At 48.7% G+C, this 105,282-nt stretch overlaps 4 protein-coding genes across 12 annotated transcripts; 3 read left to right on the top strand and 1 right to left on the bottom strand.

Annotated features, from left to right (window-relative positions):
- Nucleotides 1-26,030: 26,030 nt before the first annotated feature.
- Nucleotides 26,031-29,194, top strand: LOC119961542 (zinc finger protein 271-like). Its single transcript, XM_038788866.1, has one exon. The coding sequence runs from the start codon at nt 26,031-26,033 to the stop codon at nt 27,243-27,245; it is 1,215 nt and encodes a 404-aa protein (XP_038644794.1). The 3' UTR covers nt 27,246-29,194.
- Nucleotides 29,195-34,366: 5,172 nt separating this feature from the next.
- LOC119961541 (E3 ubiquitin-protein ligase CCNB1IP1-like) lies at nt 34,367-44,982 on the top strand. The gene is made up of 3 exons (XM_038788865.1): nt 34,367-34,663; nt 37,998-38,328; nt 44,768-44,982. The coding sequence occupies exons 1-3, from the start codon at nt 34,367-34,369 to the stop codon at nt 44,980-44,982; spliced, it is 843 nt and encodes a 280-aa protein (XP_038644793.1).
- A 2,813-nt stretch (nt 44,983-47,795) lies between these two features.
- Nucleotides 47,796-78,988, bottom strand: LOC119961553 (zinc finger protein 239-like). 9 transcript variants are annotated; one of them, XR_005459675.1, is made up of 4 exons: nt 63,948-64,167; nt 62,434-62,547; nt 61,700-61,782; nt 47,826-48,466 (listed from the first exon to the last, which is right to left on the bottom strand). XR_005459675.1 is itself a non-coding variant. In XM_038788881.1 (4 exons), exon 4 carries the CDS (start codon nt 57,183-57,185, stop codon nt 56,367-56,369), a length of 819 nt encoding a protein of 272 aa, XP_038644809.1. In that variant the 5' UTR covers nt 57,186-57,338; nt 61,700-61,782; nt 62,434-62,547; nt 78,893-78,972; the 3' UTR covers nt 55,934-56,366. The 9 variants fall into 9 exon arrangements, 6 of the variants coding, with proteins under 6 accessions (XP_038644809.1, XP_038644807.1, XP_038644808.1 ...); XM_038788881.1 differs by lacking the exons at nt 47,826-48,466; nt 63,948-64,167 and adding exons at nt 55,934-57,338; nt 78,893-78,972; XM_038788879.1 differs by lacking the exon at nt 47,826-48,466 and adding an exon at nt 55,934-57,338.
- LOC119961539 (gastrula zinc finger protein XlCGF8.2DB-like) lies at nt 78,739-86,144 on the top strand. The gene is made up of 3 exons (XM_038788864.1): nt 78,739-78,814; nt 82,918-84,017; nt 86,103-86,144. Exons 2-3 carry the CDS (start codon nt 83,271-83,273, stop codon nt 86,142-86,144), a joined length of 789 nt encoding a protein of 262 aa, XP_038644792.1. The 5' UTR covers nt 78,739-78,814; nt 82,918-83,270.
- Nucleotides 86,145-105,282: the final 19,138 nt, after the last annotated feature.

The raw sequence follows: 105,282 nt of genomic DNA, 5'->3' as shown, positions 1-105,282 counted from the left end.
GGGGGGGGGGGGGGGGGCAGGGGGTCGGGGGCAGGGGGGGTCGGGTCGGGGGGGGGAGGATTGGTGGGGTCGGGACGGGGGTTGGGTTGGGTTGGGTTGGGTTGGGTTGGGGGGGGTCGAGAGGGGGGGGTTGGGTTGGGTCGGGGGGGGTGGGTGGGTCGGGGGGGGGTTGAGTCGGGGGGGTGGGTCGGGGTCGGGGGGGGGTGGGTTGGGTCGGGGGGGTCGGGGCAGGGTCGGGGGCGGGTCGGGGCTGGGGGGGCAGGGCGGGGGGGGTCGGGTCGGAGGGGGTCGGGGCGGGGGGGGTCGGGTCGGAGGGGGTCGGGGCGGGGGGGTGGGCGGGGTCGGTGGGGGTCGGGCGGAGGGGGTTGGGTCGGGGGGGTCGGGTCGGGGGGGTCGGGTTGGGGGGGGTTGGGTCAGGGGGGATTGGGTTGGTCGGGGGGTCGGGTTGGGGGGGGTTGGGTGGGGGGGTGGGTTGGGTCGGGGGGGTCATGTCGGGGGGGGGTGGGTCGGGGGGGGGTCGGGTCGGGGGGGGTTGGGTTGGGTCGGGGGGTCGGGTGGGGGTTGGGTTGGGTCGGGGGGGTCGGGTCGGGGTCGGGGGGGGGGGGGGGTGGGGGGGGGTCGGGTCGGGTTGTGGGCGATGGGGGGGTGGGGTCGGGGCGGGGGAGGGGGGGTCGGGTCAGGGTGGCGGGTTGGGGGGGCGGGGGGGTGGGGGGGTCGGGGGGGTCGGGTCGGGGGGGTCGGGGGTCGGGGTCGGGGGGGGGTCGGGGTCGGGTCGTGGGGGATCGGGTCGGGGGCGGGGGGGTCGGGTCGGGGGCGGTGGGGTCGGGTCGGGGGGGTCGGGTCGTGTCAGGCCCTGGGAACGGGCTGAGCGGGGGGGTGCGGGCACGTGGCGGATTAAGGAAGGGTGATGACTAGTCGGCGGGGAAGGGGGATAGGTGGTCCCCTGATCCGGCTGATCACCTGGAATGTGAGGGGACTGAATGGGCCGGTTAAACGGGCCCGCGTGTTCGCGCACCTGAAGGGGCTGAAGGCGGATGTGGCCATGCTTCAGGAGACGCACCTGAAGGTGGCGGATCAGGTTCGATTGAGGAAGGGGTGGGTGGGCCAAGTGTTTCATTCGGGGCTGGATGCAAAAAATCGGTGCATGGCGATCCTGGTGGGCAAGAGGGTGTCGTTCGAGGCGTCAAATGTGGTAGCAGACAGTGGCGGGAGGTATGTGATGGTGAGTGGCAAGCTGCAGGGGGAGCGGGTGGTGCTGGTCAATGTATACGCCCCGAATTGGGACGATGCGGGTTTCATGCGGCGCATGTTGGGCCGGATTCCAGATATGGAGGTGGGGGGCCTGATAATGGGGAGGGGGGGATTTCAATACGGTGCTGCATCCGCCACTGGATCGATCCAGTTACAGGACGGGTAGGAGGCCTGCGGCGGCTAAAGTGTTGAGGGGGTTTATAGACCAGATGGGAGGGGTGGACCCATGGAGCTTTGCGAGGCCGAGGGCCAGGGAATTTTCATATTTCTCCCCTGTGCATAAGGCTTACACCCGGATTGATTTTTTCGTTCTGAGTAGGGCGCTGATTGCGAGGGTCGAAGATGCTGAATATTCGGCGATAGCCATTTCTGACCACGCCCCGCACTGGGTGGACCTCGAGCTGGGGGAGGAGAGGGACCAGCGCCCGCTTTGGCGCTTGGAGGTGGGGCTGCTGGCGGACGAGGAGGTGGGCGGGCGGGTTCGAGGATGTATCGAGAGGTATCTGGAGGCCAGCGACAATGGGGAGGTCCGAGTGGGGACGGTCTGGGAGGCGCTGAAGGCTGTGGTTCAGAGGGAGTTGATCTCCATTCGAGCGTACCGGGAGAGAAGGGAGCGGAGAGAGAGAGAGAGAATTGGTGGGGGAGATGCTGAGGGTGGACAGGAGATATACGGAGGCCCCGGAGGAGGGATTGTTGTGGGAGCGGCGCAGCCTTCAGGCTGAGTTTGACTTGTTGACCACCAGAAAAGCGGAAGCTCAGTGGAGGAAGGCACAGGGTGCTGTGTATGAATATGGGGAGAAGGCGAGCAGGATGCAGGCACACCAGCTCCGTACGCGGGATGCGGCTAGGGAGATTGGTGGAGTTAAGGATCGGGGAGGAAATGTGGTGCGAAGGGGGGTGACATCAATGGGGTCTTCAGGGACTTCTACGAGAAACTGTATCGATCCAAACCCCCGGTGGAGGAGGGTGGGTGGGGCGCTTTTTGGATCGGCTGAGATTCCCGAGAGTGGAGGAGCGACAGGTGGAGGGGCTGGGGGCACCAGTTGAGCTGGAGGAGCTGGTTAAAGGGATAGGGAACATGCAGTCGGGGAAGGCGCTGGGGCTGGATGGGTTCCCAGTTGAATTTTATAAGATGTATGCAGACCTGTTGGGCCCCCTGTTGGTTAGGACCTTTAACGAGGGGGGGGGGGGGGGGGGGGGGCTTTGCCCCCGACGATGTCTCGGGCGCTGATCTCCCTGATTCTTAAGCGGGACAAGGATCCCCAGCAGTGTGGGTCATACAGGCCGATCTCACTCTTGATTGTGGACGCCAAGCTGTTGGCAAAGATCTTAGCCACGAGGATAGAGGACTGTGTGCCCCAGGTTATCCACGAGGATCAAACGGGGTTTGTGAGGCGGAGGCAGCTGAACACTAACATACGGAGGCTCTTGAACGTTATAATGATGCCGGCGGTAGAAGGGGAGGCGGAGATAGTGCGGGCACTGGACGCGGAGAAGGCCTTTGATAGGGTTGAGTGGGGGTTCTTGTGGGAGGTGCTGGAAAGGTTTGGGTTTGGGGAGGGGTTTGTCAGTTGGGTGAAGCTGTTATATGAGGCCCTGATGGCGAGCGTGGCCACGAATAGGAGGAGGTCAGAGTATTTTCGGTTACACCGAGGGACGAGGCAGGGGTGTCCCTTGTACCCCCTACTTTTTGAGCTGGCAATTGAACCCCTGGCTATGGCGCTGAAGGAGTCGAGGAACTGGAGGGGGCTGGTGCGGGGTGGGGAGGAGCACCGAGTGTCACTCTATGCGAATGACCTAGTGTTGTATGTGGCGGACCCGGTGGGGGGAATGCCGGAGGTGATGAGGATTCTCCAGGAATTTGGTGACTTTTCGGAGTACAAGCTCAACTTTGGGAAGAGCGAGCTGTTTGTGGTACACCCGGGGGACCAGGAGGGGGGGATTGGTAGGCTCCCATTGAAAAGGGTGGAGAGGAGCTTTAGATACTTGGGGGTGCAGGTAGCCAGGAGCTGGTGGGTCCTGCATAAGCTTAACCTTACAAGGCTGGTGGAGCAAATGGAGGAGGAGTTTATGAGGTGGGACATGTTGCCGCTGTCTCTGGCGGGTAGGGTGTAGTCAGTCAAAATGACGGTGCTTCCGAGATTTCTGTCCCTGTTTCAGTGCCTCCCCATCCTTATCCCGAGGGCCTTTTTCAGATGGGTTAACAGGAGCATTACGGGGTTTGTGTGGCACATGGGACCCCGAGGGTGGGGAGGGTGTTCTTGGAGCGGGGCAGGAATAGGGGGGGCTGCGCTGGCACTGCCCAACCTCTGTGGGTACTATTGGGCTGCCAATGCAGCGATGGTGCGTAAGTGGGTGATGGAGGGGGAGGGGGAAGCATGGAGGAGGATGGAGATGGCGTCCTGTGTGGGCACGAGCCTGGAGGCGCTGGTAACGGCGCCGCTGCCGCTCCCTCCAACGAGGTATACCACGAGCCCGGTGGTGGTGGCTACCCTCAAAATTTGGGGGCAATGGAGGCGGCACAGGGGGGAGATGGGGGCCTCGATGGGATCCCCGATACGGGGAAACCACCGGTTTGTTCCGGGGAGAATTGATGGCGGGTTCCTGAGTTGACACATGGCACGTATCAGGAGGTTGGGGGACCTGTTTATAGACGGGAAATTTGCGAGCCTGGGTGAGCTGGTGAGGAAGTTTGGGCTCCCCCCGGCGAACGCCTTTCGGTACATGCAGGTGAGGGCATTTGGCAGGTGGCGGGGTTCCCTCTGCTGCCGCCGCATGGGGTCCAGGACAGGGTGCTCTCGTGGGGGGGGGGGGGTGGGTTGGGGAGGGGAGGATCTCGGCGGCGTACCAAGTGATGCAGGAGATGGACGAGGCCTCAGTTGAGGAGTTGAAGGGTAAATGGGAGGAGGAGCTGGGTGAGGAGATTGAGGAGGGGACGTGGGCAGGCGCCCTGGGGAGGGTGAACTCCTCCTCTTCTTGTGCGAGGCTTGGCCTTATACACTTTACGGTGCTACACAGGGTTCACATGATCGGGACAAGAATGAGCCGGTTCTTTGGGAGTGAGGACAGGTGTATTAGGTGCTCTGGGTGCCCAGCAAACCATGCCCACATGTTCTGGGCATGCCCAGCATTGGCGGAATTTTGGTAGGGTGTGGCAGGACGTTGTTGAGGGTGGTAGGATCCAGGGTCAATCCGGGCTGGGGACTCGCAGTATTAGGGGTTGGGGAGGAGCCGGGAGTGCAGGAGGCGAAAGAGGCCGGTGTTCTGGCCTTTGCGTCCCTGGTAGCCCGGCGGAGGATTCTTCTTCAGTGGAAGGACGCGAGGAGTGGAGGCCTGGGTCAATGACATGGCAGGGTTTCTCAAGCTAGAGAAGGTGAAATTTGCCCTAAGGGGATCAGTGCAGGGGTTTTTTCAGGAGGTGGCAGCCATTCCTGGACTTCCTGGCAGAACGATAGAAACAGGCCAGCAGCAGCAGCAGCAGCAACCAGGGGGGGGGGGGGGGGGGATGTTTTGTTGTTTTGTGCTAAAGGGACGGGCATAGTTGTTCTGTGCCAATGTCGGGCATTAATTCATTTCCTCTTCTGTGTATGTGCGGGGGGGGGGGGGGGTTCTGTCCTGTCTATTGAAGGGACGGGCAGATGTTTTGGGGGAATGATGGGTGTCAGTTCAACTCTTGCGCTGTGTATGCGCGGGGGGGGGGGGGGGGGGGGGGAGACTGTTCTTTCTGTTCTTTGTAAAAAAAAACTGTCTTTGTTGTTGATATTATGCAAAAAATTGAATAAAAATATTTTTAGAAAAATTGACGAGAGACCGTTCAGGTGCTCTCACTGCGGGACTGGGTTCAGACAATCATCTGCCCTCACTGTACATCGGTGAATTCACACTGGGGAGAGGCCATTCACCTGCTCCAAGTGTGGGAAGGGATTCACTCAGTTATCCGACCTGCAGAAGCACCAGCGGCGAATTCACACTGGGGAGAGGCCATTCACCTCCGCCCAATGTGGGAAGGAATTCATTCAGTCATCCGGCCTGCAGAAGCACCAGCGGCGAATTCACACTGGGGAGAGGCCATTCGTCTGCGCCCAATGTGGGAAGGAATTCACCCAGTCATTTAGCCTCACTGTTCATCAACGAGTTCACACTGGGGAGAGACCGTTTACCTGCTCCAAATGTGGGAAGGGATTCACCACTTCATCCAACCTGCTGAGACACCAACGAGGCCACAAGTAACCACAGTGATTGGGTTTTGCTGTTCCTCACATTCAGGACTGAACCATGTTCATTTGAGTCTCTTTCTGCTGATGGCAAAACTCCAGCCCATTTACAGGGGCTAATATTCTGGCTAAAAGTCAAATAAATTAGATTTGTGTTAAATACGCAGTGTGTTGAAACTTTTTTTTACAATAAATAATTTAAATGAGGTATTTTCCGACATTGTAAACAGTAGAATTACGGAATGAGAAAACAAAAGGACTGTACAGTAACAAATTATATAGTGCAATTGCCGTAGCGCACCCCACCAGGATCTGCCTAAATGACCCTCTATACCACGTTCCCGTGCCCCCCCTGCTGACGATTAATTCTCCCCAAAGAAGTCAATAAGCAGCTGCCACCTCCGGGTGAACCCTAACAATGATCCTCTCAAGACGAACTTGACTTTCTCCAAGCCAAGGAAACTCGCCATGTGTGACAGCCAGGCTTCCGACTTCGAGGGCTTTGAGTCTGTCCAAGATAGAAGTATCTGTCTCTGGGCTACCAGGGAAGCAAAGGCCAAAATGTCGGCCTCTTTCCCCCCTGGACTTCTGGGGCCACTGAAACCCCAAAAATCGCCACCTCTGAACCCATTGGCACCCTCGTGTTCAATACTCTGGACATGACGCCTGAACCCCTACCATTATCTCCTAAGTTTTGGGCACGCCCGAAATGTGTGGACATGGCCTGCCGGTCCTCTGAGACACTTTACACCTGACCTCTATGCTGAAGGATCTGCTCATCCGGGACACTGCCATGTGGGCCCGGAGGACAACCTTAAATTGAATCAGGCCAAGCCTGGCACATGTTGCAGTCCCATTAACCCTGCTCACAGTGCCATCCCCCTCCCAACTCCTCCTCCCATTTATGTCTCAGCTCCTCGGTCTGTGTCTTCTCCGCCCCCATGAGCTCCTTGTAAATATCCGAGTCACTTCCCTCCCCCACCCATCCTCCAGACACTACCCGATCTTGGATTCCCTTTAGAGGTAAGAGTGGAAAAGATGGCACCTGCCTGCGCAAAATGTCCCGCATCTGAATATACCGGAATTCATTCCCCCTCGTCAACCCAAACTTGGCCTCCAGCGCCCTCAAGCCAGGGAAGCTCCCTTCCAAAACAAACCTCCCACCCGCTCAATCCCAGCCCTCCACCATACCCAGAACTCACCGTCCAACCTCCCCGGGGAAAACCAAGGTTGTCACATATCGGGGACCAGACCGATGCTCCCGTTGCTCCACGTGCCTCCTCCACTGTCCCCAGATCCAAAGGGCCGCCACCACTGGTGGGGAAGCGCCCTGGCGGGAACGGCCAGAGACACCGTCACCAACGCCCCCAGACTGGTACCCCTACATGGGGCTGCTTCCACCCGCTCCATGGGGCTGCTTCCACCCGCTCCATGGGGCTGCTTCCACCCGCTCCATGGGGCTGCTTCCACCCGCTCCATGGGGCTGCTTCCACCCCGCTCCATGGGGCTGCTTCCACCCGCTCCATGGGGCTGCTTCCACCCGCTCCCAAGTCGACCCACCACCCACTTCCTTATCATGGCAATGTTAGCCGCCCAATAATAGTTGCTGAAATTCGGCAGTGCAGTTCGGTTCCGCTTGAGCATCATCACCTTCACTCGCGGGGACTTGCCCGCCCATACAAAGCCCAAAATGATCTTGCTTACCCTCTTAAAAAGGAACGTGGAATGAAAATGGGGAGACACTGGAACACGAATAAGAATCTCGGGAGGACCATCATTTTAACTGTCTGTACTCTCCCAGCTAACGACAGCAGGATGCGCATCCCACCTCCCAGAACTCCCCTCGCATTTGATCTACCAGCCGGGACAGGTTCAGCTGGTGCAGTCGACCCCAATCCCGCGCCACTTGTATTCCCAGGTACCTAAAACTGTCCCCAACTAACCGGAATGGCAGCTCCCTCAGCGGTCCCCTTGGCCCCTCTCCTGAACTACAAACATTTCACTTTTTGTCATATTCAATTTGTACCCCGAAAACGGCGAATTCCGTCCTCCCCACCATCAGGTCTGAAAGCCCCCCCGCCCCCCCCCCGAACCAGCCCCTTCCATCCCTCTGAAGCCCTCAGAGCAATTGCCAGCAGCTCTATAGCACAAACAGCAGTCGGGAGATTCTCGTCCCGTCCCGCGGTGCCGTTTAATATAGTCGGAAGTCGTCCTGTTTGTCCTCACACCCGCCTCCGGGGCCTGATATAGCAGCCTGACCCAGTCGATTAAAACTCACCCCAAATTCAAACCATCCCAGCACCCAGTCCCGCTCTTCCCAGTCAAACGCCTTCTCCACGTCCATTGCCACCACTACCTCCACCTCCTTTCCCTCTGGGGACATCATGGTCACATTGAGCAATCTTCTTATAGTCACCACCAGTTGCCAACCTTTAACGAACTCTGTTTGATCCTCCCTAATATCACTCAGCACACAATCCTCAATCCTAGTGGCCAAAAGCTTTGCCAGCAATTTAGTGTCCACGTTAAGAAGGGAGATCGGCCTATAAGACCCACACGACTCCGGGTTCTTGTCCCGTTATCAAATCAAGGAGATGGTGGCCTGCGACATTGTCTGAGACTTCCCCGTGTCATTGACCTAGAACATAAGAACATAAGAACATAAGAACTAGGAGCAGGAGTAGGACATCTGGCCCCTCGAGCTGCTCCGCCATTCAATTAGATCATGGCTGATCTTTGTGGACCTCAGCTCCACTTTCCGGCCCCGAACACCATCACCCTTAATCCCTTATTCTTCAAAAAACTATCTATCTTTACCTTAAAAACATGTAATGAAGGAGGCCTCAACTGCTTCACTGGGCAAGGAATTCCATAGATTCAAAACCCTTGGGTGAAGAAGTTCCTCCTAAACTCTGTCCTAAAATCTACTTCCCCTTATTTTGAGGCTATGCCCCCTAGTTCTGCTGTCACCGCCAGTGGAAAACAACCTGCCGCATCTATCTATATATTCCCTGCATAATTTTAAATGTTTCTCTAAGATCCCCCCCTCATCCTTCGAAATTCCAACGAGTACAGTCCCAGTCTACTCAACTCTATCTCATAATCCAACCCCTTCAGCTCTGGGATTAACCTAGTGAATCTCCTCTGCACACCCTCCAGTGCCAGTACGTCCTTCTCAAGTAAGGAGACCAAAACTGAACACAATACTCCAGGTGTGGCCGCACTAACACCTTATTACAATTGCAACATAACCTCCCTAGTCTAAACTCCATCACTCTAGCAATGAAGGACAAATTCCATTTGCCTTCTTAATCACCTGTGCACTTGTAAACCAACCTTCTGTGACTCATGCACTAGCACAACCCATGTCTCTCTGAACAGCGGCATGCTTTAATATTTTATCGTTTAAATAATAATCCCGTTTGCTGTTATTCCTACCAAAATGGATAACCTCACATTTGTCAACATTGTATTCCGACCTGCAGGTAGTTTTGTGTACACTTCCTCACCCTCTCGCACACCCCTTCGTCCGCCATCAGTCCCACATCCAGCCTCCACTGCGACGCTGGAAACCTCTCTCCATTCACCTGTAGCTCGACCCAATGAGGGGCATGGTCGGAAATGGCGATTTGCTGAATATGCCCATCCACCACCCCTGTCAATAGATCCTATCTCAGTATTAACAAAATCGATCCGGGAGAAGACCCGATGGTCGTGCGAGAAAGGAGACCTCCTTCCCTGTTGGCCTTTCCAAACTCCCACGGGTCGACCCCCCCCACCCCCCCCCCCCCCCCCCCCCCCCCACCCATCTGCTCCATGAACTCCCTCAGCCTCTTTTCCCATTGCTGACACTCTGCCCGTTTTTGAGCACGACCGGTCCAGGCCCTGGATCCATAACTGTATTGAAGTTCCCTCCCATAACCAGCTTGTGGGAATCCAGGTCGGGTATCTTCCCCAGCACCCTCTTTATGAAATCCGCATCATCCCAGTTTGGCGCATATATGTTGACCAGGACCACCTTCCTCCCTTCCAGCTGACCGCTAACCATAACATAGCGACCTCCCCCGTCCAAAACAATACTCCCCACCTCAAACTGCACCCGCTTGTTCACCAGAATCGCGACCCCCCTGGCCTTAGTATCTAGCCCCGAGTGGAATACCTGACCAACCCAGCTCTTCCTCAACCTAATCTGGTCCTCTACCTTCAGGTGCGTCTCCTGCAACATTATCACGTCCGTCTTTAGAGCCCTAAAAGGCGCGAACACCTTTGCCCTCCTCATCGGCCCATTTAGCCCCCTAACGTCCCACGTGACCAGCCTATTTGGGGGGCACTGCCCCCCCCCTGCCGGTCAGCCATCCCCTTTCCTGGGCCTGCCCCAGCCCCTGCCCCCAGCCCCTGCCCCAGGCCCTGCCCCCAGTCCCTGTCCCGTGCCTCTGTAGCCCCGCCTCCTGGCAGCGCCCAGCCCCGACCTCTTCTCGCTTCTCAAAAAATGTCCCTCCCTTGTCAGCCGAACCCCCCCCCCCCCCCCCGAGGGGTCGGACCTGGCGGCCTACGTGGTTGTTGTGCTGAACTCGCTGATGGGAGCTGGATCCTTCCAGGGGCCCCTGGAGTTGGAGGAGGCCCACAGAATTTGGCTAGGAGGCCCAAGCCGAACGAGCCGCCGCGGGCGGTGTTGGTGGGTTTTACCGGTTCGTGGATCGTGAGTGTGTGCTCCGGTGGGCCAAGATGGAGCGGAGCAGCAAGTGGGAGAACACGGAGGTGTGGATCTTCCAGGACTGGAGTGCGGAGGTGGCTACACGGAGGGCCGGGTTTAACCGGGCGAAGGCGGTGCTCCACAGACGGAGCGTGAGCTTTGGCATGTTGCAGCCGCCGCATCTGTGGGTAACCTACAAGGATCGACACCACTATTTTGAGTCCCGGAGGAGGCGTGGGCCTTTGCGCAGGCATGAGAAAACTGACTCAAACGAGGGTCTAAGATGGGGAATTTTGTTATGATAATGTACTGTGTTTGCTCTGTTTAATGCAAGATGGGGTTGGCTTTAGGGTGGGTGGGGTGATGTTGTTATGTCTTTTTGTATGGGTCTGGTGGATGGGTTCGGGCAGGGAGGTAAACGGGGTGTGCGGGAGCTGGTGGGGGGGACAGGCAATGGAGTGGACCTAGAGGAGGCGGGCGTTGGTCAGGGCGAAAGCGCGCGGCTCTTTCTCGGGTTTTTCCGCGCTGTGGGATGGTGGGGGCGAGTCGGGGCTCTGAGAAGAGCAGGCCGTTGCTGGTTTTATTTTCCCACGCAAGAGCCGGGGGAGGGGGGGGGGAGGAGGGCTGCTGATGGGCACGAAGGAGGAGGGGTAGTCCCACGTGGGGAGGAGTCGGAGGTAGGGCGGAAGTCGCCGGGGTCAGCAGAAGTTAGCTGGCTCATGAGAGTGCTCTGAAGGGAGGGGCGCGGCTAGGAGGGGTCCTTGCCTGGGGGGGTACTGAGTTGCTGCTGAAACGGTCAGGAAGGAGCTGGAGGATGCAGGGGGTGCTGGAGGGGGGGGGGGGGGGGATGTTGCCGCCGTGGGAACTGGCAGAGCGGGGGATGCTGGCCGGGGGTGCCAAGGGATGGGGTATGCTAATCGGCCGGGAAGGAGGGCAGGGAGCCTATGATCGGCTGATAACCTGGAATGTGAGGGGGCCTGAATGGGCCGGTCAAATGGGCCGGGTGTTTGCGAACTTGAAGGGGCTGAAGGCGGATGTGGCCATGCTCCAAGAGACACACCTGAAAGTGGTGGACCAGGTTCGGCTGAGGAAGGAATGGGTGGGCCAAGTATTTCACTCAGGGCTGGATGAGAAGAATCCTGGTGGGGAAAGAGGGTGTCGTTCGAGGCGTTAAATGTGGTGGCTGACAGTGGCGGGAGGTATGTGATGGTGAGTGGCAAGCTGCAGGGGAAGGGGTGGTGTTGGTGAATGTTTACGCCCCAAATTGGGACAATGCGGGGTTTATGCGGCGTATGTTGGGCCGCATTCCGGACCTGGAGGTGGGGGGCCTGATCATGGGGGGGGACTTCAACACGGTGCTGGATCCCCATTGGATCGATCCAAGTCCCAGACGGGTAGGAGGCCAGTGTTGAGGGGATTATGGATCAGGTGGTGGGGGGGGGGGGGGGGGGGGGGGGGGGGTCGGGGGGGTGGATCCCTGGAGGTTTGCGAGACAAGGGCCAGGGAATACTCGTTTTTCTCCCACGTGCATAAGGCCTATTCGAGGATTGTTTTTTTTCATCCTGAGCAGGGGGCTGGTTTCGAGGGTGGAGGATGTTGAATACTCTGCCATTGCCATTTCGGATCATGCCCCGCACTGGATGGACCTCGGGCTGGGGGAGGAGAGGGACAACGTCCGCTCTGGTGCTTGGAGGTGGGGGCTGGCAAATGAGGAGGTGGCCGAGAGGGTTTGGGGATGTATTGAGAGGTACCTTGAGGCCAACGATAATGGGGAGGTCCGAGTGGGGACAGTCTGGGTGGCATTGAAGGTGGTGACTAGAGGGGAGTTGATTTCCATCCGAACCCATAGGGAGAGAGGGGAGTAGAGGGAGAGGGAGAGACTGATAGGGGAGATGGTGAGGGTGGATAGGAGATATACGGAGGCTCCGGAGGAGGGATTGCTGGGGGTGAGGTGTAGCCTTCAGGCCAGGTTCGACCCATTAACTACCAGAAAGGCGGAAAGCTCAGTGGAGGAACGCACAGGGGGCGGTGTATGAACATGGGGGAGAAGGCGAGCAGGATGCTGGCACACCAGCTCCGAAAGCCAGGGAGATTGGGGGAGTGACGGATAGAGGTGGGAAGATGGTGCGGAGGGGGGGTAGATGTTAATGGGGTCTTCAGGGACTTTCTATGGGGAACTGTACCGGTCTGAACCCCCGTTGGAGGGGTGTGGAATGGGGCGCTTCTTGGACAAGCTGTGATTTCCGAGGGTGGAGGAGGGGCAGGTGGAGGGACTGGGGGCGGCGATTGAGCTGGAGGAGTTGGTTAAAGGGATAGGGAGCATGCAGTCGGGGAAGGCGCCGGGGCTGGATGGGTTTCCAGCCGAATTTTATAACAGGTATGCAGACCTGTTGGGCCCCCTGTTGGTCCGGACCTTTGACGAGGCAAGGGGTGGGCGGGGAGGGGGGGGGGGGGCTTTGCCCCCAAATATGTCACGGGCACTGATTTCCTTGATCCTGAAGCGGGACAAGGACCCTCTGCAGTGTGGGTCATATAGGCGATCTCGCTGCTAAATGTAGATGCCAAGGTGTTGGCCAATTCTAGTGGAACATGCTTTCCTCTCTTGTTCCCCAAAAGCTGTAAATTTCACCCCATGCATCTGTACAAAAACACACACACTCTCCCTCCTATCTCGCTCCATTATCTAATATACACCCTCCCTATTCTCCTGATCGACAGGTCAACACTCAGCGTTTCTAGTTCTCAACAGAGAGATCATAAGATCCTAAGAAATAAGAGTAGGCCATTCGGCCCATCAAGCCTGCTCTTCCAGCTAATATTATGGCTGATCTGATTGTGACCTTAACTTCATTTTCTTCCTGTCACCCATAACCCTCAACTCCCTTGAAGATCAAAAATCTAACTGAGCCTTGAATGAATATATATATATATATATATATATATATATATATATATATTATATATATATTTAATGTATTTTATTCAATACTACAAAGGCATGAATCAAAAAACATTGTCAACACCCCAAAGTTCAGTTTGTGCAAGTTTTTCCCCTATTCATCCCCTTCCCCCACCAACCCCACTGCAACAAATAATTCCTCAAACATTGTCCATGAACAGTCCCCACCGTGTCTCAAAGCCCTCCGCTGATCCCGTCAACTCCAACTTGATTGTTTCCAGTCGGAGGAAATCGTAAAGGACCCCAGCCAGGCCGCCACCCCTGATGGTGTTGCCGATCGCCAATCCAAAAGAATTCCTTCGCCAGTCAATCAGAGAGGCGACCCACAACATTGGCCGTCCTCCCCTCCATCAGCTCTGGCATTGCCGATACCCCAAAAATAGTCACCATTGGGTTCGGCCTGACCTCTACCCCCACAATCTTCGGTTGCGTCCCGAATGCCCCCTCACTAACTTCTCACAGCCCCAGAACATATGTGCGTGATTTGCCGGTCCTCACCCACACTCTCACATTTGTCTGCCACCCCTTGGAAGAACACACTCATCCTCGCCCAAGTCACATGCATCCTGTGGACCATCTTCAACTGAATCAAACTCATCCTCACACATGAGGTTGAATTTACTCTGCGCATTGCCTCACTCCACATCCTATCTTTCCCCCCCACTCCTCTTCCCATTTATTCCTCACCATCTGCACTCCCCCCGTGCTTCACCAGCCACCCATAGATATTCTCAATCCTGCCCTCTCCTTCTACATCCGGGAGCCGCAGCCACTCCAACAGGGAATACTCCGGCAGCCTGGGAAACCCTCTCTATTCCTACCGCTCAAAGTCCCTCATTTGCATATACCTGAACTCGCTTCCCTTCGGCGGCTCCACCCTCTCCAACTGCTCTGCCAGACCTGCAAACCTCTGCTCCAGATATAGATCGCTGGCCCTCACCAGCCCCACCTCCCTCCACTTCCTATGCAGCCCATCGGCCTCCCCCGGCTTAAACCCATAGTTCCCACACAGCGGTGTCAGCACCAACATCCCCTCCATCCAAAAGTGCCTCCTCAACTGGTTTCACACCCTAATCGGGACTGCTCCACCGGGCTATCCGCGTTTCTCCCTGGCGCCTGCAGAAGCGACGCAGTCACCATGGCCTTCAGGCTGGACCCTCTACAGGACTCCTCCTCCATCCTAACCCACTCCTTCCCACCACCACCTCACCTTCTCCTCATTCACCGCCCAGTCGCAATACAGCAGGCTTGGTAGTGCCAACCCCCCTTTCTGTCTCTGTAACAGGGCCCTCTTCACCCTCGGTACCTTCCCCGCCCATATAAACTCCGAGATTGCTGCGTCAATTCCGTAAAAAGGCCTTCGGGATGAAGGTCGGGAGGGTCTGGAATACAAACAGGAACTTTGCCAGAATTTACATTTTAACAGCCTAGACCCTTCCTGCCAATGTCAGGTGTGGTGTATCCCATCTCCTAAAGTCCCCAGACCTCCTCCACCAACGTTCTCAGGTTCCACTTCTACATCATTGACCACTTCCCCCGTCACCTGAACTCCCAAATACCCAAACCTGTCCCTGGCTACCCTAAATAGCAACGCCCCAGATTGGCCCCGACCCGCCGCATTCACCGGAAACACCTCACTCTTCCCGACATTCAACTTATATCCCGAGAAGGCCCTGACCTCTTTAATATATCCATAATTCTCCCCATCCTCTCCAATGAGTCCGACACAGCGACACCCAGTGTTCCCTGCCCCCCCCCCAATCCCCCTGCCCCCCCCCCCCAATCCCCCTGCCCCCCCCCCAATCCCCCTGCCCCCCCCCCCAATCCCCTGCCCCCCCCCCCCCAACCCCCTGCCCCCCCCCCCCAATCCCCCTGCCCCCCCCCCCAATCCCCCTGCCCCCCCCCCCAACCCCCCTGCCCCCCCCCCCCCAATCCCCCTGCCCCCCCCCCCCAATCCCCCTGCCCCCCCCCCCCCCCAATCCCCCTGCCCCCCCCCCCCCCCAATCCCCCTGCCCCCCCCCCCCCCCAATCCCCCTGCCCCCCCCCCCCCAATCCCCCTGCCCCCCCCCCCCCCCAATCCCCCTGCCCCCCCCCCCCCCCCAATCCCCCTGCCCCCCCCCCCCCCCAATCCCCCTGCCCCCCCCCCCCCCAATCCCCCTGCCCCCCCCCCCAATCCCCCTGCCCCCCCCCCCCCCCAATCCCCCTGCCCCCCCCCCCCAATCCCCCTGCCCCCCCCCCCCAATCCCCCTGCCCCCCCCCCCCCCCCAATCCCCCTGCCCCCCCCCCCCCCCCAACCCCCCTGCCCCCCCCCCCCCCCCAATCCCCCTGCCCCCCCCCCAATCCCCCTGCCCCCCCCCCCAATCCCCCTGCCCCCAATCCCCCTGCCCCCCCCCCCCCAATCCCCCTGCCCCCCCCCCCCCAATCCCCCTGCCCCCCCCCCCCCAATCCCCCGCCCCCCCCCCCCATCCCCCTGCCCCCCCCCCCCCCCAATCCCCCTGCCCCCCCCCCCCCAATCCCCCTGCCCCCCCCCCCCAATCCCCCTGCCCCCCCCCCCCAATCCCCCTGCCCCCCCCCCCCAATCCCACTGCCACCCCCCCCCCCAATCCCCCTGCCCCCCCCCCCCCAATCCCCCTGCCCCCCCCCCCAATCCCCCTACCCACAATCCCCCTGCCCCCCCCCCCCCCAATCCCCCTGCCCCCCCCCCCAACCCCCCTGCCCCCCCCCCCCAATCCCCCTGCCCCCCCCCCCCAATCCCCCTGCCCCCCCCCCCCAATCCCCCTGCCCCCCCCCCCCCAATCCCCCTGCCCCCCCCCCCCAATCCCCCTGCCCCCCCCCCCCCTATCCCCCTGCCCCCCCCCCCCCAATCCCCCTGCCACCCCCCCCCTATCCCCCTGCCACCCCCCCCCTATCCCCCTGCCCCCCCCCCCCCCATCCCCCTGCCCCCCCCCCCCCAATCCCCCTGCCCCCCCCCCCCCTATCCCCCTGCCCCCCCCCCCCTATCCCACTGCCCCCCCCCCCCCTATCCCACTGCCACTGGACTGACCCCTTAAGGGCCATCGCGAAGGGCTCTATCAGCAGCACAAACAATATGGTGACAGCGGATACCCCTGCCTTGTTCCCCTGTACAAACCAAAACTCTGTGAACTCATCTCGTTTGTCTGTACACTCGCCACCGGGGCCACATGACAACAGCCGCACCAATGCCACAAACTTGGGGCCAAACCTTCCCAGAATATGTCAGACAGGTGGCGTCACTCCACCCGGTCCAAAGCCGCCTCCGCACAGAGACCCCGCCCCCACACACACGTCACAAAGGTGATGGCCGCGCATGCGCTCTGCTCCCCGCTGAACAAAGATGGCGGCCGTGGAATTGGGCCTGATCCCAGATAAAAGCCGCGCAGCTGCAAACACGGGACCTGCAGGCTCTTATTCAGACTCTGTGGCCTTCACCGGGTGTTTATAAAGTCTCTGCTCCCTCCCCACCCTGACTCCCGGCTCCATTCCTCTCTCCGCTCCACCTACTCACCCGTAAAAAACAGCTCCCGCATTCGAAAGGCTCCGGGAAAAGTGACACTGCGCATGCTCCAGATACAGTACTGCGCCTGCGCACCAGCTCCTATGGTGTGAGTAGGGCACATTCACAGCCGCCCGGAATGTTGGGTAATAACCACACCATTGAAAGCTCAATCAGTTCATAAAAAATAACTTTGTTACCATTGGAGATAAGTTAATTTTAAAAATCTCAAATTGTGAATTGGTGATCTGCTATGCTCTATATCTCAAAATTCTCCTGTGCGACCATGCAGAGGTTTTTAAAGCTTTTATATTATCCTCTCTCATCCCTCCTCTGATGTTTCTGACTCTGGCTGGGTTCAATCACAGTCACTGGTTCCTCTGTCTTCCCTCTCCATCGTTAATTCTGAATATTCACTGTTTTACATAATATTGGGGCTTTTTCTGGGGAAGGTGGGACCTCTATAGACAGGATGGTCTACAGGATGAACCTGAGGGGCACCAATATCCTGGGGGGGGAGATTTGTTAGTGCTCTTTGGGGGGGTTTAAACTAATTCAGCAGGGGCATGGGAACCTGGATTGTAGTTTTGGGGTACGGGAGATTGAGAGTATAGAGGTCAGGAGCACAAATTTGACTTCGCAGGAGGGTGCCAGTGTTCAGGTAGGTGGTTTGAAGTGTGTCTACTTCAATGCCAGGAGTATACGAAATATCCCGGGATCTGGGATTCATGTCGCATTACATTCGGCCCCCACCAACAAGCCTGGACTTGCAGAGGCCTACCGACTGAACTGGCTTGGGACAATTCACACCTCTTTAACCTGGAGTTACCTCTCTCTCTGCATCTTTGATGATTTGATTGCCTGCAGGTGCTCGCATTCCGGGCATCTCTGACTGTGTCTATATAAACATTTCTGGAACAAGCCTTTCCATTCACCTGAAGAAGGAGCCGTGCTCCGAAAGCTCGTGTTTGAAACAAACCTGTTGGACTTTAACCTGGTGTTGTAAGACTTCTTACTGTGCTCACCCCAGTCCAACGCCGGCATCTCCACATCATGTATACGAAATAAGATAGGGGAACTGGCAGCATGGGTTGGTACCTGGGACTTCGATGTTGTGGCCATTTCAGAGACATGGATAGAGCAGGGACAGGAATGGTTGTTGCAGGTTCCGGGGTTTAGGTGTTTTAGTAAGCTCAGAGAAGGGGGCAAAAGAGGGGGAGGTGTGGCGCTACTAGTCAAGGACAGTATTACGGTGGCGGAAAGGATGCTAGATGGAGACTCTTCTTCCGAGGTAGTATGGGCTGAGGTTAGAAACAGGAAAGGAGACGTCACCCTGTTGGGAGTTTTCTATAGGCCACCTAATAGTTCTAGGGATGTAGAGGAAAGGATGGCGAAGATGATTCTGGAAAAGAGCGAAAGTAACAGGGTAGTTGTTATGGGAGACTTTAACTTTCCAAATATTGACTGGAAAAGATATAGTTTGAGTACATTAGATGGGTCGTTCTTTGTACAATGTGTGCAGGAGGGTTTCCTGACACAATATGTTGACAGGCCAACAAGAGGCGAGGCCACATTGGATTTGGTTTTGGGTAATGAACCAGGCCAGGTATTAGATCTGGAGGTAGGTGAGCACTTTGGAAACAGTGACCACAATTCGGTGACCTTTACGTTAGTGATGGAAAGGGATAAGTATACCCCACAGGGCAAGAGTTATAGCTGGGGGAAGGGCAATTATGATGCCATTAGACATGACTTAGGATGTGTAGGTTGGAGAAGTAGGCTGCAAGGGTTGGGCACACTGGATATGTGGAGCTTGTTCAAGGAACAGCTATTGCGTGTTCTTGATAAGTACGTACCAGTCAGGCAGGGAGGAAGGGGTCGAGCGAGGGAACCGTGGTTTACCAAAGAAGTGGAATCTCTTGTTAAGAGGAAGAAGGAGGCCTATGTGAAGATGAGGCATGAAGTTTCAGTTGGGGCGCTTGATAGTTACAAGGAAGCGAGGAAGAATCTAAAGAGAGAGCTAAGACGAGCAAGGAGGGGACATGAGAAGTCTTTGGCAGGTAGGATCAAGGAAAACCCAAAAGCTTTCTATAGGTATGTCAGGAATAAAAGAATGACTAGGGTAAGAGTAGGGCCAGTCAAGGACAGTGGTGGGAAGTTGTGTGTGGAGGCTGAGGGGATAAGCGAGATACTAAATGAATACTTTTCGTCAGTATTCACTCAGGAAAAAGATAATGTGGTGGAGGAGAATGCTGAGACCCAGGCTATTAGAATAGATGGCATTGAGGTGCGTAGGGAAGAAGTGTTGGCAATTCTGGACAAGGTGAAAATAGATAAGTCCCCGGGGCCTGATGGGATTTATCCTAGGATTCTCTGGGAAGCCAGGGAAGAGATTGCTGAGCCTTTAGGCTTTGATTTTTATGTCATCATTGGCTACAGGAATAGTGCCAGAGGACTGGAGGGTAGCAAATGTGGTCCCTTTGTTCAAGAAGGGGAGTAGAGATAACCCCGGTAACTATAGGCCGGTGAGCCTCACGTCTGTTGTGGGTAAAGTCTTGGAGAGGATTATAAAAGATACGATTTATAATCATCTAGATAGGAATAATATGATTAGGGATAGTCAGCATGGTTTTGTGAAGGGTAGGTCATGCCTCACAAACCTTATCGAGTTCTTTGAGAAGGTGACTGAACAGGTAGACGAGGGTAGAGCAGTTGATGTGGTGTATATGGATTTCAGTAAAGCGTTTGATAAGGTTCCCCACAGTCGGCTATTGCAGAAAATACGGAGGCTGGGGATTGAGGGTGATTTAGAGATGTGGATCAGAAATTGGCTAGTTGAAAGAAGACAGAGGGTGGTAGTTGATGGCAAATGTTCAGAATGGAGTTCAGTTACGAGTGGCGTACCACAAGGATCTGTTCTGGGGCCGTTGCTGTTTGTCATTTTTATAAATGACCTAGAGGAGGGCACAGAAGGTTGGGTGAGTAAATTTGCAGACGACACTAAAGTCGGTGGAGTTGTAGACAGTGTGGAAGGATGTTGCAGGTTACAGCGGGACATAGATAAGCTGCAGAGCTGGGCTGAGAGGTGGCAAATGGAGTTTAATGTAGAGAAGTGTGAGGTGATTCACTTTGGAAAGAAAAACAGGAATGCGGAATATTTGGCTAATGGTAAAATTCTTGGCAGTGTGGATGAGCAGAGGGATCTCGGTGTCCATGTACATAGATCCCTGAAAGTTGCCACCCAGGTTGATAGGGTTGTGAAGAAGGCCTATGGTGTGTTGGCCTTTATTGGTAGAGGGATTGAGTTCCGGAGCCATGAGGTCATGTTGCAGCTGTACAAAACTCTGGTACGGCCGCATTTGGAGTATTGCGTACAGTTCTGGTCGCCTCATTATAGGAAGGACGTGGAAGCTTTAGAACGGGTGCAGAGGAGATTTACCAGGATGTTGCCTGGTATGGAGAGAAAATCTTATGAGGAAAGGCTGATGGACTTAAGGTTGTTCTCGTTAGAGAGAAGAAGGTTAAGAGGTGACTTAATAGAGGCATACAAAATGATCAGAGGGTTAGATAGGGTGGACAGTGAGAGCCTTCTCCCGTGGATGGAGGTGGCTAGCACAGAGGGGACATAAGGTTAAATTGAGGGGTAATAGATATAGGACAGACGTCAGAGGTAGGTTTTTTACGCAAAGAGTGGTGAGGCCGTGGAATGCCCTACCTGCAACAGTAGTGAACTCGCCAACATTGAGGGCATTTAAAAGTTTATTGGATAAGCATATGGATGATAATGGCATAGTGTAGGTTAGATGGCCTTTAGTTTTTGACTTCCCATGTCGGTGCAACATCGTGGGCCGAAGGGCCTGTACTGCGCTGTATCGTTCTATGTTCTATGTTCTATGTTCTATATTACTGCACAAATAAAAGTCGTTTGGCCTTATCTGTACTGGCTCTTTGGAAGATCTATCCAATTAATCCCACAGCCTTGCTGGCAGAGTCAGAACAATGTAGATCTGCTCATGTAATCCAGTGCTTAATTGAAAAGGCTTTGCAGTTGGATAGTTCAGTCACATTCACCCCTGTGGAAAAATTGATTGCCTAATTTGTTGAGCAGATATCAGGTCCTCACTGTTAGTTATGCACACAGAGCATCTAATTGAGTTAATTCAACAATTTACAGTCCGCACAAACCACAGTGACATTATTCATAAGGGTCTAGTCAAGGCAGTATCTTCATGTGATAGAGTAGATGAATTATGGGGTTACAAAATAAAGGCATTTAAGGGCAGCACAGTAGCATGGTGGTTAGCATAAATGCTTCACAGCTCCAGGGTCCCAGGTTCGATTCCCGGCTGGGTCACTGTCTGTGTGGAGTCTGCACATCCTCCCCGTGTGTGCGTGGGTTTCCTCTGGGTGCTCCGGTTTCCTCCCACAGGCCAAAGATGTGCGGGTTAGGTGGATTGGCCAGGCTAAATTGCCCTTAGTGTCCTAAAAAAATAAGGTTAATGGGGGTTGTTGGGTTACTGGTATAGGTATACGTGGGCTTGAGTAGGGTGATCATTGCTCGGCACAACATCGAGGGCCGAAGGGCCTGTTCTGTGCTGTACTGTTCTAATTCTAATTCTATCCTGCAATTTCACAATTCCCACTTGGCTGGAATGTTGTCGTCTGAAAGGGCCCCACATACCGGTCAGAGGAAACAGGCCAAGTCCAATAGACTTATTAAAGCCACATCACTGTTCGACTGTACTGGAGTTTGTGAATGAATCTCGGTTTTATGAACAAGGTCCGTATCAGTCTGGTTGCTGTGTCTTTGATTCCCAATAACAGCTGTAGTATCCTCATTAAATACCCACCACAATATTTAGCCCATAAATCGCAGGACGTCATCATAATCAAAGCCCTTGAAATTGTTCCTGATAAAATTACCAACGATTCTGAAAGCTTCATTCACTGTTAGACCCTTATTGAAAACATATATCTCTGGCAAAAAAAGAAAACACACAGCTTATCCATGGCAGAAAGGAAACCACTCACCCTCCACTCCAAACTCTGAATAATTTGGGATGTTGCTGATAAGAGAGAATTGCTATTTGTAAGGCAAAGGTACATTAGCAGCAGGGATCACAAAGAACAAAGAAAAGAACAGCACAGGAACAGGCCCTTCGGCTCGCCAAGCCCATGCCGACCATGCTGCCCGTCTAATCTAAAATCTTCTACGCTTTCTGGGTCCGTATCCCTCTATTCCCATCCTGTTCATGTATTTGTCCAGATGCCCCTTGAATGTCACTATCATCCCTGCTTCCGCCATCTCCTCCGGCAGCGTGTTCCAGGCATCCACTACTCTCTGTGTAAAAAACTTGCCTCGTGCATCTCCTCTAAACCTTGCCCCTCGCACCTAAAACCTATTAGTGAAGTTAGTGAAGAGGGTGATTGTAACAAACAGGATGACTGCCTCACCCGGAAAGCTGCTCTAGAGGAGATTCATGGGATCCACCCAAAATATAAAACACAATTGTTGGCACTGGTCTGACAGACTCCAGTTAAACCTGAATTTTTAAACTTGTCAGGACCCAGACCCTGGAGTGAGTATGGGAAAGCAGTGGTACACCATCGCAAAGGCTTTCCCTCAGCAAGTAAGGTCTCACCTATCCTACATGATGGGGGTTTCTATTACAAAATGGTTCTAATTTGACTTGCATCACACCTTAATGTCTTGCAAAATAATTAATTTTGTTTCGGGATGAGATTTGGGGAGTGTTTCTCTTTCCTGTCCCCATATGTCCATAATTACTACTGGTGGCTGAGGAAACGCCAGGATGTTCATCAGCACCTGAACCTGTGTCCCAACTAATCCGGCTGCGTGATAGGAAGACTAATTGGGATGTTCAACATGATGATCTGGATGAATTGGGAGGAACAAATCTTTTATTGCCGATTCACAAATGAGGGAAGGAAGTAAAGTATCTGTGTTACCATGGAGATAAGTGTGTCAGGTAAAAAATGAAAAACGTCCGATAACTAGATTGAAAATAAATACTATGCTTTATTTTGTTAACAGGGACAAGAAGTGGATGGTCACCGTGCTCGTGTACTGTGTCCAGGCTGAAATTATTTTCTTGTCATATGATCACCACCCTCCCTGCCCCACCCACTCCTCTAATTGTCCTTTCTGAGCTCCATCCAGGTGATATTAAACATTAAGGGGGAAAGACAAAGAGCTGTATCAGGAGAAAGTGCTACTCCAGAGGTTTCTCTGGGGTAGTTCCCTCCATGCCTGAATCATGAATACACTGTTATTACCTGACTCTGTGTCTCCTGTTGTTAGTTAGAAGAAGGCATGGGCTCAGATCTGTACAGAATATTCCAACTGAGGTCTAATTAGTGTCTTGTACAAGTTTACCATAACCAGCTTGTTCCTGTAGTTTATGCCGTTATTAAGCTCGCTCATATTATATGCTTTAACTGCTCTCTTTACCTATAAAGAACTCCAGCAAATTAATTAAACATGATTTCCCCTTTAGATATCCATGCTGGTTCTACCAAATAAGTCCTCATTTTTCCATGTGGTTATTAATTCTATCTTTTCACAGTAACTTCACAGGAGCTTTTCACAGTAACTTCATTGCAGTGTTAATGTAAGCCTACTTGTGACAATAAAGATTACTTTATCTGGAATAATTGATTCTTGAAGCATGCTGAACAACTGGTGTTAGACTAGTTGGTCTGTAATTGCTGGGGCTATCCTTACAACCCTTTTTGAATAAAGGTTTGTAATTTTCCAGTCTGGCACTGCCAGGAAAGACTGAGAGATAATTTCTAGCGCCCCTGAAATTTACATTTTCATTTCAACCCTTCCTCCTTATCAATTTTGAACCTATCTGGGGACTGCACTTCCTAGTCTGTCTGCATGGCCTGGGTACATTTATCTCATTGGTAAAGGCAAACAGTTAGTTTTGTTTCAGTTTGAGCAGTGTAACAGTTCCTGGGTGAGATTCTCCATCGGCTTACACCGGAATCGCAAAACGTGATTGAGTGGAGAATTGATTCTGACAAAATCACGGCGGGCACCGATTTCATGCCAAATCACAATTATCCATCACCTCTACAGTGGTGTCAATACTTTTCAGAATGCACGCACAGTTAGACACCGTTTGCATATCATTAGGGTGGCACAGCGGTTAGCACTGTTGCTTTGCAGCTCCAGGGTCCCAGGTTCAATTCCCAGCTAGGGTCACTGCCTGTGCAAAGCCTGCACGTTCTCCCCATGTCTGCATGGGTTTCCTCCGGGTGCTCCGGTTTTCTTCCACAGTCCAAAGATGTGCAGGTTAGGTGGAATTTTTTTTCTTTTTTTAATATAAATTTAGAGTACACAATTCATTTTTTGCCAATTAAGGGGCAATTTAGCATGTTCAATCCACCTACCTTGCACATCTTTAGGTTGTGGGGGCGAAACCCACGCGAACACGGGGAGAATGTGCAAACTCCACACGGACAATGACCCAGAGCCGGGATCGAACCTGGGACGGGGGGGGGGGGGGGGGGGGGGGTGCTTCTACCAGGGTCAGGGGAGTAGCTGGGGATAGCCAGGATTTGAGCTGTAGGGTGGACCGGCACGGAGCATCATTACAGCAACCTGCAAGGTAACCATGCAGCTGTGTATACCGGTGACTTCCCATTGTGAATTTAGGGCCACAGGTCACATGGTTGTCTCCCCGAGTACCACGCTATGGGCTCTCTAGCCTCAGCCGACTCCTCAGCAAGATGGTGCGCTCCATTGTAACCAGTGCCATCTTGTTGGCTGGGATGAGTGTGTGTGAGGAGTGTAATGTGTATATTCGGCTACAGCTTGTCAGCCTCCCGAGAGTCAATCACAGACCCGGCGAGTCCCACACCGTTTCTCAATGGCATCGCTTGGATGTTCCACGTGGCGCCGGTGCGAAGCCCTCCAAAGTCACTGAATCGGTCCACGTAAGGCGCCAGTTTTGCTGTCGTGGAAGTCCACAAATCCTGCCCCTGCATCACTTAGTCTCAGGAATGGAGAGTCCCGCCCACTGTGATTCATTGTTTTAAAGCTCCTACTACACCTTTAAACAGGTAACGGTAAATGAGAGCAAAGAAAAACAAAGACACTGTGGACAGTCCCCCTCTGCCCTGTTCTTTTGTGAAGTCAGCTCTTGAATTGTGTGAACATAGTTTCAGATTTCCACATTTCAGTAACAAATGTTGAAATGTTTGCTCTACACCCACAGGGTTTCACCTGTTTAAAGCCACAAACAGAAAGGTCCAGTTTTCTCCTGGAGTTTGAGACAAATCAGCTTCCAAAATGATGCCGTGTTTCAGCCAATGGGGGAGATCCGGGCTCAGTCCCGCCCCTCATTCATTCTGATTGGTTGGAGAATGAGTAGCTCGCGCTCGGTCCTCCAGTCCCTCCCCCTCTTCCAATTGGTCCGGAACTGCCGTCAATCAGCCGGGCCTTGGATCCGGAGCATGCGCAGAGCTGGACACCAATGCGCAGGCGTTGTGTCAAAGAGTTTGGAGCATGCGCAGTGTGATTGATGGTTAGGCCCTTGTTTGTCCCGGAGAAGCGGAGTCAGCGTCAGGCGGTGGGTGGGAGGATTTGGAAACACTTTGTGGATCTGCAAACCCTTCACCATCATTGTCAGCTCCCTGGTTTGCAGCTGCGGAGCTTCTCCCTCCCTCCCGGGAACAGGCCCAGGTTAACGGGCACCATCCTGCTTCACACACTGGAGGGTGGTTCACATCACAGGATGGGGGAGGGGGGATAATAAATAAGAGCTTACACTTTGCACTCAAATCAATGAGGACTCTGATCTCTGGCAAGGAAGGAAACCCTGGCAGGTGGCGAGGAGGATTCACAAACACCCGCTGGAGGCCACAACCCCCCCCCTGGGCTGACGGTGATGGATTTTGTGAAATTATTTTTACAGGATATTAGCAAAATTTTCAGATGTGAAACTCAAACCAAACTTCACATCAAGATGTTTCAGTGATGTGATTCATCAGAACCTGAATACCATCAGCCTTTGTATACAGGAGAAATGTGCGTGGGTTTGAAACATCAGTGTTACTGAGAAAGCATCGAAATACACAAATACCCGAGAGAGAGAGTTTCCAATGTACTGAATATGGAAAGAGCTTTCACCAGCCTGAAAGAAAAACCACAGCATTCACAGTGAGTAAACAAAGATAAACATTATCCAAGCTGGAGATGCACAAAGGCACTCACATCATGAAATGAAATGAAAATCGCTTATTGTCACAAGTAGGCTTCAAATAAAGTTACTGTGAAAAGCCCCTAGTCGCCACATTCCGGCACCTGTTCGGGGAGGCCGGTACAGGAATTGAACCGTGCTGCTGGCCCTGTGCTAAACAGCCCCTGTCATGGAGAAACCTTTGAAATGTGGGGACTGTGGGAAGGGATTCAGTTACCCATCTGCACTGGATATTCATCGACGTATTCACACTGGAGAGAGGCCGTTCACCTGTCCTGTGTGTGGGAAAGGATTTGCTTACTCATCCAGCCTGTATACACATCAGCGTGTTCATACTGACGAGAGGCCATTCACTTGCCTCGAATGTGGGAAGGGATGTAATGCTTTATCAAGCCTCCTGATTCACCAGCAAGTTCACTCTGATCAGAGACCATTTCAATGTTCTGATTGTGACAAAAACTTTAAAAGCACAAAGGACTTGCTGAGACACCAGCGCACTCACATGGAGGTGAGGCCTTTCACCTGCTCAGTGTGTGGGAAGGGATTCACTCAGTCATCCCACCTTCTAACACACCAACTGGTTCACTCCGATCAGAGACCTTTTCAATGTTCGCACTGTGAGAAGTGTTTTAAAAGTAAAAATGATTTACAAGCCCATCAGCGTACTCACACTGGGGAGAAGCCGTTCACCTGCTCTCTCTGTCAGAGGAGATTCGGACGTTTATCTCAGCTACAGACACACCAGCGAGTTCACTCTGATCAGAGACCATTTCAATGCTCTGACTGTGGGAAGAGCTTTAAAAGCAAACAGGATCTGGTGACACACCAGCGAGTTCACACTGGAGAGAGGCCATTCACCTGCTCTGTGTGTGGGAAGGGATTCACCCATTCCTCCCACCGTCTGAGACACCAGCGAGTTCACACTGGAGAAAGGACATTCATTTGCTCTGTGTGTGGTAAGGGATTCATTGATTCACCCCACCTTCTGATACACGAGCGAATTCACACTGGGGAGAGACCCTTCACTTGCTCCATGTGTGCGAAAGGATTCACACAGCCATCCCAGCTCGCTGTGCATCAACTTGTTCACACTGAGCAGAGACCGTTTAAATGTTCTGACTGTAAGAAGAGCTTTAAGAGCACAAAGGACCTTCTGAGACACCAACAAGTTCACACTGGGGAAAGGTCATTCACCTGCCTGATATGTGGGAAGAGATTTGCTCAGTCTTCCCACTTTCTGAGCCACCAGCAGGTTCACACGGGAGAGATCATTCACCTGCTCCATATGTGGGAAGAGATTTGCTCGGTCATCCAATCTGCTGAGACACCAGCGAGTTCACAAGTCACTGCAGGGGTTAGATTCTGCTTTTGCTGCTGCTGTTAATACCATGCAGGACTGAACCATGTTCATTCTGTTATTAAGGAGGTTGGAGTGGGCACTTAGATAATCTCAGTGCAATTAGGCAGAATCAATATAATTTATGAAAGGGAAATCATGTTTGACTAATTCATTGAAGTTCTTTGAGGAAGTAACAAGCAATGTGGATAAAGGGAGACCCGTGGATGTGATGTATTTAGATTTCCAGCAGGCACTTGACAAGGTGCCACTTAATGTTCACTCCACAAAATAAAAGCCCATTGTGTAGCTGGTAACAGCATGGACAGAGGATTGGTTAGCAAACAGGAAACATTGTGGAGGTAAAAACGAGTCATTTTTGATGTAACCTGTGGACTACCACAGGGATCAGGACTGGGCCTCAACTATTTTCAGGACTTGGTTGACAAGATCAAAAGTACTGTTGCAAAATTTACTGTTGCTACAAAGGTATGGAGTAAGATAAGTTGTGAGTGACCATAAGGAGTCTGTAAAGGGTGCAGATAGGCGAAATAAGTGAGCTACAATTTGGCAGATTGAACATAATGTGGAGAAATGTGAATTTGTTCACTTTGGCAGGAAGAATAAAAAAGCAACGTATTGGATTGAATTTATTTACTGTCACGCGTAACGAGGTACAGTGAAAAATATTGCTCTGCGCACAGCTCAGGCAGATCATTCCGTACATGAAAAGAAAATACATAGAGCAAACATAAAATACACAATGTAAATATATAGACACAGCCATCGGGTGAAGCATACGGAGTGTAGTATTACTCAGTAGAGAAGATGTGTGAAGAGAATGTAAAAGAGAAAGGTTAGTGATAGTGTTAGTGTTAGAATTAAGTTTTCAGAGATTAGTATGATTATCGGAGATGTAAGAAGTGGATCTGTGTGAGAGAGCTCACAGAGAGTCACCATCTTGCATTGCTTATTTAAATACACAGAGATTGCAGCTCCGAGGTACAGAGGGATCTGGGTGTACTGATACATGAATCAGGATCAGTTACTGTGCAGATACAGTACATGATCGGGAAGGTGAAGGGAATTTTGCTGTTTATTGCAAGGGGAAAGTACTGCAGTTGTACAGGGTATTGGTGAGACCACATCCAAAGTACTGTGTACGGTTTTGGTCTCCTTATTTCAAAAAGGACATAATTTAATTTGAAACTGGTCAGAGAAGATTTACTTGACCGGGTGAGGGGTTATCATAGGAGGAAAATTTGGCGAAGCTGTGACTGTATCCTCTTGAGTTTGGAAGAATGAGAGGGGATCTGATTGAAACATATGGGGCTGGATTCTCCCATTCTGGGGTTATATCCCCACGCCGGCGTGGGAACGGTGGCATTTTACACCAGACAGAATGGTGTAAAACGGCTACTGATTCCCTGTTTTGCTGGGTGCTAGCAGGTCGGCTGCGTAGAGCACCCGGCTCTAGTTGCCAATATGTCCTGGAGTCTGTGGCCGCACATGCGCTTGGCGGCCCCTGAGCGGCCGCGCTGTGCTACTTGGCAGCAGCCGCTTGCGGACCCGGCCTGCAAAATAATGCCTCCCCTTTGGCTGGCTCGCACGTCCCGGACCACCCCGACAGTGCCCCCAGCCACAAATAAAGAATTCCCTGCCCATGGATCAGCCCTTCCCCGACTGTGGCGGCGCTGGACTGAGTCCACAGCTGCCATGCCGAGTTCCCGACAGGATGGGACCACACGCGACCCACACCGTCGGGAACTTGGCTGGTCGGGGGCGGAGCATCCGGAGGCAGATCTCAGGCAAAGTTCTGAGGCCATCGATACGTGGCACGGCGTACCATTGTGATTTAAACAGTGATTGATAAAGGTTCAGCATAACTTACCTGCTTTTAAAAAAAATAAATTTAGTGTACCAAACTCATTTTTTCCAATTAAGTGGCAATTTAGCATGGTCAATCCCCCTACCCTGCACATCTTTGGGTTGTGGGGGTGTAACCCACGCAGACACGGGGAGAACATGCAAATTCCAAACGGACAGTGACCCAGAGCCGGCATCGAACCTGGGACCTCAGCGTCGTGAGGCAGAAATGCTAACCACTGTGCCACCGTGCTGCCCGCCTTAGCTGCTTTTAACTCAACGACTCTACATGTTATCCGTGTCTGCGTGGGTTTCCTCCGCGTGTTCCGGTTTCCTCCCAAAAGTCCCAAAAGATGTGCTTGTTAGGTGAATTAGACATTCTGAATTCTTCCTCAGTGTGCCCGAACAGGCGCCAGTATGTGGTGACGAGGGGATTTTCACAGTAACTTCATTGCTGTGTTAATGTAAGCCGACTTGTGACACTAATAAAGATTATTATTAATATCCACCTTGTTAATGTGCAATCAATTTTTAACTCTCTTTATTTCTTTAATATTAATCAGTGTAGGCGGGCTGTGGTGTAGCCCTGTGTTTGGAGTTTGTCTCATGGCGGTAACATTGAACATCGAGGTGATAGAAGAACCCAGACCGTGGATATCTGAAGAACTATACCAAACTGCATTATGGGCTCAAAATGCAAAGTATGATGGTCAATTTAGTCAAGTCACAGCCTTTCCAGAATTAGCAATGGCTACAAATGAGTTGAATTGTGCAGGAGAACTCGCCTCAACCTGTGAGAAAGATGTGTTTGTTTGACGTGATAAAGGTGGTTGGAGCAGTCAATGCTTATGTAGTACATTGTATATCTTGTGTTGCCCTATTATGTATTTTCTTGAATTTTATTTAATTCCCTTTTCTTCCCATGTACTGAATGATCTGTTGAGCTGCTTTCAGAAAAATACTTTTCACTGTATCTCGGTACACGTGACAATAAACAAATCCATCCATCCATCCATCCATCTGTGGATTGATAACAGTGTCAGAGGTCACAAAGTAGAGTTAGGCTCACTCGATTCGTTCAGACATCACCTTGTAAGAGGCCCAGGACATAAGAACAATGGAGAAGACAATGATGTCATTGAAAACCAATTAAATGGGCTTAAAACAGGTCTTACCTAATAGTTTTTATTCCTTTACCGAGGTCAAAGCCCACATCCCGTTAATGAATGAAACAAAGGTGTGTGTCTCTATCTAAGTCAGCATTTATTGCCCATCCCTAATTGCCCTTGAGAAGGTGGTGGTGAGCTGACTTCTTGAACTGCTGCAGTCCCTATGGTATCACCCACAGTGCGGTTAGGGAGGAAGTACCAGGATTCTGACCCAGGGACAGTGAAGGAACGGCAATATATTTCCACAGCAAGATGGTGAGTGTTACAATCCCAGTGATGTAATAACTGAATGGGAAGATCCCAGAATGGGAACCCTGGCTCAAAAGACTCTAACTTTGTTTAGAAAATGTGAAGCAACAGAGTCACAGGAGTGCCAATTAGCTTTCAACAACAAAAACAAACATTTATTAAACATGAAAAGTCTGGCTATGATACAAAATTCCTTCACTCCTACTTATCTTCACAAACGTGCACAAATTTCAAGAACAACACAGGTTACTACATATCTTTTGCTTTAATGTTCTCAGTGGACACACAGTCCCTTTAAACCCATAGGTTGACCATGATCAGACAACCCCCCCGCCCCCCACTCATTTCTCGAGTTGGAGGGGAATTTGGCCACACAGTCATAGGTGTGTAAGGAGTATAGTGGGTGCTCTAAGTTGCCTATCCTCACTGATTGTGGCCTGTGGGTTAGAAAGTTCAGGATCCAGTCGCAGAGAGAGGAGCCAAGGCCACGGAGTTTGGAGATGGGTTTTGTCGGAATGATGGTGCTGAAGGCTGAGCTTCAGTCGATAAATAGGGAGTGGGAAATAGGTGTCTCTGGCTGTTCCAGGGTAGAGTGCAGGATGAAATGTGAAGTGATGGATTCTGGTCAGAAGAAAGGGTTCAGTTCTGAAGGGAGGGCCTTGTAGTGAGGGGAGTAGCATCCCTGCCTCTACAGGCACAAGTTCCGTGTTTGAATCCCGCCCCAGGACTTGGTGACCAAGCAAGGCGTGTTCGCAAGGCGACCAAAAGAGGGTGAGTGTCAACCTGGGCAACGTTTCCGAACACGCCAATAACAGATGGTAAGAGCAGGAGAGGTTCCCGGTGTCGTGTTATGTACTTTGGGAAAACACGGGCTGCAACTGGATGCAGCTTTCACCAAAAGATACTCCAGACCTTGAAGTTAGTTCAATCTGATTTATTGAACCTGTCGCACAGTTAGCATAGTTCTCTATGAGTTTGACTCTCTGCTAACCTGAGTGTGGTTACTCTGTCTGACTGAACCAGACTACCTCTTAGCGACGTGCTGGAGGTGTGATACTGTACATACACCCTGACTCACTCTGTCCATGTTCATCGGTGGAAAGAGGCGGAGTGTGAGTGTCTCGTGCCTTTTATCGTCAGATCCCACCCCTAAGTGTCCTGCCTGCTCATTGGGCATGTCCTGGTCTCTGTGTTCATTAGCTGCCTGTCTGTATATCATTATCTGCATATCATGACACCTCCCCTTTTTTTATGTTTTGTTGGCACATGTGACCATACTTACATGTGGTGGCATATAGATAGAACAGTACAGCACAGAACAGGCCCTTCGGCCCTCAATGTTGTGCCGAGCCATGATCACCCTACTCAAACCCACGTATCCACCCTATACCCGTAACCCAACAACCCCCCCCTTAACCTTACTTTTATTAGGACACTACGGGCAATTTAGCATGGCCAATCCACCTAACCCGCACATCTTTGGACTGTGGGAGGAATCCGGAGCACCCGGAGGAAACCCACGCACACAGGGGGAGGACGTGCAGACTCCACACAGACAGTGACACATATATTAACATATTTACAAGCGGTGACATATGTGAACGTATTTACATGTGAAGACAGTTGTCTAATGTGAGAAAACAGAACATAGCAAACAAAGCAAATGTTCATAAGCCCAGTCTCTGGGGCTGGCGTCTGATCCTGGTTGACCGCCAGAGAAAGGTGATGGTGGGGACGACGGCGCCTTGACTGGTGGGATGGAAGCCTGTCCGATGGCCTCGTGAGTCGAGGTATCAGGAGGTGGCAAAACAACGGACGGAAACGGAGAAGAAAGCGGTTGCGGGCAGGCAACTTTGCGCAGTGTCCGTCTGTTTCGACGCACAACAGAACCTGCTCATTGGTCATGTCCTGTTCTCTTGTGTTCATTAGCTGCCTGTCTGTGCCTGTCTGTAAATCATTATCTGCATGTCTGCATATCATGACACCTGGTTGATCACAGTGGTGCCCCAAACAAAATAAAGGACCCCGGCGACAGACTCGCGACCGGCTCCGGGGATTAATAGCCACGGAAACGTGCTTCGGTGCCCAACCGGTTGCCTAGTTGCCGTCGAGAAGGTGGCGGTGGACCGCCATCTTGAAACGCTGCTGTCCCACGTGGTGTAGGTCCGCCCACTGTGCTGGTAGGGAGGGGGGCAGTGGATATAGGAACAGACATCGTTGAGGGCACTTGAGAGTTTGGGGGGACAAAACATTGGGAATGTTGGGGGGGGGGATAGACAGAGTGGATAGTCAGAGGCTTTTCCCCAAGAGTAGAGGGGTCAATTACAAGGGGGCAGAGGTTTAAGATGTGAGGGGCAAGGTTTAGAGGAGATGTACGAGGCATGTTTTTTACACAGAGGGTAGTGGGTGCCTGGAACTCGCTGCCGGAGGAGGTGGTGGAAGCAGGGATGATAGTGACGTTTAAGGGGCATCTTGACAAATAAATGAATAGGATGGGAATAGAGGGATACAGACCCAGGAAGTGTAGAAGATTGTAGTTTAGATGCGCAGCATGGTCGGGCCGAAGGGCCTGTTCCTGTGCTGTACTTTTCTTTGTTCTTTGTAATAATCGCTTATTGTCACGAGTAAGCTTCAATGAAGTTACTGTGAAAAGCCCCGAGTCGCCACATTCCGGTGCCTGTTCGGGGAGGCCGGTACGGGAATTGAACCCACGCCGCTGGCATTGTTCTGCATTACAAGCCAGCTGTTTAGCCCACTGTGCTAAACCAGTCCCTATGGCTGCTTGAGAGCGCTGTTGATGACCTCTTTCATCACTTTGCTGATAATGAAGGTTAGGCTAATGGAGGGGGGGGGGGGGGGAGAGATAATTGTCCTGTTTCTTGAGTACAGGACAGGCCTGGGGAATTTCCCACATACAATGGGTTAACACTGCTACCTCAGCCACAAGGCTCGATTCCTGGCTTGGGTTATAGGGGGCGGGGCTGGGGTACAGGGGCCTGGGGGTAGAAGGGGCGGGACCGGGGAGTGGGGCCAGGGTGGCTGGGCTATAGGAGGCGGGGCTGAGGGTACAAGGGGCGGGGCTGGGGAGTGGGGCCATGGTGGCTGGGGAGTGGGGCCAGGGTGGCTGGGCTACAGGAGGCGGGGCTGAGGGTACAAGGGGCGGGGCTGGGGATACAGGGGGCGGGGCTGGGGTATTAGGGGCGGGGCAGGAGGCGGGGCCGGGGCCAGCCCCAGTCGGCGGGCGTGGGCTCAATGGGCGGGGCTGGGGCGGGCTCAGTGGGCGGCGCCAGCCCCAGGGGGCGGGGCCTGCACACGCCATGGCGCTGTGAGAGGACTCCCTTCTCTTCAGCCTGCCCCGCTGCCGGGGGGCGGGACTGGGGGCGGGGCCGGGCTCAGGGGCGGGGCCAGCCCCAGGAGGCGGGGCGGGGGCGGGTCTGGTTCCCGCCATGGCGCTGTGTGAGGACTCCCTCCTCAGTAACCTGCCCGGCTGCCTGGGGGCGGGGCCGGGCTCAGTGGGCGGGGCCTGGTTCCCGCCATGGCGCTGTGTGAGGACTCGCTCCTCCGTAACCTGCCCGGCTGCCGGGGGGCGGGGCTGGGCTCAGTGCGGAGGGCCGGTTGCGGAGCCGGGCTCAGTGCGGGGGGGCCGGTTGCGGAGCCAGACCCAGGAGACGGGGGCGGGGCCTGGTTCCCGCCATGGTGCTGTGTGAGGACTCCCTCTGTGACCTGCCCGGCTGCCGGGGGGCGGGGCTGGGCTCAGTGCGCAGGGCAGGGGGCGGGGCCTGGTTCCCGCCATGGCGCTGTGTGAGGACTCTCTCCTCTGTGACCTGCCCGGGGGGCGGGGCTGGGCTCAGTGCGCAGGGCAGGGGGCGGGGCCTGGTTCCCTCCATGGCGCTGTGTGAGGACTCCCTCCTCTGTAACCTGCCCGGCTGCCGCTGCCGCCTGTCCGGCTTCGCCTGGGTCACCGCCTGTTCGCACGTGTTCTGTGACCAGCACGGCAGCGGGCAGTTCAGCCGCTCCCCGGCTCTGTGCCCGGCCTGTGGCACCGCCCTGTCCGGCAAACGGGACATTGTCCGAACCGACCTCAACCCGCCCGAGGACTACAAAGGCATGGTGCTGTCCGGCCTCCGGCCACACACCGTGCTGGAGATCGCCGGCCGGGCACTGGCCTTCTGGGGCTACCAGGTCAGCACCCAGCACCCCGGGGTACCCCACCCAGTACCCTGGGGTGCCCAGCACCCATCCAGCACCCCGGGGTGCTGTCCGGCCTCTGGCCACACACCGTGCTGGAGATCGCCGGCCGGGCACTGGCCTTCTGGGGCTACCAGGTCAGCACCCCGGAGTGGCCACACCCAGCACCCGGGGTGCCGCCCCACCCACCCAGCACCCTGGGGTGCTGTCCTTCCTCCGGCCACACACCATGCTGGAGATCGCTGGCCGGGCACTGGCCTTCTGGGGCTACCAGGTCAGCACCCCGGGGTGCCCCACCCACCCAGCACCCCGGGGTGCCCCCCATCCAGCACCCCGGGGTGCTGTCCGGCCTCCGGCCACACACCGTGCTGGAGATCGCCAACCGGGCACTGGCCTTCTGGGGCTAACAGGTCAGCACCCCGGGGTGCCCCACCCCATCAGCACCCCGGGGTGCCCCTCCCACCCAGCACCCCAGGGTGCACCACACCCAACACCCCAGGGACCCCTCCCCCATCTGCCCGTCGCAGGGTGCTGACGTCTCCCCGTCCTTGGGAGTCAATACCTCCCGCCCCACCCAACAACTCCCCTCGTGCCCCCCTCCCAGGCTACTGAACCCCTTCCTCCCCAAGCCCCTCCGCTCCCGCCCCCGATCACCCAATAACGGGGAGAGCGCGATTCGATTCTGTTTGTGTTACCGCAGGGGGGAACTGGATGACAAAGGGGATGGATCAACGGTAGACAGCGGCACACGGTTTTGCCCCTGTGCCACCTAAAGCACTGGGCTCGGTCATGGGCACCCCCTCCCTGAGTTGTGGTATTGTTGGTGGGGGAGGTGGGGTGAGGAACGGATATAGGGCAGATTCACGACAGGCCGAGGTTCATACTCTCTCCGGTGTAGGAGAATAAACGACAACCCAGAGGAGGAATCTAGTCCACGTCTACTTTGTCAAAACCTTTTATCATCTTACACATGTCAATTAGATCTCCTCTGCTTCTTCTGAACTTGAGACAGTCTCAGCCTAAACTGCTCATAAGATAAACCCCTCATCTCTGCAATCAATCTAGTGAACCTCCTCTGTACTGCCTCTCACACAACTACATCCCTCCTCAAATAAGGGGATCAAAACTGTACTCCAGATGCGGTCTCCCCAATGCCCTGTACAGTTGTAGCAACAACCCCCGACTTTTATACTCTATCCCTCAAGCTATTGTTATGGGCCAGGGTTTAGAGAACCCCAAAGTGTATCATGGAGTTCACCTGACCCACAACTTTTACTAGATTGTGGTATGAGGAGCACACAGCCCACTCCACAGGTGAGGTACAGCAGAAATGGAAAAGTATTTTTTAAAGCAAAACAATGTTTATTCTATGAACTCACCTTTTTAAAACATACAGTGAACATCTTAGCAACCATTAATTCAAATACAACCCCCAAAGAATACAACACTAAATAATCCATTAAGCTTTCCATTTAACATCCATAAGACTTAAAACACCTTTTACCAGAAGCACACCAGGTTAAAGTCACTACTGTTATTAGTTTTAAATCACCAGGATTGATTTACAGCCTTTAGATTACAGAGAGAGATTCATACACCTTCTGTCTGCGACTGCAGCTATCTAGCTCTGAAAGGGAAACTACAACACACCCTGCAGCAAACAACCTAAAATGAAAGTAAAAAGCTGACAGACAGCCCAGCTCCACCCACTCTCTGACATCACTGCAGTAGTAAAAACCCATTTCTTAAAGGTACTCTCACTACAGATATTTATAAACACACCCATTTATAAACACCCATTTTTAAAAAAAAATTTAGATTACCCAATTATTTTTTCTATTAAGGGGCAATTTAGCGTGGCCAATCCACCTACTCTGCACATTTTTGGGTTGTGGGGGCGAAACCCACGCAGACACGGGGAGAACGTGCAAACTCCACACGGACAGTGACCCAGAGCCAGGATCGAACCTGGGACCTCAGTGCCGTGAAGCGGTTGTGCTAACCACTAGGCCACCGTGCTGCCCTTAAAACACCCATTTTTTAAAGGTAGTCACTACAGATATTTATATATACACCCATTTATAAACACCCATTTCTTAAAGGTACTCTCACTACAGATATTTGTATACACACCCATTAATCAACACCCATTTCTTAAAGGTACTCTCACATGACATTACAAAGGCTAGAATCCCACTTGCCTTCCATATTCCCTGCTGTACCGACGTGCTAATTTCCTGCGATTGATGCACGAGTACACCCAGATCCCTCTCCAACGAAACACTTTGAAGTGTCTCTGCATTGATAATAAATTGCCTTTCCATCTTTCTGTCCAAAATGGATAACCTCATACTCATCCACGTGAAACTCCGTCTACCACATTGGCCCAATCACCTAACCTATCTACAACCATTTGTATTATTTCCTCATTGCAAAGGTGTCAACTATCTACCTTATCGATCGATGCTCCTCGTTATTTTATAGACCTCTATAAGATCGCCCCGAAGCCTCCTACGCTCCAGGAAAAAAGTCCCAGCCCATCCACCCTCTCCTTATCACTCAGACCATCAAGTCCTGGTCGCATCCTCGTAAATCTCTTCCACACTCTTTCTCGTCTAACAATATCCTTCCTGTCATAGGGTGACCAGACCTGAACGCAACACTGTGGCTTCACCGCGCCAGGGTTCCGGGTTCGATTCCCCGCTGGGACGCTGTCTGTGCGGAGTCTGCACGTTCTCCCCCGTGTCTGCGTGGGTTTCCTCCAGGTGCTACGGTTTCCTCACACAGTCCAAAGACGTGCAGGTTAGGTGGATTGGACTTGCTAAATTGTCCCTCAGTATCCAAAAAAGGTTAGGGGGAAGGGGGTTATTAGGTTACGGGGATAGGGTGGATGTGAGGGTATAAGTGGGTCAGTGCCGACTCCTTCTGCACTGTATGTTCTATGTTCAGGGATCGCTCACCCCACCCTCCCACATATAGACCACACACAGAACAGACAGTGCAGAAGGAGGCCATTAGGCCCATGGACGACTTTAACAAGAAGTTATTTAGTTGTCCCGATTCTTGGGGAATGGTTTGAGGGGACTGGTATGGGGAAGGTGGATAAACACGAGAGAGTGAGGAAGAGAAGAATGTGGTGTTGGGGTGAGATGGAGAAGGGGGTAGCAGGAGTTGGGCTGAATGGCCTGTTTGGTGGTGGCAGTCCGGTCTAATTCGATGATTTCAGTCCAGACGGGTCAGTTAGTGCTGCTTCCACTCTCCCCCCACCGATTCCATGGAATCCAGTCTCCGTTTGGCTGGGGCGAATTTTAACCTGCGGTTCTTTCAGATCCACCAGGAGCGGATGTACCAGGAGTCCGCCTACAGCAAAGCGGAGGGCCGGCTGAAGCAGATGGACAAACTCTACACTCAGCAGCTGCAAGGCAAGGACATGGAGGTGAGCAACAGTCGCAGTGAGGTGTCCTCGCTCAAGAAGATGCTGGAGGAGTACAAGGAGAAGTACAGCGAGGTGTCGAAGAAGCTGATGGACAGGAACCGGCAGTACCAGAAGCTGCAAGGCCTCTACGACAGCCTGCGCCTGCGCAGCATGGCCATGGTGGGCGGGGGCGATGCCCCGGCGGCAGTGGGCCCCGCCGGAGCCCTGTACGGCATGCCTTTAGGTACGAGCGCCGCAGTCACGTCCCACGGAAAACCCTCCTTGGCAACCCGCGTTCAGTTGCCCGCGCCATTTAGTCAACGTGACCTCGAGTGCTTTCGAGTTCCAGCCCGAAATCCCACCGGCCGTCACGTCCATGTCCTGGAGAAGACTTTTTTCTATCATCTCTGCTTTCGCCCACTGGAGATGTCAGTGTTCCTCCCCATTACCTGAGAACCGTAGAACCGCAACAGTGCTGTGGGAGGCCGTTCGGCCCATTGAGTCTGCAACGACCCTCGAAAAAAGCATTTTACCCAAGTCCACACCCCAACCCTATCCCCGTAACCCCACCTAACCTGCACATCATTGGACACTAAGAGACAATTTAGCACGGCCAATCCACCAAACCTGTATACCTCTGAACACTAAGAGGCAATTTAGCACGGCTAATCCACCTAACCTGCACATCTTTGGACACTAAGAGACAATTTAGCATGGCCAATCCACCTAACCTGCACATCTTTGGACACTAAGGGACAATTTAGCACGCCATTCCACCTAACCTGCACATTTTTGGACAGAAAGGGACAATTTAGCAAGGCCAATCCACCTAACCTGCACATCTTTGGACACTAAGGGACAATTTAGCACGTCATTCCACCTAACCTGCACATCTTTGGACACAAAGGGACAATTTAGCATGGCCAAGCCACCTAACCTGCACATCTTTGGACACTAAGGGACAATTTAGCACGGCCAATCCCCCTAATCTGGACATCTTTGGACACAAAGGGACAATTTAGCATGGCCAATCCACCTAACCTGTACATCTTTGGACACTAAGGGACAATTTAAAATGGAGAATCTACTCAACCTACACATCTTTGAACACTAAGGGACAATTTAGCACGGCCAATCCAATCCACCTATCCTGCACATCTTTGGAGACTAAGGGACAATTTCACATGGCCAATCCACTTAACCTACACATCTTTGAACACTAAGGGACAATTTAACACGGCCAATCCACCTAACCTGTACGTCTTTGAACACTGAGGGACAATTTAACACGGCCAATCCACCCAACCTACTCATCTTTGAACACTAAGGGACAACTTTGCACGGCCAATCCACCTATCCTGCATATCTTTGGAGACTAAGGGACAATTTCACATGGCCAATCCACTTAACCTACACATCTTTGAATACTAAGGGGCAATTTCACACGGTCAATCCCCCTAACCTGCATATCTTTGGTCACTAAGGGACAATTTAGCCTTCCAATCCACCTAACCTGCACATCTTTGGACACGAAGGGACAATTTAGCCCGGCCAATCCACTTAACCTGCACATCTTTGGACACAAAGGGGCAATATAGCACGGCCATTCCACCTAACCTGCACATCTTTGGACACGAAGGGACAATTTAGCCCGGCCAATCCACTTAACCTGCACATCGTTAGACACTAAGGGACAATTTAGCATGGCCTGTCCACCTAAACTGCACATTGTTGGACACTAAGGGACAATTTAGCAGCGCCAATCCACCCAAACTGCACATCTTTGAACACTAAGAAGTGACAATTTAGCACGGCCAATCCCCCTAACCTGTACATCTTTGGACACTAATGGACAATTTAACACGGCCAATCCACCCAACCCTGTACATCTTTAGCCACTAAGGGACAATTTAGAACGGCCAATCCACTTATCCTGCGCATCTTTGGACACTAAGGGACAATTTCGCATGGCCAATCCACCTAACCTACACACCTTTGGAGACTAAGGGACAATTTAGCACGGCCAATCCACCTAACCTACACACCTTTGGAGACTAAGGGACAATTTAGCACGGCCAATCCACCTAACCTACACACCTTTGGAGACTAAGGGGCAATTTAGCACGGCCAATCCACCTAACCTGCACACCTTTGGACACAAAGGGACAATTTAGCATGGCCAAGCCACCTAATCTGCACATCTTTGGACACTAAGGGACAATTTAGCACGGCCAATCCCCCTAATCTGGACATCTTTGGACACAAAGGGACAATTTAGCATGGCCAATCCACCTAACCTGTACATCTTTGGACACCAAGGGACAATTTAAAATGGCGAATCTACTCAACCTACACATCTTTGAACACTAAGGGACAATTTAGCACGGCCAATCCAATCCACCTATCCTGCACATTTTTGGAGACTAAGGGACAATTTCACATGGCCAATCCACTTAACCTACACATCTTTGAACACTAAGGGACAATTTAGCACGGCCAATCCACCTAACCTGTACATCTTTGAACACTGAAGGACAATTTAACACGGCCAATCCACCCAACCTACTCATCTTTGAACACTAAGGGACAACTTTGCACGGCCAATCCACCTATCCTGCATATCTTTGGAGACTATGGGACAATTTCACATGGCCAATCCACTTAACCTACACATCTTTGAATACTAAGGGGCAATTTCGCACGGTCAATCCCCCTAACCTGCATATCTTTGGTCACTAAGGGACAATTTAGCCTTCCAATCCACCTAACCTGCACATCTTTGGACACGAAGGGACAATTTATCCCGGCCAATCCACTTAACCTGCACATCTTTGGACACAAAGGGGCAATATAGCACGGCCATTCCACCTAACCTGCACATCTTTGGACACGAAGGGACAATTTAGCCCGGCCAATCCACTTAACCTGCACATCGTTAGACACTAAGGGACAATTTAGCATGGCCTGTCCACCTAAACTGCACATTGTTGGACACTAAGGGACAATTTAGCAGCGCCAATCCACCCAAACTGCACATCTTTGAACACTAAGAAGTGACAATTTAGCACGGCCAATCCCCCTAACCTGTACATCTTTGGACACTAATGGACAATTTAACACGGCCAAGCCACCCAACCCTGTACATCTTTAGCCACTAAGGGACAATTTAGAACGGCCAATCCACTTATCCTGCGCATCTTTGGACACTAAGGGACAATTTCACATGGCCAATCCACCTAACCTACACACCTTTGGAGACTAAGGGACAATTTAGCACGGCCAATCCACCTAACCTACACACCTTTGGAGACTAAGGGACAATTTAGCACGGCCAATCCACCTAACCTACACACCTTTGGAGACTAAGGGGCAATTTAGCACGGCCAATCCACCTAACCTGCACATCTTTGGACACTAAGGGACAATTTAACACGGCCAATCCACCTAACCTGCTCATCTTTGAACACTAAGGGACAACTTTGCACGGCCAATCCACCTATCCTGCATATCTTTGGAGACTAAGGGACAATTTCACATGGCCAATCCACTTAACCTACACATCTTTGAATACTAAGGGGCAATTTCGCACGGTCAATCCCCCTAACCTGCATATCTTTGGTCACTAAGGGACAATTTAGCCTTCCAATCCACCTAACCTGCACATCTTTGGACACGAAGGGACAATTTAGCCTGGCCAATCCACTTAACCTGCACATCTTTGGACACAAAGGGGCAATATAGCACGGCCATTCCACCTAACCTGCACATCTTTGGACACGAAGGGACAATTTAGCCCGGCCAATCCACTTAACCTGCACATCGTTAGACACTAAGGGACAATTTAGCATGGCCTGTCCACCTAAACTGCACATTGTTGGACACTAAGGGACAATTTAGCAGCGCCAATCCACCCAAACTGCACATCTTTGAACACTAAGAAGTGACAATTTAGCACGGCCAATCCCCCTAACCTGTACATCTTTGGACACTAATGGACAATTTAACACGGCCAATCCACACAACCCTGTACATCTTTAGCCACTAAGGGACAATTTAGAACGGCCAATCCACTTATCCTGCGCATCTTTGGACACTAAGGGACAATTTTGCATGGCCAATCCACCTAACCTACACACCTTTGGAGACTAAGGGACAATTTAGCACGGCCAATCCACCTAACCTACACACCTTTGGAGACTAAGGGACAATTTAGCACGGCCAATCCACCTAACCTACACACCTTTGGAGACTAAGGGGCAATTTAGCACGGCCAATCCACCTAACCTGCACATCTTTGGACACTAAGGGACAATTTAACACGGCCAATCCACCTAACCTGCACAGCTGTGGAGACTAAGGGGCACTTTAGCACGGCCAATCCACCTAACCTACACACCTTTGGAGACTAAGGGGCAATTTAGCATGGCCTATCCACCTAACCTGCACATCTTTGGACACTAAGGGACAATTTAACATGGCCAATCCACCTAACCTGCACAGCTTTGACACTAAGGGACAATTTAGCACGGCCAATCCACCTAACGTGCACATCTTTGGACACTAAAGGATGATTTAGCACGGCCAATCTACCTAACCTGCACCTCTTTGACACGGAGGGACAATTTAGCACGGCCAATCTACCTAACCTACACATCTTTGGAGACTAAGGGACAATATCGCACGGCCAATCTATCTAACCTGCACCTCTTTGACACCGAGGGACAATTTAGCACGGCCAATCTACCTAACCTACACATCTTTGGAGACTAAGAGGCAATTTAGCAGGGCCAATTCACCTATCCTGCACATCTTTGGACACAAAGGGACAATTTAGCATGGCCAATCCACCTAACCTGCACATCTTTGGACACAAAGGGACAATTTATCATGGCCAATCTACCTAACCTACACATCTTTGGAGACTAAGGGACAATTTAGCACGGCCAATCCACCTAACCTGCACATCTTTGGACACTCAGGGACAATTTAGCATGGTCAATCCACCTAACCTGCACATCTTTGGACACTAAGGGACAATTTAGCCTGGCCAATCCCCCTAACCTGCACATCTTTGGACACAAAGGGACAATTTAGCACGGCCAATCCACCTAACCTGCATATCTTTGGACACTCAGGGACAATTTAGCATGGTCAATCCACCTAACCTGCACATCTTTGGACACTAAGGGACAATTTAGCCTCGCCAATCCCCCTAAACTGCACATCTTTGGACACTAAGGGACAATTTAGCATGGCCAATCCCCCTAACCAGAAAGCGCAATTCAGCGCAGTCAATCCCCCTAACCTGGACATCTTTGGATACTAAGGGGCAATTTAACACGGCCAATCCATCTAACCTGGACATCTTTGGACACGGAAGGGGCAATTTAGCACGGCCAATCTACCTATCCTGCACATCTTGGTCACTAAGCGCCAATTTAACATGGCCAATTCACGTAACGGTGCGGGGGGGAGTGGGATACGGACTAGACTGGCTGTGGAGAGGGGATCAGACTGGGTGTGGAGAGGGGATTAGCCTGGGTGTGGAGGGGGTCTAAGCCTGGGTGTGGAGAGGGATTAGCCTGGGCGTGGAGAGAGGATTAGACTGGGTGTGTAGATGGGATTAGACTGGGTGTGGAGAGGGGATTAGACTGGGTGTGGAGAGGGGATTAGACTGGGTGTGGAGAGGGGATTAGACTGGGTGTGGAGAGGGGAATAGACTGGGTGTGGAGAGGGGATTAGACTGGGTGTGGAGAGGGGATTAGACTGGGTGTGGAGAGGGGATTAGACTGGGTGTGGAGAGGGGATTAGACTGGGTGTGGAGAGGGGAATAGACTGGGTGTGGAGAGAGGATTAGACTGGGTGTGGAGAGGGGATTAGCCTGGGTGTGGAGAGGGGATTAGACTGGGTGTGGAGAGGGGAATAGACTGGGTGTGGAGAGGGGAATAGACTGGGTGTGGAGGGGGGATTAGACTGGGTGTGGAGAGGGGATTAGACTGGGTGTGGAGAGGGGATTAGACTGGGTGTGGGGACTGGTTTAGACTGGGTGTGGAGAGGGGATTAGACTGGGTGTGGAGAGGGGATTAGATGGTGTGGAGAGGGGATTAGACTGGGTGTGGAGAGGGGATTAGCCTGGGTGTGGAGGGGAATAGACTGGGTGTGGAGAGGGGATTAGACTGGGTGTGGAGGGGATTAGACTGGGTGTGGAGAGGGGATTAGACTGGATGTGGAGAGGGGATTAGACTGGGTGTGGAGAGGGGATTAGACTGGGTGCGGAGAGGGGATTAGACTGGGTGTGGAGGGGATTAGACTGGGTGTGGAGAGGGGATTAGACTGGGTGTGGGGACTGGTTTAGACTGGGTGTGGAGAGGGGATTAGACTGGGTGTGGAGAGGGGATTAGATGGTGTGGAGAGGGGATTAGACTGGGTGTGGAGAGGGGATTAGACTGGGTGTGGAGAGGGGAGTAGACTGGGTGTGGAGAGGGGTTTAGCCTGGGTATGGAGAGGGGATTAGACTGGGTGTGGAGAGGGGATTAGACTGGGTGTGGAGAGGGGATTAGACTGGGTGTGGGGACTGGTTTAGACTCCACGCACAGAGGGGTGAGATTGGGTGCGGATAGAGGGATTAGCCTCCCCGCGGCATTGATGAAAAAGCTGGTCACACGTTTGTTTCTCACCAACAGGCAAGACCTCCCAGTTCGTTCCGATGGAGAATCCCCTGAGGAAGGAGTCCTCCGAGGGTGAATTCCACCTTCGGCCGTCCTTCTTTGGCTCACCGGCACCCGATGGCCCATGGGGCTTTTTCGGCTTCTATCCAGGTGAAGACCAGGCTCCACATCATCACCAGCCTCAGGGCCCCAATCCAGGGCCCTCCAGCTCCTTCAAGATGAAGATGTGATGGGGCAGAGCGCGGGGCCGAGCGGTGGACGGTGTGAACCAGAGTGACATCCAGTCTCACTTCGGACACAACGGAATCTAACCAGTGCGGCTGTCGGCAACCGTTTTGTGCCGGTTGGTCAGTCGCCTTTTGCTGACGGGCCATAACCTGTTGGTAGCAGCCAGCTCCCCTTGGCCTGTCTCCCCCATCCTCAGTAAGAATCTGTCAGAGCTGAGAATCATCCCTCAGGCTGACGGCCTTTCACCATGTTGCTTTGTTCTTTTAAGGGTTCAATGAATAAAAGTTTCTCTCTTCCAAGTGAATTCTGGTCTTCTCGTCATTTTACCTCCATGTCTGCAAACACCGTCTGCCCTCAAACCATCTCCAGAACCTGCCCAAGGAGGCACAGCATCAGAAGGCTCGGAATGAGGCCATTCAGCTCATCCACAGAGGAAGTGCGACCCCTATTCATACCAGGCCCCTCCTTTTGGCCGCCCCCAGGGACCTGCCGTTTTCTCGTCATGTGCTTTTTGAAACTACTTACTGAATCTGCTCCCGAGTGCCTCGTACGGCAGCACACCTCAGCTCAGCACAACAATCAACCTAATCCTTTTGAGGAAGGATGTGGAAGCTTTGGAAAAGGTGCAAAGGAGACGTACCAGGATGTTGCCTGGAATGGAGAGTAGGTCTTACGAGGAAAGGTTGAGGGTGCTAGGCCTTTTCTCATTCGAACGGAGAAGGATGAGGGGCGACTTGATAGAGGTTTATAAGATGATCAGGGGAATAGATAGAGTAGACAGTCAGAGACTTTTTCCCCGGGTGGAACAAACCATTACAAGGGGACATAAATTTATGGTGAATGGTGGAAGATATAGGGAGGATGTCAGAGGTAGGTTCTTTACCCAGAGAGCAGTGGGGGCATGGAATGCACTGCCTGTGGAAGTAGTTGAGTCGGAAACATTAGGGACCTTCAAGCGGCCATTGGATAGGTACATGGATTAGTGTAGAATTATGGAGTAGATTAATTTGTTCTTAAGGGCAGCACGGTAGCATTGTGGATATCACAATTGCTTCACAGCTCCAGGGTCCCAGGTTCGATTCCGGCTTGGGTCACTGTCTGTGTGGAGTCTGCACATCCCCCACATGTGTGCGTGGGTTTCCTCCGGGTACTCCCGTTTCCTCCCACGATCCAAAGATGTGCAGGTTGGGTGGATTGGCCGTGATAAATTGCCCTTAGTGTCCAAAATTCTATGATAATCTACGATTAACCTAGGACAAAAAAAGCGACATAACATTGTGGGCCCAAGGGCCTGTTCTGTGCTGTATTTCTCTATGTTCTATGTTCTAACCCAGGGGTGGGCAAACTAAGGCCCGCGGGCCGCATGCGGCCCGCCAAAGGTATTTCTGCGGCCCACCAAGTCATTAAAAAAAAACTTTAAAAAAAAAAAATTTTTTTTTTTTTTTTTTTAAATTTTTTTTTAAGGTTAATGGGGGGGGGGCTGTTGGGTTACTTACTGGTATAGGGTGGATACGTTGACTTGAGTAGGGTGATCATTGCTCGGCACAACGTCGAGGGCCGAAGGGCCTGTTCTGTGCTGTACTGTTCTATGTTCTATATGAGGCGCCCAGAATCATAACCGGGTGAAGTAATTATTTTACTTAATATACTATGCGGCCCTTTGTGAATTGTGAATTTCTGAATGTGGCCCTTGCACGGAAAAGTTTGCCCACCCCTGTTCTAACCCCTCGAATATCTTCACCCGTGCACTCAGCTCGATCTGCAACAACCCATTAGTCTCCGGCACGGAAGACACAGTGTCGCAGCGAAAGGGTGCTTTTCTGAATGGAAGGCTGTGACTAGCGGCGTTCCACAGGGGGATCAGTTCTAGGACCTTTGTTGTTCGTCGTGTATATAAATGATTTGGACAAAAATGTAGCTGGTCTGATTAGTAAGTTTGCAGACGACACAGAAATTGATGGAGTTGCGGATAGTGAAGAGGATTGTCAGAGGATACAGCAGCACATAAATTGGATTGGATTGCATTTGTTTATTGTCACGTGTACCGAGGTACAGTGAAAAGTATTTTTCTGCGAGCAGCTCAACAGATCATTCAGTACATGGAAAAAAAAGGGAATAAAAGAAAATACATAATAGGGCAACACAAGGTACACAATGTAACTACACAAGCACCTGCATCGGGTAAAGCATACAGGGTGTAGTGTTAATGAGGTCAGTCAATAAGAGGATCGTTTAGGAGTCTCGTAACAGCGGGGAAGAAGCTGTTTTTGAGTGTTCGTGCGTGTTCTCAGACTTCTGTATCTCCTGCCCGATGGAAGAATTTGGAAGAGTGAGTAAGCCGGGTGGGAGGGATCTTTGATTAGGCTGCCCGCTTTCCTCAGGCAGCGGGAGGTGTAGATGGAGTCAATGGATGGGAGGCAGGTTCGTGTGATGGACTGGGCGGTGTTCATGACTCACTGAAGTTTCTTGCGGTTCTGGGCCGAGCAGTTGCCATACCAGGCTGTGATGCAGCCCGATAGGATGCTTTCTATAGTGCATCTGTAAAAGTTGGTAAGGGTTAATGTGGACATGCCGAATTTCCTTAGTTTCCTGAGGAAGTAGAGGCGCTGTTGTGCTTTCTTGGTGATAGCGTCAACTTGGGTGAACCAGGACAGATTTTTGGAGATGTGCACTCCTAGGAATCTGAAACTGCTAACCATCTCCACCTCGGCCCCGATGATGCTGACAGGGGTGTGCCACTTGTTAGGCTAAATCTCAGTTCAATGAGTGAGTCGACACAGTAAGGCTTCAATCAAGTAGATAGTTTTTACTTAGGATTGTAACACGTACAGCCATCTGAGTTATGGCTGGAGAAGGCGCATTCTGCCGAGCCTCAAGTTACACACACTGATAAAGGTTGTTCCGCGCGCAATGGCCTTGGGCGGGTTACATAGCTGCCCACTCACAGTACTGTTGCTAACCTAAATGTTATCTAAACCGCCACCCCCATCGCCCTCCTTAGTCAGAGCTAGAAGCAGCTGCACAAATATACCTTACAATCCCTCCTTTGTCCTCTTATGAGGACAACAATTACTTCCCGCGCCCCCTATGTTTTGAAACGCGCGCAAAAAGAAAATAAAAAACCCTTTTTGCCAAGCGTTCTATACCGCCTGGTTGGGTCCTGAGGTCTCTGGTAGGTGAGGACCCCCCAATCCTCTTGGCTCGACCCGCCGGAGTCTCAAGTCCTTCCCAGGGGCGGTGTACATTACATACAATTTTTGCCTTGCCCCTTATAACCCGCGCGTTTTTCTTTCGTTCCCTTCCCCCCCCCAGTTTCACATTTCAGCTTCTAAGTATTCTTCTAGGAGGTAGTTCCTCCCGGTTGGCGAATGCCCTCAGCCCACGGGATTTTTCCGGGTTTTCTGATACACACCAGGTCCCCTTCTTTTATCGGACTCTCCTGTCCTTCTTCTCCGTCACCGGCCGCGTTGTTCACCTGTTGCGAAACTAAAGTGACCATGTTACCGAGCATTTTGATATATTGACTCATTTCAATTTCCCTATCTTCCCATGTTTGCACCCACTCCGGGTTGGTCTTGGGTCCTGGGTCGTTAAGAGGGTGAAAATTCAAAACTTAAGATTTGTAAGTTCCAATTAAAATGCATCTTCAGCTGTGTGGACTGTTCATTACTTTATCAGAATTTAAAAGGCCAGAACTCGCAGGCAAACCAGCATGGGAGTGTCAAGACATCTTCTGGATTACACACAAAAGCTTGTTGAAAGGGTTGACTGTCTTGCAGAGACAAAAAGGGGGGTATAGTGGGTGCATAAATTGGAATGATGCCATTCGCATCTCGAAACTTGTTTTTAAATTTTTCACTCAAATGGCTGGGAGTAAAAGTTGGAGTGCTGCCAAATTCCCGTTGTCAAGTTTTTCAGGGAACACAATATGTTATTGAAACTCATGGACATATTTCATTTACCCATCTGTTGTTTATAAGTCATTCTGCAATCTCATAATTAAAACATCTGCGTTGTGGGACAGTTTAGTTTCACCCTACTGATGATTTTTTGTGTCAGGGAAGTTTTAACCCTGAACTAATGAAACACCGGCTTGATCATATTTGTCACATGCACTTCAACCATCCCAACCTCCGCTGAACACCATAAAACTAATATTTTCTTATTTTTACATACGTGATTTTGCACCCTGATTAAAATTATAGCCTTTGAAAAGAAAAAAAATTGTTAACTGTACTCAAACTATAATCTTTAAAGACAATGCGTAGACAATTTGAAGCTTTCAAATAATCACAGCTCGTAACAAGTCAAGGTCTGAAGTCAAAGTCTGAATACAAAGACTGTGAATAGTTCAGAACAAAGTTTAGATGCCTAAAACTCTCTCTCTCTCTCTCTCTCTCTCTCTCTGGAACTCTTGTCGCTCTTTCTCTTTATCTAACTACCCCTCCCCTTCTCTGTCTCTCCCTGACGTTCTCTTTCGCTCTCTCAACTTTCGCTGTCTCTATCAGTCTCTCTCTCTCTACGTAACTCTCTCTACGTAACTCTCTGTCTGTCTCTCTTTCTCTAAAATGGAACAAAATTAAAATACTGAACAAAATTTTTCATTCTCCTTCAAAAACTTTATCTGTGTCATTCCATTTAAGTCAATTTCTACTGATTAATTTTAGAGGCATTAGCTTTTCTTAGAGATGTATATTTCTTTGTGCAGATGACCTGCTTGCTGAAATGGTTAAATTTTTGTACAGAATCAAAAGTGGTGGAGAACTTGGCATGATGCCATCTCCATCCGTTATGCGACCTTAGACATTACCCATCCTTTCTTTCAATTTTCAATGTTCGTTGTTTAACCGGTTTTTGGAAAGAGACATTACTGGATGTTTATTTTTCTTTTATTTCAAGTGAGTTGAATTACTGCTGAATTTATCTGGACGGCTTGAAATTATCTGAAGTTAGTCTCGACATGTATCCATTCTTAAGTTTCCAACCGTAACCTTGCACTGATCTTCCTCCCCATTTTTTCGTTCTGGGAGTGGAGGGGTTAGTCATTCTCAGATATTCCTGAACAAAACCAATTGAGTGTTTTAGCCCCTTTCTGATCTTTTGGACTTCACTTAATTTGATTTTTTTTTCTCTCCTTGAGACATTCCGGGACAGTTGTTAGCCGTAATTGTTGGCAGTTTTGTGAGGTCTTTACACTATCTTTACCCGTTTGATTGCTTTGTTTCAAGGAGTTAGAGCTCAATTCCTTTTAACCAGCCTGTCTTCCAAATGGTGTGAAGGTTGAATTTATCATTTGTGCTTCTAACTTTATTTGTCTTATCTTTACTTCTGTGTATCTCACCATTTTTCTCTGTTCCACAGAAATCACACCCATCTTTGATCATTGTTTTTTTTTTACCAGAGTATTTTGCTCTTCAAAAACCAAAAAAATGTTTTAAACTGACTTTTTTACTCATTTGGCCTTGATACTAGATTTATTGGATGTTACCTCACCTGTCCGCCTTGCCAAGTGATTCTAATTTTAGGCGGTCAAAGGTTTGACTACTCGCCTTGTCCACCGGCTCGAGCGGCGTCCAGCTCAGCAAATCCTTCCAGACTTACACTAAATGTTAGGGGTGAAAATATTCACACAAAGGCCTGAATATCAGTAACAAAGCAGTTTACTATGTCAGAATTCTGGGAGATAAGATTTGGGAACTCCGCAGTCCCTGACAGCACCTTATCTCACTTAAGCTTAAACTCACATGGATTAATATACAGATTCAAGGCGGATAGCCTAATGACTTGGTTATTTTCCCATATGTGCCGTTCTTTTTTTTTAAGACGTTGGCTGTTTTAACTATTTCTTTCTCTTTCAATTTTATACCCAATTTTAATGCATTAGTTTTCCCCCAGTGGCCATTTTTCTTCTAAATTTTTATGCAATTCTCCTGACATTTTACTTCACATCCTGGCCATGTCATCACGTAAATATTCCAACTTACATATTTCTCTAATGTTACCGGACATTTATATTTCAAGTCTCTTATGAATCGGTGATAATAGATCCAAAATTGTTTTGTTTTCAATGCCCGACCTTCACGTGACAGATCTCTGTTCTTAATAACCAGTCTAAGGCAACAAAACAATTTTCCAATTCTAAAACTCTACTTCCTTCTCACTCTACTTCTGAGATCTGACAGTTTTTTAAGTAAAGACTTTAAGTAAATATTATCACTAATATTTGGTCGAAGGTAATAGACTCTATTTCCTTCTCACTCTACTTCTGATATCTGACAGTTTTTTAAGTAAAGACTTTAAGTAAATATTATCACTAATATTTGGTCGAAGGTAATAACATGCCCTCTACTTCCTTCTCACTCTACTTCTGAGATCTGACAGTTTTTTAAGTAAAGACTTTGAGTAAATATTATCACTAATATTTGGTCGAAGGTAATAATTCTATTTCCTTCTCACTCTACTTCTGATATCTGACAGTTTTTTAAGTAAAGACTTTAAGTAAATATTATCACTAATATTTGGTCGAAGGTAGTAGACTTCCTGGGTCATTAATCTTACACCTTAAGGACTTTTAAGTTTAACTTAACACTTACGTGTCACAATCCCAAGGCGTTTGACGTCCGGCTATGGTCGTCTTCTAATTTTGTCTCCTTTTTCAATCACTGAGACAATTATTACACAATTTAAAATTTCAATTTTGGAGTTTTGATTTAACAGGTTTGACTCCGTACCTTCTTTTTAGCCGGCTTTTAATTGTCTCTGCGATCTTAAACGGAGTTGTGTTCGACTCCCCCCCCCAACGTCGGGGTCACCAATTTGTTAGGCTAAATCTCAGTTCAATGAGTGAGTCGACACAGTAAGGCTTCAATCAAGTAGATAGTTTTTACTTAGGATTGTAACACGTACAGCCATCTGAGTTATGGCTGGAGAAGGCGCATTCTGCCGAGCCTCAAGTTACACACACTGATAAAGGTTGTTCCGCGCGCAATAGCCTTGGGCGGGTTACATAGCTGCCCACTCACAGTACTGTTGCTAACATAAATGTTATCTAAACCGCCACCCCCATCGCCCTCCTTAGTCAGAGCTAGAAGCAGCTGCACAAATATACCTTACAGAGGGTGAACTCACTCTGACAACATCAAGAACACCCATAGAGATTGCTGCCGGCCTCAGCATTACATTCGCCTCACTTCCCATTTTAAACATTAAAATATGAGGTTATTTGGGTTTTCAAGACATTCGTTGAATTGGAAGATGGACTGAGGGTTGTCACTGGGAGAATTGAGGGGACATTATAGAAAAATTGAATTTTCCTTAAAGACGGTTATTAGAAAATAGGAGACTTAAAGTTAGTCAGCTTTTTCTAAGGGTGGAAGTGTCAATTATAAGGGGGCACACTTTCAACGTGAGAGGGGAAAAGTTTAAGGGAGATGTGTGGGGTAAGTGTTTCATGCAGAAGGGGGGGGGGGGGGGGGTGCCTGGAACGCACTGCCAGAGGATGTGGTGGAAGCAGGCACATTAGCAACAGTTAAAAGGCATCTGGATGGGGACATGAATATGGAGGAAACAGAGGGATACGCACCGAGTCAGCACAGAAGTTTTTTTTTTGTAGTTAGAGCATCGTGATCGGCACAGTCTTGGAGAGTCGAAGGGCCTGTTCCTGTGCTGAACTTTTCTTTGCACTTTATTCAGGTCCCCTCCCTGCCTCTCTAGTCCAAAGAAAACAACCCGATCTTATCCAGCCTCTCTTCACAGTTAAAATGCTCCATTCCAAGTAGCATCCTGGTGAATCTTCTTCACCCTCTCTCGTGCAATAACCTCCTTCCTATAGTGCGGTGAACAGAACTGAATACAGTACTCCAGCTGCAGGTGAACCAAAATCCTCTGCAGCTCCAACATTACCTCCCTGCTCTTATAGTCTATTCCATGACTGATAAAGGCAGGTGTCCCGTATGCCTTAACTACCCTATTCACTTGTCCTGCCGCCTTCAGGGGTCTATGGGCAAACACCCAAGATCCTATAAGATGTCTACCCTAAGATAGAGATAGATAGAGAAATACCGCACAGAACAGGCCCTTCGGCCCACGATGTTGTGCCGAACTATTGTCCTAGGTTAATAATAGAATTTTGGACACTAAGGGCAATTTATCATGGCCAATCCACCTAACCTGCACATCTGTGGATTGTGGGAGGAAACCGGAGTACCCGGAGGAAACCCACGCACACACGGGGAGGACGTGCAGACTCCACACAGACAGTGATAGAGAAATACAGCACAGAACAGGCCCTTCGGTCCACAATGTTGCGCCAAACATTTGTCCTAGATTAATCATAGAATTTTGGACAATGTTTCATGGCCAATCCACCCAACCTGCACATCTTTGGACTGTGGGAGGAAACCGGAGTACCCGGAGGAAACCCACGCAGTCACGGCGAGGATGTGCAGACTCCACACAGACAGTAACCCAAGTCGAAATCGAATTTGGGACCCTGGAGCTGTGAAACAATTGTGCTATTCACAATGCTACCGCGCTGCCCTTAAGAAGTTAACCTACACTCCATTATTCTACCCTAATCCATGTACCTATCCAATAGCCGCTTGAAGGTCCCTAACGTTTCCGATTCAACTACTTCCACAGGCAGTGCATTCCATGCCCCCACTACTCTCTGGGTAAAGAACCTACCTCTGACATCCCCTCTATATCTTCCACCATTTATCTTAAATTTATGTCCCCTTGTAATGGTGTGTTTCACCCGGGGAAAAAGTCTCTGACTGTCTACTCTATCTATTCCCCTAATCATCTTATAACCTCTATCAAGTCGTCCCTCATCCTTCTCCGTTCTAATGAGAAAAGGCCTAACACCCTCAACCTTTCCTCGTATGACCTACTCTCCATTCCAGGCAACATCCTGGTAAATCTCCTTTGCACCTTTTCCAAAGCTTCCACATCCTTCCTAAAATGAGGCGACAAGAACTGCATACAGTACTCCAAATGTGGCCTGACCAAGGTTTTGTACAGCTGCATCATCACCTCACGGCTCTTAAATTCAATCCCTCTGCTAATGAACGCTAGCACACCATAGGCCTTCTTCACAGCTCTATCCACTTGAGTGGCAACTTTCAAAGATCTATGAACATAGACCCCAAGATCTCTCTGCTCCTCCACATTGCCAAGAACCCTACCGTTAACCCTGTATTCCGCATTCATATTTGTCCTTCCAAAATGGACAACCTCACACTTGTCAGGGTTAAACTCCATCTGCCACTTCTCAGCCCAGCTCTGCATTCTATCTATGTCTCTTTGAAGCCGACAACAGCCCTCCTCACTGTCCACAACTCCACCAATCTTCGTATCATCTGCAAATTTACTGACCCACCCTTCAACTCCCTCATCCAAGTCGTTAATGAAAATCACAAACAGCAGAGGACTGATCCCTGCGGTACGCCACTGATAACTGGGCTCCAGGCTGAATATTTGCCATCCACCACAACTCTCTGTCTTCTATCGGTTAGCCAGTTTGTTATCCAACTGGCCAAATTTCCCACTATCGCACGCCTCCTTACTTTCTGCACAAGCCTACAATGGGGAACCTTATCAAATGCCTTACTAAAATCCATGTACACTACATCCACTGCTTTACCTTCATCCACATGCTTGGTCACCTCCTCAAAGAAGTCAATAAGACTTGTAAGGCAAGACCTACCCCTCACAAATCCGTGCTGACTAGATGTCTACCAAATTATGAGGGGCATGGACAGAGTGGATCGTCAGAAGCTTTTGCCCAGGGTGGAAGAGAAGGCTGAAGGGTGACCTGATGGAAGTCTTTAAAATGGTGAAGATGTTCAATTGTCCAATAGGGATTTCAGTAGAAACCTCTTTACCGAGCGAGTGGTGAGATGTGGAGCTCACTACCACAGCGAGTGGTTGAGGTGAACAGCATGAATCCATTGAAAGGAAAGCTAGATACATACATGAGGGAGAAAGGAATAGAAGGAGATGCTGATGGGGGGAGATGAAGAGGGGTGGGTGGAGGCTCATGTGGAGCATAAATACTGACACAGACCAATTGATCTGACTGGCCTGGCCCTGTGCTGTAGACTCAATGGAACAGAGACAAATGTATTTATTTTAGATCTACCAGTAGTAGTAGATGCAGAATCCATCAAATAAATTAAAGCCAAAGGGCTGCACGGTGGCCCAGTGGTTAGCACTGCTGCCTCGCGACGCCGAGGACCCGGGTTCGATCCTGGTCACTGTCCGTGTGGAGTTTGCACATTCTCCCCATGTCTGCGTGTGTTTCACCCCCACAACCCAAAGATGTGCTGGGTAGGTGGATTGGCCACGCTAAATTGCCCCTTAATTAGAAAAAAAAAGAATTGGGGTACACTAAATTGTAATTTCTTTTAAAATTCAGGCCAGACTGAAGCGCCATGGTGTTGTGATCTCACTTAAAGATGTGGAGCAGTTGCAGCATCTGGGTTACAATGAACATTCATCTTCTGGAAGCCCTTGTGTGGCCGGTGACAATGTGCGGCTGTGAAAGCTGCAGCATCAAGAAGCCGGACGAGGCTCCAATAAAAGTGTTTGAATTGAAAGGACTCAGACGGGTATTCTGTCTGTCATGGACGGCAAAGTGGATGAATGAGTGGGAGCTGGAGAAAGCTGGTGTTCAAAGGAACCTGTTTGAGGCAGTGATATTGAGGAAGCTCACGCATTTTGGACATGTGTTGTGAACAGGAAGGGACTGTTTGGACAAAGGTAATGCCAGGCACCTGGAAACTGTGTACAAGGAAGGCCCAAGATGTTCTGGGTGGATAATATCAGAATGTGGACTGGCCTCTCGATGGGACAGGCAGTGAGAGCAGCGGAGAAATCAGTGAGAAAGATTGTCTAGACAGCGGCCAACACTCGGAATGAGGACGGATGAAAGACAAGACAGGACATCTGCAGTGGTGGAAAAAAGACTATTTACTAAACAGGATAAAATTAATGTACCATATCTGCCTTTGCAGATCATTGCAGTGGAAATGTGCCCTCGCTCTAAGAGAATCAGTCCCCTGGAATGAAACTTGGTAGACTGGCCAGTCCAGAGGGAAACACTCCGACCTCCCACATCACCAACTGTCAGAGTGAACATGGTTCAGTCCTGGATGTGATTCACAGCAGCAAAAACAGCAGAATCCAACCCCTGTAACTTGTGAACCTGCTGGTGTCTCAGCAGGTGGGATGACTGAGTGAATCCCTTCCCACAGTTAGAACAGGTAAATGATCTCTCCCCGTTGTGAACTCACTGGTGTGTGAGTAGGCTGGATGAATCTCAGAATCCTTTACCATACACAGGTCACAGTAAATGGTCTCTCCCCAGAGTGAACTCCCCTGTGAGTCAGCAGGTTGGATGAAGCTCTGATTCCTTTCCCAGACATGGAGCAGGTGAATGGAATGTCCCCGGTGTGAACTCGCTGGTGTGACAGCTGGTTGGATGAATCTCAGAATCCTTTCCCAGACATGGAGCAGTAAATGGCTTCTCCCCGATGTGAACCTGCTGGTGTGTTCGCAGGTCTGATGCATCTCCGAATGCTTTCCTACACACTGAACAGGTAAACGGCTTGTCCCCAGTGTGAACTCGCTGGTGAGTCAACAGGCTGTATGAATCTCTGAATCCTTTCCCACACATGGAGCAGGTGAATGGCTTCTCTCCAGTGTGAACTCGCTGGTGTCTCAACAAGTCAGATGAAGTAGTAAATCCCTCCCTACACACGGAGCAGATAAACGGCTTCTCCCCGGTGTGAACTAGCTGGTGCCTCAGCAGGCAGAATGAATCTCGGAATCCTTTCCCACAATTGGAGCAGGTGAATGGTCTCTCCCCAGAGTGAACTCGCTGGTGTCTCAACAAGTCAGATGAATTAGTAAATCTCTTCCCACACACTGAGCAGGTAAACGGCTTCTCTCCGGTGTGAACGCGCTGGTGTGCCAGCAGGCAGGATGAATCTCTGAATCCTTTCCCACACTTGGAGCAGGTGAATGGTCTCTCCCCGGTGTGAACTTGCTGGTGTGTCCGCAGGTTGGACAAAGATCTAAATCTCTTCCCACACACTGAGCAGGTGAACGGTCTCTCGCCGGTGTGACTGCGTCGATGTGTTTCCAGCGCAGATGGGAAAGTGAATTCCTTCCCACAATCCTCACATTTCCACGGTTTCCCCATGGTGCGGGTGTCCGTGTCTCGATGCTTTTCCAGTCACACTGATGATAAAATGGCCGATGGTTTTCGCGTCCTAACAAATCGAGTGACTCTGTCAGATCTCGATGTGAAGTTTGGTTTGAGATTTCTTGCTGCAAATCCTCCCCTTTGAATATCCTGTTAAAGGAGTTTACAAATGTCATCACGGTCAGTACAGCTCAGAAATTCAGAACAGACAATTCTAGTTGCTGTGGAACATGCTTTCCTCTCTCGTTCCCCAAAAACTGTAAATTTCCTTTTTAAAAAAAATTATTATTGGAATTTTGCATTTAATATCAAAACATTGCAGAATATAAAAACAATAATAGTAACCAAACCGATAACAATGACAATACAGGTATCACATGCTGCTGCCGTGTCTGTGACAGTCATCCCCGTGTTATCAATCCCTCCCTCTGTTACATTGTATTAAACAGTTTAAAAAAAAAGATGTTCTTATTGGGACTTTTAATGTTTGATCATAAGAATTATACACAACTTGACATCAGTATTTACCGTTATTGCCAGGGTTGTTTGCGTTATTTACCATTACTTTCATTTAGCTGGTGGTGGGGGACACGGGTGGAGGGGGGGTCCTATTTCCCCCCCCCCTTGAGTTTTGGTCGGCGGTTTGGATGGTCCATCTCCCCGGTGCACACACTCTACCTCCCTCCCTCCATTCTCACTCTGCTCCCTCCCTCCATTCTCACTGTACCTCCCTCCCTCCATTCTCACTCTACCTCCCTCCGTCCATTCTCACTCTACCTCCCTCTCTCCATTCTCACTCTGCTCCCCCCTTCCATTCTCACTCTACCTCCCTCCCTCCATTCTCACTCTGCTCCCCCCTCCATTCTCACTCTGCTCCCTCCCTCCCTCCGCTCCCTCCCTCCCTCCCTCCATTCTCACTCTGCTCCCCCCTCCATTCTCACTCTGCTCCCTCCCTCCATTCTCACTCTGCTCCCCCCCACCATTCTCACTCTGCTCCCTCCCTCCATTCTCACTCTGCTCCCTCCCTCCATTCTCACTCTGCTCCCTCCCTCCATTCTCACTCTGCTCCCTCCCTCCATTCTCACTCTGCCTCCCTCCATTCTCACTCTGCTCCCTCCCTCCATTCTCACTCTGCTACCTCCCTCCATTCTCACTCTGCCTCCCTCCCTCCATTCTCACTCTGCCTCCCTCCCTCCATTCTCACTCTGCCTCCCTCCCTCCATTCTCACTCTGCCTCCCTCCCTCCATTCTCACTCTGCCTCCCTCCCTCCATTCTCACTCTGCCTCCCTCCCTCCATTCTCACTCTGCTCCCTCCCTCCATTCTCACTCTGCTCCCTCCCTCCATTCTCACTCTACCTCCCTCCATTCTCACTCTACTTCCCTCCATTCTCACTCTACTTCCCTCCATTCTCACTCTACTTCCCTCCATTCTCACTCTACCTCCCTCCCTCCATTCTCACTCTACCTCCCTCCCTCCATTCTCACTCTGCTCGATCTAATATACACCCTCCCTATCCTTCTGAAGGTGCTAATTCACACTGATCGACAGATTAATACTCACTGTTTCCTGTTCTCAACCATGAGATCATTACATCCTGCTTTTCTATTTGATAAGATCATGGCTGATCGGATTGTGACCTGAACTTCATTTTCTTCCTGTCACCATAATCCTCGACTCCCTTTTTGATCAAAACTCTAACTGGGCCTTGTATATTTTAACGATGCAGCCTCCACTGCTCTCTGGGGAAGAGAATTGCAAAGACTAACCCCCCTCTGAGGGAAGACATTGCTCCTCATCTCCATCAGAAATGGGGACCCTTTATTTTGACAATTTGCCCACTCGCTCCTGTATCCCCCATGAGGGGAAACATCCTCTATTCATCTCCCCTATCATGTTACCTCAGAATCTTATATGTTTCAATACGATCACCTCTAAACTCAAACGAGTCCAGGCCCAACCTTTCCTCACAACACAACACCTTCATCCCAGGAATCAGCCCGATGATCCTTCTCTGAACTGCTCCCAATGCAAGAATCACCCTCCTTAGTTAACGAGATTGAAAGTGTGCACCATACTCCAGGTACTGTGATCTGATGATAGCCATTACAGAGACACGGCTGCAAGATGACAAAGGCTGCGACCTGAATATTCAAGATTCCATCACTTTTCAGAAGGACAGGAAACTGGGAATATGCAGAGGGATAGTTCTGTTAATTACGGATGACATTAGTACAATAGAGAGAGATGACTTTAGTTATGGAAATCAAGATGTACAATCACATTGGGTAACGATAAGAAATGATAAAGATAGGAAGTCACTTGTGGGTGTAGTTTCTCGGCCACCCTAACAGTAACTCCTGTCATGGGAATGTCCCTTTGAGAACTGTTTGTCTTCTCAAATGTCTGCAGCGATGTCATTGTGTGGCGGGAGCTGGGCTGTGGGCCTAATTTTTAATTTTGCTTTGAGCTGGAAGCTGGTTGTGGCTCTGAGTTTTACTTTCGGTTTAGACAGTTGGAAGCTGCATTCAGACAAAAGAAGGTTTATCTGGTCTCTCTGCATATTTAAAAGGTGTCTCCAGATCACTTGATAACTTCAAACTAATAACTGTGTTGGGAAGGAATTCAAACCTACTGTTTTGTGGTAAAAGGGATTGTCTGAATTATGGATGTTGTTACTGGAGTGTGTTGCACGTTTTACTTGAGTGTAATTCGCGTTTATTGGAGTGTATTAACACGCCTCCGTTTAAAGGCCGTGTGCTTAACACTGCTAGGCTCTATGTGTGTATTTTCAGCTCGGGAGTCGCCAGGTGTCGTATAACACCTCACAAATATTCCAAGGTCAGGTTCAAAGTAATAAAACGATACACCGATTAGTAAGTTCCAAACGATTAGTATTTATTATTACAAATATAATAAATACACATGCACACGCTAAGGGACTAAGCTACAACTAAACTAAGCGATCAGAATACTTAACTAAACAGGAACAGGCAAGGTCAGGGAGCGAGGCCCTCGTTTCGATCTTGGTCTGTAACCTTCAGAGAGTGTGCTGGTCGCTGGGGGTCTAGTGGGCCTGGTTCGCGTAGCGAGCGTCGTATTGTCACTTACGGTTCGGCGGCTGGTGCTCAACGGCTGGAGTCAGGATACAAGTCGAAGTTCTGGGTCGAAGTCAAAGCCGGAGCACGAAAAAAACAGACAGGACCATGTGTGGGGGTCTATCTTTATAGGGCCCCAATGTCTGTGCCTTTTTTGGGGCGGGCTTTCACCTTCAGGTATCGATTGGATCAGATCCCAATCGATATCTTTTGAATTCCCCCAATGTGAGGGTCTCTCCTCGATGGAGGGGGCGGTCTCTATGGTGGATACTTCTGGTGCCGCTCTGTCTGGACATCCACTTAAAGTATCTATTCAAAACCCAAATGTTGCCATTGTGTGTGCCCAGATCTGGATTGCCTCATTAATATGCAAAGCGTTTTGCTATTAACACCTTTGGTTTGAGATCTTCCACCTGGCCAGAAACTAGTTTTGCTGCTTGCAAAATGCTAATCAGTCTTTGCAGACTGCTTGTCTTGGCTAAACTGCTTTTTCCCTGCAGTCTTAGCAGTTCTCCATCTTGTTAGCCCAGTGTCCATCTTAGGTGGCTACAAGTGAAACAGTATAGGGAAGTTATTAAGGGTTAAATATAGAGTACTGTAGCTGTGTGGGGCATTTAGGTTTGTAGTTGATAAAAATGCTGACGATGTGTGTTTATAGAAATGTTAACTGAATTTGTAGAATAAACTTTGTTTTTGATTTAAAGTGCTGAAGTTGTATAACACCTGAAAAGTCAGCCCTTGTGCTCCTCATAACCAAAATCTATAAACAGATGTCGGTCAGGTGAACTCCACAATATATTTTGGTGTTCTCTGAACCCTGGCCCAGAACACTACACTGTAGGACGAGTGTACAGAGAGGAATAATGGCTCTGAGAAAAGTACAGCAATAATCATGGGTGATTTTAATCGACATGTAAATTGGGCAAATCAGATTGGCAAAGGTAGCCAGGCAGATGAGCTCGCAGAGTGTTTTGGGGACAGTTTCTTAGAGCAGCACCTGCTAGAGCTGACCAGAGAGCAAACTATTCTAGATTACTCAATCACTGAATTGTTAGGGTGCAGAAGGCCCATCGTGTCTGCACCAACTCTCCAAACGAGGATGATGACTTAGTGCCGTTCCCCGTACCTCCCTTGACAACTTCACATCTGAAATTATTGCTCAATACTGGGTTACAAAGTACTTGGGGTTAAACCCAGCAGCTTCTCCTGCATCTCCACTCCAGCCAAACTGATACAACAAACCAAAGGGAATTGGACAAGACTTTGGAAAGAAAAAACGCTGCAAGGACGTGAAGAAAGGGCAGGGGAATGGGATGAGGCAGCATGGGTATGATGGGCTGAATGGCCTCCATCTGTATTGTAATCATTCAATGATTCTGTGAAAAAGGATTATAACTGGAGGCCAGAGACTAACCTTCACAACCAACACCCTCCGCAATACAAATCAGTTCTTAATTGGTCTGTCTCTGCTTCTAGACTCGCTTCTGTGAGAAACGTCTGCAACAAAATAATAGCAAAATACTGGTTGCTGAAAATCGGAAATAAAAATATTCTGAAATGAAAATACTCAACATGTCAGTGAGTAACTGTGGAAAGAGAAATAAAGGTAACATCTCAGGGTGACAGAATCAATAAACATATGAACAAGGAACAGGAGTCACCATTCAGCCCCTCAATCCTGCTCCACCATTTAATAAGATCATGGCTGGTCTGATAGTAATCTCAAATCTTCAATTACACGGAATAAATATGGTGCAGAATTTGATGGTTAATATCAGCTGATGAGAAGAAGATAAATGATCTCCAGTGCAGGAAAAACAATTCCTGACCATGGGAAGATAAAGATGGTAAATCAGCAGCACATAGCCAAGGGATGGGCAGCAGTGAAAACTTCAATCAGAAACATTGGAATAAATAACAGTAATATACCAAACATGGTTAAAATAAATCCACTATTAGAGGCAGAAGTTAAACAATGGCAGAGAGGTGATGATGGATGGCAGAGCTGAAACAGAGCAATGGGTGAACATGGATTCAGATCCACAGTAAAGGAGCCAAGCTTGCCCCAGAGCCCTGGAACCAGAGCACAGATAATAAAACACAGCACTAAAAACTCTAAATTATAGATGAATCCTCAATAATACTCACCTCTGGAACAATTTCACTGTTTTCAATTTTCAAACCTTCTGCTGGAGCTGCAGCTGGGAAGAATTCAGAAGCACTGGAATCAGAGGAAAATCAGTCTTCAAACTTTCTCACTCCCTGCAAAAGAAGATTACAAGAGTCATGTGTCAATTGTGGTTAGAAATGAAGAGATAAAAATGTTTTACTTAAATTTGAGATTGCTGGGTGTAAATCCTCCCCTTCAAACTCCCTGTGAAAGGAGTTTCCAAAGTCCAGGATATTAATTCATAACATCCTCTCCTCCTGTTTCCAGGTGCAGGTTCACAGAAGATGGGATACACTGACATTGGAAACAGTTCAGACAAGGTTCATTCAGCTGATTCCTGGTATGAAAGGTTTTATGGGGAAAGTTGGGCAGGGTCTCTATATACTGATTGGAGTTAGATAAATGAAAGGTGGTTTTGAAGATTGAGGGTGCTTGACAGGGTAACTGCTTAAATCATTTTTCTCGACAGGGAATCTCAAACTGCAGGGAGAGTTTAAAAATAAGGGTCTCAAACAGAGATGTGGAGAAATTGTGACTCTCAGAGAGCCGGCGGAATTCTCTCCCTCATTGAGTGGAGGCTGGGCCATTGAGTGTATTCAATATTGTGATATACAATTTCTACCTACAACTGAATCAAAGGTTAGGGAGCCAGTTTGTCGAGTGGCCTCTTCCTGCGCCTAATGAGAACTATAGAATCCCTACAGTGGAGAACAAGGCCATTCAGCCCATTGAGTCTGCACCAACCCTCTGAAAGAGCACCCTACCTGGGCCCACTCCCCCCAATCTCGGTAATCCCACCTAATTTTTGAACAAATTAAGGGGTAATTCTAGCATGGCCAAGGCACCTAACCTGCACATCTTACGACTGTGGGAGGAAGCTGGAGCACCCAGAGGAAACACACGCAGACACACGGAGAATGTGCAAACTCCACTCAGACTGTCGCCCAAGGTCAGAATCGAACCTGGGTCCCTGGCGCTGTGAGGCCACAGTGCTAGGGCAGCACGGAGATACAGTAGTTAGCACTGCTGCCTCACAGTGCCAGCGACTCAGGTTCAATTCCAGTCACTGTCTTTGTGGAGTTTGCAGGTTCTCCTGGTGTCTGCATGGTTTTCCCCAGTTTTCTCCCACAGTCCAAAGAAGTGCTGGTTAGCCATGATGAACTGCTCCTTAGTGTCCAGGGATGTGCAGGTTCGATTATGGAGTTGCAGAGATAGGGCGTGACTGATGGGTGAGTGCACGTGTAGAGTTTTCTTTCAAAGGGTCTGTGCAGACTCAATGGGCCGCATAGACTCCATATGCACTGTACGAATTCTACAATCTTATTCTTCTGTTATTCGGATGGCCGCACATGCGCTCTGCGATATCGAGGTGTCGGTCACCCCTTCCGTCAATGCAAGAATCAAAACATTTTCTCTCCTTGTCACCTAAACCCTGACGGTGCGCCTACTTTCCGTTACGTCACCAAGATGGCCGCGCATGCGCTCTGCTCACCTCTGAACTAAGATGGCAGCCTCGCAACTGGGCCTGATCCCAGGGAAAAGCTCCACAGCTGCGAACGCGGGACCTGCAGGGTCTTATGCCGGTCCTAGGGCCTACACCGGCTGTTTACAAAGTTTCTGCACCCTCCCCATCCCGACTCCAGGCTTCATTCCTCTTTCCACCCCACCAACTCTCACCCATGGAACAAACCGTTACCACTCTCGCAAGTCTCCAAGCAAAGTGACACCGCGCATGCTCCCGATAAAGCCCAGAACCGCGCCTGCGCACTGGGCCCCTGTGCAGTGAATAGGGCACATTCACAGCCCCGGTGAATCCTGGGTAATGAATGCATCATTGAAATGTCAAATCGATAATACAAAATAACTTTGCTCAGCTCAGCTTCTGAAATAATCATATTCCTTTCTCCTATCACGGTGCGTGCTGGCGAACTGATTGATTGTTTGGCTGTTGCCTGTGAGTGATCAGCTCCATTCAGTGTATTCTAAAGTTCACATTTATATGAAGCTGCTCTTCCAACATGTTCCATAGTTTAACAGGCTTGTTCTGATACTCCTCAGACAGGCCCCAAGTGTTGACTTGATACAACCCTTTGACTTCATTAGCCATCTTCATTTTCACTGCATGGTTCATCCGGTTAAGTGACGGATAAATCAGAAGTGTAATTCCATCCTTTGTTTGAAAAGCCTAAATGTAGATTAGATATCTGTCGTTTTCCAATTCTTGTTGGGGGATTTGGTGGTCACCTTTCTGATGTTCCCGGTGTTTTACGGACATCCTTGATGTGAAAGGGATATGTAACCTTTCTGCTCTGTGGGGAGAGTCACATTGCAGCTGCTGGGTTTGTTTTTCCTTTTCTTCTTTTGACAGCAGTTCCTCACTTGTTTTTTCTTTTCCACGGGAATGGCCCCAAGGATGTTTTGATGGTCTTACAGCTTTTAATGCCAGATTCAAAACCGACTGCACAGCGCAACCCTGAACTCACTTGTGGCTTTCCATTCACCCTCAGTCCAATAAGCCCGCACATCAGATATTCACTGTTCTGCAATGCACTGTTTGTGGAGGGACTCTTCCTTCTGTGGTTTCCATACACATACAGCCTCCGTATTGCATCAAATCTTTTTCATGGCGGCTCCTGTGGTTCTCAAACCCACTGCTGCCACCATGTTGTGTTGATGTGTCTTTGCACCAATTAACAAATGTCACACAGGATTGCTGAACTAGTCATTGCTTTGGTTTAATTGAAGATACATTTTTAAAAATAAATTTAGAGTACCCAATTATTTTTTCCAATTAAGGGGCAATTTAGTGTGGCCAATCCATCTATCCTGCACATCTTTTGGGTTGTGGGGGCGAAACCCACGTAGACACGGGAAGATAATTGAAGATACATGACAAGATGGCTCAGTAGATAGATCTACACTCGGGATTCAGCAACCATTATTTACAGACAGTACATAGATACATAGGTACATAGAAGACAGGAGCAGGATGAGGCCTTTTGGCCCATTGAGCTTGGTCCGCCATTCATCACGATTATGTCTGATCATACAACTCAATAACCTAATCCTGGTTTCTCCCCATAGCCTTTGATTACATTCACCCCAAGTGCTATATCTAGCCATCTCTTGAATATATTCAATGTTTTACCATCAACTACTTCCTGTGGTAATGGATTCCACAGCTCACCACTCTTTGGGTGAAGAAATGTCTCCTCATCTTTGTCCGAAATGGTTCATCCTGAATTCTCAGATTGTGACCCCTGGTTCTGGACACACCCATCATTGGTAACATCTGCCCTGTATCTACCCTGACTAGTCCTGTTCGAATTTTATGAGATCCCCCTCTCATTCTTCTGAACTCCAGCAAGAACAATCCCAACCGAGTCAATCTCTGTTCATATGACAGTCCCACCATCCCTGGAATCAGTCTGGTAACCTTTTGTTGCATTCCCTCGAGAGCAAGAACATCCTTCCTTAGAGAAGGAGACCAAAACTGCACACAATACCCCAGGTGTGGCTTTACCAAGGCCCTGTATAATTGCAGCAACACATCCCTGTTTCTGTACTTGAAACCTCTCGCATTGAAGGCCAACATACCATTAGCCTTGTTTACTGCCTGCTGCACCTGCATGCTTACCTTCGGCGACTGGTGCACAAGGACACCCAGGTCCCACTGCACACTCCCCTCTCCCAAGTTACAACCATTCAGGTAGTAATCTGCCTTCCTGTTTTTGTTTCCAAAGCGAATAACCTCTCACTTATCCAAATTATATAGCTCTGCCATTGATTTGCCCACTCACCCAACCTGTCCAGATCTTGCTGTAGAATCCCTGTATGCTCGTCCCAGTTCACCCTCCCACCCAACTTGGTTTCATCTGCAAACTTTAAGATGTTACATTTTGTTCCCTCCAAATCATTAACATATATTGTGAATAGCTGGGGTCCCAGCACCGATCCCTTAGGGATCCCACTGGTTACTGCCTGCCAATTTGAAAAGGACCCATTAATTCCTACTCTTTGTTTCCTCTCTGCCAGCCAGTTTTCTATCCACCTCAATCCATTTCCCCCAATCACATGCGCTTTAATTTTGCACAATAATCTCTGAAGCGAGACTTTGTCAAACGCCTTCTGAAAGTCCAAATGTACCACATCGACTGGCTTCACTGTACTGGTTACATCTTCAAAGAATTCCAACAGATTTGTCAAGCATGATTTTCCCTTCATAAATCTATGCTGACTCTGACTGATCCTCCTAGTGCTTTCTAAATGTTTCGCCATAAAGTCCTTGAAATGAAATGAAAATCGCTTATTGTCACAAGTAGGCTTCAAATGAAGTTACTGTGAAAAGCCCCTAGTCGCTACATTCTGGCGCCTGTTCGGGAAGGCTGGTACGGGAATCAAACCGTGCTGCTGGCCTGCCCTGGTCTGCTTTCAAAGCCAGCAATTTAGCCCTGTGTGCTAAACCAGCCCCTATCTTTGATAATGGATTTTTCCCACTACGGATGTTAGGCTTACTGGTCTATAATTCCCTGCTTTCTCTCTACCTCCCTTTTTGAATATTGGAGTGACGTGAGCTATCCTCCAATCTGCAGGGACTGTTCCAGAGTCTACAAAATCCCGGAAGGTGACCATCAATGCATTCACTATTTCCAGAGCCACTTCCTTAAGCACTCTGGGATGCAGATTCTCAGACCCTGGGGATTTATCTGAAATTCCTACACAATACTAGCTGCTGATCAGAAGCTGCTTTACATCCTGGTTACTTCCTCACATACAAATCTCCTGAACTTGATGTCACAACAATTAGTCTCCTCTTGGGGAAAACAAATACCTAACACTGTATTTAGAAAACACTGTTATACTTAACGCATATCAAAATATTAAACTCCAGTCCAGTCACAGGCATTATTAATGGAAGGGAAAACAAGCCCTGTCAGAATGGACATAGTTCAGTCCTGGATGTGATTAACAGAAGCAATAAGAGCAGAATCCAACCCTGCAGTCACTCGTGAACTTGCTGGTGTTTCAGTAGGTGGGAGGACTGAGCAAATCCCCACACTGGGAGCAGGTGAACGGCCTCTCCCCAGTGTGAATTCGCCAGTGTTTCAGCAGATGGGATGACTCAATGAATCCCTTCCCACACTGGGAGCAGATGAATGACCTCTCCCCAGTGTGAACTCGGTGGTGTCTCAGCAGGGCAGATGACTGAATGAATCCCTTCCCACACTCGGAGCAGGTGAATGGACTCTCCACAGTGTGAACTTTCTGATGTCTCTGCAGGACGCATAACCGAGTGAATTTCATTTTACACTTAGTGCAAGGGAACGGTCTCTCCCTGGTATGAACTTGCTGGTGTCTCAGGAGGCTGAATGACCGAGGGAATCCCTTCCCACACACGGAACAGGAGAATGGGCTCTGACTAGAGTGGATGTGTTGGTGTCTCTTTAGATCCCTTGTGCTTTTGAAGCTCTTCTCGCAGTCAGAACATTTAAAAAGTCTCTTATCAGTGTGAACAAGTTGATGAGAAGTAAGGTTAGTTAAATTAATGAATCCCTTCCCACACTCTGAGCAGGTGAATGGCCTCTTCCCAGTGTGAACTTGCTGGTGTCTAGTCAGGGTGGATAACTGAGTGAATCCCTTCCCACATTTAGAGCAGTTGAATGGTCTCTCGCCGGTGTGACTGCGTTGGTGAATTTCCAGCTCTGATGGGGATCTGATAACTTTATCACATTCTCCACATTTCAATGGTATCTGTGTGATGCTGGCCTGGGTGTGACTGAGTTGATGAGTTTCCAGCAGGGATGGATAATTGAATCTCTTCCCACAGTCCCCACATTTCCACGGTTTCTCCATGGTGCCGGTGTCCTTGTGACTCTCCAGGTTGGACGATCAGTTGAAGCCTCGTCCAAACAGGACACATGTACCGTTTCTCCCCACTCTGAATGTTACTGTGAGGTTTCTGGTTGTGTAACTGGTGGAGGCTCTTTCCACAGTCAGTTCACTGGAACTCTCTCACTCGGGTGTGTGTTGTGTGGGACTCGGTGCTTTTCCAGTCATACTTATATTTGAAATCTGTTCCCACAGACAGAATAGACAAACATTTCTCCTTCCACATTCAAAGGCTGATGATATTCAAGTCCTGGTGAATCAAATGCCTGTCAGATCTTGACGTGATGTTTTGTTTCACTGCTTTAAACATCTGCAAATCCTCACCTTCCCATGCTCTGTAAAGGGAGATTACCAAAGTCATCACTGTAAGTGGAGGATAGAAATGCATAACAGACAATTCTAGTTCCTATGGAACATTTTTTTCTCTCATTCCACCGCAGATCCTCGTCTTTCTCTCTCTCTATTCCCTCTCTCTCTCTCTGTTAAACTCAGTGTCTTGTCCTGTTTTAGTTTCTGGCTATCTTCCTGCCCAATGTAACCCTGAGCTGATGTTTCACAAGGAGACATTTGTTAATAGTTTCCCAGAGCTCAGAGTCCTCATTCATTTGAGTGCAAAGTGTCAGCTCTTATTTATTATCCCCCCTCCTCTGATGTGAACCATCCTCCAGTGGCTGAAGCAGGATGGTGAGTGTTAACAAGGGACTGTTCCAGGGAGGGAGGGAGGGAGGGAGGGAGCGAGAGAGAGAGAGATGGGCCACCAGGCCTCCTTTGGTCCTATGAATTTAAATTTTCTGTTTCCATTGTCGAGCATATTTAAGACTGAAATAGACTGAATTTTGGACTCTCAGAGAATTAAGGGTTCTGGTGAACAGGGAGGGATTGAGGCTCAATCAGCCATGATTGTATTGAATAACAGTGTAGGTGAGACAGGTTGTCTGGATTGATCCTGCTCCTAACCCTTATCTGCTTACAAATGCGTTGTCTGCTTTCATCATCACCAATTTATTTAACAGATATCCAGATAATTAAACTGTGTCTCAGTTACAGGAGTTACTAACAGCAACATAAACAAACGAATAATGTGATTAACAGCAGAATCTGACCTCCGCAGTCATTTGTGAACTCGCTGGTGTGTCAGCAAGTGAAATGATCGAGCGAATCTCTTCCCACACACAGAGAAGGTAAACGGCCTCTCCCCAGTGTGAACTTGCTGGTGTCTCAGCAGGTTGGAAGACTGAGTAAAGCCCTTCCCAGACACAGAGCAGGTGAATATCTTCGCCCTTGTCTCACCAACATCCGTTGGTGTCTCACCAGGTTGGATGATGAAATGAATCCCTTCCCACACACAGAGCAGGTGTACGGCCTCTCCCCGCTGTGAACTCGCTGGTGTTGAATGAGGTGAGGCGACTGTCTAAATCTCTTCTCACACTGAGAACAACCGAATGGTCTCTCGTCAGTTTGAACAAACTGGTGTTTAATCAGATCTGGTGAGATTTTAAAGCATTTCTCACAATCAGAACATTTAAAAGGTCTTTCATCAGTGTGAACTCGCAGGTGTAACTGAAGGCTGGACATCAGAGAGAATCCATTCCCACACACGGAGCAGGTGAACGGTCTCTCCCCAGTGTGACTGCGTCAATGAGCTTCCAGCTGGGATGGGCAAAGGAATCCCTTCCCACATTTCCACGGTTTCTTCGTAGTGCAAATTAGTTTGAGTCTCTGCAGGTTGGATGATCAGTTGAAGCCTCGTCCACACACAGAACACATGTACAGTTTCTCCACCACTGTGAATGGTATGATGTTTTTCAGGCTGTGTAACTGGTTAAAGCTCTTTCCACAGTCAGTTCACTGCAACACTCTCACTCGGGTGTGTGTGTCTCGGTGCTTTTCCAGTCCAACTGATGTTTGAAATTATTTCCTGCAGCCAAAACAGATAAATATTTCTCCTTTGACATTCAAAGCTTGATGATATTCAGCTCCGAGTGAATTAAGTGATGATCAGATCTTAATGTGATGCTTGGTTTGAGTTTCCCATCCACAAATCATCTTCTAATATTCTATAAACAGAGTTTACAAAAGTAATTGCTGTCAGTGCAGGACAGAAATTTAGAATAGGCAATTCTAGTTTCTATGCAACATTTTTTCTTTTCTTGTTTTCCCAAACGTGTTGTTCAATCAAAATAAAATAAATCAAAATCAGAAACAAAATCCCAACAAGAGCAAAAGAGAATCTTCCTGACTAAACCAGAATGTCTTTACCAATGTCTATGAAACACTCTGTACTTTGAGGTACCCACCGATTATGGAAGGTGTCAACGGTTTCCCAGAGCCACCCAGACACATGCAGGCCCATGGAAGAGAGGCCTCTTATGGGGGTCGGCAGTAAAGTGACCTTATTCGATGGTGGAGCAGGCTCGATAGACTGATTTTAAAAAAATATTTGTTCATATTTATTGAACATCTCTGATTGCCCTGGAGGAGGCAGTTAAGAGTCATCCACTTTGCTGTGTGTCTGGAGTCACATGGAGGCCAGATCAGGTAAGGACAGCAGATTTCCTTCCCTAAAGGACATTAGTGAACCAGTTGAGTTTTTAATGACAATCGACAATGGTTTCATGGTCATCATTAGACTTTTAATTCCAGATTTTTATTTAATTAAAATGTCACCATCTGCAGTGGCGGGATTTGAACCCGGGTAACAGAACATTACTCTGGGTTTCTGGTTTAGTAGTCCAGTGACAATACCACTACATCACTGCTACCCCACAGGAGGTAGTGGTAGTGGTGTCGTAGCTGACTCCTATTTCTTACGATGTGGAGATGCTGGCGTTGGACTGGGGTGAACACAGTAAGAAGTCTTACAACACCTGAGGAAGGAGCAGTGATCCGAAAGCTCGTGTTTGAAACAAACATGTTGGACTTTAACCTGGTGTTGTAAGACTTCTTACTGCAAAAACCCTGAAGACATCAAAATTTTACGTTATTTACCCAAAGAGCAGTAAAGTGAAACATTGTCCACAATAGGTACAAAATAAGAGGATATGAAGCTCCGTAGCTTCAATAAACACGGAAAGAGATAAATGAATGTCCAATAAAGACCTGGTCCACTTACCAATCACTGTCAGAGTTCAGGGACTCAAAATCAAAAATAATAAGAGGCTGTGTAAATTATTTGGGAAAGATAGTTAAACAAACAATGTGAACACGGTGGGATGTGTTCGGAGACAGGATGTTCCAGTTCTCCATCCTGGGATTCTCAGTGTCAACAGGGTGGGATTTATTTGGAGACAGGATGTCTCAGTTCCCACCCTGTGGTTCTCAGTGTGAACAGGGTGGGATGTGTTTGGAAACAGGATGTCCCAGTTCCCCATCCTGGGGTTCTCAGTGTGAACAGGGTGGGATGTGTTTGGAGACAGGGGGCACAATTCTCCGCAAATGCGGCGAGTCATAAAGGCTGCCATGAAACTGGCCGTGTTTCACCGCAGCGTCCGCGCCCCCTCCCGGGACCCGATTCTCCCACCCGGGTGGGGCTAGCAGCGGGCCCCGTGAAGCACGACATCGTGGGCTTAGCGACCGTCGCTAAGTCTGCGCACCAAGTGTCACGCCGGCTGACGCGCACGATGACGTCAGCCGCGTATGCACGGATTGGACGGCTCCAACCCGCGCATGCGCGGGGCCGTCATCTCCCTCGGCCGCCCCGTGGACTGATCCTGCGGGGTGGCGGAGGGAGAAAGAGTGCGTCCGTTACGGACGCACTGCCTGCGATCGGTGGGCACCGATCGCGGGCCCATGGATGCCCAGGACGGGCATGTTGCGCCCGTTTTTACGACGGCAGCAAGCAGGTGTGTTTGCTGCCGTAAAAACGGTCGTAAAGGCCTGGCACTTGGCCCATCGGCCTGGGGAGAATCGCTGTGCGCCGTAAAAAACGGCAGGCAGCGATTCATGTCGTGGGGCGGCCGTGGGGGGGGGGGGGGGGGGGGGGGGGGGTGAGAATAGCGGGTGGGCGTGAAAAATGTCGGGTATGCCCTCCCGCTATTCTCCGACCCGTCGTGGGCAGCGGAGAATCGCGCCCAGGATGTCTCAGTTCCCCACCCTGGGATTCTCAGTGTGAACACGGCGGGATGTGTTTGGAGACAGGATGTCCCAGTTCCCCACCCTGGGGTTCTCAGTGTGAACAGGGTGGGATGTGTTTGGAGACAGGATGTTCCCGTTTTCCACTTTAAAGGGACAAGGAGAGAACCAGCTCCATTGAATGGTGATGCTTTATGACATCATTCCATTACCTGGTAAATGCCCTCCCAGACTCCAGTTCATCAGGAGCTGGGAGTGTTTGTTGGGACAGGGCAGTGGGAATTTTACCCTTATCAAAGCTGTGCTGTACCTACTCTCTGGCACTGTTTGATGTAGCATGTAGTGGGAGTTTTCGTTTGTACCTAGCTTGGGCTGTACTTGTCCTGTGAGTTTGTGATGGGATGATTTGGAGAGAACTTTGTACCTTAGATGGGCTGTACATACCTTGGGAGTGTTTGTTGGGAAAGTGGAGAGGTAGACTTGCACTGTTCCTGACAAGTGTTGTACCTGCCCCGAGTGACTCCCACTTCAGAGCAGGTCCATTAAATTTACTCAGAAGGCAGAGGTGGGCCACCTTCTTGAACCTCTTCAGTCCATGTGGTGTACGTACACCCACAGCACTGTTAGGAAGAGATATCTTCTGTCCAGGATATCGATACAGCAACAGTGAAGGAACGGCGGTATTTTTCCAAGTCCTGATGGCGTGTGGCTTGGAAGGAAACTACCACGAGGTGTTGTTCCATACATCTGCTGCCCTTGTCCTTCTAGGTGTCGTGGTTGTGTGGGAAGAGATTCACTCAGTAATTTATCTGCTTTGTGGATGAAAAGAGCTTTGCTGATAATGGAGCCACAGCTTTACAGAAATCCTGCACTTCATTTCAAATTGTAACAGATTGTTCAATATACATTGTGGTTTTACAGAATTCTCCGTATCCAGACTCCATTAAACACACTCAGAAAGTAGGAAACAATGGGGTGTTGATTTAATGTTTATTTCTATTACATAAGTAACTGCACATTGAGACCATGAGATTATTGGATACTCAAAGGAGGACACATTAGAAAGAGCTGTGAGTGTAATCAGCACATTGTTCTAATCTGGTTCCTCTGCTCGAAGCCAGACCAGGTCAGAAGCCCCAGGATTTTAGATATTGAACCGTTTTGGTTTTAGTAAAGTATTGCTAACTTGATAATAAATTCCAACAGATACTCAGATCCTCTTGCAATGATGTTCAACACACCACTTGCCTTCCTGATCACTTGCTACACCTGATTTTGGTGACTCATGAACAAGGACACCCAGATCCCTCTGGATATCGGCACTTCCCAATCGCTCACCATTTAAGAAATATACTACATCACCGTTCCAATATTTAGACAATATAATAGACAATATTTTGTCTATATTATCATCCATCTGCCATGTTCTTGCCCATTCATTATCCTGTCCAAATACTCTTGAATCCTCTTTGCATCCTCCTCAGAACGCACATTCTCACCTAGTTTTGAGTCATCAGCAAACATGGAAATATTGCATTTGGTCCCCGCACCCACATCATTGACACAGATTGTGAATAACTGGAGCCCAAATACTGATCCTTGTAATACCTCACTGGTCATAGTCTGCCCAGCTGAAAATGATCCATTTATTCCTGCTCGCTGTTGTCTGTGAATCCTCAATCTGTGCCAGTATATCCCCCCCACCATTCATATGTTTCCGAACCTCCTCTGTTGGACTTTATCAAAAGTCTTCTGAAAATCCAAATGCACCACATCCACTGGTTCCCTTATCTCTTTTGCAGCATTATTCTTTTTTTTTATTAATGTAGAGTACCCAGTTATGTTTTGTTTCAAATAAGGGGCAATTTAGCATGGCCAATCCACTTAACCCACACATTTTTGGGTTGTGGGGTGAAACCCACGCAGACACAGTGGTAATATTCTTAAAGAAAACTTTCAACAGCTTTGGAATCATAGAATTTACAGTGCAGAAGGAGGGCATTCGGCCCATCAAGTCTGTGCTGGCCCTTGGAAATAGCACCCAACTTAAGCCCACACTTCTCCCCTCTCCTCATAACCCAGTAACCCCACCGAACTTTTTTTGGACACAAAGGGCAATTTATCATGGCCAATCGACCTAACTTGCACATCTTTGGACTGTGGGAGGAAACCGGAGCCCCGGAGGAAACCCACGCAGACACGGGGAAAACATGCAGACTCCACATAGACAGTGACCCATGTCGATAATCGAACCTGGGACCCTGGAGCTTTGAAGCAACTGTGCTACCCACTGTGCTACCATGCTGCCCCATGGAACATATCATTTCTCTTTCAGAAATTCATGCTGAATTTCCCAGATCAGTTAATTATTTTCTAAATGTTGCTGTTAATACATCCTTTGCAACAGATTCTAGTATTTTTCCCATTACTGATGTCAGGATAATAAGTCTATAGTTCCCCATTTATTCCCCCATTTCTGAAAAAGTGGGATTACATTTTGAACCTCCAATCTGCAGAGTCTATAGAATGTTGAAAGATGACCAGCAGCGTATCCACTGTGTCGACAGCCACCTCCTCTGACACTCTGCAATGTAAATCATCGGGTCCCAGGTATTTATCAACTTTCAATCCCATTAATTTCTCCAGTGCTACTTTTTCACTCATCTCATTCAGTTCCTCATTCCCATTAGACTGTAGTTTCTCTCTTATTTCTGGGAGGTTTTTCTACGTTCCTCCGTGGAGACAGACACAAAGTAATTATTTAGCTTCTCTGCCATTTCCCTGTTCCCCATTATAAATAAATCCTGTCTCGTCCTCTAATGAACCCACATTTGTCTTTAATAGAATCCCCAAAGTGCAGATGGAGGCCATTCAGCCCATTGATTCTGCACTGACCCTCTAAATGATCATCCCACCTAGGCCCACTCCCCCGATCTATCCCCGTAACCCCACCCGAATATTGGACACTAAGGGGCAACTTAGCATGGCCAATCCACCTAACCTGCGCATCTTTGGACTGTGGGAGGAAACCAGAGCATCTGGAGGAAACCCACACAGACACGGGGAGAACGTGCAAATATCACACAGTGTGTGTAGTTTGTGCATACTCCTCAAATCTGTGAGTTTCCTCCAGGTGCTCTGATTTCCTCTCACAGTCCAAAGATGAGCAGGTTAGGCGGTGTTACTGGGAGAGGAAGGGGGAGTGGGCCTAGCTAGGGTCCACTTTCAGGCAGTCAGTGCAAACTTGAAGTGCCGAGTGGTCTCCTTCTGCACTGTGGTGATTCTATGGATTCTCGTGCCATCATGTAGATGAGAAACAGGAGGGGCCAAGGATAGATTCTTGGGAGACACCAAATTGGAGAGGAAAGGGAGGTTGGAGATGGGGTGGTCATTTGCAAAGAAGTTGGGGGTCAAGGGTTGTTTTCACAGGATGGGTGAGGATGGTATATTTAAATTGAGGGGCAGCACCAGAAGAGAGAGAGAACTGTTAACAATATCAGTTAATGTGGGAAGTTGGATGGTCAGCGGTTTAGTGAGAATAGGGTCAATGGAGCAGAAGGCAGGTTTTGTAAACAAGATGAGATTGAACGGGACATGACAGGAGACCAGACAGAAACTGGAGATAGATGTGAGTTCATGACTCAGACAAGGGACATTTGTTTTGAGACAGTTTTGTCTGGTGGGTTAGAGGAAGGGAGAAAAACAGCAGGGGTATCTGATCGGATTGTCTCAATCTTCATGACAAAGAATCTCCACGAGCTCCTCGCAGTTGTTTTTGGAGATGAGAATGGAGAAGACAGGGGAGAAGGAGGATCCTTCAAAAGGAACTAACTTATGTTTGAGGTGTTAAAAAGATTAAATAGGGGCAGCACGGTGGTGCAGTGGATAGCACTGCTGCCTCATGGCGCCGAGGTCCCAGGTATCCCAGTTCTGGGTCACTGTCCGTGTGGAGTTTGCACATTCTCCCCGTGTTTGCGTGGGTTTCGCCCCCACAACAAAAAAGATGTGCCGGTTAGGTAGATTGGCCACACTAAATTGCCCCTTAATTGGAAAAAAATGAATCGGGCATTCTAAATTTAAAAAAAAGATTAAATATAGCATGTTAACCCTAAGCTGATTTATTTAAATGTTATCTTGACTATTAGCCTGTGTAACTGGTTTGAAATGTATTAACATCAGCAGAAACAGACCCCAATGAAGATGGATCAGACCTGGATGTGATTAACAGCAAAATCCACTCACTGTAATTACTTGTGAATTCGCTGGTGTCTCATCAGGTTGGATGACTGTGTGAATCCCTTTCCACACTTGGGGCAGATGTAAGGCCTCTCCGCAGTGTGAACCCGCTTGTGTGTCAGCAGGCTGGATGACTGAGTGAATGTCTTCCCACACTGGGAGCAGGTGAATGGCCTCTCCCCAGTGTGAGTTCGCTGGTGTACAGTGAGGTCAGATGATGTCTTGAACCCAGTCCCACAGTAAGAGCACCTGAACGGTTTCTCGTCAGTGTGAATACGTTGATGCCGCATAAGTTCCCCGGAACTTTTAAAGCATTTCCCACAGTCTGGACATTGAAAAGGTCTCTCATCAGTGTGAACACGTTGATGGAGTATCAGAGCCCGAGAACCTTTATAGCACTTCCCACAGTCTGGACATTTAAATGGTCTCTCGTCCGTGTGAACCCGCTGGTGCATCATCAAGTCTGATGACCGAATGAATCCTTTCCCACACTCTGAGCAGATGAATGGTCTCTTCCCAGTGTGAACTCGCTGGTGTCTCAGCAGGCTGGACGACTGAGCGAATCCCTTCCCACACACGGAGCAGTTGAATGGTTTCTCCCCGGTGTGCACTCGCTGGTGTTGTAGCAGGCTGGATGATCGAGAGAATCCCTTCCCACAATCGGAGCAAGTGAATGATCTCTCCCCAGAGTGTCTGGGATGATGAATTTCCAGTTGAGATGTGGATCTGAATCCCTCCTCACATTCCCATGGTTTCTCCTCATTGTGAACGGTGCTTTTTCCTTCCATGTTCAAAATTCACTGATATTCAGATTGCAACAAATTGGGCGATCCTCAGATCCTGATGTAATGTTTGGTTTGAGTTTCCTGACTGCAAATCTTCCCCTTGTAACACTCTGTTAAATTGATTTAAAACAAAAAAAAAGGGAATGAGAGGGAACCCACAAAAACACAAAGACAGGTTGTGAAATTGATCTGAATGAATCTGGTCATTTGTGGGGCCAACACTGGGATAAAGTGACCATTAAAACTGTTGGATTATCATAAAAACCCAACTGGTTCACTAATGTCCTTCAGGGAAGGGAACCTGCCAACCGGCCGGAACCCACACAAGACTCGGGCCTCTGCAAGAATACAAGAAACAGAAGCAGAAGTAGATCATTTGGCCTGTCAAACCTGGTCTGCCATTGAACACGGTTGTGGCTGATCTTGGTCTTCCAGTCTCCTTTCCTGCCAGCTCCCCGTTTCCTTAACTTCCTGAGAGACCAAAAATCACACCATCTTAACCTTAAATATATTCAACAATGGAGCATCCACAACCTTCTGGGCTAGGGAATTCCACGTGACAAGAAAGACAGAGAGAGATAAAAAGAGAGTGAGTCATGGTGGAGAGACAGCGAGGAAAGACAGAAATGATAAGGGAAAGGGAGAGAGAAAAGGGAGTGGGAGTGACAGGAACAATTGAGAGGAATTTGAAAAAAATGAAATGAGAATATATACCTACTTCAGAATCACAATTTGACAGAATCTCCTCAACCCTTCACCTCCACCACCTGGATGGACCAGGACAGCAGCTGTGTGTTAACATCACTACCTGTAAGTTCCCTTCCAAGACACACAATGCCCGATCTTGTCTGACATCAAGTGCTGAAGGAGCAGAAATTTACTCTATTTAAATATCGAGAAGATTAAACCCATTCTCTTCCGTTCCCTCGACAAACACAATCCCTGTCTGTTCCTGCAAAATGTCTGAGACTGAAGCAAACTGTTCACAACAATGGTGAAATATTTCACCCCCAGATGAGCTCCCAAACATATATCCACATCATCATCAAGATCACCTATTTTGTAACGTTTCTCTGAAAAGTCTTAATGTTTTATTCTGTTCAAGGCACAATATAAATACGAATTATTGTCACAGCTCTGGATATGTATCATTGTTCTGCACCATAAACATTTTAAAAAATGTTGCCCCCAACAATGATGGCGACTGAGCATGCGCTCTGCTACAATGAAGATATGCTGGGCGCGCGTGCGCACTGCTGCGAGTACGCAATTAAAAATGTGTGCGCATGCGCATTCCTGCTAGTGCGAAACAAAGATGGTGGCTGCTTCGTCCCGTCTGTGAGAAAGCTGCAGCCTCCGCTCAGGTCACCGGGTACCGGTAGGTTATTTTTCCCGGTTTCCTGTTTCTATCATATGTTTAGGAAGTGTGCCTCACGACCGGGCTGATCCCACTGACCTGCCATTCCGACCTTTACGGATTGTGAATCGGAGAAAGAACCTTCTTCACGTCGCCATTAATCACACTGCGCATGCTTCACTCAGCCCAGTCCCGCCCACCCATTCACTGTGATTGGTTGGAGGACCAGCTGCTTCCGAACAGGCCTCCTGTTCCCCCCCCCCCCCCCCCCCCCTCTGCTTCCATTGGTCCGGAGATGCCGTCAATCATTCCCCGGGCATTGTGAGGTTTCAAAAACAAAGAAAATTACAGCACAGGCCCTTCGGCCCTCCAAGCCTGCGCCGATCCAGATCCTTTATCTAAACCTGTTGCCTATTTTCCACGGTCTACTTCTCTCTGTTCCCCACCCCTTCATATATCTGTCCAGATGCATCTTAAATGATGCTCTCGTACCGGTCTCGACCAGCTCCGCTGGCAAAGCATTCCAGGCACCCACCACCCTCTGTGTAAAAAACTTTCCCCGCACATCTCCTTTAAACTTTTCCCCTCTCACCTTGAAAATCGTGACCCCTTGTAATTGACACCCCCACTCTTGGAAAAAGCTTGTTGCTATCCACCCTGTCCATACCTCTCATAATTTTGTAGACCTCAATTAGTTCTCCCCTCAACCTCCGTCTTTCCAATGAAAACAGTCCTATCTACTCAACCTTTCTTCATAGCTAGCACCCTCCATACCAGGCAACATCCTGGTGAACCTCCTCTACACCCTCTGTAAAGCATCCACATCCTTCTGGTAATGTGGCGACCAGAACTGCATGCAGTATTCCAAATGTGGCCTAACCAAAATCCGATACAACTGTAACATGATCTGCCGACTGTTATATTCAATACCCCGTCCGATGAAGGCGAGCATGCTGTATATATTCTTGACCACTCTATCGACCTGCGTTGCCACCTTCAGGGTTCAATGGACCTGAACTCTCAGATCTCTCTGTACATCAATTTTCCCCAGGACTCTTCCATTCACCAAGAGCAAGTCTGCTCTTGAGTTAGATCTTCCAAAATGCATCACCTTGCATTTGTCTGGATTGAACTCCATCTGCCATTTCTCTGCCCAACTCTCCAATCTATCTATATTTTGCTGTATCAGGTGAGAGGTCCATCAGAGCCAGCATGGTTTTGTGACAGGTAAATCGTGTTTGAATCATTTGTTAAAGTTCTTCGAAGGTGTCACAAGCCAAATGAATAATGGGGGTACTGTCGATGTATTTGGACTTCCAAAATACATTTGATACGGTGCTGCACAAAAGGTAATAAACAAGGTAAGATCCCATGGGAATGACAGGCAATGTAATATATCTTTTTTAGTGTCACAAGTAGGCTGACATTAACACTGCAATGAAGTTACTGTGAAAACCCCCGAGTCGCCACATTCTGGCGCCTGTTCGGGTACACGGAGGGAGAATTCAGAATGTCCAATTCGCCTAACAGCACGTCTTTTGGGACTTGTAGGAGAATGCCAGAGCGCCCGGAGGAAACCCATACAGACACGGTGAGAACGTACGGACTCCGCACAGTGACCCAAGCCGAGAATGGATCCCGGGTCCGCAGCACTGAGAAGCAACAGTGCTAACCACTGTGCCGTCCTTAAAATAAAGAATAGGCACCACTGGATTTCGAAGCCAGGATCTCCTGTTAACTAGTCAGGCGCTTGAACCAAATTCTCCCAAATTCTATCGCTTGGATAAAGGATTGGCTAACCAACCGACAGTAGAGTGAGGATTAATCTGTCTTTTTCTGGTCGGCAAGCTGTAACCAGTGATGTGCCTCAGGGTTTGGCCCTCGGGCCCCATCTATTTACAACCTGTATTAATGATTATGGGACAGTCAGAATATACAATATCTAAATTTGTAGATAACACTGAAATGGGTGGGAAAACAAGTTGCAGTGGGGAAATATGAAATAAACTAATGGATTTGCATAGGTTGGGTGAGTGGGCCAAAATTGAATAAAAAGGCAACTTATTATCTAAATGAAGAGAAACTTCATAAATGCTTTTGTGCAGCGGGATCTTGGTGTCCTCCCATCCATTCTTCTCACCCACTTCCCAACCCCCTTCCATCCACTGACTCTGTCAACACCTCCTGCTGCCTTGGGACAGCGGGCAGAATAATCAAATAATCACCCGCGTTATTGGGTGGCACAGTAACACAATGGTTAGCACTGTTGCTTCACGGCGCCAGGGACCTGGGTTCGATTCCCAGCTTGGGTCACTGTCTGTGCGGAGTCTGCATGTTCTCCCCGTGTCTGCGTGTGTTTCTTTAAAGTGCTCCGGTTTTCTCCCACAAGTCCCGAAAGACGTGCTTGTTAAGTGAATTGAACATCCTGAATTCTCCCTCGGTGTAACCGAACAGATGCCGGAGCGTGGCGATTAGGGGATTTTCACAGTAACTTCATTGCAGTGTTAAGCCTACTTGTGCCACTAATAAAGATTATTATGTTTATTTCAAGGAGGGTGGAGTCTAATAGCAAAGTGGTGTTGCTGCAGCTTCACAAGCAGCCAGTGAGGTCACATTTCGAACACTGTACAGTCTTGATCACCTTCTTCAAGGAACGATGAGGGTCTGCCAAATGAGGAAAGAATTCTCTCAAACTGGTGAATCTTGGAATTATTTACCCCAGGTAACGTGGAGGCCGAGTCCTTCATCAGTTGCAAGGCTGAGATTGATATGTTTTTAATCGGTTGGGGAATAGAGAGAAGGTAGGAAAGTGGACTTAGTGAGTGTGAGATCAGCTGTGATCTCATTAAATGGTGGAGCAGTTCAAAGGCTGAATGGCTGACTCCTGTCCCTATTGCTTCTGGTCTGTTCTGTTTGTCGGTAAAGATTTCCAGAATCTGTGTGACTGGAGAAGCACTGAGATATATAAAATCCTGGTTAGACATTTTTTTTTAAATGCTGGAAATCTTCAGCATAACGGGCAGCATCTGAAAATGAAATGAAAATCGCTTATTGTCACGAGTAGGCTTCAAATGAAGTTACTGTGAAAAGCCCCTAGTCGCCACATTCCGGCACCTGTCCGGGGAGGCTGGTACGGGAGGCTGGTCTGTGGAGGAAAACAGAGTTAATGTTTCAGGTCAGCATGATCTTTCATCAGATCAAGAACAGTGTGTTCCCATTAGGGACAAGGGGCAATCTGTGTGTGGAGCCAGAGGATATTGGTCAGCTGTTGAACGAATACTTCACATCTGTCTTCACACAAGAGAATGAGGAGATAGATATGGAACTCGGACAGGGAGACTGAGGTTTCTGAGCAAATTGACGTGGGGAGTGACATGGTGTTGGCAGGCTTAAAAGTGGACAAATCTCCAAGTGTGGATGAACTGTGTCCCTGGATGCTCTGAGAGATGAGGGAAGAGACTGCAGGAGCTCTGCCCCAAATTTTTAAATCCTTTCTGGCCACGGAGAGGTGCCAGAGGACTGGAGATCAGCTAATGTGGTCTTACCTTAAGAAAGGTTGTCGAGATAAGCCAGGAAACTACAGACTAGTTAGTCTCACGTCAGTGGTAGGGAAAACATTGGAGAAAATTCAGAAGGACAGAGACTTATCTTCACTTGGAGGGCAAGATGTGATCAGGAATAGTCAGCGTGGCTTGTTAGAGGGAGGTTATGCCTAACAAATTTTGAATTGATTTTTTATGTGACTGGCTGTGCAGATGAGGGTAGTGCAGTTGATGCAGTTTGCTGGATTTCAGCAAAGCCTTTGACAAGATCCCAAACGAGAGACATATAAAGAAGGCAAAAGCACATGGGATAGAGGTAACATGATGGGGTGGATTCAGAATTGGCTTAGCTGTAGGAGGCAGAGGATGATGACAGACGGCTGCTTTAGTGACTGGAAGCCAGTGACCAGCGGCACACCACAGGGATCCACCAGAGTGAGAATGGAGGGAGTGTGTGGGATGGAGATTTGCAGCTTTCGGAAAATAAGAGAGAGGAAAAATTGTTCCATACGAACTAGAATGATCTGTTCTGAGTTTCTATTCTGTACTGACAGCGAGGGATTTTCTAAATTGTTTTTACAGGATATTAGATAAGGAAGAATTACAGACAGAAGTCTCAAACGTCACATCTCTACCTGACAGTCACTCGATTCCCTGGAACCTGAATATCATCGGCCTTTGAATCTAGAAGAAATGTTTTCCGAACTGTCAGCTTCTAAAGGTTTCAAACATCAGTGTGACTGGAAAAGCACCGAGACCCACACAACACACACCCGAGTGAGAGTGTTCCTGACTGTGGAAAGAGTTTTAGCCAGTTACACAGCCTGAAGAAACATCATACCGTTTACAGCGGGTAAAGACCGTACCCGTGTTCTGTGTGTGGACGAGGCTTCAATTGATCATCGAACCTGGAGAGTTACAAGTTGACTTGCACTATGGAGAAACCGTGGAAATGTGGGGACTGTGGGAAGGGATTCAAAGCTCCATCTGAGGTGGAAATCCATCGTCGCAGTCACACTGGAGAGAGGCCGTTCACCTGCTCTGACTGTGGGAAGGGGTTCAGTGATTCATCCAACCTGCTGATGCACCAGCGAGTTCACACCGGGGTGAGGCCATACACCTGCTGTGATTGTGGGAAGGGATTCAGTCGATCATCCAACCTTCAATCACACCAGCGAGTTCACACTGGTGAGAGGCCATTCACCTGTTCAGAATGTGGGAAGGCGTTCACTCTGTTATCCCATTTGCAGTCACACCAGAGAGTTCACACTGGGGAGAAGCCTTTCACCTGCTCCCAGTGTGACAAAGGATTTACTAATTCATCCAATCTACAGAAACACCAGCGGGTTCACACGGGGGAGAGGCCATTCACCTGCTCTCAGTGTGAGAAGCGATTCACTCAGTTAACCCACTTACTGACACACGAGGCGGTTCACACTGGAGAGAGGCCGTTCACCTGCTCTGAATGTGGGAAGGGATTCATTCAGTTATCCAAGCTGCTGATACACCAGCGAGTTCACAATGGGGAAAGGCCGTTCACTTGTTCTGACTGTGGGAAGGGATTCACTCAGTCCTCCACCCTGCTCTCTCACCAGCGAATTCACACCGGAGAGAGACCATTCACCTGCCCTGCCTGTGGAAAGGGATTCAGAGATTCATCCACCCTGTTGAAACACCAGCGTGTTCACACTGGGGAGAGGCCATTCCTCTGCTCTCAATGTGGGAAGGGATTCACTCAGTCATCTAGCCTGCTGACACATCAGAGAGTTCACACTGGGGAGAGACCATTCATCTGTTCTGTTTGTAGGAAGGGATTCACACAGTCAGCCAACCTGCAGACACATCAGCGAGTTCACAAGCGATTATAGGGGCTGGATTCTGCTGTTATCGCTGCTGTTAATCACATCCAGGATTGACATTCTGACACTTGGTGAAGTGGGAGGGTCGGAGAGTTTCTTTCTGCTGGACTGGCCGGTCTCCCGACGTAGCTTCCAGTGGGCGGATGTTGAGTCTTAAGAGCACCTTCCCACTGAAATGATCCACAAAAGCTGATGAAGGATACTTTTATTTCATCCTGTTTAGGGTTCCATTCTGGCCTTGGGTGACTGCCTGTGTGGAGTTTGCCCTTGCTCTGTGTCAGCGTGTGTTTTCTCCCGGTGATCCAGATTCTTCCCACAGTCCACAGATGTGCAGGTTAGGTGGATTGGCCATGCTTTTGAGGTCCACCAACCATGCCAAATTGCCTCTTGAGTGTCCAAGGATGTGCAGGTTAGGTGATTGGCCATTCTAAATTGCCCATTTGTGCCAATGTGTAGGTTTGGTTATTGGGATCGGGTGGGTGAGTTGACTTGGGTGGAGTGCTCTTTCAGAGGGTTGATGCAGACTCGATGGGCCAGATGGTTATGAGGAGGATGCAGAGATGCTTCAGCAGGATTTGGACAGACTGTGAGTGGCATATGCATGGCAGATGCAGTATAATGTGGATGTCCACTTCAGTAGCAAAAATAGGAAGGCAGATTATTATTTGAATGGGTGTAATTTGAGAGAGGTGGATACTCAGCGCGGCCTGTGTCCTCGTGCATCAGTCGCTGAAAGTAAGCACACAGGTACAGCAGGCAGGAAAGAAGGCAAATGGTATGATGGCCTTCATAACGGGAGGAATAGAGATGTTTTACTGCAGTTGTATGGGGCATTGGTGAGGACACACCAGGAGTATTTTGTTCAGTTTGGTGTCCTTATCTGAGGAAGGATGTTCTTGCAATGTAGGGAGTGCAGTGAATGTTTACCAGGCTGATTCCTGGGATGGTGGGACTGTCATATGAGGAGAGACTAAATCGGTTAGGATTATATTTATTGGAGTTTAGAAGAGTGAGAGGGGATCTCATCGAAACTTCCAAAATTCTAAAAGGATTAGACAGGGTAGATTCAGAAAGAATGTTCCCGATGGTGGGGGAGTCCAGAACTAGGGGTCATAGTTTGAGGATAAGGGGGAACATTTTCAAACTGAGGTGAAGAGAAAATTCTTCATCCAGAGAGTGGGGAATCTTAAATTCGCTACCACAAAAATTGTTGAGGCCAAAACATAGTGTACTTTCAAGAAGGAATGAGATACAGCTCTTGGGGCTTGAGGGATCAAGGGATCTGGGGGGGGGGGGGGGAAAGCGGGACCAAGGGTATTGAACTTGATGATCAGCTATGATCAGAATGAATGGTGGACAGGCTCAAAGGGCCTGTTTTACTGCAATTGTATAGGGCCTCCTGCTGCTTCTATTTTCTATGTTTCTATGTCAATAGAATGGTATGTTGGCCTTCACAGTGGGAGGAATAGAGATGTTCCCTACCAGTACAGGTGGATCTAAAATCAATACATTTATCTGTGTTCCATGAGTTTGCAGCCAGTTGGCTCCATTGGTCTGTGTCAGTATTTATGCTCCACATGATCCTCCACCCGCCCCTCTTCATCCCCCCCCCCCCATCAGCATCTCCTTCTATTCCTTTCTCCCTCATGTCTGTATCCAGATTCCCCTTCAATGTATTCATGCTGTTCACCTCAACCACTCTCTGTGGTGGTGAGTTCCACATTCTCACCACTCGCTGGGTAAAGAGGTTTCTGCTGAAATTCCTATTGAATTATTGAACCTCCTCATAATCTTCCATTAGGTCACTTTTCAGTTTTCTCTTTTCTAGAGGAAAGCAGTCCCAGTCTTTCCTAAGATTAAATGCGCTGTTCTCGTATATTCTTGGAATCTTTGTTGCTCCTTTTCCAGAGTCTCTATTTCCTTTTTCTAAACGGAGATCATCAATGTTGACGGTGCTCCCAGTGTCGTCCAGCCCTGGATCTAAACAAGTTGAACATAACTCCCTGCTTCAATTCGATCCCTCTGGAATGGAACCCTATATATGGGCCCCACACTAGGAAAGATGTGATGTTCTCAGAGAGAGTGCGGAGGAGATTTATGAGAATAGTACCAGGGATGAGGGACTTCAATGAGGTGGGAGAGACTGGAGCAGCTGCAATTGTTGTTTTCAGATCAGTCATGAGATCCGAGGAGGCCATTCAGCCTATTGATTCCCTGTTGGCTCCCTGGAGCAAACTAGTCAGTCCCATCTATCCCTGTAGCCCTGCAAGTTTAGATCCCGAGATGCCCATTCGGTTTCCATTTGAAATCTTCCATTGTCTTCATTCCCACCCTCCTCACAGGGCAGCGAGTTCCAGGTCATTACCATTCCCTGCATCAAAATATTCTCCCTCACATTCCCTCTGCATCTTTTACCCAAAACCTGAAATCTGTCTCCCCCTCGTCCTTGTCCCTTCAGCTAATGGGAACAACTTTTCTTTATCCACCTTATCGAAACCTGTCATAATCTTGTCCACCTCTATCAAATATCCCCTCAATCTCCTTTGCGAAAAGGTGAACAACCCCAGCCTGACATCGACCATAAAGAACAAACCGAATATGTTAATGTCTGAAATCACATAGGAACGTTTATTTTCTGTTTTAAAGATATTGTGAATATATTGTCCTGGACAATAAATGAATTGGAATACTTTACCATGGGTGTGTCTGAATGGAATGTTTCAATCTGGTATCCACCTACTTTCCAGTGAAAGTCTGGATGTGTAATGGATGAATGAGTTGATCACTTTCTCTTGGAAATATTTCCATCCTTGCCCATGAATTTTGTTTTAAAGAAATCCACATTTGAAAGCCCGGCCACTATGTAAAATATCAGCACCGTAACAGGGAAATAAGAAAGACGGACACTCACTTTGGTCTTTTCATCAACGCATCTGAGTTAAGAGTGTGTGACATGATTTTGGTACACTGGTGTGAGTGTGTAGATATCATTTGTTACATATGAAAAATAGCAAGTGTAAATTTACGGTGAAATGGGCTGAAGACCGGGTCCCAAACACACACAGCTACTTGAGACACAGTAGGAGATGAAATGGTAAAGGAATTGTGTTTCGGAACCATGAGGTCATGTTGCAGTTGTACAAAACTCTGGTGTGGCCGCATTTCGAGTATTGTGTGCAGTTCTGGTCGCCACATTATAGGAAGGATGTAGAAGCATTGGAAAGGGTACAGAGGAGATTTACAAGAATGTTGCCTGGTATGGAGGGAAGATCGTATGAGGAAAGGCTGAAGGACTTGAGGCTGTTTTCTTTAGAGAGAAGATGGTTAAGAGGTGACTTAATTGATGCATACAAGATGATCAGAGGATTAGATAGGGTGGACGGTGAGAGCCTTTTTCCTCGGATGGTGATGTCCAGCACGAGGGGACATAGCTTTAAATTGAGGGGAGATAGATATAGGACAGATGTCAGAGGTAGGTTCTTTACTCAGAGTAGTAAGGGCGTGGAATGTCCTGCCTGCAACAGTAGTGGACTCGCCAACATTAAACGCATTCAAATGGTCATTGGATAGGCATATGGACGATAAGGGAATAGTGTAGAGGGACTTTAGAGGGGTTTCACAGGACGGTGCAACATCGAGGGCCGAAGGGCCTGTACTGCGCTGTAATGTTCTATGTTAATGTAACCAAGGGATTGAGACAATATTGTGACAGCATCAAAGCATTGACACACACTCCAGAGAGAAACTGACTTTAAAACAACCAATGGAGAGGGTGCTTCTACCCAGAGTGTAATGGTAATGCTGCTGCATTTTGATACTACTGCTCAGACATTAGACTGTCAACTCTTATTTATACTGAATTAAATCTAACCACTGCCACCAATAAGGGCTATCACTGTGAATCATTTCAGAGTTTGGGGAAGTGGAGGTGTTAGGGGTCAATATAAATTAGGAGCAGGAGTCGACCATTCGTCCCCTCGATCCTGCTCCTCCATTCAATGAAATCAGGGCTAATCTGATTGTGGTCTCAACTCCACTTTCCTTCTCCATCCTTTCATTCTGTTGTCAATCAAGAATCGATCAAATTCAGCCTTAAAGCAGCTTCAATGGCCCCACCTCCAGCCCTCGGGAAGAAAGATTCATAGACCCACAGTCATCAGGGGGCACAATTATCAGCATCTTAAATGGGAGACCCCTTATTTGTAAATGGTGTCCCCTAGTTCTAGTCTCTGCCACAAGGGGAAACATTCTCTCTGTCAATTCCACTCAGCGTCTCCTGTGTTTAAATAAGATCATCTCTCATTCTTCTAAACTGCAATGGATACAGGCCCAACCTGTCAAACCTTTCCTCAGAGGATAATCCCCTCATTCCAGGAATCCAGAGTCAACCTTCTCTATACTGCTTCTAATGCACTTATCTCATTTCTGAAATAAGGAGACCCAAACGGTACACAGTGCTCTAAATATGGTCTCACGAAGGCCCTGTACAACTGCAGCAAAACATCCCCACTTTTATATTCCATTTCCTTTGCAATTTACAATATTCCATTGACCTTCCTAATCACTTGGTGTACCTGCAGACTAACTTGCGATTCCAGGACACCCGATCCCTCTGTAACTCCGAGTTCTGCAATCTCTCCCCATTTAAATAATATTGTTTTATTTAATACTTTCTGACAAAGTGGACAATTCACAATTTCCAAAGTTATGCTCCATCTGCCAGGTTTTTGCCACCCGCTTAACCTATTTGTAGTCAGAGTACTTAAATCCACTTCACAAATTGCTGTCCGACCTGTCTTTGAGGCATCAGAAAATTTAGCCGCCAGACATTCAATCCCGTCATCCAACACATTCATACAGATTGTAAATGGTTGGGAGCCCAACACTGATCCTGGTGACATTCCACTTGTCAAATTTTACCCACCCAGAAATGACCCATTTATACCGACTGGCTGCTTCCTGTTCGCCCACCAATCCTCTATTCATGCTGATATGTTGCCCCCATGCCACAAGTTCTTACTTTGTGTAATAACTTTTGATGTGACACCTTGGGAAATGATAAAAGCACATCTACAGGTTCCCCTTTATTGACATCCCTTGTTACCTCCTCAAAGAATCTTGATAAATTAGTCAATCACGATTGATTTCATGAACCCATTTTCAATCACTGTCAAAAGAAAAATCAGATTTCCTCTACCCCTCTGGCTCCTGTGCCAATTACCTTAGACGGACTCACTTTCTGTTAAAGAGCCTGTCAACCCCTGTCACCTACTTTCCCGAAAGTGAACAAATTTAATCAGGAAAAGTCCAACAAATTCAAATAGTTTACTGTTAAAAGTTTATTGATAAAACAGAACATGGTTTAAAAAAACTAACAGAAAATTACTTGAGGATCAAAGACAATCAGAGTAACAGGATGTTCACAATGTTCTGGGTCCCAAATGGTTTCCCTTCAGCTCCTCTGTACCCTGTCCCCGTGACTCCCCGCTTTGGACACGGGGGCACTGAACCCTGGGGGTCGCATCACCATCAGCCCCGGTCACCCCCCCCCCCCCCTCGCCCCGAACCCTGATTGGTTGGATGTCCAGTTCCCAGTCAGGCCTCCAGCACCTTCCTGTCTCTATTAGCGACGCCCATGGCAGTTCCCCAAATGGGGAACAGGCCCCGTTATTCTCAGCTAAATTCAGCCCTCAGCTCCATCACCTGGCTGTCAGTGACACGAGCAATAGAGACAGAAAGGTGCCCGAGGCTCAAATAGGAAGACAAAACTTGTGGATTTGGACCCCCGTAAAGGTCAGCAACGTCTTCAAAAAAATCAAATTCCCAGTCAACAAATTAAAGGATCACACGACGGGACTTCAAGTCTTATGATTTTAATGCAACAAACAAACGAGAAGCTACTTTAACTCGGAAACCTACATATTAAACTATAAACTAGAACGTTGCCCGTTTGCACAATCTAAAGCCACACTCCACGATTATAGTTACCCGGCCCTATAAGTCGAAACTTAATTGTCTCAGAACCTGTCCAAGGTGATGATTCATTCCTGAGGATTTATGTCCGTTCTTCGACCAAGACACCGAGAGACAAAGGGAGAATAGAATAGAATGTGAACGAGCAAAATACATCAAAATGGACTGCAAAAGTTTCTATGGCTACGTAAAAAGGAAACGTTTGGCTCAGTCAAAAGTTTTGTCTGTTCCAGATAGAGTCAGGAGAATTTAGAATGAAGGATAGAGATCTCTACAGCCACCTCGTTCAACACTCTGGGATGTAGATCATCAGCTTTTGGGGATTTATTCACTTTCAAACCCATTAATTTCTCCAGTACTACTTTTTCACCAATACTAATCTCTGCCAGTTCCTTGGTTCTCTGGTGTTTTGGGGACAATTTCTGTATCTTCCTCTGTGAAGACAGACACACATTGTTTAGTTTCTCTGCCATTTCCTTACTCCCCATTATAAACTCTCCTGTCTCTGCCTTGAATGGACCCACATTGGTCTTTGCTAATCTTTTCCTTTTCACATTCCTGTAGAAGCTTTTCCAGTCGGTTTTTATGTTTCTCGCCAGTTTGCTCTCATCAGTTTCTTGGTCCTCCTTTGCTGAATTTTAATGGATCTCATGGAATCTTTTAACTTTCCTTGTTAGCCACGGTTACATCATTTTTCCTGTTAGATTTTTGTTCCTTAAAGGAATCTATATTTGTTGTATATGTGTGAAATAAAAGTTGCAAAAATCCCAGAGGACCATAGGCTGCTCTCCCCTTTGACAGAGAGAGAGCTGACTGGGGGTAATTTAACCCGAGGGTCAGCACACCTCAGGCGAGGGGCCTGGTTGAAAAGGGGGGGGGGGGCCTTCGTGAATAAACTCAGCCAGTACGGGAGTTGAATCCTCTCTGTTGACCTCGCTCTGCATCACAAACCAGCCGTCCAGCCAACTGAGCTAACCGACCCCTGATAAATATGTAATAATTCCTTAAATATTAGGTATTCCCTGTACCAATGAGTTTCCCAGTCAACCTTAGACAACTTGCCCCTCATACCCTGATAGTTTTCTTCTGTGAGGAACACCCAGATAAATTAAACAAAGGAACCATGTAACCACCAGGGCCCATCTCCATGGCAATGTGGCTTTGAGGGCGGGCGGGGGGATTCCAAACAGAAATGGAAAATAAATATCTCCACAATTCCAAACACCCTTTCACTCTGAGATCCTTGTGCAATTTGAAGCCAGGTATTAGCAACAAGGCTCAAACAGCATCAGCCCACTGGAGGCAAAGTGGTGAGACCGGCCAGTCCAGCAGAAAGAAACCCTCCGACCATCCCCACTGACCACCTGTCAGAATGAACTAAATGCAGTCCTGGCTGTTAGAGCGGAAACAATAACAGCAGAATTCAACCCCTGTAATCAATTGTGAAATTGTTGGTTGTCACCAGCAGGTGCGATGAAACATGCAATCCTGTCTCACATTGAGAGGTGAACTGGTCTCTCCCCAGTGTGAACTCGCTGATGTCTCCGCAGGGTGGATAACTGAGTAAATCCTTTCCCACACTGGGAGCAGGTGAATGGCCTCTCCCCCAGTATGAACTCGCTGGTGTGTCTGCAAGGTGAGATTAACTGACTGATCCCTTCCCACACTGAGAGCAGGTGAAAGGCCTCTCCCCAGAGTGAACTCGCTGGTGTGTCTGCAGGGTGGATAATTGAGTAAATCCCTTTCCCACACTTGGAGCAGGTGAATGGCCTCTCCCAGTGTGAACTCGCTGGTGGCTCCGCAGGTGGGAATGTGAGTAATCCTTTCCCACACTTGAGAGCAGGTGAATGGCCTCTCCCCAGTGTGAACTCGCTGATGTGTCTGCAGGTTGAATAAATTACTGAATCCCTTCCCACATTGAGAGCAGGTGAACGGTCTCTCCCCAGTGTGAACTCGTTGGTGTGACTGCAGGTTGGATAACTGAGTGAATCCCTTCCCACAATGGGAGCAGGTGAACACCCTCTCCCCAGTGTGAACTCGCTGATGCTTCCACAGGCCGGATGAATCACTGAATCCCTTCCCACACCGAGAGCAGGTGAACGGCCTCTCCCCGGTGTGACTGCGTATATGAATCTCCACCTGAGATGGGGCTTGGAATCCCTTCCCACAGTCCTCACATTTCCACGGTTTCTCCATGTTTTGGGTCTCCTCGTGTCTCTCTAAGCCGGATGATCAGTTGAAGCCTCATCCACACACACAACACGGGTCCGGTCTTTACACGCTGTGAATATTGTGATGTTTTTTCAGGTTGTGTAGCTGGTTAAAGCTCTTTCCACAGTCAGTTCACTGAAACACTCTCACCCGGTGTGTGTTGTGTGGGTCTCGGTGCTTTTCCAGTCACACTGATGTTTGAAATCTTTAGCTGACAGTTCCGGTAAACATTTCACCTTCTTGATTCAAAGGCCGATGATATTCAGGTTCTAAGGAATCGAGTGACTATCAGGTCGAGACGTGACTTTTGAGATTTATGTCTGTAATTCCTCCTTGTCTAATATCCTGTAAAAACAATTTACAAAATTCATCACTGTCAGTACAGGGTAGAAACAGACAATTCTAGTTTCTATGTCACATTTTTTCCTTTCTCTTCTTCCCCGAAAGCTGCAAATTTCCATCCCACACACTCTCCCTCCATTCTCACTCTGCTGTATCTAATATTCACCCTCCCAATTCTCCCGAAGGTGCTGATTCAGGCTGATTGACAGATCCAAACTCTCAGCTTCCCATCCAGGAGATCAGAACAAATATGAGCTGCAGTCAGCCATTCGGCCCATCAAACCTGAACCATTCAATGGGATCATTGGCCGATCTACATCAGCGCCGTTTTCCCCACACTATCCCCATGTCCCTTGACCTCTTGAATATCTAGAAACCTATCAGTCTGTGTCTTGAAAATACTTAATGACTGAATCTCCAGAATCCTCGGAGGTTGAGAATTCCAAACCTTCACCACATCCTCAAGCAAAGAAATCCCATCTCATCTCAGCTTTCTCTCAATTTACCTGCCAGTTCCCCATAACCCTCCACACCCTCAATCAGAAATCTGTCTGTGGCTGGGATGGGGGGTGTCAGGCATGTGATACGGGTGCGGGAGTAGCTGCCTTACGACAGGTTCTGGTGCCACTAACCTATAATCTGACACTTATCCTGATTGCCCGGCACTCATCTACCTAATCCTTGATCGTGTCCCTGGAAGACTCGGGGTTTGGTCTGGTAGGATAATGCCGCAAAAATTTGCAGATGACACTAAAGTCGGTGGAGTTGTGGACAGTGCAGAAGGATGTTACAAGTTACAGAGGGACATAGATAAGCTGCAGAACTCGGCTGACAGGTGGCAAATGGAGTTTAATGCAGAAAAGTGTGAGGTGATTCATTTTGGAAGGAATAACAGGAAGACAGAGTACTGGGCTAATGGGAAGATTCTTGGTAGTGTGGACGAGCAGAGAGATCTCGGTGTCCATGTCCATAAATCCCTGAAAGTTGCCACCCAGGTTGAGAGGGTTGTTAAGAAGGTGTATGGTGTGTTAGCTTTTATTGGTAGAGGAATTGAGTTTCGGAGCCATGAGGTCATGTTGCAGTTGTACAAAACTCTGGTGCGGCCGCATTTGGAGTATTGTGTGCAGTTCTGGTCGCCACATTATAGGAAGGATGCGGAAGCATCGGAAAGGGTACAGAGGAGATTTACAAGAATGTTGCCTGGTATGGAGGGAAGATCATATGAGGAAAGGCTGAAGGACTTGAGGCTGTTTTCTTTAGAGAGAAGAAGGTTAAGAGGTGACTTAATTGAGGCATACAAGATGATCAGAGGATTAGATAGGGTGGACGGTGAGAGCCTTTTTCCTCGGATGGTGATGTCCAGCACGAGAGGGACATAGCTTTAAATTGAGGGGAGATAGATATAGGACAGATATCAGAGGTAGGTTCTTTACTCAGAGAGTAGTAAGGGTGTGGAATGCCCTGCCTGCAACAGCAGTGGACTCGCCAATACTAAACACATTCAAATGGTCATTGGATAGGCATATGGGCGATAAGGGAATAGTGTAGAGGGACTTTAGAGTGGTTTCACAGGATGGCGCAACATCGTGGGCCAAAGGGCCTGTACTGCGCTGTAATGTTCTATGTTCTAAAAGTGAAGAAATCATCGATAAAACAGCGCAGGTGGATTCAGCGGGAATGGAGCTGCCTTTTCAACATGGTGGCCTGACCCTCAGGAGGTCTCTCAACCCCCCGCTCTCCAGGGCGCTCTGGGAGGTGGCGAAAATGATGACTGCCGACATTATCCGTGTTATTGACCAGAGGCTGAGTGTGCTGACTCAATATCTGTGAGCTCATGCGGCCCAGTTGCAAAACCCCATGAAGAGGCTCGATGATGCGGAGGAGAGATTCCTGAACATTCAGCAAGATGCCTCCTTGACGGAGGCAAGAATTCAATTCTTTGAAAAGCAGCCAAGTGGCTGGCGGAGGTCCTGGAGGACCGAGGGTCGGAGAAAGAACATCCGAGTTGTCGGCCTGTCTGATGGTCATCACAGAATTTACAGCGCAGAAGGAGGCCACTCAGCTCATCGTGTCTGCGCCTTGGAAACAGCACCCCACCCAAGCCCATATCCCATCTCCGTAACACAGTAACCCCACCTAACCTTTTATTTGGGCACTAAGGGAAATTTATCATGGCCAATCCACCTAACCTGCACATCTTTGGACTCTGGGAGGAAACCGGAGCACCCGGTGTAAACCTACGCAGACACGGGGAGAACGTGCAGATTCCAGACAGACAGTGACCCAAACCAGGATTCGAACCTGGGACCCTGGACCATTGAAGCAACTGTGCTAACCACTGTGCTACCGTGCTGCCCATAAATGCTGTTATTTTCTGTCCATTTAGTGTGGAGGGTATGACTCCCGTTAGGTTCTTCAAGGACCGACTGCCATGTTTTCTCAAGCTGGATGTGAAGCCTGGCCGTTTCAAATTAGAAACGGTGCATCGGTGAGTCCGAGGGATAATTTTCATCCCAGGCCAGTAATAATTCGCTTCCACAACTTGAAAGAATGTCCTGGAGAGGGAACGGCGAGGTGGCACCTGGCTCCAGGAAAGAGTGAGGATTTACTTCTTCCAGGACTTTTCAGCAGCAACACAAACGAAGCGTCGAGGCTTTGATGAAGTTCAAAGGCAGCTCAAGGCTGTGGGGAGTGAATTACATCAGGCTTTATCCTGAGACCCGAAAAATTGTATCCAACAACTCCGTCAAGTCTTTCAATAATCCAACTATTGCCTTGGCCTTTATTAAATCCATGAAGGGCAAGGATCTGGAGGGATGGTTTGCAGCTCGGACTAACTCAGGTTCTAATCCGGACTCTTTCCCTGTCATGGTATTGTCTGAATTTCAGAATCACAGAAATACACACAGGGACAGGAGTCTGTCCTGCCATTTAGTGGGATTTAGTTGGGTTACGGGTACAGGGTGGATATGTGGGTTTAAGTAGGGTGATCATTGCCCGGCACAACATCGAGGGCCGAAGGGCCTGTTCTGTGCTGTACTGTTCTATGTTCTAACTGTTTCAGCTTCACCTGCTGTTTGTGGGAGAGAGTTGAAAACCTCTCCCACCCTGTGTGTGAAGAAGTTCTTCCTAACATCTCTCCTGAACGGTCCAGCCCTGATTTTTAGACAATGATCCCTAGTTTTAGCACCTCCAACCAGTGGAAATAGTTGATCTTTATCGACCCTGTCTTTCCCTGTTAATATCTTAAATACTTCAATTAGATCACACTTTAAATGTCCAAATTCTAGCAAAAACAGGCCTAATTTGTGGTTAAAACTTTGGGTCAGAGCCGCTGCATTCTCTCCCTCAAGTCCCACAGCATACTGGGACACAATTCGTCCAGAGCTAGTAATCTAATAATCTTATGGATGGCATGGTAGCACAGCGGGTAGCACTGTTGCTTCACAGCACCAGGGACCTGGGTTCGATTTTGCGCTTGGTTCACTGTCTGTGGGGAGTCTGTATGTTCTTTCTGTGTTTGCATGGGGTTATTCCGGGTGCTCCGGTTTCCACCCACAAGTCCCGAAAGATGAGCCTGTTAGGTGAATTGGACATTCTGAATTCTCACTCTGTGTACCCGAACAGGCGCCAGAGTCTGGTGACTGGGGGATTTTCATCGTAACTTCATTGAAGTGTTAATGTCAGCTGACTTGTGATACTAATAAAGATTATTATGAATGGGCCTAAGGCCTCTATCCGTGCTGTAAAGAGGGGGAATGAATGAGAAGGACTTTACAGAGAAACTGGCAAAGCCCCAACATTCACCAGCTCTCAGGACACACCTTAGCTCCCTTTCCAATCTGAAAGCAGCCTGAGCTGGATTTACATTCCCCTTAATTCATCATTGCTGGGTGATAATCCTGTACTTCCTTACCTCACACCACTGTGACAGCACCTTCACTACACAGACTGCAGCAACTGACCAAACATCACCTTCCCAGTTATTCCTGAAGGCACCGCCTTCCCAACCTGGCCCCTTGCCTGAGGTGTGGTGATCCTCCGGTCACATGACCGCCGGTCAGCTCTCTCTCCCGGGACCAGGTCCTGCGTCACAGCCGCCAGCTTGGGGAAGCAGAGCGCATGCGCTGGCGTCTTGGGACGCAACAGCTGGTGGGCGGGCCCAGAAGGTTTCTGTTCCCAGCCGGGTCCTAGTGCCCGCAAAGTATAAAATGGGAAACCGATTTTTTTTAACTTTCACCCACCCTCAGGCTGAAGCTGATGGATGTTTGTAGCCTGGAGGTGTCTCTGGATTACGTAGACATTCAGTGTGAGAGGCTGCAGCCTCTGTACAGCTACCTGAAGGGGGTTATACCGCGTTTGATTACATTTCGTGGTCCTTTCCAGTCCATTATCAGGATGTTTCTGTGATATTTTCTGACCCTCAGCTTGATATTTCTTTATTTAAAATACATTTCAGCAGCAGGCTTACTGGTGATTTTTAACGGATAGAACATTATTTATTATCACACTATTTCCCTGGATGTTTGACCATCTCAGTCTCTCGTCTCTTTCACATTCACTGACACATACACAGAAATTAGGTACATATCAAGTTGAAGCTGTGATGGTGAAAATGGAATGTAGCCTCCAATCTTTATATCGCTGCAGGCCTGTTGTCTTCTTGTTTAACTGATCCTTTAGTTGGAGTGAAGCGTTTTTAGAAATATATAATTCTCACGAGGCTCTGAAGCTTCTTGTAGATGAATAGCCAGGGGTTGGTTCTCAGGTGGACTTGGAAGCTGGAATAAGTTCAGTCCTGTGGCTGCATTGGGAGACATTCAGCTCTGCTGGTTCAGCTGGTTCCTGGTGCTTCAGATGCTTCTCACACACACATTTGCTTTGTTCAGGGTTTATTATACTGCATCCCTGACAATTAACTGCAGGGTTAAAACTCTGAGACCCAGAACACCCCGATGCAATAGCAGTTTACGATGCTCACTCATGCTTATCTTTGCCCCAATTCGAGCTCATTCTCCTGTGTTCAATATGGCACTTGGAGACCAACAGTCCAGAGATTTCATATTCCTCAAATGCTGGTTCATCCTGACACAACGACACATTTAAACTTCACAGGTGGCTGCAAAGTTCCCTTATTCAGGTCCGTGTTTAACTAAATATTGGTCACAGAATCGAATGGTGCCCACAGTTTAATGTCCATAATAATATAATAATATATTATTAATAAGCCATCTTGGCAGAGTTTGTGGATCTTACAGTGGATATCCAGTATCCTTGTGCTGAACGTGACAACTTGAATCTATTTTTGAGTCTGCTAAAACAGTGCATTGTAGCTGGGTGGGGTAGGATAGCACTGTTGCTTCACAGCTCCAGGTTCCGAGATTCGATGCCCAGCTTGCATCACTGTCTGTGTGGAGTCTGCACCTTCTCCCTGTGCGTTTCCTCCAGGTGCTCGGGTTTCCTCCCACAAGTCCCGAAAGACGTGAAGCTGTTAGGTGAATTGGCCATTCTGAATTATCCCTCTGTGTACCCGAATGGGCGCCGGAATGTGGGATTTTCACAGTAACTTCATTGCAGTGTTAATGTATGCCTACTTGTGACAATAAAGATTAATATTATTATGGGGGGGGGGGGGTGGTTACTCTGGCTGCCGACTTCTGTTCCGTGGTCTTGTCTATTCCCAGTGGCCCTGCAGAGGGAGCATGTAGTATTCACCGGAATGCTTGACACCTTCCACAACCAGTGGCTACCTCAGCGGACAGTGTTTCAGAGACACTGGTAACAATATTCTGGTTCACTTAGGAAAATTCCCTACACTTTTGTTGTGGTTTCTAGCTGATTTTGGTCTTTTATTTTGACTGGACCACATGCTTGGGGAAAGCAAGGGAAAGAAGGTTCGATAGAAACTAGAATGATCTGTTGTGAATTTCTATCCCATTCTTACAGTGATCATTTTTGTAAACTTCTTTTTCAGGCATTTGAACGGGAGGTTTGGCAGCTGGGAAACTCGAACCAAATATAACATCAAGATCTGACAGTCACTCTATTCATTAGGATCTAAATATCACAAACTGTCAATGTGTTTGTCTGTTCTGACTGTGGGAAGAGATTTCAAACATCAGGGTGACTGGAAAAGCCCCGAGACCCACACAACTCACACATGAGGCAGCAGGGTAGCATGGTGGTTAGCATAAATGCTTCACAGCTCCAGGGTCCCAGGTTCGATTCCCGGCTGGGTCACTGTCTGTGTGGAGTCTGCACGTCCTCCCCCTGTGTGCGTGGGTTTCCTCCGGGTGCTCCGGTTTCCTCCCACAGTCCAAAGATGTGCGGGTGAGGTGGATTGGCCATGCTAAATTGCCCGTAGTGTCCTAAAAAGTAAGGTTAAGGGGGGGTTGTTGGGTTACGGGTATAGGGTGGATACGTGGGTTTGAGTAGGGTGATCATGGCTCGGCACAACATTGAGGGCCGAAGGGCCGGTTCTGTGCTGTACTGTTCTATGTTCTATGAGTGAGTGTGTTCCAGTGAACTGACTGTGGAAAGAGCTTTAACCAGTTACACAGCCTGAAAAACCATCATGTTTCCTCTTGTGGGAGAGTCTAGGACCAGAGCGCTTAATCTAACAGTAAGGGATCTCAAATTTAGGACAGAGATGAGGAGACATTTCTTCCATCAGAAGGGAGTGAATCTGTGGAATTCTTCAGCTGGCACACTGTCGTCTCTGGAGTTGACCAAAAAAGGCAAAGGTGAAGGTGTCTTAACCCGGATGGGCCGCTTGGTGGCGCAGTTGCCCTTTCACTGAGGGGCCTTGAATTCAGACACATCCCAGACAGGACTGGTGAGAAATATCTGTCTGGGAAAGGGGAGAACGCTGTATAATCGGGGAAATCGATCAGTGCCGCTAGACCTTAGAGAAAGGAGTTCACATTAGTTTGATTTTCTTTATTTTTCATTCAATATTTATTACAATTTCAGCGAAAATATCACACAAAAGCTTATTTTGATGTTGACAAAAGGGAACATAACGATTGAGGGTCACAGTGAGAACAGAACACATGCCCTCTGAGCTGCCAAATGCATGTACAACTGTAACAGACACAAGAGAGAAAAGGAGCTCAACATAAAGGGAAGGCAACAGTTGTAAATAAGGTACGAGGTAAGTTACTTATTTAGACATAACATTGAGAGAAATTATTAGCTACAATTACAATACAGCCAAAATTATCTGGTACATTTTAAACTGAAAAGCAGAAATACTGTCCATGATTGTCTCAGTTACAGATGCAGAATAATAAACTGAGAGAATTTTACTGTTAGAGTCACCAAGAGGAGATATTGTATTTCTGTCACACAGAGATCATAATAAACAGCTGAGGGAAATCTACAGCGTCTGAAAGTCAACCGATCACTTGATCTGTAAAAGAGAGAGAAAATGATGAAGCAGATGTTTATGATCTGGAACATTGATGTTCGAGTTTTTAATCAATTTAATGTTTAATTAATGTTTAATAATTTAATTTAAACGGTTTCTGTCAGTTTCAAGTGTGAGTGGATTGAATCTTCTCACCTTCACCAGAGTGACTGCAGCGCTGTAGGAAATGCTCAGGAAGAACAGGGTGATGAATGTGGAAGCGGTTGTCCAGATGTTCCCGTTATCATCCTCATAGTCTTCAGTCGAGGTGCGGTCTGTGGTATCTATGAGGATAGAGCCCAATGAATATAATTAGTTTGTTTATTAATGCAGGATATATTTTTAATGTTCTCGTTTCATTTTCGCCCGCTGCTAATTCAGTCTTTAATATATTTTTCATTGCATATCTACTGTTGAGATTGTGACACTCAGACATCGATCTCTGTAACTTAATTTTTCCAATTAAGGGGCAATTTAGCATGGCCAATCCACCTAGCCTGCACATCTTTGGGTTGTGGGGGTGAGACCCACGGGTCACGGGGAGAACGTGCAAACTCCACTGGGACAGAGACCCAAGAGTAGGATCAGGGACAGAAGCAAAAGGAAGTAAGGGGAAAGTGCAAGGCAGAGAAGACATAGTCAAAAATCAAAAAGGGCGACAGTACAAGGTACAGTGACTGAGGGGAGCTCAGTGAATAGGCCCAGTAATACTAAAATGACTAAAACTGGAGAGGTTAAGATCAGGGTTAAAACAGAGGTAAAAAAACCAACATAAGTGTACTTTACCTGAATGCTCGTAGTATTCGGAATAAAGTAAATGAGTTGATGGCACAAATCATCGTGAATTACTATGATTTAGTGGCCATTACTGAAACATGGTTAAAGGATGGCCACGACTGGGAGTTAAATATCCGAGGGTATCAAACTATTCGGAAGGACAGAGTGGATGGTAAGGGAGGTGGTGTTGCTCTGTTATTTAAGGATGACATCCGGGCAATAGTAAGGGATGACATTGGTGCTATGGAGGATAAGGTTGAATCCATTTGGGTGGAAATCAGGAATAGTAAGGCGAAAAAGTAACTGATAGGAGTAGTCCATCGGCCACCAAATAGTAACGTTATGGTGGGGCAGGCAATAAACAAAGAAATAACTGATGCATGTAGAAATGGTACAGCAGTTATCATGGGGGATTTTAATTTACATAGAACATAGAACAGTACAGCACAGAACAGGCCCTTCGGCCCTCAATGTTGTGCCGAACAATGATCACCCTACTCAAACCCACGTATCCACCCCATACCCGTAACCCAACAACTCCCCCCCCCAACCTTTTAGGACACTACGGGCAATTTAGCATGGCCATTCCACCTAACCCACACATCTTTGGACTGTGGGACGAAACCGGAGCATCCGGAGGAAACCCACGCACACATGGGGAGGACGTGCAGACTCCGCACAGACAGTGACCCAGCCGGGAATCGAACCTGGGACCCTGGAGCTGTGAAGCATTTATGCTAACCACCATGCTACCGTGTTGCCCTGTTACATGTCGATTGGTTTAACCAGGTCGGTCAAGGTCCTTGAGGAGGAGTTCATAGAATGTATCCGCGATAGTTTCCTAGAAGAGTATGTAATGGAACCTACGAGGGAACAAGCGATCCTAGGTCTTGAACTGTGTAATGAGACAGGATTGATTCATGATCTCATAGTTAGGGATCCTCTCGGAAGGAGCGATCACAATATGGTGGAATTTAAAATACAGATGGAGGGTGAGAAAGTAAAATCAAATACTAGTGTTTTGTGTTTAAACAAAGGAGATTACAATGGGATGAGAGAAGAACTAGCTATGGTAGATTGGGAGAAAAGACTTTATGGTGGAACAGTTGAGGAACAGTGGAGAACCTTCCAAGCGATTTTTCACAATGCTCAGCAAAGGTTTATACCAACAAAAAGGAAGGACGGTAGAAAGAGGGAAAATCGACCGTGGATATCTAAGGAAATAAGGGAGAGTATCAAATTGAAGGAAAAAGCATATAAGGTGGCAAAGATTGGTGGGAGACTAGAGGACTGGGAAATCTATAGGGGGCAACAGAAAGCTACTAAAAAGCTATAAAGAAGAGTAAGATAGAGTATGAGAGTAAACTTGCTCAGAATATAAAAACAGACAGCAAAAGTTTTAAAAAATATATAAAACAAAAAAGAGTGGCTAAGGTAAATATTGGTCCTTTAGAGGATGAGAAGGGAGTTTTAATAATGGGAGATGAGGAAATGGCTGAGGAACTGAACAGGTTTTTTGGGTCGGTCTTCACAGTAGAAGACACAAATAAAATGCCAGCGACTGATAGAAATGAGGCTATGGCAGGTGAGGACCTTGAGAGGATTGTTATCACTAAGGAGGGAATGATGGGCAAGCTAATGGGGCTAAAGGTAGACAAGTCACCTGGCCCTGATGGAATGCATCCCAGAGTGCTAAAAGAAATGGCTAGGAAAATTGCAGATGCACTAATGATGATTTACCAAAATTCACTAGACTCTGGGGTGGTCCCGGTGGATTAGAAAATAGCAAACGTGACACCACTGTTTAACAAAAGGAGGTAGGCAGAGCGCAGGAAATTATAGGCCAGTGAGCTTAACTTCGGTAGTAGCGAAGATGCTGGAATCTATCATCAAGGAAGAAATAGCGAGGCATCTGGATAGGAATTGTCCCATTGGGCAGATGCAGCATGGGTTCATAAAGGGCAGGTCGTGCCTAACTAATTCAGTGGAATTTTTTGAGGACATTACCAGTGCAGTAGATAACGGGGAGCCAATGGACGTGGTATATCTGGATTTCCAGAAAGCCTTTGACCAGGTGCCACACAAAAGGTTGCTGCATAAGATAAAGATGCATGGCATTAAGGGTAAAGTAGTAGCATGGATAGAGGATTGGTTAATTAATAGAAAGCAAAGAGTGGGGATTAATGGGTGTTTCTCTGGTTGGCAATCAGTAGCTAGTGGTGTCCCTCAGGGATCCGTGTTGGGCCCACAATTTTTCACAATTTACATGGATGGTTTGGAGTTGGGGACCAAGGGCAATGTGTCCAAGTTTGCAGATGACACTAAGATGAGTGGTAAAGCGAAAAGTGCAGAGGATACTGGAAGTCTGCAGAGGGATTTGGATAGGTTAAGTGAATGGGCTAGGGTCTGGCAGATGGAATACAATGTTGACAAATGTGAGGTTATCCATTTTGGTAGGAATAACAGCAAAGGGGATTATTATTTAAACGATAAAATATTAAAGCATGCCACTGTGCAGAGAGACCTGGGTGTGCTAGTGCATGAGTCACAGAAAGTTGGTTTACAGGTGCAACAGGTGATTAAGAAGGCAAATGGAATTTTGTCCTTCATTGCTAGAGGGATGGAGTTTAAGACTAGGGAGGTTATGTTGCAATTGTATAAGGTATTAGTGAGGCCACACCTGGAGTATTGCGTTCAGTTTTGGTCTCCTTACTTGAGAAAGGACATACTGGCACTGGAGGGTGTGCAGAGGAGATTCACGAGGTTAATCCCAGAGCTGAAGGGGTTGGATTATGAGGAGAGGTTGAGTAGACTGGGACTGTACTCGTTGGAATTTAGAAGGATGAGGGGGGATCTTTTAGAAACATTTAAAATTTTGAAGGGAATAGATCGGATAGATGCGGGTAGGTTGTTTCCACTGGCGGGTGAAAGCAGAACTAGGGGACATAGCCACAAAATAAGGGGAAGTAGATTTAGGTCTGAGTTTAGGAGGAACTTCTTCACCCAAAGGGTTGTGAATCTATGGAATTCCTTGCCCAGTGAAGCAGTTGAGGCTCCTTCATTACATGTTTTTAAGGGAAAGATAGATAGTTTTTTGAAGAATTAAGGGATTAAGGGTTATGGTGTTCAGGCCGGAAAGTGGAGCTGAGTCCACAAAAGATCCGCCATGATCTCGTTGAATGGCGGAGCAGGCTCGATGGACCAGATGGCCTACTCCTGCTCCTAGTTCTTATGTTCTTATGTTCTTCTGTAAACCCAGATCCTTGGCGCTGTGAGGCAGCAGTGCTAACCACTATGCCACCGTGCCGCCCTTGCCTGACGTTTGTGTTTGTTCTTTATCTTTTGTGTCTGTGTAGATGCGAAATTCGTGTTTCTTTACTCTTCTTTTGTGTGTCCCGATGTCTTTATAAGTGTCATTGTGTGTGTTCATGTGTCAATCTGTGTATCTCTGTGTCAGCGCCTGTGTGAACTTTGTTTATCTTCTGTCAATGTGCATGTCTGAGTGTTTTATTGTGTGTTTTTGTGTTGAAATTTATGTTTATATATTAATGCCTCCCTTCAATTATACTTCCCTGCCCAGTAATAAAAGTGTTAATGTGTCTTTATATGTTCAACATGCATGTCAGTGTCTTAATGTTTGTGTCAGGACAAGTGCGTTTGTGTGTGTTTGTTGATGCGTGTAATTCATCGTCGAATCATCATCGTATAATCCCTACTGTGCCGAACGAGGCCATTCAGCCCATTGAGCCTGCACCGAACCTCCGAAAGAGCACTCAACCTGGTCGCATGCCCCTGCCCTGTCCCCAGAACCTCATAACCCCACCTTTGGGCACTCGGGGTAATATAGCATGGCCAATCCACCTAACCTGCACAGTTTTGGACTGTGGGAGGAAACCGGAGCATGTGGAGGAAACTCGAACAGACACGGGAGAACGTGGAAACTCTACCCAGACAATCACCCAAGGCTGGAATTGAACCCGGGTTTATGGTGCTGGTGCTGTGAGGCAGCAGTGCTATTTATGCGTTGATGGTTGTTTATAACTATCTATTGATGTGTATTGATGACTCTATGTGCACTAATGTGTGTTTGTGCTAACATGTGTATAAGTCTGCTAATATGTGTCTACGTGTGCCCATAAATGTGTTACTGTGGATTATTAGGGGCTGGTTTAGTTCACTCAGCTAAATCGCTGGCTTTTAAAGCAGACCAAGCAGGCCAGCAGCACGGTACGATTCCCTTACCAGCCTCCCCGGACAGGCGCCAGAATGTGGCGACTAGGGGCTTTTCACAGTAACTTCATTGAAGCCTACTCGTGACAATAAGCGATTTTCATTTCATGTCATTTATTGTCTCTGTTTGAATGGAAATATTTGTGT

This window comes from Scyliorhinus canicula, unplaced genomic scaffold (genome assembly GCF_902713615.1).
Source record: "Scyliorhinus canicula unplaced genomic scaffold, sScyCan1.1, whole genome shotgun sequence".
Classification (NCBI taxonomy): domain Eukaryota; kingdom Metazoa; phylum Chordata; class Chondrichthyes; order Carcharhiniformes; family Scyliorhinidae; genus Scyliorhinus; species Scyliorhinus canicula.
Note: the sequence above shows the minus strand (reverse complement) of the source record. Positions and strands in the feature narration are given on the sequence as shown.

Excerpts from the sequence above, each read along its gene's own strand:
- LOC119961553 (XM_038788881.1), bottom strand. The coding sequence starts at position 57,185 with ATGGGGAAACCGTGGAAATGTGAGGATTGTGGGAAGGAATTCACTTTC.
- LOC119961539 (XM_038788864.1), top strand. The coding sequence starts at position 83,271 with ATGGAGAAACCGTGGAAATGTGGGGACTGTGGGAAGGGATTCAAAGCT. Across the intron at positions 84,018-86,102 it reads CCCTGTTGAAACACCAGCGT|AGTCTCTATTTCCTTTTTCT; the intron begins GTTCACACTGGG and ends CTCCTTTTCCAG.
- LOC119961541 (XM_038788865.1), top strand. The coding sequence starts at position 34,367 with ATGGCGCTGTGTGAGGACTCCCTCCTCTGTAACCTGCCCGGCTGCCGC. Across the intron at positions 34,664-37,997 it reads TGGCCTTCTGGGGCTACCAG|ATCCACCAGGAGCGGATGTA; the intron begins GTCAGCACCCAG and ends CGGTTCTTTCAG. Across the intron at positions 38,329-44,767 it reads CCTGTACGGCATGCCTTTAG|GCAAGACCTCCCAGTTCGTT; the intron begins GTACGAGCGCCG and ends TCTCACCAACAG.
- LOC119961542 (XM_038788866.1), top strand. The coding sequence starts at position 26,031 with ATGGAGAAACCTTTGAAATGTGGGGACTGTGGGAAGGGATTCAGTTAC.